Source organism: Sphaerodactylus townsendi, linkage group LG01 (genome assembly GCF_021028975.2).
Source record: "Sphaerodactylus townsendi isolate TG3544 linkage group LG01, MPM_Stown_v2.3, whole genome shotgun sequence".
In the NCBI taxonomy this organism is placed as follows: Eukaryota; Metazoa; Chordata; class Lepidosauria; order Squamata; family Sphaerodactylidae; genus Sphaerodactylus; species Sphaerodactylus townsendi.
In genome coordinates this window covers 31,372,947-31,509,438 of record NC_059425.1, presented here as the reverse complement: position 1 = coordinate 31,509,438, position 136,492 = coordinate 31,372,947, and the positions used below count along the sequence as shown (strand labels likewise).

Sequence of the window (136,492 nt, the reverse complement as noted above, 5' to 3'; positions counted from 1 at the left end):
ATAATTGAGATTAGGGTCACTGAATGGACCATCCTAAAGTGAACGTGTGTGAGAAGGGATTGTTTGCTTTGGTGAAACCCTCATTTTGAAATGATAATCTGAATGTTTGTAGCCCAAAGAAATGAAAAGCCTCAATGGATGATTGAGGAAAATCTTAAAATTGCTAAAAATAGGCGAGAAGCTAAATAAAAGGTGACAGAAACAGAATCAAAAGTCTAAATGCAGTGTTCCAGCGACTCACGTGCAAAGAGAAAGAGAATTATTATGATAACCAATGTAAAGCAATAGAACAACAACAAAAAAGGAAGAACAAGCGGTCTTTTCCACAGGATCCAAGAAATCAAAGGGAAATTTAAAGCACAGTTAGGCATGCTGAAAGATCGACATAGAAATATATTAATTGAACAAGACAAAATAAGAAATGGTGGGAACAATATACTGAATAATTATATAGAAGAGATAGAAGAATCTTTTGAAGAAGGACCTACAGCTTTAGAAAGTGAAGTGAAAGCTGCACTGAGAGCAGTTGGGAAAAATAAATCACCAGAAGCAGATAGGATATCAATAGAGATATTCCAAGCCACAAAAACAGCCCATCAAAATCTTGATAAGAATAGACCAACCAACATGGAAAACAAAACAATGGCCCATAGATTGAAAACGACCAATTTACATTCCAATTCCCAAAAAGGAGACATCAAAGATTGAAGCAACTATCAGACCATCGCATTACTATCTCATGCGAATAAAGTGATGCTCAAAATCTTACAACTAAAACTGTTACCATATATGGAATGAGAAATGCCAGAAGTTTAAGCTGGATTCAGAAATGAAAGAGGCACCAGAGATCATATTGCATATTTATGTTAACTGGAGCACATGGGAGAATTTCAGAACAAACCTCTCTCTTCCTCTTCTGAAGAACTCTGTCCTTGGGAGTTCCCTTATGAGGTGTTAGAGACCTACAGTGCCTGTCTTTGTGGCTGTTACACCCAAGAGGGATTTTTCAACCAGGGGTTTTGCTTGTTAACACTGGTTAGATTAGAGCCAGACCAGTTGCTTTGATACTGACTCTCAATTGATGCTGGCAAAAAGACATCAATTTTAATACTGTTTTTAATGCTCCTGTTTTGTAGTACTTGCTTAATGATATACTGCTGTAATAGAAGAATTGTGTTTTTAAGAATCCATTTAATGGAAGCACAGGATATAAATGATCTAATAAAATAAACATGATGGTACTCAGTAGTTCTGTAGATCTGCCATCAGACAAAGGCAACATGAGTGGAAAACTCTCAACATCACAGTTTGGGAATACCAATAGAAGGGTAGTTTTTTAAGATGATCACTTGAAAGGATCCTTCCCTAGTTTGAGGATATAAATATAAATGGCACCCATTTATTTAATCAGAGAACTTCCTTATTGGGCAGGAGAAAATCCTGAAGGGATGTGCTTGCCATTAATGGCAACTCCCTCTTTAGTCAATAATCCTGCTTTCTGGGCCTCCTCTATTATGCCCCTACGCTTAACCAAATATATATATAGAGAGACTGCAGTTCTCTGCATTGCGAATAGTCTTCCACTTTTCTTTTTGAAATATGTACAATCTTCCATTTAATTGCTGCTTTCATGCTCCCATTTAGCACAATGATCCTCTTTTAAGATAACTCTGTTTTGCAGCAGAAATTCTATACATTTATTCTAAATCATTATTACATCTCGGTTTAACACTTTTTAAAATGCCAATTAACCTCCCTTTTAGCTCTTTTTCTGATTTGTGTCCTTTGACTCCTTTTCCTTCTGCATTTAATCCTAGATTGCAATTTAATTAATTGTATTTTAGGATCATCAATAAAGGCAGAAACAAATGGAGAAATGAACAAACCTATCATATAAACAGCGATGACTTGCAAAAATCAGAAAACAAAAGATTTCTGTGGTATGCCTTCTCTTGACATTTTTGGGAGGGCTGATGTTGCAAACTGCATTCATTCATTCATTCATTCATTCATGTTGCACACTACATTTATGCTTCACCTGGAAGTGATATCATCGTGCCATGTGACACTCCAGAAATTCCCCCAAATGCTAGAATTTCTTAAGTGTCACAATGAGGTCACTTCTAAGTTTTTATCAGTATGGGAGGAGAATCATTTGGAGGTTGCCTACCTGTACCAGGTAGGGGGATAATTAAGATGTTGTGGGTTTTCTGGGCTGTATGACCGTGTTCCAGTAGTATTTCCTTCCTGACATTTCACCTGCATCCTACTGATTCCAGCCGTGAAAGCCTTCAACAATACATAGGGGGATAATTCATTGCTGCTGTGTATTTCCTTTCTATGTACTTATTTACTTCATTTATATCCCACCTTTCTCCCCAGTGGGGACCCAAAGTGCCTCCATAATTTTCATTTCCTCCATTTTAACCTCAGAATCTCTCTGTAAGGCAGGTTAGGTTGAGAGTATTGTTACAAAGGCAGATGGCCATCGTTAGCCATCATGGCTGCCATCTAGGGGTGTGCTCTTGGATAGATCCGATCTTAACATATACCCCAAAAATCCCTTGCCAGTATTTTGGGGATATATTTGGAAATTTGGAAGGTATTGCAATTTTTTCTGAATACTGACGACCAAAGGAAGAGGGAAATCAGCACTCCCAGGTGATGGAATCTGATCTTAGGGGAAGCATGAACTGTCTGCCCCATCAAGATGATTTTCTCATTTCTCCATGGTGTTTGAGGTTTTATTTTTGTCTTTTAGCTGGAAATATTTTAACAATTATTATAAGCTGCCTTGAACCCCAGGAAATACAGAATATGAATGAATGAATGAACCACCAGGAAGTAGAGAAGATGAATGAATGAATGAACCACCAGGAAATACAGAAGATGGATGGATGGATGGATGGATGGATGGATGGATGGATGGATGGATGGATGGATGGATGGATGGATGGATGTCTAAGCATGGGCAAAAAGGATAAAAGTCATTCAGCTGGACTCACCTTCACGGCTAAGTCTTTTGTGGTTCTGCGGCTCTAGTCTTTGCTTTGGAATAATGCCTCTCTAGGAAGACCTTCTGGTTCTGTGTCTGTCTGATGTCCTCCAGACTGATTTTCTAATTTGTTTTAAAACATTACTTCAATGATTTAATTTCTAATTTGTTTTAAAATATGACTTCACATTTTTCTGTGTGTTTGGTTTTCCTGGAAGGGGGTGGGGTTGAGGTTGGGGAACATTTTTGGTTATTTTAAGAATAATTTTCCTTGGTTTTGTTTTATGCTGTTTTTATGTTGTTCTCTTGGATCCACCCTCACATCCTCTATGAGGAAGCAGCTATGATTATTGCCGTACAAACGAGTGAGGCAAATGCAGTACATTAACCAAAATAAATCTATTAATCTTTAAAGTGCCTTGATACTCTTTTGTGCTGGCAGAGCAACATAGCTACACCACTAGAACTGGGGCAGAGGTGGGATTCAGGGGGTTCCAAAGGTTCTGTAGAACCTGTTGTTAAAATTCAAAACATCACTTTTTTAATACTTAAAATATTTTTAATTAAGTATTAATATTTTTAATACTTAAAATAAAAAAGTGTTATTAAAATTTTTTTAAAATACTTTTAAACAGTCATTATTTGAATCCCACCATCATCGGAACCTGTTGTTAAAATGTTTGAACCCCACCACTGAACTGGGGCCAGGCTATTTGAAAGATTTCTACCTTGTGAAACTGTTCATCAGTTAAGATTAACTTCAGAGATCCTGCACTGCTTCATTTACTGTTAGAAGCAAGCATAAGAATCAAGTACAGAGTTTTTCTTTTGCTGTGCTAAGACTTTGGACTGACATCCCTCCTCAGATATGTGCCTTGTGTGAAATCTGTAGTCTTTCAGCCATCAGGCAACAACATTCTTATTTCCCAAAATCTTTTGCAAAGTTATTTTTCTAGGTTCTGCTATGACTTTTATTACCAACACAAGAGCATTATCCTGCGTAATCTGATTTAATTTCTCTGTTGTTTTCATTTTTATCACTGGTATTCAAGTCGGAGTATGACTGTGTTCACCTATTTTCTAAAACAAAATTAGAGTAACTTTGTTAATGACCTTATTGCTGTTTTTATTGCTTGCATACTGCCGGTTGTTATTTTTAAGTGTCTCTGCTTCACTTTTTTAAATGGGTATTGTCAATGTATAAATGTTTTCTGCAAAATAAAAATATCAATAAAAATAGGCATATAAGTCAAAATCATATTCCTCCCACCCTCCCTAGTTTATGGACCAGTCCTATGATCAATGTAATCAGTAGCAGGCATGATTTCAGTGTGCTGGCCCAAACAACCATCACTTCTCCTATATACTATGTCCCATAACAAATGTGGCTTTCTGGTTCCGGCTGCTATGCTGAGTCACTGCTCTCTTTGAGCTCCTCCCAGAGGCGTAGCTCCAAGGGGGAAGCGCATGATGCACCAGGGGCGCGCCCAGTGGTGGGATTCAGCAGGTACGCACCACTTTGGCAGAACTGGTTGTTAAAATGGTGTTTATAAACAACCAGTTGCTAAATTATTTGAATCCCACCATCGAAACTGGTTGTTAAATTATTTAAATCCCACCGCTGGCCACGCCCCTGTGGAGGGGGAGGCGTTCCGGGGCGGTGGTGGGGCATTCCGGGGTGGAAGATGCACCGATGCACCGGGTGCTTTTCCCCCTTGCTACACCTCTGGCTCCTCCACTTTTTAAGATAAGTTTAGAACAAATGGGGTAAGCAGAATGATCAAAGCTGGGGAGGCCCTGGTGATGGATCTGGCTTTTAAACCAGCTGGCCCAGAAAAGTAAACTATTGAAGCTAAAAGGGGAAAAATCTATAAATGATCAATTGTACATTATAATCAAAAACATTTATTTCTGCCATTAGTAGCAGGTTTAGCAGTTTTTCTAAGAGCAGTAGTTTCCCTTCAGAACTATCAAATGGAACACTGAGCCATTGGAGAGCTCTGGGATGACTAGGTGCAAGTCTAATTTTTTCATGCAGATTCATTCGGTGTCCTGACACCTGCATGTGTTTTGTTGTTCCTCAGTAGGATTACCAGGCCTACGTTGAAAAATACCTGAAGGTTTTGGAGGTGGAGCCATGGAAAGGCAGGGTTTGGGGAGGAGAAGACTTCAGCGGAGTATAATGCCAAAGCATCGGCCCTCCAACCAACCATTTTCTCCAGGGAAACTGATCTCAGTCACCCTGGAGATGTAATAGCAGGAGATTTTCAAGTTCCATCTGGAGGTTGTCAACCCTATTCCTCTGAATGCTTTGCAAAATTTCAAGGAATCCTCTTGGGAAGGTCTTTTGAATCATGCAATGCAACATCTTGGGGTAGGAAAATAGGCCTGATCTTGAACCAATAGTTTTGCCTGTCCGTCTTCACCATGGCCTACAGCATGGCAGTTCATTGGAGCGAATGGTCATGCATCCTGTTTTTTTTCTGTAGCCCACAGCTTTGTCCAAAAAGGGTTGCTATGAACTAACTGCTTAATAAGAGCCTGGAGCCTCATTCCCAATAAATCAGTGTCTACATTTTCATTTACTCCAGTGGGCCAATGATTTGGTTCTAAGAGGCTAGCAGATTGATGGGGAATGGCTTTCTTCGGTCTGAGTGTGAAATTAGACAATAAAATCCTCAGAAGCAATGAGATTTTATCTCTGTAATTTCTTGGAATTATATCAAGAGAAGCTGTGGGCACATAAGTTGGACCAGACAGTTTGTGGTGCATTTGTTTGTGGTGCAAAAGCACAAGTTATTTCTATTACAACATCATTGAGGTTTTCTGTCTTGAATCATCTCTGACCAATAAGACTTTTCCAAGAAGATGGGAATACCCGGTTTCTGCTGGAGGTCAGGTGAGTGTTGGGGAGAGTGATATTGATGGAAAGTTACATACTCTCTCTCTCTCTCTCTCTCCCCCCCCCCTCCTTCCTTCTAGTTAACACAACTAGGGTTGCTTGGTGCCCCCCCCTCCTCCGCCCAGGAATGTCCAAATCCTGAGTTGGCAACTGTAGTTCTGGTCCCTAAAAGAGATTGACAAGAGAAGGTTATGGAGGCCAAAGTTTCCACTGCATTTGGTATTTGGATCATGATTGCCTCTGCAAATGTAGGTTCCACAGTAGACAACTCCTCCATGAGTTTGCCTAATTTCGTTTTAAAGCCAATTCAACTGGCAATCATCTCTATATCCTACGTCAGAGACCTCCACAAAGTTATTTTTTTTGTCCTGGACTGAGGACAAAAAAATTGAATAATCAGACCGAAGGCAATTTTTTTTACAAAGCCCAGAGCAAAGAGCAGAAACTTGAAACCATTCGCATAAACTAATTTTGGAAGGGCTGGGGATGATGTGCTAAGGCAGCAGAGTCCAGGCAAGGGAGGGTGGGCGCCCTGACTCGCAAGCAACCCTAGTTGTTAACTAAAGAGATTGACTCTAGTCATCTTAGCTCCTGAGGAAGGGCTGTGCAGGCTACACTGGGGCAGTGGAGTCTGGGGTATGTGTGTGTGTATGGGTGTGTGTGTGCAATTTCAATGCTTGTCCTGAGCACCATTTTCTGTAGCTATGTCCCTGAATGACACATGTCCAATATCCTCACCTCCCCTCCCCCAAGCTCCCGCTGGTGGTTAGGCATGACAGCCCTAAAGGAAACACTGCCAATGTTAGAACAGGCAATGAAAGGGGGTTTGCCGATCTTCCTCTGCTCCTTGTGAGTACAGTTCAGCAGGAAAGTAATGTGGTTTTAAACAATCTGATTTTTCTTGTCACTCAATGAAAATGTTAAAACGGATACAACATATTGTTCCCAGCATTGAGAAGTTTTCTTAATGCCTACAAAGGCTCCAAGAACAAAGACTATATTCTGAAAATCAAATCACTGTCAAACATGAAAGCAGATTACACGACTGGCAGAAATGCGACATGAACGATTTCATGACTTTCCCGAGGATGGGAGCTCCACAGGGTATGTGTAAAGATCTCAAATGCCTCCTCCAGCCCTTTGGCTTTAGCACAATAAAATAAGGAATAAAGGTCTTGAATATGCATGTTTTTTTTAAAAAATTATTTTATGTATTAAAATATTTGTAGTGTGCCTTCCTTCCAACACAACTTAGTAGGAAATGTGAGTAATAAAAATAAAAATATTTCATATAACAATTTTAACACAAACTAATAATAAACAAAAACTCCAGCAGAATATAACTATAAAACCACAACTGTGCATCTACAGCGTACAGTGTTTTTCTAGCCTTGGTTGTCGGGGAGGGGGGAGGTACCACCAGCAGTGCCTGTAACCTCAGTGCCAAAGCCTGGGCAAAACCAGCATCAAACTGCCCCCAGGCCCCACCACTCCCAAACGCCATGTGACGTTTGGGGGCATGGTGAACCGGGCTGGACCCTTTCCCGAACTCCATGTGGAGTTTGGAGGTGGGACTTTCAACTGCGCCCCTGCCCTGAATTCAGGGAGTTTGGGGGGAGCAGGTGGAGGGCATGGCGCTCAGGGTGACCCATGGGCACCGTTTTACAAAGCTGTAAGCCGTTTTACCCTCCTGTACTCCAATGAAGTCCCTCTGGCCTCTGCTTCCCCAAATCCACCCTTTGCAGATCCACCCAATAAATCTCTAGGAATTTCTAATCCCAGAGTTGGCAACCAAGCCTGGGGGCATGCAGCACTATTTCAAAACTATTGTTAAGGTTGTCAAAAGCGGGTCAGTAGGAGAAGGTGCATTCAAGTTAATGATACATCCTATCTTTTTATTGTAATCACCCATTCTGGAATTGATGGACCTACATCACCCTATGATCTGGGATCTGGCGGCTGCCTCCAAAGGCTGATGATATGATGGTGAAAACGTTGAAAAATGTCTGGAATGTAGCAAAGTTGAAAAAAATTAACTAATCTTGTGCATACTGAGAGAGCGCTGAACAAAGACCCAGGACTGGATCTCATGGAGGCGGTTGATTGTCTTGAGCTTGTACTATTTCACTGTAAAAAAATGCTCCTTACAAAACAGTTTAGACCGCATAAGAACCAAATAAGTGGGAGCTAGTCAACTCTGGGTTGGGAAAATCCAGGAAATTTGGGGGCAGAGCCTAGGGACTAGGGAGTATAGGGAGGAAGGAAAGCTCCGCAGAAATGTGAGAATCTGCCCTCCAAAGTTGCCAGTTGCAATTCTGGAAGAACTCCAGCCCCTCCCTGGAGGATAGCAACCCTATAAGCAGGTCAGAGATGAGACTAAGGTAGAATCCTTCTCCCTGACATTCTAGTTTTCTACATAAAAGGACTTTTTTGTTTAGAGAACCATTCTACTATATGTTCTTTTCCACCTGCAGTCTAAGGAGGGACACAGTCTAATTTCCCAAGGAAGCAATAGTTATGGATTTTATGAATAATTTATTATTTTATTCAGTTTGTATGCCACCTTCCCCATACAAGCTCAGAGCAGCTACCAACATATAATCACACATAATCATAAAACTATAAAGCCACAAATGAACAATCCGATTGAAACCCTAGATGGAGACTGATAAATAACTCAATTCACTAAAATACAATACTTAATAACCTCAATTACATACATAGAAAGAGGGGAGGGGAAGATGGAAGCCACTGCGTAGAGTGAGTTGCAATACTTCAATCTAGAGATGACCCTTGCGTGGATCACTGTAGCTAGGTCAGTTTAGGACAGGTAGGGTACCAATAGTCTCACCTGGTGAAGGTGATAAGAAGCCTGGTGAGCAACATATGTGACTTGAGCCTCCATGGATGAGGAGGCATCAAGGATCACACCACGACTCTTGGTGGTTGGTGCAGGAGATGAAGAGTCAGCAATTGACAACTCCTGCCTGCTCCTTCCCACCCCAGCCACAGGACCTCCATCTTTGATGGATTCAACTTCAATACAGCCTCCAGACAACTGGTGAGAACATTTGGGGCAGAGTCCAGATGCCCACCCGTCAACAGATCTAGCCCCAAACTCCAAAAATCTGGCAAAAGTCACATCCTGGACTTCTGTGGCAGACGAAACAAAGTCAGGCTAAGCCAGCTAAATATACAATAATGTACAGATTATAAAAGGAGGTGTGAAGTGAACTTTCAGTATTGGGCTCTGTGATTGACATGCAGGGAGAAAAAACTGTGGATTGGCTAGGCCTAGCATAAATTTTGGGAGCCTGGCAGTAACAGTGTGCTTCTAGAGGCAGTTTGGTGGTGGTGTGCTTCTGGGAATGAACTGATTTATAGCAGTACATACTTTCTTGTTTCTGATCAATTGAAGAATCCCTATGTCCTTAAAAACAAAGTTAAATATGTTGCAACTTGTTAGGGTTGCCATCGTCCAGGTGGGTCCCGGAGCCTGCTCAGAATTACCACTGTTCTCCAGACTACAGAGATCAGTTTCTCTGAAGGAAACTGCAGCTTCAGAAGGCAGATTCGATGGCATCACACTATCCCTCACGAGCTCCCTCCCCTCTCCAAACTCTCCCCTTCTCAGGTACCACTCTCAAATCTCCAGGAATGTCCCAAGTTGGAGTTGGAAACCCTAAGTCCGTTATCATAGTCAGGGTGAAACGCTACTTGTCAGCCCTTTCCCTTAGAGGGTATCTGCATCATGGTTACCAATTCTGACCTGGGAAATTCTTCGATATTTGTGACCAGAATGTGGTGGGCCTGAATTTGGAGAGAGAATGGAACACAGTAGAGATGTGATGTCACTCCAGGACGTCTATTTCTCCTAGATTTTATAGTCTACCATAGAGTCCACTTTCCAAGCTGCCATTCCATCCAGGGGAACTGACCTCTGTGATCAGAAGATCAGTTCTAACTACTAGGAGAACTCCAGGCCCCACCTGGAAGTTGGCAATCCTAGCATGGCAGGTGAGGTAAAGGGGGTGTCAGTACTTTCCCCCTGGAATTCTTTATTTACTGGTGTGTGTGTCTTTAATGTCTTTAACAAACTCTGAAACATTCTCACATTCAGCTATGCAGCAAGAGGTCTGAGGTGATCTCTGAGCAATCATAGTATTCCCTTAAAATTATTTTTACAATGTCTTTGGCCTGGTGCCTAGAACATGGCCTTTTCCTCCTCTAAAGATGAGTGTGGCTGACCTAGCTGACCCCAACCTGCCCTAAAAATGACAGTAAGTGGTTTGAATATTTGATACATTAAAAATATTTTTTTAAAATTTAAAAGGCCAAAGGGGAGGGGAACTCACACAGTGTCAGGCAACTTTTAGATTTCAACACTTTTGCCAAGTTTTGCTGCTAACTCGGGTCCTATCTTTTTTTTATTTCCTATTCGTCTCCATCGCTGATAGCGGGGTGAGTCATACTCATTTTGAAAAACATCAGGGGCTGCATTTAATGGGAGCCAATGATTAGAATAACCTGCTAAAGAACATAAATCAACCTTCTTATTAGAGGGTTGGATCCCGCCTCCTCCCCCTATTTCCATGAGCACTTAGGAACTGATTAGATGACAAACTCCTATTTACTCTTCCACAGTTCTACTGATGCTGCGGCAGAAAGAGCAAAGAAGAGCAGCGTGTGTGTTGCGGAAGGCAAAGGAGCCTTCAAGAGGACTCATTCTAGTTAGCAGAGATGGTTTGAGAGTTCTCTAATGTCTTAAGTGCCACGGCCGCTTCAGTTGTTTCGTTTTATTTATATACCTCCTTTCAACCCTAACCCAAGGCTTATGACACTCCCCTGTCCTCCCTTTCATCATTGTTGTTTCATTTCATCCAGTGGTGGGATCCAAAAATTTTAGTAACAGGTTCCCATGGTGGTGGGATTCAAACTGTGGCGTAGCGCCAATGGGGCTGGGCGTGGCACAACGGGGGCGTGGCCAGGCATTCCGTGGGTGGGGCATTCCTGGGCGGGGCTGTGGCAAGGACGCAGCCGCTGCGCCGGTCCTTGGGCGGGAAACGAATGCACGCAGGCGCAGGCTGCCACGCACGCCGGTGCACCTCCTGCTAGACTGCTTCAAGTTCTGTGCGCTACTGCTGAGAGGAGGGGTGTAACTAAGGCAAAAATCACATGGCAAAATCACCAATTAGTAACCCCCTCTAGGCACACACAAATAATTAGTAACCTACTCTCCGGAACCTGTGAGAACCTGCTGGATCCCACCTCTGATTTCATCTGCATCTGGACATGTACCCTGTTTTGTATTGAGGAAACCATTCCAATCATGTGAGCAAACTGGGTGTTTGGGGGCAGTGGTCCCATGCCCACACTCACTTGCTGTGGAGGGAATTCTGCAGGGGAAATAGCTGGGGGACAGCCTCCCCCAGGGCACCACTGGGTCAAGAAACCCAACCAGGGTGCTGTGGAGAACGATGCAAGAAGAAGAAGTTGGTTTTTATACCCTGTTTTTATCTATCTCTAAGGAGACTCTGAGTGGCTTCCAATCACATTTCCTTCCTTTCCCCACAACAGGTGCCTTGTGTGGTAGGTGAGGCTGAGAGAGTCTTGAGAGAACTGTTACTGGCCCTAGGTCATCCAGCAGGCTTCATGTGTTAGAGCATGGAAACAAACCTGGTTCACCACATTAGAGTCTGCTGTTCCTATAACCACTACATCATGCAAGGTTGAGGCCATTCTCAGAAATGTGCCAGCTGGAGCCTCAACGCCTGGCAGGTTTGGAATGTGACTCAGAAGGGAGGCAGGGCTCAGGCAGAGGACCGCAGCCAGGAACATGCCAAAAGGAGAAGTCAGCATCAGATTAGGCCCCCGGAGCATGCACAAGCCAGAAGAGCAGCCTCTTAAAACCTCAGGGAGGGTTTGGCATAGAGATACCTACCTCATACCAGCCAGGGGACCCACTGGAATTGCAGGTCATCTTCAGATTACAGAGATCAGTTCTCCTAGAGGAAATGGATGCTTTGGAGGGTGGACTCTATGACATTGTACCCCACAGAGGTCCATGCCTAGGAGGCGGGGGGTGCGTGATGCTACAGGTGTGTGCTGATGCGGGGACGTGGTGGTGGCATTCCGGGGTGTGGTGAGGGAATTCCAGAGCATTTTGGAATTCATCTTTTTTCACATTTTGACACACACAAATTTGATCCAAGCAGCTTGACCACAATTGGACACAAAGTCCTAGTTGTCTACCTCAAGAGAAGTGCCTGGTTGCCCTCAGGCGTCCTCCAGCAGGTTACCAGACATCATGGTGAATACTCAGCAGGATATTTACCATTAGGTTTGAGTAAGTCTGGCTGACCTGCCAGGGTAAAGGAAGGGGTATCTTGGCCCTCGGTCTGTGTATGAACTGTCACTTCGAATTCCACCACTGAAGGTAGGGGTTGGCACTCCCAAGAACAAGTTTTCCAGATCTCTCAAGCAACATTAATCAGACATTCTGAGCACAGGCTGTCCCTGCACCCAGCATGAATCATCTGCTCCAGAAGTGAGGTGGACTAATCCCCAGTGGTGACTGAAGCACTAGTGACCTCTGATTCATCCTTGGGATGTGTTCCTGCAAGATATAGTCTAAATTCCCAGTGAAGCTCAGTTGAGGGGATGGGGATTAAACTGTTCCATCATTTCCGTTTAGTGCAGGATTCAGAAACTGGAAGCCTCTCTACAAACTGGTCTGGAAAAAGAGTGGTGTAGTGGTTAAGAGCAGCGGACTCTAATCTGAACCAGGTTGATTCCCTACTCCTACACATTCCTGCAGGGCTAGTTACAGTTTTCTCAGAAATCTCTCAGCCTCACCTACCTCACAAGGTGCCTGCTGTGTATGTGGGGGGAAGAAGTTTATACATTGCTTTGAACTGCTCAGGCCCCAACTTCCAATTTTCCAGGAATTTCCCAATCTGGAGATGCCATCCATAGACCTGTACATTGATAGCACTAATCCAATAAGACAGAATATCTCTGATTACTTCACAAGACCTGTGAGTACTTCTGGAATTCTGAGAAAGTGCAGTGGATACCACACCACAAAATGGCTGCCATGGGAGGCAGGACCAGCCACAAAATAGTTGCTATCAGGGGAGGGGGGACGACTTACAGAATGTTGGACAGTTCTAAGCCTATGACGGAGGTAGCTGTTTCTGAAGTGACATTCCTGAAGGCAGGATGTGGAATGGTATAACAGATGTCGGAAGCTGAGCAGGATCGTACTTGGATGGGAGACTGCCAAGGAAGACTTTTCAAAGGACAGCAAAGGCAAACTACCTCTGCTTAATCACCTGCCTTGAAAACCCTATGGGGTCGCCATAAATTGACTGCAACTTGATGGCAACTTGAAGGCACATTCACACATCCATTACATATATGGGTCTTCCAAAGAACATTCTGCTCCAATGAGTTGGGTGGAAGAAAGGCAGGATTGACTTTGGGAGAGAGATACTCTTCAGGGAAGAAGCGGCCGATTACTCCTAGGAAACTAATATAAAGGGGGAGTGGTACCAAAGTCTAAGAAAATAATAAGCAAGAAACCACTGTCCAAAATCTAATTTTTAATATATATCACAAGAATGCTAAACCATTAACTTCATGGATTAAAATGTAAAGTTCTTCACACAATTAAGCTTTTATCCAAACGTGCAACAAATATCCAAGCAATACTACTTTTGCAAACTATTTTCATTTCAGTTGAACAAGACCTGGTTGAGTGAGAGTAAGAGAGAGAGTCCCAAAAGTGGGAAAATGAAGAGAAAAGTGGGAAATGAAGAAATACCAGTGGTATACCACCAATGTTCTTTAAAAAAGTAAAGTTTCTCCTTCAGTTGTGTCCATCACTGGGGTACCACTACGAGCAGTGATTTCTTAGGCAAGCCTCATTTGTGGGGTAGTTTGCCATTGCTTTCCCCAGCTATTCTTTACCCTTTAGCTATGAGCTAGGTATTCATTTACTGACCAAGAAATGGATGGATGGCTGAGTTGACCATGAGCCAGCTGCCAGGATATCTGACCCACAGGGGGCTCGAACTCCTGACCGTGTGAGTGGCAGTGCAAACACTTAACCACTATGCCACGCAGCTCCTCCACCAATGTTCTTAGCTCCTAACAATTATGTAAAGGTGACCAAGCAGCCATGCTCTCTTCAGCACCCCCCAACATTACCAGTCTTCTGCCTGCGGCTGTTGTGGCAATTATTCGCATTCTGTTACTGACCTTTTCCCCAGGGAGGTTGGACTGCCCTTGAACACCATTTATATAAAGTTTGCATGTGCATAGTTTCATTTATGTTTTGAATTCTAATTTTCTCAATGCAGATGCTGGCCTGGGTGAACTATCACCAGCAAAACAAAGTTTTCAGTTCGGAGTTTGTGTGACAGTCTGTCAGTCTGAGTACATTATTAGTAACTGGCAAAATGAGTTTGGAGCCATGGTTTGAGGATGGGTGAGTCACTGCATAATCAGCAAAGCACATTTAGCAGTTGTGTTGAAGTGTGAATTTTAAGAACCACGTATTGCCTGGTTGGATCAAGGTCCATCTGGGAATGCAGAAAGCTGCCTCGTACTAAGGGTACGAGGGCACTTGAAGGTGGGCATCATCCCTGCCTGCCTGCCTGCTGTAGCTGCCCTGTCCATCCATGTGCCTTGCTCTGCTCCGCCTGCAGTCTGGCCCTTGGAGCCACTCAGCCACTCATGGTGCCATACCTGCCCTATTCAGGTTTGGAGAGGAGACGGCTGAGGGGGGATATGATTGAAGTCTATAAAATTATGCATGGGGTAGAAAATGTTGACAGAGAGACATTTATCTCTCTTTCTCACAATACTAGAACCAGGGGGCATACATTGAAAATGCTGGGGGGGAGAATTAGGACTAATAAAAGGAAACACTTCTTCACGCAACGTGTGATTGATGTTTGGAATATGCTGCCACAGGAGGAGGTGATGGCCACTAACCTGGATAGCTTTAAAAGGGGCTTGGACAGATTTATGGAGGAGAAGTCGATCTATGGCTACCAATCTTGATCCTCTTTGATCTGACATTGCAAATGCCTTAGAAGACCAGGTGCTCGGGAGCAGCAGCAGCAGAAGGCCATTGCTTTCACCTCCTGCAGGTGAGCTCCCAAAGGCACCTGGTGGGCCACTGCGAGTAGCAGAGTGCTGGACTAGATGGACTCTGGTCTGATCCAGCAGGCTAGTTCTTATGTTCTTATGTTCTTAAGGGTCAAACTACACAAGCTCCAAAGTTATGCAAATAACACCCCTGCTGAACTGTTTCGGCTTGGTAAATGGCACAGAGTGGGAGGCAGGAGATTCTGCTCAGTGACATATGTAAGGTATGGGTTGTATGGCACATGCCCTGGGTGCCACTTGAAGGTGGGCATCATCCCTGCCTGCCTGCCTGCCTGCTTTAGCTGCCCTGTCCATCCATGTGCCTTGCTCTGCTCCACCTGCAGTCTGGCCCCTTGGAGCCACTCAGCCACTCATGGTGCCACACCTGCCCTATGCTGAGCTGAGCTTCAGGGAGAGGATCCAGCTACCCTGAGCCAGCAACAAGGTGCATGGCCGGTCAGCAAGGTGACTGACCTCCGAGCTAGATACCTGAGGGGGGCGCTGATGCCACAGGCATTATTTCCCATAAATTTGCCTCTGCTCTCCCTCCCAAACCCCACCCCAAGATCCCAAGCTGAATTGGGCCACGGCAGACTTAAAAACAATCTTCTCTGTGTTACCGCTGCTGCTCGGGTAACATTAAGTGATTTCAGCTCAGGCAATGTAGTGAGGCGAAGTATTTTATTCGGAAGTGGTTGCTGCAGCTTGGGCAGGGGAATCGCGCCTTCGTAGCCAAGTGCAAGAACCTTTATACACATACATCAAAGGGGGCAAAGGGGCAGGTAAGGGGGCAGGTAAAGGGGTAGGTCCCTTACCTTACACCAATAAAGAAACATCAATACAAAAGAAAGATACTGTTACAACTTTTGTGAATGGGACCATGAAATCTTGCTGTCAAGCGTCCTCTCGCGAGGCTTTACAATGGTGCTGAAATGGAGAGCGGAGAAGGTCCATTCATAGAACTGGGTGGGCCTGCTACCGCACCCAGTTATCTCTGTTATCAGACGGGCTGTTTCCTTCAGTTATATCCTGAGGCTCCCGTGCCTCAGTCCCGCAACCAAAGAAAGTTCAAACTGTCCAATGGTGGTCCCGACACGTTTTCCAACGGCTGGGACATCTGGGGTGCTGTCATCAGATTCGATTTGCAAAACCATAGGGGTCTTTGTCTTTGCTCAGGAGTTGGCTGGGTGTTGGCTCAAACTAAATTCCAGAGCCAACTTCCTTGTGCCTCTAATATTAACCATTCTAAAATACTACATTTCTCTAATACAGTTTACCTAAAATGACACTTTACTTAACTCAAACAAGGCTAAACTTAAACAGGATACACTAGACTCAATACAAGAAAGCATAATACATCTTTTGCAGAACAAATCAGGGTATTTAAGAACATCAATAAAATCACATCTACTGGTCTTAAGGACTTCTGAGTTGCACTGGTCTCTATGTTCTGACCTGGAGCCAGTGTAGTCAGGTAACTCGACTCAGGAAAATATTTTGGTGATTTTCCTGGTGGTAACATCTGCAGCTCCTGTGTGGTTGTGAGGAATGCAATGGCAGACCTGATTTATTTTAAAATGCATAGTGTAGTCTGGCCCTGTGTCAGATCATGGGTCCCAGTTCTGCCTCTATTATTCTGACTGGAGTTGCTTTTGAAGGTCAAAGATTCTCAAATTCCTTTTCTCTGGAAATATGTAGGTTGAAGATGCGGAGAAGATCAACAGTTTTTCCCCTTCCTTCTCCCATAACGGGATCAACCAAGAAAATTGTCTGGTAATGAATTCAAGACAGTAAAAAAAAATCTTCCCAAAATGATTCTGAAAAAGTAAACTGTGCCTCACAAAAGTTTATGCCATCATACATTTGTCAGTTTTTAAGGTACCACAAGGCTCTTTTGTTGTGCTTATCCTATATGGCTTACATGATAGCAGGTAGTTTAGATGGCTGAAAAAAGCGATTAGATTACTGGAAACAAACATGGCTTTTTTTGTAAATAGAACCTCCATACACAAATGCAGTATACCTCTGAATGTAAAAGTTAGAGAAAAAATAAAAAGGAAGCAATATTGCCTGTATGATTCCTTTATGTGCTTCCTGAGGAATTCGATTGGCAACTGGGTGAAACAGAATGCTGGATTAGATTCTGCAAATAGTTTAGGGCTCTCCTCTCCACTATCTTATCTTTACAGCAACCCTGTGAAGTAGGTTAGACTGAGACAGCATGACTATTCCTGGAATACATAATGAGATGCATAGTTCAGCAAGGATTTACACTCAGTTCACCCTTGTCTTAGCTGGATGCTCTGCCCCCGACCATGATGGCTCTAATCTGGGCTGGTTCCACTTGCTTGCACAAGGTCAAAAGAAAACAAGGCCTACATTTCACCATAGACCTTTGTGCCCTAAGGCCAACCAAGGCATGACTGTGTCTTCATGGCCACCACAAGGACACTGCCACCATTTTAAAGTCATTTGAAAATGCCATGTTGCAGCAAAAGGGTGCCTCTCCCAAAATACTTCCCAGACCAAAGGTCCACGAAACACTAATCTTGAAGCCTGCCCTAACTGGGAAACCATGCTAGGAAGGCCCAGAAGGGCACCCCGTATATAGCATGCTGTTAATGGGCCCTTTTAAAGGATACCCTTGCAAGAACGGATGCGCTCTTATTGTTTTAGCGTTACTGAAACTGTAGAACATATTTTATGCATTTGCCCTAAACATGCTTATTATAGACCTGATTTCTCCAATATATTACCCTCCCATGTAAGGGATTGCCCTACAATATCTTGGGTATGTTTTCTTTTGGACAATCGATCAGCTGAGATAATAGAGCTAGCAGCTGAATTGTTAACTAATATATTAATGAACTAATGGGGATCAAATGTTTTGGTCTGTTATCTAGCTTGTACTATTGATGCCTAATGATTGATTGATTGATTGATTGATTGATATAGCATGCCTTCAGAGGAGTGTACCATACAAAGCTGCCGAGTGTTTCTCATCTTGTTACAAACGGAGGATTTATCAAAAGAACAAATTGTACTCATTCACCTGTCACAGTGCAGCCTCTCATTAGCCGTGCAAGAATGTCACAGGAGGACGGCAAAGCCTTCGACACACTGGGAGAGCCACGTATGCTTTTAGAAATGGCGTCTCCTGAGTGGTAAATTAAACTTGTCAGCACCTAGCTAGTTTTCAAAGCATAAATTGCTTGAGTTCCAGATTGAAATAAAGAAAACATTTCCTCTTCCGTCTGAAAAGAGAGCTCTCAGAAAATCCAAAATCTAGTAAATTCTTAGCTGTCCAAAACCAGCAGTTGTGCAAATACCTTATTATTAGAAGCAACCAGAAGATCATAAATAGCTAGCTCAAGTTTTCAGGTTCCATAAAACTCTTGCATCGGATTGTTAAGTGCAGATAGAAGGGAGGAGGGAAGAAAAAAGTGGTCTTTCATGGTATGACAGGACAGGCCAAAGTCTGTGGCTTGTAGCTTGCTTAAAATGGAGACTGGGACACGTTGCAGATTTAGGCCACTTTCACACAGGTTGTTTGTCCTGGTTATGCGGCTACTGGGAAGGGAGTTCTGCCACCCACCCACCCACCCTCCAACCCACACCCCTTTCCCACAACATCATGATGCTTCTGTGCACATCCGGGGGTTCCCCAAGTTTCCTATGATCTTTTCCAAACCTGTTGTGCTGCAATGTTTTGGGAAAGATCAGAGCAGAGGTGTGGCGATGCCCGTGTGCACAGGAAAGTCCATCTTTCCCAGTCCCACACAAATGCCATGTTTTCAGTTCTAGTCTCCTACAGTCAATTTAACAACCAGTTCCAGTGATGGAATTCAAATAATTTAACAACTGGTTGATTACAAGCACCATTTTAACAACTGGTTCTGCCGAAGTGGTGCGAACCGGCTGAATCCCACCTCTGGTTATAGTGTTATAACAATTTGTTAGAAGGTTCTTTAAATTCCTACATTTAATTGTAGTTTTTAAAAGAAGCCTTTAGCAAAGGGGGGATAGTGGCATGGTGTAGCTTGATCTTGTCAGCACTTGGAAGCTATGGAGGGTCGGTATTCAGATGGGGGTCTAAAGCAATGGCAAACGGCGTCTCTCACTCCCCTTGAAAGTCGTGACTTGGTGGCACTTACACCTGTAAGTTTCTATCCCCTTTTGTCGCAGAGAGAAACCTTTCTCATTGTATCTCTGTCACAACAAGGGCTAGTGGTGTACTGTTTGCTTTAATGAATACTGGGAACTCAAGAGAACCTGGCTGCCAGATTGATATAACATCGTATAATATAGTGAAGTCAAATTATGATAAAGCAAAGACCAAGTCTTCTGGGGTTGTAGAGGGAGGGGAATGATTGCTCCAGGGGGCTAAGGCAGAGAAAACTTGCCTAAGGAAGCTCTGTTTTCCCTGTGCTAAATCTGCAGTGAAACCATACAAGACTGTACTGTGGAGAAAACACCTTAATCAGAATTAAAGATTACATGGAATTTGGTGGAAAACCAATTCCAAGAGGCTCCTGGGGTGGAGAAGCAAAAACCAAACAAACCAAGATAATCAAGACTCTCTTTCCGAACACATAAAAATCAGCAGTTCGTCCCAGAATTCAACCCACATCTGGAGAGAGCTGCAGAAAGAGAGCTGCAGAAAAGTGACAACAAGGTAGCCATATTAACGATGCTGGAGTATAATTATAGGCTGTGCAACCTCGTCGTCTCTGTTCACCTTCATCGGGTTTTGACAGGATCCATATTTGATTTTCATGGTAACTCTGGCATGCCATCCACTCTCTCATTTGCAAATTAGCCTATTTGGAGATGCGGCAGAAGCGGTCCAAAGCTCATCTTCTGGTGTCAGGCCTGTGGCCTCGTTTCCTGACTGCGTGCTTTCATCCTCATTCTATGCTTGCAGCATACAACCACGCCCTTGTTCCACTAAACAGGAGGCTGCCATTACAGCCTAAATGTGCTCTTGGATGCCTATTTTTCTTCCTTTGATCGGGGCACAGCTGCCTTCCAGCCCCCTGCGTGGTTAATGCAGTCAAGGAGGCACTGACCCCCTGCCAGGACGTTCCGGCAATCAAGTTGACCTTGAGAGAAAGAAATGGATTCAGGGCCAGCGGCAGATGCCCAGCAAAGTGGAAGCAAGGTGGGGAGGTCAACAGAGATCTCTAACAACGCCAGTGCTAATCTCTGCGTTTTTAAAAATAAAGGAACACCTACATTTATTTTCATCATGCATCTCTCCAAACGTGTAAGTATAGCAATCAGACAAGCATTATCGTTATATACACTACTCTTTTATAAAGCATTTAGTTCAATGTATACAATGGGCAGGTGGCAGCCGCTGGTTCATAAGAGGTGCAGAATACAAAATAAGGGGAAAGGAGGGTTGGTGTTGTTCGAAACGGCATTTGCAGCAGTGCTTTGCAGCCTCTCCTCAATTGTTGATTCATCTAAACGATCACAGGAGAAGCTGGTTTCTGCCCTCCAGCGAGCTGGAAGTAGACATGTTTCTTTTGTATGTGTTCCCATCATGTTGGAGGCGCTGTCTACGTATTACAAAATTCCGATGCTTGTTGGGAAACAAAACTCCCACCAGGCGTGCGATACAACATCCCCGTGTTCTTCTCTAACACATGAGTGTGTAGATAGAGTTGTAATGCTAAACTGGATGTGACACTGGAAGATCATTGACAAGATCTTCACTTGGGTGCTGTGTGGTTTCCGGGCTGTATGTCTGTGTTCTAGCAGCATCCTCTCCTGACGTTTCGCCTGCATCTGTGGCTGGCATCTTCAGAGGATCTGATAGTAGGAAAGCAAGTGGAGTATATATATCTGTTGGAGTGTCTAGAGTGGGGGAAAGAACCATTGTCTGTTAACAAGTAAAGGGTGCAATTAGCAAGCTAGATTTACATGTGTTGAGTGGTATCCATCTGAATAGAAGTAGCCTGTCCTTTGTTCCCTTTTGATTGTTTACTGCCTATAGGCTACTTCTATCCAGATGCCCTCACCTAGTGACCTTGCTATCTTCATTGTTACTCACATGCTAATGGGTGGATCCCACTCATTCTCCTCTGCCTCAAGTTGAAAGTTAACATCATGATGAAGTAAAACATATACTAGCAACACACTGTGAGAATCTGGCTGCCATCTTGTGAAAGATTCCCATTTTTAGATTGAGCAGTTCAAGATGACTTTACCCAAAATCCCGGACACACAGAATCTTCCTTTTTGAGGATGTAAACAGGCATGTGGATAAGGGGAAATCAGCGGACATTGTCTACTTGGATTTCCAAAAGGCTTTTGACAAAGTTCCTTACCAGAGACTATTGAGAAAACTTAGCAATCAAGGAATAAGAGGGGAAGTCCTCCTATGGATTAAAAACTGGTTGAGAAACAGGAAGCAAAGGGTGGTTGTAAATGGGAAGTTCTCACAATGGAGAGATGTAGTGAGTGGTGTCCCTCAATGATCTGTTTTGAGACCAGTGCTATTCATAAATGGCCTGGAAGTAGGGGTGGGTAGCGTGGTGGCCAAGTTTGCAGATGATACCAAATTATGTAGGGTGGTGAGAACCACAAAGGGTTGTGAAGAGCTCCAAGTAGACCTTGATAAATTAGGTGAGTGGGCTAAGAAAAGGCAAATGCAGTTCAATGTAGCAAAATGTATAGTGATGCACATGGGGCAAAAAATCCAAACTTCACATACACGCTACAGGGGTCAGTGTTATCAGTCACAGACCAGGAAAGGGATTTGGGCGTCTTAGTTGATAGTTCCATGGGAATGTCAACTCAATGCATGGCAGCTGTGAAAAAGGCAAACTCTATGTTGGGGATAATTAGGAAAGGAATTAATAATAAAACTGCAAAGATTGTCATGCCCTTATATAAAGCAGTGGTGCGACCACACTTGGAGTACTGTGTTCAGTTCTGGTTATCATATCTCAAAAAGGATATCGAAGAGATAGAAAAAGTGCAGAGAAGGGCAACAAGGATGATTGAGGGACTGGAGCACCTGAGGTGAGCATAGTGGTAGATTTTAAAAAGTTACGGCTCTGAAATCCTGAAGCTTGACTTCTAAGGTAGATTGCTCCTTCTGCTTGTTGCTCTATTTTATTTATTTCTGTTACTCATAGACTGCCTTTCTCACTGGGACTCAAGGCAGATTCCACAGTTTCAGGGAGAAGCTCTAACATGCTGATTGCTCCTGCCCAATTAGCAACCAGAATCACAACTTTCTGAATTCAGTTCCATTCAATGGCTCAATGTACTTAATTGTGTAAATTAAGGTTCAGGTATACAGCCAATAAAACACTGCTCTCGCTGGACCTCTCAGTAAGTTAATTTGGTTTTTCCTTTTTTTTCTTACTGTCAAGTCACAGTTGACTTACAGCAACCCTGTATATTTTTCAAGGCAAGCGACTTTCAGAGGTGGTTTACTGTTGCCTGTCTCTGAGTCACCCTGGCATCCATCCATCCATCCATCCATCCATCCATCCATCCATCCATCCATCCATCCATCCATCCATCCATCCATCCATCCATCCATCCATCCATCCATCCATCCATCCATCCATCCATCCATCCATCCATCCATCCATCCATCCATCCATCCATCCATCCATCCATCCATCCATCCATCCATCCTTCCTTCCTTCCTTCCTTCCTTCCTTCCTTCCTTCCTTCCTTCCTTCCTTCCTTCCTTCCTTCCTTCCTTCCTTCCTTCCTCCCTCCCTGCCTCCCTCCCTCCCTGCCTCCCTCCCTCCCTCCCTCTTCTGGCCATTGATTTGGCAGGGAGCAAAAAAGTTGGGGACATGAAGGCCCTTTATCTTCCTTTCTGCCTTCCCTCTCATGTGTTGTAGTAGCATCCAGGGCTTTGAGGGCACCCAGACCTTATTTTTTTGGAGCAAGCTTGCTCTTTTGGATGTTACTTAAATGGGGGTCTGAGACTGCAGCAATGTGGCAGGGGAAGGAGGCAAGGAAAATGAGTCTTTCCTTCTCTGACTCTTGTTACTCCTGCCCCAGCAACAAGCCAACCTTGTATTTGTTGGAGATCTCCCATCCAAATTCTAGCCAGGGTCAAGGCTGAGAGTGTGTGGCTGGTCCAGGGTCCCCCAGCAAACTTCCATGGCACAAGTGGGGATTTGAACCTGCTTTTTCCTGGCACCATGCTGCTCTTGGTTTTTCATCTACCACCTTAAAAACCTGTCTAATAAATATACTGCATGGTTCTATATTGTAGCTGCACTGTCTTTTGTTATTTTCAAAACTGGATGTAAATTAAACAAAAACAAAACGAAAGCAACATTAATCTCCACTCGAACCACCAAATGGTGGATTTAAGAGTTAATTTGTTGGGACCCCCCCTCCCCCCAGGAACTCACAGCCGACCCGGAACTGTGAGGTGAGCTGACTTCATTAAAAGATAATTTCGCTAGCACCTGCCACTGTGAGATAAGAATTCCAGCAGCATCCCCAACCACTTCCATAGTCCGATCATCACTTCCGCTGACAAAAACGATTTCTTGCTGGGTTGGAACGATGTGACTGAAAAACCGTTTCTAATTATCTGGATTTTCTTAAGGATTTGAACAAACCTTTTGTGTTGACGTTTTGATTGATAGGAGCAAATTTACATCTCTTTCCTTTCGATATTATGCAAGGAGAACGCTGGAGGTCAGAATCAGGGTAATGGTGTCTAACATCTTTGTTCGGTGAGATAATGTTTGAATTAACCACCTGAGCAAATAAAGATTCCGCAGTTCTTCTGAGCCGTTTAGGCAGAACACGTCCTTCCGCTCTTTGCTCGCAAGATTTTATAAGCTGACTGAACAGGGAAGTTCCAGTGATTGACAGAGACGCTCACAGCAGAGAGCGGTTTTGTTGACCAAATATCAGTCTGTGATTTTAAAAGGGTGACTCACGAGCTGGTGATTTTGTATGGGTGCCGGAGCAGCAAGATACACAAACTGTTCCAACACTGTGCTGGGCAGATTCTTGGAGATGTCCAGAATGGCTATTACCCATGGTGACCAAAGGGAATGTCCATACCTATGCTGCAAGGCAACATCAGGGGGATGTTTGTTTATTTACTTCACTTGTAACCCACCTTTTTCCCAGTGGGAACCCGAGGTGACTCACATCATCCCTCTCTCCTCCATTTTATCCGAACAACAACCTTATGTGGTGGGTTAGGCTGAGAATGTGTGATTGGCTAAGACTACCCTGCAAGTTTTCATGGAATTTGAACCCAAGGCTCCCAGATCCTAGTCCAGTGGTGGGGAACCTTTGGTACTCCAGAAGTTATGGACTACAATTCCCATCAGCTCCTGCCAGGATGGCCAATTGACCATGCTGGAAGGGGCTGATGGGAATTGTAGTCCATAACATCTGGAGTGCCAAAGGTTCGCCACCACGGTCCTAGTCTGACTACATGGGCTGTCTATGCCTCCTAGGAAGCTGGATGAGATGGAGCGCTGGTCTGATCCAGGAGAGTTTTTAAATATTGGCCAGTAGTAGTAGTAGTTTGGATTTATACCCCCCTTCTCTCCTGTAAGGACTCAGGGTGGCTTACAATCTCCTTTCCCTCCCCCTCCTCACAACAAACACCCTGTGAGGTGGGTGGGGCTGAGAGAGCTCCAAAGAGCTGTGACTAGCCCAAGGTCACCCAGCTTTCGTGTGTGGGAGTGCACAGGCTAATCTGAATTCCCCAGATAAGCCTCTACAGCTCAAGTGGCAGAGCGGGAAATCGAACCCGGTTCTCCAGATTAGAGTGAACTTGTTCCTAACCACTATGCCTCTGCTGCGAAGCAAGGCAACATGGCAACAGTCCAATCACCTTGTCTGATAACTGGCATTCACAGGTGTATTCTTACTAAACATGGAGGTTCCATTTAACTATTATGTTTAAAAGATACAGATAGTCTTATCTTCCATTACTTTTTCAATCCTCCTTTACTGTCTTCTAACCTATCAGCCATCACGGTGTATTGTTGCATCGAGCTCAGGATTTAATTATGTGTTGTGTCTTGCACCCACTGGTCATTGATGTGCATTATTCTCTCTTTTCACGTAATCATGTTTCCTTCTTCCTTCATTTTGTCTTTTTCTAAATTGAAAAGCCCCAAACCCATTTATTTTTCCTTCTAGGGAAGCTGTCCCAGTACCTGGACGATTTATGCATTTTCCTACATGGTGAGATGGCATGACCAAAACTATTCATGTTGATTTATGACATCATGCTAAGCATTTACTTCAATGTCTATTTGCACAAACTAAAACAAAGAGTGGAAGGCAGATTTCAGGTGCTCTTTCAGGAGTAATTTGCCTTTGTTCAGAGGAGAACAATGATTCACTAGTCAAAAGAACTAGGCAGTGTCAAATGAAACCCTTCCTACATATTCCTTTACACTGTCACTAATTATTAGGGCTTAACTAGAAATAGAATAATCTCTGTTCCTGTGAGATGTCCCCACATTCAGATCTGGGGAGTCTGAGAAATACAGGAAATTTTGCTGTAGCATTACAATATGTTATGTAATTGACTGACTATGTGGAGTCATTTTAGACCAGGGGTCTGCAACCTGCAGCTCTCCAGATGTTCATGGACTACAAATCCCATCAGCCCCTGCCAGGATGGCCAATTGGGGCTGATGGGATTTGTAGTCCATGAACATCTGGAGAGCCACAGATTGCAGACCCCTGTTTTAGACCCACAGATTAACATGATGAGAGGGTTTGTGTGTGCCAGTGAAGCTCAGAGGAAGAGGGGTCTAGACCAGGGGTAGGGAACCTGCGGCTCTCCAGATGTTCAGGAACTACAATTCCCATCAGCCCCTACCAGCATGGCCAATTGGCCATGCTGACAGAGGCTGATGGGGAATTGTAGTTCCTGAACATCTGGAGAGCCGCGAGGTTCCTCTACCCCTGGTCTGTAGACTCATCCAAGAGTCTCCATGACACAATGGTCACAGCTGAAACTCCAGACTAAAATTCATCCACTCCCCTTCAGGGATCAATGGCAACATCAGCAGAAGAGAACAGACAGTTCCAATGGTGATGGGGAAAGAGGAATCCATAAAATACCTTCTTGGGGTAGGTTTTAATTGGGGTTTTCTGGACGCCTCTTGCTTATTTATTTATTTATTCATTATTAACCGCTGTTTTATATGAGTTTTTAGGATGTTTTATTGATTATTAACGGGATGGAGCCTATGTGTTTGTGTACTGTGTATGATTTGCTCCTGTTTAATATTGTTTGAATCTTGTTGTTCACCGCCTGGAGCCCTTCGGGGATCGGGCGATATAGAAACTGAAGAAATAAAAAAATAAATAAAAGCTAGCTGCTAGGCAGTGGAAGGCAAATGTGGTGGAGGATCTATCATTTACTATATGGTACCCCCAGCTCAGATGGCACTCAGTCAGCTACTGGAAAGAGAGATGAATAAGTATGAGTCATACTGTTCTTAAGGATATAACTGGACTAAGGCTAAAAGGATGTTCAGTTGTTGACGTGAATGGATGTAAAAGGAAAATCCAAAGCTGTTCGATGCATATAATGGGAACGTGAAAAGCATGAATCAAGGTAACCTTGAAATTGCAAAATGGAATGTTAAACATTTCAATCCTAGGAGTGAATGAACTAAAGTGGACTGGGTCTGGACATTTTTTAGTCAGAAAATGGAAAAATGTTTTACTTCGAAAATGACAAAAGCAGAAGAAACAAAGTTGCTTTTAATAGTGAGGTGAGATGTAGCGCAGGCTGTCAGGAACTACAATGCAAATCAGACCAAACATCAATCAGACTTTAGGGAAAGCCTATCATCATAATCAACATTCAGATGCTGATCAGGAAGAAATTGACAGCTTTTATGCAACTGCCCAGAAAGAAACTGATCACACAACTAAACAAGATGTGCTGATAATCATAGATGACTGGAATGCACAAGTAGGAAACAAAGCCGAATCAAATATTGCTGGCAGATTTGGGCTAGGATCATGAAATGAATCAGTAGAGCAACTCAGAGTTTTGTGAAGGCAACACTATGCTCATTGTAAATGTGTGTTTCAGCCAAACAAATGACAATTGTATACATGGACATCACTGAACAGCCAGTATACAAATAAAAAAGAGTACATTATTGGAAGCAGGAGATGGAAAAGCTCTATTCTCTCTGCTAAAACAAGACTAGGAGCCAACTGCGGAACAGACCATGAACTGTTAATATAAAAAATTAGACTAAACCTGGAAAAAAAAAACCCCACCAGAACATTCATAGTGCCAAAATACAATCCAAGCAACTATCCTGAAGAACTTAGAGACTGTGTAAAGAGCAGGTTTGCATTACTAAGTTCCAGTGAATGTAAACCAGCAGAACTTTGAGTTGAAACTTGAGATATTATTAAGGGAAAATGTGCAAAGGGTATTCCTGTAGCCAAAAGAAATAAAAAGCCTTGATGGATGACTGAGGAAACTCTTAAAATTACTCAAGATAGCAAGAAGCAAAAGTAAAAGATGACAGAAATAGAATTAAATGTCTAAAATGTTGCATTTTAGTGATTCGTATGCAGATACAAAGGGAACCATTGTAATAACCAGTTTAAAGAAATAAAAGCTAACAGCAAAAAAGAAAGCCCTATTCCACAAGATCCAAGAAAGCAATTTAAAGCACAGTTAGGCAAACTGAAAGATCAATATGGAAATACATTAACTGAACAGGACAAAGATCAAGTACCCAACATGAGATGGATTGACTCTATAAAAGAAGCCTGGACTCTCAGGCTCTTTCCGCACGGGCGGAATAGAGCACCCCAGGGATGGCAAAAACGCCGTCCCTGGGGAGGGGTTCTCCGCGATCGGCACTGCTGGTATCAAGAGCAGCGCTGGCCTCACCACCCCCAAGCAGCGCAAAGATGCTGCTTCCGAACCTCGCTCCCTGAGTGAGGTTTTTTGGAAGCAGTGTCTTCCAACTGCTGCCGTGTGGCTGGAAGCCGCCATCCCCCCCCCCCATCCCTGAACGCCATACCTTGTCTCCTGGCTTCCGGCGCATCGCAGAGGCCAGGGGACGCGCCCCCTGGCCTGTGACTCCAGAGCCACCGCTCCAGCCTGCCTTGTGTCCCCTGGGCTCTGTGACCCACCAGAAGCCAGGAGATGAGGTATGGCATTCAGGGGTGGCGCAGCCTGCAAAAGGCTTCGTGCCGCTTCGGTAATCCTCTACTATCACCGACTGTCCATGCGAACAGTCCTGAGGAGGGGGGTGCATCGGCATTGTTTATGCCGACACCCCCCCGCTTGCGCCCGTGCGGAAAGGACCTCAGTTTGCAAGATCTGAGCAGGGCTGTAACGATAGGACATTTTGGAGGACAATGACTCATAGCATCACCATGAGTAGGAAGAGACTTGACAGCATTTAACACACACATATATGAAATCATGGCACCATCGTGCTAGTGAGATGATTTCTGATGGGCTGGATCAAGTATCTAGCAGAAAGAAGAATTCTCTTTAAAAGTGGGACCAAAGCAGCAGCCTCTACGTCCGTAAAGGAAATTGAGTCTTTCACATAATATTTCAGCTTGTCACAACTGTTTGTCTTCTACATTGAAAGTGTTCACCCATCAAGCTGCAGTTCAGTGCTTGAAATTACTTCCAATTAGGAATGGCTGTTGGTTCTTTTTTCCTGACTACCCTCTTATTGGATCTTATGAGGATATGGTGCTGTAGAGATTAGCAATACCCCAGAGGAATTCCTGGAGAGTGAAGATCCAATGAATGCATCCTGAGTGGCAGATTTGTAGAACCATCCAGGTGAAAACTGCTATGTGGAAGCTGAGAGCAGGAGACACTTGCCTTTTGCATTTACACAGCATCTTTACAGCTTACAGTCCCTTTACATGCATAATGAGCTTAGGTGTCAGGTGGGCAGCCAACCTCTGGCATGCCAAGTCTGCACAGCTACTGTACATGAGGAGAAAAGGTCAGTTCATAACAGAGTGCTATGAAAGTTCAAAGTCCCACATGACTTTTGCCTTGCAGCATCCTTAAACCAAACTTTAATCTGGGTTGAGTGGTGAATAATGCCAGCGTGGTGTGGTAGTGAAGAGCTGTGGACTCTCATCTGGAGAACCGGGTTTGATTCCCTACTCTTCCACAGGAACGGTGAACTCTTGTTTGCTGAACCAGATTTGTTTCTCTGCTGCTACATTCCTGTTGGGTGACCTTGGGCTAGAGTTTGTCGTGAAACCTGGATATTTCAGGTGAGTATCCTAAGATTAATTGGCAGTGGGGATATCGCCATAGTGTTCTGTGGCCTTAGTTGCTTAGGCTTCTCTATACCTGCTATTTTTAGTGTACTTATACTGAGTCAGACCATTCATCAAGGACAGTAGTGTCTATTCTGACAGGCAGCTCTCCAGGGTCTCAGTTAGAGGTCTTTCACAGCACCTACTACCTGGCTGCTCCCAATTGTAACATGGCATCCTAAAAGTGTTCTGCAAGTTTCTATGAAATAGTTAAAAGTTCTCAGGTTTTGCCCAGGGCTACAGTTTGCCCAGGGCTGACTCGTTACGCCCCTGGGCTAGTCACAGTTCTCTCGAAACTCTCTCAGCCACACCCACCTCACAAGGTGTCTGTTGTGGAGAAAGGAAGGGAAAGGAGCTTGTAAGCCCCTTTGAGTCTCCTTTCAGGAGAGAAAAGCAAGGTATAGATCTTCTATTGCCATTGCTTTGGCAAGGAGAGAAAAAAGTTGGAAGCATAAAGGCCCTTCATCCTCCTTTGTGTCTTCCCTCTTGTTGGAAGAAAAGGACTTTACGCTGTTTCCTGCCTCAAGGACAGAGGGGTTTTTACTAGTAAGCCAGATGCTAGATAGGGACCTGGGGATTGTCACCTTCACTCTTTCATGCTGGCTGACTTCATTTTTTGGAGCCAGCTTGCTCTTTTGGCTGCTACCTAAATGGGGTTTCTCTCTTTGATGTTAGACTGATACTGTTAGGGACTTCTTTCCGTTCTCTCTCTCTCTCTCTTGCTCTCCAACTATCCACAGCACCATGTGCGTAGAGAGGATGGATGCTCCGTGCGCCCACCCCCATCCAGCTAGATAAGAATAGAATAGTGAACCTATCTATCTACCTTTCTATCCAGAATGGAGTTCACTAATAAATACTCTTTTTATTAGATTAGAAACTACAAACAACTCTGACTTTTCTTTGTGCCTAAGCTCACACGCATGTTTGGGATCCACTCCATTGTGCTAAGCCACAGTGCACTCTGCTCGTTGTGAAACAGTTAATCTTTACCAGAGACAGAATGCAATCTTCTTAGGGCCTGTGTACTGAGGGCTTTTTGTTGCTGTTGTTCAGTACAGGTGACCTGGCCTCCAGTGTGATGTTGCTCTTGGCACCCATTTCTCTTTGACAGGGGCTGTGCACAGATGGCAACCTTCCCTTGCCTTATGCTTAGATGACTCTGCTGTTTGCAAAGGAATGCAGCAGAGTCTGTGCAAGAGTGGGCTCTGTGAAGACCGTCTCTACTTTGGGCCTGTGAGACAATCATGCCTTGCTAGGGAGAAAATGCCTCCCCACTACAACTTTCTGTGAGACTTCATGGGAGGCTCTTTGAAATGATACGGCAGGCCCACATCTCCTTGCTCCAAAGCTGATATGTATCATCCAATCAGGGCTGCTATTTTGAAAAGTGAGGTGTCATTTGGTTGAAATTTGCTCAGTCTAATTTTCCCCTTTCTCTATTGGGCCTGCTGTGACTCTCTGTTCCTGCTGAGGGTGCTTATAATCTGACCAATGCAGAAGCAGGCCCTGCTGTTTACTGACACGGCTGGAAGAGATGGTTTCACAGGAAGGTGGGCGGGGGAACCCACGGTTCATACAGTCGGGGTTCAATTTCAACAGTGGCAGAGTTCAGAAGTCTGCAATGGAATTAAGTCTGTTCGTATCTATTTGTAACGTGAACTGTGTGCCAAAAAGAGCTGGAACACACCAGAGACCCAGCTTGTCTGGCAAGATACAAGCAAGGTAACCAGCTCTGTTTACTCTCCAGGATTTTGTTATTCAAAGGTGAACTGCCTCTGAACATGGAGGCTCCATTCAGTCTCCCTCCCTCCCATCCAGAAACATGAGTTCTGTCTACACTACTGCTATTTGTCTGCATTCTTCCAGAATCAACACCCAGACACAGAACCCATGGGTCACTTCTGCTCTTTCAAACTTTGATTGTGATAGAGAAAATATATTGGGAAGTTTAATTTTAGGCAGAAACCATATACAGGACTGCATTCAAACAGTGATCTCTTTTTCAAGCCGCCCCCCCCCCCCAGAAAACCTTAAATCTACAAATAACCCATCTGTCTGTACGCCCTCCATAAAAATAAAATGCATCCCTACTGCCTATCAGACTAAGACTACAATGCTATACGTACATAAGTGAGCAAGTCCCATCCAATAAATTGCTTTTGAGTGTGCACAGAAGTGTGCTGTGAAGGTGCTTTGCATAACAATAGAACCAAAACCACAATAAACCCACACATTTAAAAATTCATTTCAAAACTCCTTTTGAGAAAATGATGTATTAACATGATTCTAGAGTGGCTTTTTCGAAAACTTGCTGAAGTCTGAAAGTATATGTTCAGGTATTCGAAGAGACGGCAGCAAAATGGATGGGGCTGTAATAAAAGGGCCAACGGCAGCAACAGCGAAGGTTGATCCCAACACCACTGAAATGCCTGGTGAGTTAAGACATACTGCAAGACACTACAAACAAATGAAAGAATGCCAAAGGAGAAGGGCACCTGCTTTCTATGCAGGTTACAGCTTCAATCCGACTCATCTGCAGTTAAAAAGGATCAGGTGGCAGGTGATGGGATAAAACTTATTCCAGTTAGAGTGGGCTTATGGCTTGGGCCCAACAGTGAGGTGCACTGGGATATCTGTCAACAAAGTGGGACTACTCTGCAACCCTCTCCTGCTGTGACCCACGATGGTCCCTAAAATGCTATTTTTTTATGATAGGGACCCTCCACTCTAAGCAGCAAGGGGCAACTGTGAAGTCTACAGTGGGAGCCATCAAAGCAAAGTCAGTCCCCGGCATGGAAATACCTCCACTGGAAAAGTCACTCACTGGCATGGAAATACTCCACTGAATCCTAATGTGGCTAGTTGAACCAATGATAAAAGGCAGCCGTATGAGTTCATGTGTTCAAATCATGAGCATAGACCAGCTCTAGAGGGGTGAAAACTGTCTCACAAAAAAAGTACAAGATGGTATCATACAGAGGGTGCTTTCGAGACATTACGCAGAATACTTAATGCACTTTCACAATGCACTTCTTTGTGCCGGACTTTTACTGTGCTAATTAGCAAAATCCACTTGTTCATTGTGAAGCGGGATTTAAAGTGCATTATTCTTGCAGACAACATGCGGAAGGGGTGGGCCAAAGCAGCATTTGTGGAAGAATTTCCATGGGCGTGATAGCCCTATATAAGTTTTGCCTAGCTGAGCCCATTTTTCTTCTTTTCCTCAGGATAAAAGTTGTATGTTGTGACCAGTTAGAACGTTGTTTCTTAGAGTGATAGACACTAAATGGACATGACCAGGTCAAGACTTGTTTTGTTTTGCCATCATGTGTAAAGTTATGCTTAACACTCATCTCTACAGTGGAGCCTTCCTAAATATACTGATGTGTTTTTGATTAGGATCTTCAGATTGGAGTTACAGCAATGCTTCCTGGATTCCTTGCTGCATTTTCTGCCGCAAAAGCAGGGCGACACAACCTTTTTTGGCGCTCAGGAGACTGAAAGCTGGCTGAGAGATAAGCTCCACATGTAATCGATACCACAGGGACAGTAGGATTTTCAAGACTTTTGAGAGCTAGCAGCCACAACATGGCAGCTCTGTGGGCAAAGCCCGTCACAAAATGGCCGCCTGTAGAAAAATTATAGCATTTCAGAAAGACTTGCAGTGGCTGGGTGGGGAAACCTTTCCTCTGCTCTTTCCACACCACCAACCCAAAGCTTACTGTAGCTTGCTCTGATTAGGAAAGTAGACAGTAGCCTCTATTTTCCCTGGAAGAAACAAATAGTAGCTTTGATGCAGGAGGGAAGAATCAAGACAGCACACTCCTTTCCTGTTCAGGTGAGGAGAAAGGAAGATAGATGGATAGGAAAGGATACTGGTGCTGTTTTTCTATCCAGGGCAAAGGAGTAAGCATGAAAGAGAAACAAGTGAGGAGCTGCTGCAGTAGCAGTAAAGGAAGAATAAGGAATTGATTACAGCAGCACAGAGGGGTGGAAAGTTACTTTTAACTGTTTGGAGAATGACTGGTCACTCCTGAGTGACATTCTGACCACCCCTGATCTATACCGGCTGTGGTAATTTGCAAAACTACTAAAAAAGATTTATTTATTTTAAACATTTCCATCTTGGACTTTTTTTGGTGGTGGCGCATTTTGGGGTACATTAAGCTGCAGCAGCAAGGCATCAAAATTAAGTTGGATTTCTCACACAGCCCCCCGACCCCGTCAGCCTTCCTGGCTAAGGTGAAGGGCAAAGACTTTCCAAAGGGCCCCAAGACTACTTCACACGGTATAATTGATGTTGCACTTTGAAGCACATCTGGGCTGAACCTTAATTGAAATGAGAGAGGCTGGGCATGATGCCTCGGCGGCATCAAGCAGACTCAGTGAGAGAGCCCGTCAAGCTGCCCTCAAGCGCTCCCCATTGCAATGGGGCCCCATACCCCACCATGTCCCACTTTCAAGAAAACAAAAAGACATTTACTCCAGCAACCGTGGCTAAGAACTGTGTTTTTCTGTCACACATTAGAATCCATCAGGAGCGAGCTGGAACAGCAGTGAAAGAAGCGTCACCTTTGACCCCCACTAAAATGAGCTGCCACGCTCCAGTGCTTCAGCCCAAACAGCAGCCTTGACATTTCATGAGGAAGGGAAAGGGTGCTTCCTCTTCCGTTGCCTTCCTGATGGCAAATAGGTCAAGGCCTCCCAATCCAGGCAAAAGCTTTCCCCTTTGTTTGGAGGCATAGGCAGAAAATCACAATGGGACTGGCTCAAAAGAGAAATGGGGTGGGTGGGTAAGGCAGTGACAAATGTGCAATTGGTGATTTAGTAGAGATCCGCATTTAAAAGACAAGTCATTATTGCAAAGACCTATGGAGGATATTGAAGGCTATTATTTACCCAGCCCACTGAAAATGGAAGAATGGGCTCTAGCGCAGGGCATTTTCCAGCCGATAAAGCAAGAAGGCTTCTCAAAATGCATACGAGGCTGACCTGTAAGTCAGGTCCTTCTAGCCTTTAAAAAAAAAAGTTGGAGATGCCAGATCCTGGCAAAGCAACCACAAGCCACACTCACGATTCTGTTTGCTGGTCCAAGAAAAATATCATTTGTCTCTCATTCTTTTCTTATGTGGAAATATTTGGTTCTGGCTAAACCATAGAATGGCAGCATAGCCGCAGCTTCTTTGGGAGACAGGAGGATGCTTTAGCATACTTTGCTGTACATTTAAAAAAGAAATTTGATGCAGATGCGACATTCGCAAGGGCTTCGGCATCTCCAAAACATTTTGTGGAAAGCATCTCCAAAAATACAGGAGAGAATCACCATGCTTGGTGTATAGACCACTGAAAATGTTTGCCTCTACAGGTGTGGTCCGAATGCCTCATTTCAAAAGACCCAAATTACAAGCGGATCGTGAAAACCATGTTTTATTACTCTAAGCATGTCTACATTGGACAGGATATCTATTTCAAAAGCCTGTCCCTATTCAACCCTCACTTTGCACTTTCAATCCACTTTCACAATTGTTTGCAGGTGGATTTTGCTATTCTGCACAGTAAAATCCAGCTGCAAAGTGTATTGAAAGTGCATTATTCTGCATGTGTAGAAGAGGCCTCAGAGAAGCCATTGCCTCTGATCATAGAAGCACTCTGGACAAGACCAGGGTCAGAGATTTCTCCAAATGAAGACTCAAGTTCCTTCACCCAGGAGCAATAGTGCATCTTCTTTTTTTGCTTAAAAATAAAAACAGAAAAAACCTCTTGAAAGATTGCCTACAAATGTAAAGTTTTGCTAAACAAAAATATTTACAGTTGCTGTTTGCGGTAGGTTTTTCTTTAACATTGGGGGGGAAATTGTGAAAGAATTCTGCACTGAGATTTCAAGCTGATTCTCCCCTGCTACAGGAGAACATGGATAAACGCAAGGCAGGGGGATTCTGATTTGTAGCTGCTTAACAAAGAAGAGAAAACTTCTAAACTCCAACACAGTCCTTTAATACAACACACTCCGCAGTTCCCACGTCACAGAAAAAGCAACTGTCTCGGGATTCCTCACAATCTTGGGAGAAGTCTGGCAAGAGACCAAACAAAACTCCTTTCTGGAGGGAGGTCTGTCAGATATAAATAACTTCTTAAGATTATTCCCGCTCCCACAAGTTCTCAATGGGGAAAAAAAATCAGCTAACGCACACACTAGCATAGTGAAAGCTGTTAAAATATCTGAATAGAAAGGTTCTAGCCGTTTTCAAGGGCCTTGAGGATAAAAGCAGGGTGTTATGTACCCCCTTCCCCCGCACAAAAACCTTAAATAAAACAATGATTTCCCATTAAGAGTGAAAAACAAGCCAGCTGATGTAAAATGGTGATGCATTTAGAGAACGTCAACGTGGAAGTTTCAGATTGTATTCCGAGCTGCTGCAGAGGGAAATCTCCACTTCATTGCATGATCAGCTGGATGCTGAATGTAATTGGAGCCTGCGCTCAAAGGCAATGCTATTTTGGGTTTTTTTGTGGACTGTAATAAGGGAAGGGTAGCAGAGGTCAAGTCACCTCTGTGATGCTCAGGGAAAAAGCAGGTCATTTAAGAGAGCCCCTGGAAAGATTCCAGGACCAAGACAGGGACCTCGAGTAGAACAGAGCTCTTGCCAATCAGCCGATCTTTGCTGAGGTCCACGCGTTTAGTGTCTGAAAGGGAAGGTATCATTTCCTCCCTGCATTGCACCAGAGCAGGATGAACGGTGCTACGACAGGCATTCAAAATGTTTTGTGCTAAATGCATCAATTCAGGCTTTTCACCATATAGGGTCCTTCCAGCTCATAGCCAATCTTTCGATAGTAATCCCTGGTACCCACACCTGCAAGCAAAAACCAAAAAGGACAAATTTATTAGTGAATGTACTGGCAGTAGATATTAAGATTCCAAAAAAGATCAAGTCTGGCAAAAAAAACCCACACGATCTGTACAAGAGATTCCATATTGACTCCCTACTTCCAATGATTAAGTTTATTTTCTGTCACTGGGTCCCTTTCTTACCTATTTTCTGTCTCTGGGTCCCTTTTGTACCCTTTCTTACCTGTTTGCCTCAAGCAGCACACAGACCCTCCTCTTCTCTTCACAGGAGGTCCCTCTCTGCCATCTCTTCACAGGAGGTCCTTTCCCATCTCTTTTTCTGGGTTGGCCAGCTCAATGTCTGCCCTCAATTGTACATTATTCCTTTCCTTAAAATCTCTGTGGCAGGTTTCCCCCACTCAAACCACTCATCCATGTGTCACAACAGCTTTAATACTTTCAATGGCTTTCCCTCCCCAAGAATTTCTGTGAACATTCCATAGTATCACAGAACAAGGAGAAAGGGTAGAGATTACAGATAAATAGCAGTGAGTAATTTCTCAATTATTTCAATAATTTCTTTTCCAGATTTGGAATTCTGTCTGAGACAGTGTGACTTGGCTCGCGGCTATTCAGCAAGTTAATAGCTGAGTAGGGAAGATACACCTATGCCCTCCGTCCCCAACATTTTACTACAAAATGGTGATGGCTCTGGAAAAGCTGCTTATGTGAAAACAAGGATAACTCAAATGCCAATCCAGTATGTGCATGAAACAGAGACATCGTCCCAGTTTTCTAAAAATGCTAATATTAAGTTCACGGTGCTCTGATTTAGAGAGGTGGAAAGAGAACGGTTTTAAAAATCTACCCCTGGGCAAGTTCCCACAGGACAATCTCTCTGGCCCGTCAGCCCAAAAGTACAATTCAGTTTCCTTTAGAAGAAAAGAGGTTGTGGTGGAGCTTTGGGTTGTAGGTTTGAAGTTCAGGATCTAGCCTTAACGCTTCACTTCGCATCTGTTTTTTCGTTATCTTCAGAGGTGTATCAGAGGGAAGTCTGTTACACACTGTGTCCACACTGTGTAACAGACTTCCCTCTGTGATACACCTCTGAATACACCTCTGAAAATGCCGGCCACAGATGCAGGCGAAACGTTAGGAACAAGATCTACCAGACCACAGCCACACAGCCCGGAAAACCCACCACAACCAGTTGAATCCGGCTGTGAAAGCCTTCGACAAAAGAAAAAGTGTCTGTCTTTTTTAGAAGATGAATCAAGAGTTGTTAATGTTATTTTATAAACCCTGGGAGAATCCCGTCACGGATCTCCCAATATCCTGACTCGGTGTATGGACAGTATACTCAAAAGGGTACTTTGCTGTCAATTTCAGAAGTTGCAATAAGGATCTACTGTTAGGACGGCATGAGCTTACAAAACTTGAGCCCCTGGTCCTCCTGACTCATTACTGTTCATTTTATAGGTTCGTAACTCAGGGAGCTTCAGGATAGCCATGGATACCATAATTGGGCCCCATTGCCCCTGCCAGCATGACCAATTGGGCATGCTGGCAGGGGCTGATGGGAATTGTAGTCCATGAACATCTGGAGAGCCACAGGTTGCAGACCCCTGACTCAGAGTGACAGTGGCTCTCCAGGGCCTCAAGCACAGCTATCTTTACTCAGCCTTGTTGTCTGAGAGCTGCTATGTGATGATTATCAGTATTTGAACCAGAGGCAAAGCTCCAAGGGGGTGGGGTGGGAGCATGATGCACCAGGCGTGCCCCCCCTGTGGGGGTGTGGCGGAGGATGCACCAGTGCACCAGGCGCTTTCCCCCCTTTGCTACGCCTCTGATTTGAACTGCAGATTTTCTGAACAGGAAGGCAGAGTTTTACCACTGAGCTAAGTAGTTTAAAGATGAGTAGGTTATAAGAGTCTTATACTTGCATAAAAAGAAGATCCTCCGGATTTCTCTAAACCCCATCACTTGACACACCTCCTAAATCACTGTCCTGAAGACTTTCATGTTATGTCAGGCGTTCAACCAGGCAGAGAGAGATGCAACAAGTGGGGGCGAAAAAGCAGCCCTTGTTTCTTACTGCAAAGGCACATGCCCAGCTCAGAGGCCTGAACGCAGCTTGACTTCAAGTTACCAAATGTGACGAAACGGCGCCCCTTCTGCAGACATCATTACAGCGGGCAGAAGAGCCCTGATACCGCCAGAGAGCGGCTGATCTCCAAATAATCCTTGACCTCCATTTCACAAAGTACAAGTGGGCTCTGCAACCACAATCAAATTTCCTCATCGAGCGAGAAGAGGATTTCGGAGACAATTATTCCTCATAAAGGCACATTCATTTCCCCCTGGCCCGCCTCTGCTCCCTAATCAGATCCTACAGAGCTCAAATCTTGGATAAACCCCACTCTGCGGAGGAACAGCGGCTCTTTGTTAGCGCCCTACGGAGAGGCAGAGCCATGACAGGAAAAACAACAACAGCTGCATCCACCCCTGCTAGCCAAGCTCTAAACTGCACAAGGAAAACGGGCTCCCTTGTCTGTCACCAGAGACGTAGATTTCTATTGCACCACAGAGGACAAATTGAAAGCCATACCTTCGCAGAGAGGCAAACCACCACCACAGCAGACTGCGAGGAAAAACCAAAACTAAAACAGCATCCTCAGCATCCCTGGTAATGGTCTAGTGTTCACTGTTTTTCCAGGAAAGGAGCGCAGTGGGCCTCTTTGGGGAAAGAAGGCAAAGGGGCAAGCCCCATTCAGAGCGCATTTTTTGCAGTTACCTCTTCCTCATGGTTGGAAGGCAGAAGTGCTTTGAGAGAAGGGCCTCCTCAGGTGATCTTTAAAGAAATATGCTGCCATGTATATTACCTTTGTTCCCCCCCTGCTCTTTTCTTAGATCGGCCTGAGAGATGGTCTCTGGCTCACCCTGCAAGCATCAGGGCCAAATGGAGCCTAAAATGCAGGTATCCTTTGTCAAAGCTTTGACTCATCAAGGAACGAGATGTTGGGAAACCTGAAGCGTCTTTAGTGGGGCTGCCGTGCAGCTGACCATTCAGGCCCTAACAGAGGGGTAGGTGGAGGGGGGGAGGGAATGGCGGCCAGGGCAACACCCCAACACGCCCCCCCAGTGCTCCCCTGTGCCCCACTTACCTTAGTCAGCAGAAGCCTGCTGCGGGCTGCCCCTTGGCCCGTCCCTGCCAGGCTGCTCTTTCAGCCAATGGAATCTCTGCCGGCCAAAGGAGCAGCCTGGTGGGGAGCGCCCAAGGGAGGGGTGGGGGGTGGGCGATTCTTCGCCTCCCACGTGACCAGCTGGCATGCGCCTGGGAACATGTGACCCCACATGTTCCTGCGAGTGCTCTGTCTCTGGGGCCCGACTGGGCTCAGGCCTGCTTCGCTGTAACAAAGTAATAACATCCCATATCCTCAGTCAACTCTTTGGGGTTCAGAAGGTCAAGCAAAAAAAAAAAAATAGAACCTGCAGTTCTGTGTAGCAGGTTGTTAGCAAACTGACCCCAGGAACAGGTGTAGCCAAAATCAAGGTATCTATGTACTGCAACCCTTTAGTTTCCAAGAAAAGACAAGCCCTAGAAAGTTTAACTTATGTTTGCAATGGGGTGGATTAACACTGGGAACTTCAGGAGCTTAAAAGTTTGGACTTCTTCTTTTCATAAACTCAGGATCCAGGTGTTATTTCTATCTGGCCTGATGAAAAATTGAGTCTCTCAAAGGTTATAAGCACAAAAGCTTATTACAGAAAGAGCATCTTACCAATTTTTACAAGCCTTGCCGGCAGGAGCTGGACAAAGCACATCCTATTCTCTACTGTGATGAAAACTGTTTCCCCCGTTTCCTGCTGGTGCATGAACAATACTTTCCCTTGTCCGAAAGAAGAGAGCACAGAGTTTTTGCAGAGTTCCTCATGTGTGTAAAACCCCCACAAATGTAGTGCAGTCTCTGAACTGGTGTCTTCAACAGCTCAGGACACAAAAGGGAGGTGTTGAATTTTACTTTAACATTCTAGGGAGCAAGACAGTGGCTTAAATCCTTCTATAGACAGAACGGATTTTTGTCCACAGAACACAACTTTCTCACCTTCCTATGGCAGCCCAGAATGCCCCCTGAAATGCTGTTTCTGTGGGGACAGGGGACCCCCAACAGAGAGGGGTCAGAGAGGATATTTGGCTTATGGCAGGACAGGAGAGATGAAAAAGTCATGCTTTACGAACAGAAATCCTCATCCGCGGAAACACTACTTTGGATGTAAGCTGGTGACTTTCCCAAGGTTACCCTGGGTAACTGACAGACAGTTACACCCACATACTAGTCCCACTGAGGATGATTCCTTCAGCGTATCTGGTTACAATAAAGTAGGCATTATTTTTATGTACACTGAAAAGTTAGTAGGTTAAATTCAGTGTTGCAGTAGCTACGCAAAATTAGAAAAATCGTTTATTCAGGACAATGTCAATACCTGTTCCAGTACTGAGCAGTCTCATGGCCGAGCCTAGCTTAATCCTGTCAGAGCTCAGAAGTTAAACTGTGTTGGCCATAGTTAGTATTTGGATGGGAGAACACCAAGAAAAGTTAGGGCTGCTATGCAGAATAAGGCAGAGATAAGCCTCCCCTTTCCATCTCTTGCCTTGAAAATCCAGTGGTCCTGGGGTCACCATGAGTCAGTTGGAACTGATGACACACAATCTATGTATATAAAAAGCTAACCGTGTATGTGTTGATGACAGGGTACCTCAGTAACTGCTGGGCCAATTCCTCTGAAAATTCCCAGCCACTATAGTCAGTCAGGCGAGAGTGTTTTTAGATGTTCACATACCTAAAATTTCATACCTGGACCAGGTAAAACACCTTTTCCTGGCGCTCCCTGGTGAAGGACATGCAGCTGCCTGTGTATAACTGTCACTTTTAGAATGTTCGTGCTGCTTAGAATGTTCACTCAGACGGCCAGATATGAGCAGTGAAAACAGTACATAGGCAGTCACTCGAGTGGAAGTGAAACACATACACACACATACACATGAGGGAGAGGGAAGGAAGGAAGAAGAAGAAGAAGAAGAAGAGGAAGAGGAAGAAGAGGAGTTTGGATTTATATCCCCCTTTATCTCCTGCAGGAGACTCAAAGGGGCTGACAATCTCCTTGCCCTTCCCCCCTCACAAAAACACCCTGTGAGGTAGGTGGGGCTGAGAGAGCTCCGAGAAGCTGAGACTAGCCCAAGGTCACCCAGCTGGCATGTGTGGGAATGTACAGGCTAATCTGAATTCCCCAGATAAGCCCTCCACAGCCTCAGGCGGCAAGAGGAACAGAGAACTGCAAACCTGAAGTGCTCCTCCCAGATTAGATACACGAAGCCTCCTAACCTCCACTGCCACTCGAGAGGGAGGGGTGGCATCAGAGATGGGATCCGAGCAGGTTCTCACAGGTTCCCGGTGAGTAGGTTACCACTATTTGTGTGTGCCGAGAGGGGGGGTTGCTACCAATTGGTGATTTTGCCACGCGGATTTTTTTTTGGCCTTTAGTTATGCCCCTCCTTCCTTCTCGTAGAAGGCGCTAGCGACAGAACTTGGAAGCAGTCTAGCAGGAGGTGCACCGGTGTGCGGAAGGGTGCCTGCGCTTCGCATGCATTCGCTTCCCCACTCCAAGGACTCAAGGCAAGAGCTGCTGGTGTCCTTTGTGCCACAGCCTCTGCCCCAGGAATGCCCCCCCGCCCCTGGAATATCCAGCCCCGCCACACACTGTCGTGTCTCGCCTCGCCCACCAGTCTCCCATACTGGAGCGCCACGCTTTACAGTTTGAATCCCATCACCATGGGAATCTGTTACTAAAATTTTTGGATCCCACCACTGGGTGGCATGCAAGGGATGAGAGGGAGGGAGAGGAAAGGGATGGTGGGGGAGGCATGCAAGGGAAGAGAAGTGAGAGAGGGGAGACAGTGAGGGGTGGCATGCAAAGGAGGGGAGGCAGGGGGCCCAGCATCTTGATATGATCCACCCACCCTAGCGGAGGGAAAGGGAAGGGAGGGAGGGGGAGGGGTGGCATGCAAGGGAAGAGAAGTGAGGGAGGGAAGGGAGCGAGGGGTGACATGCAAGGGACGGGAGGGAGGGGCCAGGCACCCTAGATTCCCTGAATACTGCAGTTACAGTTAAGAAAACCAGGCACGCATTACTCAGGAGTAAGCTCAGTACAGCCACCATGACATACTTTGAATGCCTGCGTGGCGCCCCTCAGAGGGTTTCCTCAGAAGCGACACCCATTGCCACCAACCAAACTTACTCCCAGGTAAAGGATCATGACCAGCCAGCCTAGATGTGTGGGAGGGGTGCCTTTCCATCCCCCCCCAAGGAATGTGGGCACACACATCACTGACATCGCACAGTATCAGGCTGCGTGTTTGCATGAGCATGAACTGCTGGACTCTGCAATTGATTTGCTGCTACTGTTCCTTTCCCATTTCACCACAATAAGCCACAGCAACGCGTGGCCGGGCCACGCTAGTTATTATTAATTCCAGTATCTGACAAAACCCAGGCCCATCTACAACAGATTATCAGTTTCGAGTCTGATACCTGAAGCAGGGAGTTAATTTATTATCTTAGCCGTGGTACTGCTTTGCTTAACTATTCCAAAAAACAAAGGCAAAATGACTGATCTCCTTTTCTTGCGAAAGAAACGAGGGGTGTATTTATTTACAACAATGAAATTCAGCGCCTAGCTTCTAAGTATGAGATGGCAAAAGTCTTATGACCAATTGAAATCCCTTTTCCCAGCATGGTGTAGTGATTAAGAGCAGGTGAATTCTAATCTGGAGAACAGGGTTTGATTCCCCACTCCTCCACCTGAGTGGCAGAGGTTTATCTGGTCAACCAGATGTGTTTCCGCACTCCTACATTTCTGCTGGGTGACCTTGGGCTAGTCCAGGGGTAGGGAACCTTTAACACTCAAAGAGACATTTGGACTCGTTTTCCATGGGAAAAGAAAACACTTGGAGCCGCAAATAATTTTTGACATTTAAAATAAAGATAACACTGTATACATTGGGGTTTTTTTACCTTTTACTCCGCTCATTCTGAGAAGCGCATGGATGCATCCGCCCTGCTGCCTGCAGGGCGGGCAAGGATGGGGCCAGTGGCTCGGCCTCGCTGGCTGCTGGGAAAGCGCCCGCCCCGCTCCAACGGGGCAGGCGAGAGGGGAAGCCCGCGGCGCAGCCCAGCCAGTTGGTGCGCCCACCCGGGCAAGGATGGGGCCAGCGGCTCGGCTCATGGAGCCGCAGTGCAAGGGCAGAAGAGCCGCATGCGGCTCTCGAGCCGCAGGTTCCCTACCCCTGGGCTAGTCAGAACTCTCTCAGCCCCGCCTACCTCACAAGGTGTCTGTTGTGGGAAGAGGAAGGGGAAGGAGCTTGTAAGCCACCTTGAGTCTCCTTGAGAGAAAGGTGGGGTATCAATCCAAAACTCTCTTACTCTCTCTCTACCCCAATGTATTTGTTGGCTGTGTTTATTCAGTAATGAAGAACAGGTGGTCAGCAGATGCTAAGAGACACTGTCCTTTTAAGTATTAACTACACACATTCTAATACTCTGCGCCTGGAACTGGAAAACTACCCTGGGTTCAAATTAACCCCACATAAATTATTGGAAAGTTTTACAAGCATTAAAAAGTTTTACAAGCATTAAAAAGGTCTGATTAATTTAAAGTCTTTTAAAAAAGGTTTTCTGTACATTTTTTTTCCTGTAGAAAGCCTCTCCTGTCAAGATGGGGGATGGGGTGAAGCTGCAGTCATTAATGAAAAATCACCATCTCTCCAGGAGATCAATGAGATATAATCACTCCATCTGGAGCAGGGGTTTGCAACCTGCGGCTCTCCAGATGTTCATGGACTACAAATCCCATCAGCCCCCGCCATGCTGGTTGCAGATTGACAGCAATACAGAAAGCTCAATGCAGAACAAAGATTCTTGGGCAAATTTCTGGGATGTTCCTGCAGGGGGCGCATTTTTGGATGTATTGGCACCAAAATTTCAGGGTATCATCTGGAAACTGTCCTGATGGGACCCCCCCCCCCAAGTTTGGTACAGTTTGGTTTAGGGGGTCCAAAGTTATGGACCCTCAAAGGGGGTGCCCCATCCCCCATTCTTTGCTAAGGAGATGGAGGCTACCCTTTTGAGGGTCCATAACTTTGGACCCCCTGCACCAAACCTTGGGGGTGCCATCATGACAGTCTCCAAATGATACCCTGAAATTTTGGTGCTGATACGTCCAAGAATGCCCTCCCTGCAGGAACATCCCGAAATTTGCCCAAGAATCTTTGTTCTGTATTGAGTTTTCTGCATTGCTGTCAATGGAGGTTGCAGGCTGGGGGGGGGGGGGGGCACATTTCTAAAGGCACAGTCTCAAAACTTTCAAGGTATTATCAGGAGACTGCCCTAATGATATCACCCAGGTTTGGTGCAGTTTAGTTCAGGGGGGGGGGGGGGCAAAGTTATGGACCCTCAAAACTGTAACCCCCATCTCCTATTAGCTCCCATTGGAAACAATGGGGGATAGGGGCACCCCCTTTGGGAGTCCATAACTTTGGACTCCCTGAACCAAACCTCACCAAACCTGGGGGGTAGCATAAGGCCAGTCTCCTGATGATACACTGAAATTTTGGTGCCGCTAGCCTAAAAACTGCATCCCCTGCAGGCCAAAAATGGAAAACCACTAAAAATACCCAAAAACGAACCCTGCATTTTGATGCCCCCCACAAGGTGGTGCCCTGGGCAGCTGCCTACCTTGCCCAATAGGCATTATGCCCCTGATCTGGAGCCTCTGTGGATGTTCTTAGACTACTTTCAAAATCAGGAACAGAAATATAATAGATACCTCAACCCTGCGTAGCTGTCCTTTAATATTAGTTCAATTTGCACCAAAAACCAGGTGACGTTCTTTGGTTCCAGGCCATGAAAAGCCTTGGCATTAAAGGGACAGGATTGTTCCCCCCTGCTTTGTTGGCAAATATGAATTTGGAATTGTCTGCAGTGAAGCATAATACACTCTTCCGCTATTACAAACTTCTCTGTTGACATCTGATGTACCCCACCAAAGATCTTAGGGATGCTTTCCCCCATTATCTTTGGCAGCTGCAAGATAGCTCTTGTAAAGGTATCCGAGGGCCTGCAACACAGTTTGAAACATAAAAGAAAAACCCACACAGTAGGCTCCTTGAGGGGACCGTGAATCTCCAGAGAGCCAGTTCCCAGGATGTTGGGTGCCTACGTGTACCTGTACTTCTCAAATAGGAAAGACTTGCAGGAGGCATCCAGTGGGGTGCAACAGAAGGAGGCATCTTATGAAACGAACTGCCAGAAGAAGTAGCAATGGCCACTAGATCAGATGGCTTAAAAGGCAGTTAGATGAATTCATGGAGAATAGTTCAACCAATGGCTAAATGGAACCTCCACATTCAGTATAATTCTGAATACTGGTTGCAAGAAGAGAATGGCAAGGGGAGGCCTTTGGCCCCCATGCTCTGCTTGTACTTGAGAGCCAGCGTGGTGGAGTGGTTAAGAGCAGGTGGATTCTAATCTGGAGAATCGGGTTTGATTCCCACTGCTCCACCTGAGTGGCAGAGGCTTATCTGGTCAACCAGATGTGTTTCCACACTCCTACATTCCTGCTGGGTGACCTTGGGCTAGTCACAGTTCTTCGGAACTCTCTCAGCCCCACCCACCTCACCAGGCATCTGTTGTGGGGAGAGGAACGGAAAGGAGCTCGTAAGCCACCTTGGGTCTCCTTACAGGAGAGAAAGGTGGGATATAAATCCAAACTCCTCTTCTTAATTTTAAGACAGTTTGGTGACCAAGGTGGGAACGAGAATACTAGATTCAATAGATCTTGGGTCTGATCCAGCAAGATTTTCCTTACCTTCATACACTTTTAAAGATAATTCACAAAGAGCCTTTGGAGAACTGGGGCTCTCCAAGATTATTACATAATTTCTAGGCCCATCTCCCAAACAAACGGGAGAGCTTCCATTGCTTTAGACAGCATTGGTTTACAGTTTTCTAGTTTTTGTAATCTTGGCCTCTCCCAGTGTAGAGGCCTTTGCTGTCTGAACTGCTTGTCATATTTTGTAATCTGCTTTGAGCCTTACTGAGAAAGATGGGCTATAACAGTAATAATTAGGGAATTTCTATGCTGCCTCTCCAGAGATCAACTGAAGACCACACTCTAACACAATAAAATAGCAAATCTCCTGTCCATTTTCCCTAAATTCATAACCTGCGGAGTTGCTAAAGCTCGGGATCTTTAACAAAGACCACTGCAGTCCTTCAACTAGCCCTAAAGTGGAAGACTGACCAATGGCTGTAGTCACTACCTTGTATGGTCACCAACAACCATTCCCGGGTTTTACCCCTGTAAAGAAGGGGGCAGCAGATGGAGGGGGGTGCAGCAGCAGTGGTGTAGTGGTTAAGAGCAGGTGTACTCTAATCTGGAGGAACCGGGTTTGATTCCCCGCTCTCCTGCCTGAGCTGTGGAGGCTGATCTGGGGAACCAGATTATACCTGTGCTCTCCAACACACGCCAGCTGGGTGACCTTGGGCTAGTCACAGTTCTTCTGAGCTCTCTCAGCCCCACCTACCTCACAGGGTATTTGTTGTAAGGGGGGAAGGGAAAGGAGTTTGTAAGCCTCTTTGAGTCTCCTCTAGGAGAGAAAGGGGGGATATAAATCCAACTCTTCTTCTTTTTCTATAGGAATCTACACCCAACACAAGCAATCTGTGCCTTCTTCTAATGAAGAAGGGCATGTGCATCACACCTATCTAAAAGAGAAAAGAACATTCTTTTCCATAGGTGATTTAAAAAAAACACCGGCTAAGAGGGGGCCAGTGGGCTCAGACGTCATCCATTCCTAGAGTCCAGCCCTCCTCTTGAGCCTCCTCAGCTTCAGTGCACACTCAGGCATGGCACATTTCTGGCCTGAGTCCATGTTAATTTTCTACTTGACGGCACACAAATCGAAATCTGGTCTGGGGAAAAGCTGATCAACCCTGCTACGTGGTAATTAATTCATAGCACAGACCAGCAGTTCACGCTTCCCCTCCTCTTCCCAGTCAGATATCACCCAAACAGAAAAAAGTCTGATGTCTTTACCTTCCCCCTGCATGAAGAAACAGAATACTGATTAACACCTTCAAAACAAACAAAAATCTCTGCCTAAACGCTGCTGGGCTTGAACACTGACAAGGCAGAGGCCGCGCTGCCTGAGGTGGCTAGAAGCCTTGCCTGAAGCAAGAGGCAAAGAAGCACTCCACAGCTTGCTTTAAATCGTGGAAGGGTGAATGTGCCCAGCAAGGATGGAACATGACAAATTTGATGTGGGGTGGCCATTTCTTTCCATTCCCACAGGCAGACACTCTGTGGGCTATGGTGTGTGTGTGTGTGTGACTAACACACTATGTTAACCATGAGAAAAATGAAGCCCCCACCGCACGGGTGACAAGGCAGCCACGAACGCCATAACTTCACAGTAAAAAGTCCTTATGAATCAACAGAGGAAGGTGGGGGCGGAATCAGCTTTCAGAGGAAACCCCATTCAAAAGGTTCTGAAGAAAATCAGACTCTGAAAATCCATGTCCTTGAGGAAGGATGGAAAAAGCTAGGCTACTCCACATATGATTACATTGTTTAGGGGTACATTCAAGATGTGGTTAAACGTACAGCTAAATATGGCTCGAGACAGCCATTGACTGCTCTTTCCTTTGAGCACATACCGAGTGGCTATTTCCTGTGCAATGTGTAAAGTTTTGCACTTGGCTTCTTTATTTAGTCCTTTCCAAATTACTTGCCCTTCTCCTCCTATTTCCCTGCTGCTCGATGCATGAGAGATATACCTTCTAGAAACAATTTCCCTCTTTCTTTTTTATACACTTGCAGGGTGCACTCACAGATCATCCCCAAAGTAATTTTTCTTTCAACCCCGCCCCCATTCTACCTCTCTTTCCCCAATGTTTAAACTGCATTTAACCTTCCTTTGTCCTAGCCATGATTTTGCTTACAGCTTTATTTGAAAGATGTCCCTGTCCATCAGCTGCAGCAGTTCTGTTGCGAGAAAGATGACATCAGCACTGCCATTATTATTTCCACTTGCTTAAAAATGCGGCAAGAGCAAACTGAGCAGTCATGGCCGAGAACAATACAAGAGTCTAGCCATTCACCCAGGGGGAACTAGATCAAGGGCTGTAATAGTACCACTCTATTCTGCACTGGTCAAACATCACCTGGAATACGGTGCCCAGTTCTGGGCACCACAAATCTACAAGGATATTGACAAGCAGGAATGGGTCCAGAGGAGGGCGAGCAGAATGATAAAAGGTCTGGTTTCCATGCCCTATGAGGAGTGACTTAGGGAGCGGGGTATGTTTAGAGAAGAGAAGGTTAAGGGGTGACATGACAGCCATGTTTAGATATTTGAAAGAATGTTATGTTGAAGATGAAGAACGCTTGTTTTCTGCTACTCCAAAGACTAGGACATGGTGTAATATGTTCAAGGTACAAGGAAAAAAAATTCTACCTAAACATTAGGAAGAACTTCCTGACGGTAAGGGCTGTTTGACAGTGGAATGCACTACCTCGGAGGGTGGTGAAGTCTCCTTTGGAGGTTTTTAAACAGAGGCTGGATGGTCATCTGTCAGGAATGCGTTGATTGTATATTCGTGCATGGCAAGGGATTGGACTTAATGACCCTTCCAACTCTATGATTCTATGACTTAAGAAAACGGCCTACCCTGTGGCAGTGAATTCCAAAAATTAATTACATACTGTGTGAATAAATGCTTTCTCTTGCATCTGTCCTGAATCCATTGCCAATCAATTTTACAAGGTGTCCCCGAAATCTAGTTCTATGGAGGAGGAATTCTGGGGGATTATCTGCATAGCATGCTGAAAGCTCCAGTGGATCAGGTCAAGGTGAAAGACCACTGCTAAGAAGTTAGAGAGTCATGGCTGGACAGATAAGACAATGCTGACCATGACAGACCAACAGTCTTACTAAAAAGTTCTTCCTATCTACTTTGCAGAACATTATAAGCTTGTGTTATATTTTTTCTTAGTCATCATTCTGCAAACTCAAAAAGCCTCAAATGCCTTAGCCTATCCTCCCAGGGCTTCAGTCCCTTGATCATCTTGGCTGTCATTTCTGCACCTTTCCCAATATAACAGGTATAACAAATAGCAGGATATGAAAATAAATAGCACCTCTCCCTTGTTACAAAATTGATGATGTTCAGACCTTCACTCCAGCCTCTCCCCAAACAGCCAAGCAGATGTTTTCATGCATTACGCGAGCTGTCTCAGTATTCTGGTACACGCCACAGTAGAAACAAAACAGAAGTCGACTTAAAGCCAGTTAATAACCTTCTCCAACTCTGATTTTTTTTTTACAGATTTGCTTAAGTATTGTGCAAACCATCAGAAAAAAATAACACCGCATTATACCAGACTTTAGTCACAGAGGCTCCTTCAGCACCTGCAGAATAATGCACTTTCAATCCACTTTCAATGCACTTTGCAGCTAGATTTTACTGTGTGGAATAGCAAAATCCACTTGCAAACAATTGTGAAAGTCGATTGAAAGTGCATTATTCTGCATGTGCAGAAGGCTGAGGATGGCCATGCTGGCAGGGGACAGTGATGATGATATTGTAGTCCATAACATCTGAATGTGAGGCGTTGGGTGGATGGTCTCAAATGGTCTTTGGGTGTGGGCATGGGAGGTGTATAATTTGCAACTGTGGAGGGATCAGTAGGATGTTGTGCGACTGCATCTCCAGGGAGACAGGCCATTGCTTTCATATCCTGCATGTGAGCTCCCAAAGGCACCTGGTGGGTCACTGCGAGTAGCAGAGTGCTGGACTAGATGGACTCTATCCAGCTGGCTCGTTCTTATGTTCTTATGTTCTTCTTATGAGACTTTCTGTAACGTCTGGCTTGACCTTTTATGAAGTGTCAAGGCTGTGCCTTGTCAAGGAGCTTAGCACAGAAATTTTAACCCTGCTGGTTCTTGTGGGTTTTCCAGACTGTGTGGCCGTGGTCTGGTAGATCTTGTTCCTAATGTTTCGTCTGCAACTGTGGCTGGCATCTTCAGAGGTATATCACAGAGAGCTACACACTGTGTCAAGCACTCTTTAAACATGCTCTTAAGAATTCTTTGACTGAAGCATTTTTCAGGTTTGTGGAATATGGCCTGAATTCATTAACCACTGATCAGAAGCTGAATGCATCAATTTGTTGGCCAAAGTCCAGTGAGGAACACGTAGTTCATCCAAGATCACAGGAGTCCATGAACAGAGATGGAATTCAGGTATCCTGGGCACGGCCATCTCTGGAACACACTGTTGTTTCACATGAACCGAATGAACAACTTCATCTTTCTTCAAGAATTCTTGTCAACACCTCATCTATTTAATGTCCTCTACGAAATACCCAATTCCCTATTTTTCAAATGATACCTGAGGCCACCTTTTAAAACTTTTTCAGGCTGAAGTTGCCAGGAAACCAGCCAATCCTGTGCAAAGTTAATACACAACCTCAGAATCTGACAGACTCATTACTATGTCTCATTATCAGTTCACTCATGGTGTTGTTTCTGCTGTTGGCACTGAATGTATGGAACTCCCCCGCCCCAGGACTGCTGCAGTTTGACTGGTTCCTACTCTTGTGAAGTTTGAGCAGCACAGGAAGATGGCATTTCTGTTTTCCCAAGTATTTGGCAATAATTATGAATTATGGATAATTAATAACTTGGTTTTATACACTCCTGCTTTAATTTATTACTGTTGCTGCGGATGGCCTGCCATTGGATAGTTTTTGCAGCTATACTGCTTTTTGAGATACTGCTTTTTCGTTTGTTTATTTTGCACTAGCTATATTTTATGGTTAGCATTGCTGATTTTATGCATTTCACATACTAGTCAATTATGCAAGCCGCCTTGAAAACTTAGGTAGCACAGAAATATTTTTAAATAAACCATGTATGAAATATGAACTAAGAAGGGAGACAAGTTCTTTTAAAGTAGAGAAAGAACCAATTTAACATTTCAGTATGGTGAAATATTGAGCAATGAACTAGTGGGAAATGCTGAATCCATGGCAAGGAAAAGATTGGTTAAGACATGTCACAGAATCATAGATTTGGAAGAGACCACAAGGACCATCAAGTCCAACCCCCTGCCATGCAGGAAGACACAATCAAAGCACCCTTGACAGATGACCATCTAGACTGTTTAAAACCCCCCAAAGGAGACTGCATCCCCACTGCCACGCGCCCGAAGCAGTGCATTCCACTGTTGAGCAGCCTTTATGTACTTTAGTTAAACCTGCTTAATTTCTTCGTGGTAGAATTTCAGAAAATCTGGTCAAACTGTCTTCCATAGTTCTCAATGAAGTATCAGATAGGATTCTGAAACATTTTTGGCAGATGAGCGTTTATCAGAATTCTATAAAGGTTTTGGGAAATGGGGTTTCTCATGGGTGGGAAGATGAGAACATAGATACGTGCAAAGGTAGTGTGACTGGAGCTTGGTGGGAGACTCTTCTGGAGAAGGGAGAAAGGCACCAGCCACTCCAGTCCTGGGTTCTTTCTTCAGCCTCCACCGCTCTAAGAGGGCATTCACTACCATGTTTCCCCGAAAATAAGACCTACCCAGAAAATAAGCCCTATCATGATCCAACACGGTGTTCCCTGCCAATGAGGGTGCAGCTTGCATCACACGTGATGGGGAAGCAACAGGGCTGCTGAGAGCCTGCCTTAATGAGCTGTGAAGGTACCGTATTTCCCCTAAGATAAGCCCTACCCTGAAAATAAGCCCTAATGCATGTTTTGGTGCAAAAATTAATATAAGACCCTGTCTTATTTTCGGGGGGAAACGGTAGGAGATGATTGAAAGGGGTTTTTTTTGCAACTTTTCTGTACTTATGTAGACTGGCATTTAGTTACAAAGGTTTATCGGCTAGCAAGCGGAGCTCAAACAGATTTTTTCATCTGTTGGAACAATTTAATTTACTTGTGTACGAAATGTATTATCTTTCTCCCAAGGTCAGCGTGATTGGGCTGACTTTTAAAAAATATTATTATTTCTGACAATATACAGAAAAAAAGAACAAAAGATGTCATAAGCACCCAGAAGAATGAACTACTGTAAAATCATGCTGAGGAACAGAGCCCTTCTGAAAATGTAAACAGATTTCAAGGATTAAACTATTAAGTCTGAACCTAAAGATATCCCGGGTAGATATCCATCTACCAATATCCCTGTGAGGAAAAGCCCATATCCATTCTCCCTGTGGGGAAATTGGAGGCCTGGAATGTCTCCATTCGGAAAAGCCCAATCCATATAATCCAGGCCCAAACTGGGGCCTCTAGATAGTCTGGATAGAGTCTTCAAAACTGGCACATTTACCACAGATCAGTCTTCACCTAGTTCAGGCACAATCCAGTTGACAGCTGATTAATAACTGAGTCTTCCTTCTAGCTTAATCTATCAATTCTTACTTTCAAATACGAATCACAAAAACACAGAGTTGTAAGAGCAGCAGTGGCGTAGGAGATTAAGAGCTCGTGTATCTAATCTGGAAGAACCGGGTTTGATTCCCCGCTCTGCCGCCTGAGCTGTGGAGGCTTATCTGGGGAATTCAGATTAGCCTGTACACTCCCATACACGCCAGCTGGGTGACCTTGGGCTAGTCACAGCTTCTCGGAGCTCTCTCAGCCCCACCCACCTCACAGGGTGTTTGTTGTGAGGGGGGAAGGGAAAGGAGATTGTAAGCCCCTTTGAGTCTCCTTCAGGAGAGAAAGGGGGGATATAAATTCAAACTCCTCCTCCTCCTCCTCCTCCTCCTCCTCCTCTTCTTCTTCTTCTTCTTCTTCTTCTTCGAGACCACAAGAGCCACCCAGTCCAACACGGTGCCATGTAGGAACATGAGACTAGCCCAGAGTATGTTCAGCGGGTTCTTGCTTTGATAAACTTATTGAACCTAAGCAGGTCTAGGACTGCTCAGTGCCATGGTAGAAAGGTGAGATATAAGTGCCATAAACAATTGCTGCTTCTGTAGGTTCCTTGATTGCACATAACTATATAGATTTTTTTTCCTAGAAAAAGACAGACGTCTTCTGATATTGCTGCATGGCATTGCATCTGAGAGAAATTGGTCTAAAGAATCCCTGCTAATGACTGCTAATGACTTCTTTGGAAGAATATGGTTTTAGAAACAAATCACGGGGGAAAACTAGACCCCCTCAGCCTCATCCAAACAGGTAAATGCATACACAAAGACCCCTTGCAGGATCCAACCACTGCAGTGTGCAATGATGCTACAGCCCCTGGCAAGGTCGGAATGATTCCTGCTAGGAGAGACAGAGAGAAAACCCACCTCTCCTAATGCACAGCTAAGTTGAGCCAGCTTTTCCTCCACAGTGCCAGCCCACGCATTTCAAGCTGGTTCAAGATGTGCACTTAAGCATTCTTTAAGTGCCTCCTCTTCTCGGCTGCTTTCATGGTGCAAATGAGCAACAATTACTCAAAATAACCACCATCTTGGAGCAGAATGAAAGTAGGAGGAGAAAAAAAGAAAAGTTCAAGACGAAGGTTTCCTACCTTTCCAAAGGCTGGCTGCAGCTTTATAAAAAAACAGAAAACAGCAGACAACTAAAACAAAAGCTATCTCAAAGGTCTCCCAGCAGCAGCTTATCTAACAAAAGGCCCAGCTGATAAGGCTTTCCATCAACCCCTTCAATACAGAATGAAAAGTCACCCTGGCACATTTTTCTAAGAAATCTTGTCCCTACCTCCGAAGCAAAGCATTAATCCTGGCCTTCCTCCCTTCGCTAGAGTAAGAGGTGCTTCAAAAGATTTCAGGGGGTTACCACCTTTGAAGCCGCAGGGAACACCCATTCGGAAATAGCTGATGCTATCGTAGGAGGATGTTTGGTTTAAAATCTCTCCGTGTTTTGTTGCTGCTCCTATGTCAGTCTTTTGTGGTTTTGTCCATTACCCTTTCTCAAAATTCCAAAGTGCTCTTAGGCTGAAAAAGTTTGGGACCCTTATGGTAAAGAAGCAGATTTTGTAGTCTGCGGCTGAAGACTCCTTCCTGCATGAAAGGGGAAAAGCTAGTTCTTCCGGTTAGGGTTCTGGTGATAATTTTGCTATAGCACCAATTTTCAGAAGATGCTACTCTTCCCTAAAGTAACCAAGCAGGATTAATGTTCTCTACTGTAGAAGTCAACTCAGGCTGCATTTTTATTTGAAATAAAAACTTAAAAGAGGAAGATCAGCTTTGCTAGATTGCATTTCCCAGGTAAAAGCTTGAAAGTGCCTATTCTGTGCAGGGTTTTTTTACAAGCCTCTTCTTTTGCAGTCTTAGATCCCAGCTTTGAATTCTGATACCTTGAAAGACAGAGGCACACAATCCTGACTGCATTTCATGCTCATTCTATATGGAACCGAAGAAACACACTACAAAAGGTACCCAAACCACACAGCCGGCATCTCTGGTTTAACATGCCCATTCACTCAGATACATCCCAATGATATTAGCATTAGAATAAGGCCATTGGTCTTTAGTGCAGAGAAGAACTACCCACTTTATATAGAGAGTCTCACACTAATAACACCAGCAATGGAATGAGCTCTTTTCCAGCCAACTCCTTTTGGCAGAAGGAAATGGATACCCCTTTCACCCCCTAGTAACTCCTTAAGAAAATGGGCTGGAGATTTTAAACACAAAAAGGAGAAAGATGGCATTCTGTTCCCTGGGAAAAAAAATGACTCTTTATCCTTTTACCAAGCTATGGAAGAACGTGTCTAGGATACAGCCAAATACATCTAAGCACAAAAGAGTCTAGAGATCACGAAGAGGGGAGTCTTACATTACTGAAAATAGAAGAAGAAGAAGAAGAAGAAGAAGAAGAAGAAGAAGAAGAAGACGAAGAAGAAGAAGAAGACGAAGAAGAAGAAGAGGAGGAGGAGGAGGAGGAGGAGGAGGAGTTTGGATTTATATCCCCCCTTTCTCTCCTGTAGGAGACTCAAAGGGGCTTACAGTCTCCTTGCCCTTCCCCCCCTCACAACAAACACCTTGTGAGGTGGATGGGGCTGAGAGAGCTCCTTAGAGCTGTGACTAGCCCAAGGTCACCCAGCTGGCGTGTGTGGGAGTGCACAGGCTAATCTGAATTCCCCAGATAAGCCTCCACAGCTCAGGCAGCAGAGCAGAGAATCTGCTGTGTGTATGTAAAGTGCCGTCAAGTCGCAGCTTGTGTGTATGTAAAGTATGTAAATATTGTGTGTATGTAAAGTGCCGTCAAGTCGCAGCTGGCTTTTGGTGACCCTGTAGGGTTTATGTTAAAAACTGCATATTATTCAGCCTGCTCCACTGGGTTGTGACCACCAGAACTGGACTGATTGTGCCAGCTAAGTTGTTCCTAATGACCCCAAGTCCATTTTTATAAATGTTAATATTATGCCCATAGGATGCGTACCCCACTGCACAAATGGGCTCATTCGCCTCTCATTACAGATAAGCTCAGATGTGACCTTGAGCTGAACTGCTCTTTCTTTGGAAGGGTCAGGCAATGGCCAAGGAGGCAAGAGCTCTTCCAGACCCCTCCATGGCAAGCATCTTTAGTGAGCTGGCAGATGGACTGTCAACCAGGCCCCATATCCTCATAACTTCGGGAAGGGCGGGTCACCCACTGCACTGTGTCGCACCTATTGCACTGTGACTGTAGCAGCTATGTACAGCGCTGGTGGTTGTGGGTTTTCCAGGCTGTGTGGCTGTGGTCTGGCAGATCTTGTTCCTAACGCTTAGCTTGCATCTGTGGCTGGCATCTTCAGAGGGCCATCACAGAGATAAGTGTGTCATACACCGTGTCCAGTGTGTAACAGCACCATTATGTACACCACCATTCTGGTCCGCTCATAAAGAGCCCGGACTGCTGTAGTTTTTGGTTGAATGGATGCTTTGGGGCAAGCTGAGATTTGGTTTTGGAATTAAGGAGCAAGGCTCTCCCTCCTAGGTCGATGATAAGGCATCTGAGCTCAATTTGGGAAGGAACGCTTTTTTTTTTTTACAACTTGTAGACTCAGCCCCACCACTAAACATGGTGGGGCACTCCATAACTAACTTGTTCCGTTCACTTCTGCAACTGATGGTTCAGTTTGTGGCAGGAAACTGACTTCAACAAAGATTGGGAATCTTTGCCATGAACATCATGCTCTCGCTGTCTCTCTCTGATTCTGGTGTCTGCAACTTTCAAACACTATGGCCCTTTCTGCACGGGCTGCAATCACCGATTCCGGCCCGGTAAAACATCGTTGGGGGGGGGGGGGACGCTTCACACAGGCGGCGCTGTGAATACGATGCAGCGCCGCTCTTTCCCTCCCCAAACGATGTATTCCAACCTCGCTCGGGAAGTGAGGTTTTCAGAATACGCCGCCTTCCACCTGTTGCCGAGTGAACGGCAGCGAGTGGAAGCCGGCGTATTCCCTGCGCCGGCCCCAAATGCCTTCCTACCTTGTCCAGGCTTCTGGCACTCTGAAGAGGCCAGGGGACATGCCTCCTGGCCTCTGTCACTGCAGCCGTCACGCTGGCCATGGGGGGGTGTCCCCTGGCCTCCTCAGAGCGCTGGAAGCCCGGACAAGGTAGGAAGGCGTTTGGGGGACTGCGCAGCTGTGTGGAGCCTGCTCCGCCAGCTGCGCAGTCTGTGGGGCCATTTGTGCAAACGGTCCCAGGGCTGGCATCGGCATTAATCATGCCAATGCAGTCCTGCAAATCTGGCCGTGCAGAAATGGCCTTAGTGGGCTCTTCCTTTTCCCTTGCCTGCTCCTGCTCCAGGAGATGGGCAGGTTATATCTGGAGAGCAAATTCGTCTGTTATACCTGAAATAACAGCAATCTTCCATGACTCGTGCTCTTCTTTGGCGATCCTTTCTGCCTCCTCCATCAGCAACATCCCAAACCCCTGCAGAAGAAAAAAAGGAGACGAAGGAAACTAAGTGATGATGTCTTCGGAACACAGAGAAATTGTAATTTAGGGATTAGCAGGCAGAAGCTTTTTGTGCCTTGGTGGATGGGCAGGGGGGAGAAAAACTATTGCGGGAGGAGCAGAGTAACAGCTTGAATGCCTGGGGGGCGGGGAGCCCACTGTAGCACAAGTGCTTAAAACACTCAAAACCTTTCTCTTTTCTGAGCAGAAGCAACTATTTAAAGAGGAGAGCTGCGCAAATCCACTTCAAAAACAAAACCCGCTGTAGAAATAGCTCCTATTCTAAAGAACGGGCATTGTAATAGGAGGCTCAACCCAAATGTGCGCACTTCTGTGCTCCCAGCAATTTTTCAGACTTAATTATCAGGCACGTGGGGACTGTTTGAGATGAAGACTGTAGTGCCAGTGGAGCCTTTCAAGCCCCACTTACCCATCCTCAACACACCATTTTCTTGCCCTGAAAGAAAGAAAGAAGACGAGACGATGAAGAAAAGGAGGAGGAGGAGTCTGGATTTATAACCTTCCTTTCCTGTAAGGAGACTCAAAGGGGCTTACAATCCCCCCCCCCCCCCGCTCACAGCAAGCACCCTGTGAGGTGGGTGGAGCTGAGAGAGCTTGGAAGAACTGTGACTAGCCCAAGTTCACCCAGCTGGCATGTGTTGGAGTGCACAAGCTAATGTGGTTCCCCAGACAAGCCTTCACAGCTCAAGTGGCAGAGTGGGGAATCAAATCCGGTTCTCCAGATTAGAGTACACCTGCTCTTAACCACTATGCCACTGCTATCCAGAGAGCCTGCTGAAAGGAAGGGAATCTGGCACCAAGCTGCCAGCTGTATAACTTCAAGGCTGAACCTCTCCCCCAGAGGCACAAGAAGGGCAAGGGGATCTTGACGCTTGGCTCATGGCCCATCTACCAAATCCAGAATCCACCTAAGATATGTTTTTGTGCTTTTCCTGAGGCTCTGTTTTTTGGTTATATCTGAATTGTATTTTATTTGTTGACCCAGCATGGTGTAGTGGTTAAGCGTGGTGGACTCTACTGTGCAAAACCAGGTTCAATCCCCGACTCCTCCATAGTCTTGGGCCAGTCGTGGTTCTCTCAGAACTGTCTCAGCCCAGCAGAGGCAGGCAATGGCAGATTACCTCTGAATGTCTCTTGCCTTGAAAATGTAAGTCAGCTGTGACTTGACTTGCACTTTCCACCATGACAAGGTATGTTCTCAAGGTGTTTTGGGTCATCACTACGGAGGCAAGCAGGATAATAAATCACATAAATAAATGAATGCTGGCTTCCTGGGAGATATTTATGTGCAGTAGTGGGACAAACAGTGGATACCTTGAGCCATTTCCTATGGGGAGAATGGTGAGCAAGAGGGAAGGAGTAACACCCTCTTGCCTAGAGCCACAGTCTGAAAATAAACTGAGTCTTTGCAAGACTGATAATTAAGTTTGGAAAAATGCCACGAGCTGTTGCAGAAATGCGCGTGTCTGGTCAGTCAATCACTCCTGATCTTGTTTTACCTGATGCCTTTCCCAGACAGACATGCTGTGCAAGAATTAAGAAAATCTCCTATGAGCATATTCAGTACATCCCTGCCCCCTACCATTCTTCTAACAGAAAACTGAAGGGGGCATTATAGAGGGTCCCCAGGAAGTCTCTCACCCAGGCACTAACCAGACCCAAACTGGCTTGACTTCAGCAGTGCTGCACTGTTGTGTATTTTAAAACTTTACCCTGGCTTTAGTGCATACCCCAGTGTGGTGATTAATTACAATGACTATGAGCAGCACTGAAGGTTAAGACATGAAAAGAAATTAGTGAAGGGAGCAACACTGGCCTGCAGGGATGCTCTTTCAGGGTGAAACAACACAGACTTCTAGACTTGCATGTTTGTTGGCTGATGTAGAGTGTATGGCGAAATTTCAAGTGCAATGCTGTCACAGCACAAACTCAGTTACTTACATAGGAGCAGAGGCAGAGGGAGCCACCAAACTCTCTCTCCAAGTACCCAAGAAAGGCCACTGCAGTCTTAGTTAAAGCAAAAGTAAATACGTGGGAATAGAATATTAAGTTTTTTAAATCCTGCAAGGACTCTTGTGTCCTTTGTTTTGGTGGGAGCTATGAACAGCTGTTCCCTCATTTCAAGCTCCAATTGAATTGGAAATGCTCCAGGTAGAGTAGCTGGACCCTTCCGATGCAGGGGGGCAAAATTCCGCCAATGACAGCTGACTGCATTTGCAGAGCAAAGTGCTGCTCCTGATTCAGCCCACTTTCTGAAGATTAGGATGCAGCAAAGGGCTGCGTGGAGCTTTCATAGGGTGTGCCAAAATCCCCTGGAAGTATCAGATCCCAAACAGAAGTCAGTAACAGTGTCATCCCAGCCAGAGGGATACCGCTCTAAGTCAATTGAAGTCAATTGGCTCAGAAGGGTTCAAGTGTCATTAGAGTCTCCCAGCCACAGATGAAACAAATTACAGACTGGGGTACTGTGTGGTTTCTGGGCTGTATGGCCATGTTCTAGCAGCATTCTCTCCTGACGTTTCGCCTGCATCTGTGACTGGCATCTTCAGAGGATCCTCTGAAGATGCCAGCCACAGATGCAGGCGAAACATCAGGAGAGAATGCTGCTAGAACACAGCCATACAGCCCGGAAACCCAACAATCCATCAGTGATTCCGGCGTGAAAGCCTTCAACAATACAAATTACAGACCTTTCCCTATTGGTTGTTTATACAATACTAGCAGGGTGGTCTGGTTAGGAAGGATGGGTTTGGGGGAAGGGAGTGTCACCCAGCCCTAAACAGAAGGTTTGAAGTTATGCTAATTGGCCATCCGTGGTGGCTGACCATTTCTTTCTTAAACTAACACCCCACAATGGTTAGCTGATGCTTTGTCAATGAGAAATGAACTTTATCAAAGGCTAGGAGATTGGGTGCTTGAATGCAGAGGAGGAGCGAGGGGGGACTGTGCCCAAAGCGCACGCATGCCCTGCGCCTGCCGCGGCACCGTCCCCCCGCGCTCGGAACGCCACGCCCCCTCCGTGGCCCGGCCATGCCCCCTTTGCCGCACTGTCCGCGGTGTCACGCCCCACCCAGCCCCGTTGGCGCTACCTCACTGCTTGAATGATGTACAGAGACCTTAGAAGAGAAAAATTTGAGTCCAGTAGCGCTTTAAAAACCAACAAGATTTTCAGGGAATAAGCTTTTGAGAGTCAAAACTCCCTTCATCAGATATGCAGCAAAGTGTCTGTCAAAAAGATCTTTGACTTTTGAAAACTTTTACCCTGGAAATATTGTTGGTTTTTTACTGGATTCGAATCTTGTTCTTCCTTGCAGACCAACATGACTGCCCATGACAAGAGTGTAAATAGAAAGAAAACAATGGCTTTGGAGTCTGAGAAGGACTACTTTGAAAGAAATGCACAAAGAAATGCAGAGTTGCAAGTTGTCCACAAAGTGAAATGCCTGGGGTTATAGGATTTTTTTCCTTGGGGATGTGATATGGGGCCCTGGATCTCCTGCTTTAAAGAAATGCCTCTGCACCTCCATCTGTATGTCTGTAACTAAAGCAAATATACGAAGATAGCATAAATCTTCTGAGGTCAGCAGGACTTCCTCTTGAATTTCTCACCACTTGGGGAAGGCAGGGAGCATGTAACGACAGCCTGCTCCAAGATGTGGGGAGGCAGAAACGTATTCCATTGTGGGGTATCTCGAATGCCCTAGTAAATATTTTTTCAGCCTGTATTTGTGCGTCATACACCCAAGTCTCCGTTTTCAATCTATTTCAATTTGTTAGAGCTGGCTCCATTCAATTGATTTTCATCCCCTTCTGCCTTTCACGTGCGTCAGCCACTTTCCCTTTCCCCGCTTTTAAAATTTCACTTTCAGGAGGTAAGCGTTCATATTCCGTTGCTCTTTCCCCTCCGCCTTCCTCCCTTATTTACCACTGCTGCCTCATTGCCCAGGGTCATTACTATCAAACCTAAGTTGCATTCTAATGTAGAGGCAGCCGGCTTGGAAGAAAGGTTTTCGTTTTGTTTGAAATGACAGCGGTGAAGCTCACCGAACCCATCAGTCCTAACCGTTTCAGGTGCAAAGGAGGCAACGGTAATCTCTCTATTCCCTTCCCCAAAGCCCACAGACAGCCCAAATTGAGGATTTTGTTTATATCTGTCAAGCTTTTTTTATCCCAGCAGCTACAGCGGTGGGATGTGCGCATCTTCTGCTGTAGATTACTGAGATGAAGGATGTGAAATGTGTTTGAAATACATTATAAGCACCTGAGAAATTTAACACATCTGTTTGGGTGACAGTCTGTGCATTGGATGTGTGTTAGGGATGCTCTGAGTCCACGCACTTCATCAGGTCTGCTCTTGTCACAACAAAAGGTTTCAGCTGGGTAAAAGGGGGCTGTAGCAGCTCATATTGCAGGATACAGATAAATCCTGCACGTGGAAAACCAACTTGTCAGGGGAAAAGTGAGACTGGCACCTCACCCTTCTCTCAGAGATTCAAATTTCCTATCAGCTGATCTTTTATTGAACAGTACGGCATTCCTTCTCCACCTGCGGCCTTAAGGAGCTTCGCCCGGAGCAAGGTTTGCCACCTCACCGAAAACAAGGCCTAAAATGCATCCGCCTTTAAGGCAGGACTTGGAAATTTGTCTTTGGTTCTAGAAACTAGTCCCGAACCTTTTCAGCCTTCAGAGTTTTGCATTTCAGGGATCACGTTTGCTAATTATTGCCGCTACAAAATCTAATACTAAACTCTTCGATCGTTTCTCATATTTTTTTATTAAAACTAAGATAAAATGTTGCAGTATATAAATAGATTCAGGGATAACACTATATTTAAATAGATGAGCACATAGTCACGAGCACAACATGAAGCCTAAGTTCCCTCACATGAGTGTTGTCCATACAAGTCTCATGACCATTAGATAGCCTTGTTGGTTGTTAAAAGGAATGTCCTTCTCCACCAATGGAAAAACTGGTTGAATTCAACCCTTTGTGCTTCTGCTGAGAAACACTGCAAGGCACTAGTTGAATTGCTGAAATCGCCACAATGAGGGTTCTTGGTGCCATGGCAATGGGGTGTCTTGGGTTTGAGCTCTTTTTGAAGGTACAAAACTCACAACTTTATTCTACAACATAAGACAACTTTCACTGCAAAAGAAGGTAGATTATCAACAGAACAAGTTCTCAATGTGGGCAAATCCATGGATAACAAAATCTGGAGACTGGGGCCATGAACAGACAAGACAAATATATCGGCAAGCTTTCAAAAATGTCCAAGGCTTGCAGGAAAAAAATTCAAAATCTTTAAAAAGGGTGGTTTAATCCCCTCACAAATAATAGGAGCAGAATCTATAGCTATAACAAACAAACAAAATGCCCTCAGTGGCCATTGCTAGGCAACCACACAGAACTGCAGTCTTTTAAGCCCTGGCTTTTATCAGTAAAAAATAGAGGGAGGGGGCAGTGCCTTTTCTAGGACTGTTCTGGCTTTTGAGGGAGAACTCACTATGGCCAGCATGGCAGCAGCAACCACCAAGTGACTTGATGCCACAGAACCTATATGATTTACCCAAGTCCAGCTGCTTGTTACTACTCAACAGGTTTGCAGAAAAATCAGTGGTGAGATCTGCTAACTTGCTGGAAGGCTGTTTTACTTGGCCACCCAAGAACAGTGAAACTTCCTTCCTTAGTAGGTGAAATTGGTGCTGCTTATAGACCATCTGAAGACGGAAAAAAACAGTTCTTTGAAATATGTTAGTAAGAAGCCTTCTCTTTAAAACTCAGGAGATATAATCAGCCTTATCTAGATGGCCCAAACGAGCCTGATCTTTTCAGAACTCAGAAGCTAAGCAGGGTTGGTCCTGGTTAGTATCTGGATGAAAGATCACCAAGGAAGTACAGAGTTGCTATGCAAAGGAAGGCAATGGCAAACCACTTCTGTTCCACTCTTGGCTTGAAAACCCTACAATTGCAATTATTTGGTTGCATCTTGACAGAACTTCCCACCACCATCCAGGGGTACATGTTTTGATGCAGTTGTGGATACCTGATGCTGGAATTTGGAGGGATCTCGGCTGCTCACAGGAACCACACTCCCATACACATGGAGCTCTCTGACAATGGAAACACCTCCCTTCAGTTCTGGTCTGAATGTCTCCTCTGAACACTTCCGCAAACGCAGGAGGCCTATGAGGATGTCTTGCTCAGGATCCTCGTAGGACAAGAAAGTCTCCCAACCTCCATTGGCCACATAGTCTCTCCGAATCAGTTCCACCTGTTCAAATGGACAAAGTCATCAGATAGCAACAACAACAACAATTAATGGTGTGACAACCTTAAGAGTCCCGAACCAATTTCACAGCAATGCCAGTGCCTGTTTATATGGGGGAAAGGGTGAGAAATGGTTTCACAACCATTTCCATCTTGTGGCAGACTGATTTTTAGCGGCATCAGATAAGAACAGAAGGTGTGATTATTGTATTTTTCACACAAGTCAAAACCGGTGCAGAACTTTAATGAGAATGCACTTTCTGCAAGTCTTAGCGCTTCTAATCTGTGAGAAGGAACGTACTGAATACTCAGCACCACTGGTGATATATAATGATACATAAATAAAAGAGGAGATGGGGCAGAGGTTCCACTGACTCCCCAGACTGGAATGATCCAGACTGCATGCCACCCACTCCTGCATGCCATTATCCAGTACACATGAGGAAGCCTCATGACTCCTCCCTTGTCCGAATGTGGCAAAGGATTGTGGGAGGTGAAAACAGGAGATCCATGTATAGCCTTGATGCCCTTGTATGGTCAGATTGTGAGCTGGCTCTTGGTTTTGGTTTCATTATTCATATAGAGCATAGGTGTCAAACTCGTGCCCCTCCAGATGTTATGGACTACAGTTCCCAGCATCCCCTGTCAGCCTCATTCTGGCAGGGGATGATGGGAACTGTAGTCCATAACATTTGGAGGGCCGCGAGTTTGACACCTGTGATATAGAGCCATACTCTGAGCTCTGTAACACCAGGATTACCACCACCACTTTTTTCAGTACATTTATGAAGCACTGATTGTAGCTACCAATATTGCTTAATACAGGAAACACCAACATTATTGAACCTGTAGGCACTTCTGAAATTTTGAGAACAAGTATTGGGCACCATAATGTCTCGAGAGATGTGCTTTCTCCTCGGGGCAAAAATCCATGAAGTAACAGAGAGGCTGACAAGGCTCATCAAGCCCACTGGCTGTTATTGCTTCCATTTGGTCCACATGGGAACCAATGACACTGCAAGACATAGCTTTCTGGGTACCACGAGGGATTATGAGGCTCTGGGTAAGACCTTGATGCCCAGGATGTCATTTTGTCTCTCCTCCCAGTTGAAGGGAGGGAGAGAAGAATAGTGGAGGTGAACAACTGACTTTGCAGAGGGTGCTCCTGTGAATGTTTTGGCTTCTTGGATCACAGTTTGCAGTTTCATGAAGATGGACCTCTGGCAAGGATGGGTTGCACCTCCTGGCAGTTGGCAAAACATTTTTGCTAGGGGGTTCACAAACTTGCTCAGGAGGGCTTTAGACTGAGTTATGCAGGAGAGGCAGACAGTATCCTTGAGGACAGGAGTTCATTGAGTGCTGGAGATAATAGTCTAAAGGTTATAGAGAGGATAGTTCAAAACCGCAACAGTGGGAGGGAAAAAACCTCAAACAAGCAACCCAGGGGAATGACCTCTGGTCTTAAACATCTCTACACTAATGAACATAGCCTGGGAAATAAACAAGACAAACTTGAATTCTTGATGCAGCAAGGCAAATATGATATAATAGGCATAGCTGAAACCTGATGGGAAGAGTCTCATGACTGGAACGTAATAACTGAAGGGTGTAACCTATTTTAGAGAAATAGACCAAATAGGAAAGGAGGAAGAGTACCATTATATGTCAGGGATGATTACACCTCTGAGGAGGTCTATGACTTAAATCCTGGAAGCCAGGCTGAAAACATCTGGGTTAAAATTAAGATGGAGAGAAACAACAGCGATGTCATTGTGGGAGTCTGTTTGAGATCCCTTTAACTTTCTCTTCTCCAGACTAAACATACCCAGCTCTCTAAGTCTCTCCTCATAGAGCAGTGGTGGCGAACCTATGGTACCCCAGATGTTCATGGACTACAATTCCCATCTGCCCCTGCCAGCATGACCAATTGGTCATGCTGGCAGGGGTGGATGGGAATTGTAGTCCATGAACTTCTGGAGTGCCATAGGTTCGCCACCACTGTCAACTGAGCATTGATTCCAGACCTTTTACCGTCTTGATTGTCCTCCTCTGGACATGCTCCAGCTTGTCAATATCCTTCTTGAAAGAATGTTTGAAAGAATGTCATGTTGAAGATGGAGCGAGCTTGGTTTCTGCTGCTTCAGAGTCTGGTCATGCTGGCAGGGGCTGATGGGAATTGGTCATGCTGGCAGGGGCGGATGGGAATTGTAGTCCATGAACTTCTGGAGTGCCATAGGTTCGCCACCACTGTCAACTGAGCATTGATTCCAGACCTTTTACCGTCTTGATTGTCCTCCTCTGGACATGCTCCAGCTTGTCAATATCCTTCTTGAAAGAATGTCATGTTGAAGATGGAGCGAGCTTGGTTTCTGCTGCTTCAGAGTCTAGAGCACGAAGTAATGGATTCAAACTATGAGAACAGAGATTCCTCCTAAACATTAGGAAGAATTAGTAAAGGCTGTTTGACAATGAAATACATTGCTTCTTTCTTCAGAGGCTTTTTTAACAGAGGCTGGATGGCCATCAATCGAGAGTGCTTTGATTGTGTGTTCCTGCATGGCAAGGGGTTGAACTGGGTCACCCTCGTGGTCTCTTCTAACAACATGATGATTCTGTAACAACATGGCTGCCTTTGGACTTTAGCCAAGCACAAAATGTCCACCACAGGGAGATATGACCAATGATAAAGATACAGGAAAATAAATAATCTCATGGGCACAGTGCAGATGGCTCCAGTAAGAGGTGTCTTCAGCTGATATCTCAATCAAAGAGTCCCACCAGAGGAGGGTCAGACAAGAGATTATAAATTATAAAAATACGAAGAAGTGTCTTGTTCTTATATCTTGGGTTTTTCAGCACTCAAGCCATGAAGAATGTCTTTACCTAGGGCAGGGGTGGCGAACCTATGGCCCTCCAGATGTTCATGGACTACAATTCCCATCAGCCCCTGCCTGATATCCATTGGAAGTCAAACTTTTCCAATTGGCCATGCTGGCAGGGGCTGATGGGAACTGCAGTCCATGAACATCTGGAGTGCCATAGGTTCGCCACCCCTGACCTAGGAATTCCACCTTGACCTTGGTTCAAAGGATAGTGAAAGAAGCCCTAGGTCAGAGAATTAAGATAGTGAGGATCTTTTACATGCTGAAGCTTCAAAAATTACTTGCCTATTTTAGTAACAACATCATTATAACAAGTACAGAACTTAAATTTAGAAGACTGTGTGCTTTCATCCATTTCTTGTTTCATGACCCATCATTTGTCCTAGTCAATCACAGAAAGAGACCCAGAGGTGGGGGTGGAGGGTGGGGAAGCAGTTTAACCATCAGCCCTCTAATCAACAAGTAAAAGTGCAAGTCCTCTGGATCACCAGGGCAAGGAGAACAGGGCTTGGCTTGGCAAAGAATTCCTCTTTTGTAGGGACAACAGATGCATTTCTCAGACTCCCCATCTCTGCCTGCATAGTGAAATTTAAACCTACACACACGGAACAAGTCCGGCTGGAAAGCAACAAGTCCTACCTGATACGGTCTCACTTTGTGATGAATCTCTTGTATTCCAACCTCTCTTGTCCTCACATCACGGCACTAGGTGGGAAAATGAAAAAAAAAGGAGAGAAACAACAATTACATAGTGAGACACACCACGGCTAAGGTACATTACATTTCCCACTACCTCCTTCAGAGCCTAAAATGAAGTTGGAATTGACTTAAGCTGATAGATTTCAAATAGCTTACCTTCAAAATAAAAATGCTCACTGATCCATTCCTAATACACTTTTAGGGAGGAAAAGCTGTGATGTTTAAATACACGGGACACACTGATAACAATCTGAACAGCCTGCATCTCATGTGAAAGTGAACCATTTGATTTACAAGCAACAAGGCTCAAAAGAATTCTTCAGTAATGAAATGCTAACTCTGACTGTGTTCTGAGTTAGAAAGATAACAGAATTGGAAGTGCGGGAGAGCTAATTTGAAGTTCTGCAAACAAACTCCTGATCAGGTTGTTTCAAAATGGAGAAAGAAACTTTTAATGAGAAAAAAATTGATTCAGAAATTCTACGTTTGTGAATGAGAATGCAAGATGAAATGTGTTGAGATCTCCTGCTGATAATTAGATAGAAAACTAAGAAACGGATGGGATCTGTGGCTGATGGAGACAGAAAAGAAACACCAGGGGACTTAGATGTAACAGCTCAGATCTTTTCTCCCAGATATGTCCAATGGGTTGCAGGAAGATCCTGATTTCCCCTCTTGGATAAAACATTCTGGCACTTTTCCAAATATTCAAATTGGGGGGGGGGGGGATGGAATGGAAACATTTGCTACCCAACTCATTCTGGAGACACAGGGTGGTTAATGATAGATTACAAAAAGAATATAAATAATTTAGTCAAAGATCCAATTAAATCCACCTAGAAAACTAACAAATGAAAAATACAGAATCTCCCTTGGCTTTCATACAGCCCAATCTAAACATGTGTGTGTGTGAATCCACTTGTGGGAGCAGTACACCGGCCGTGCTGGCAGATTTGCCCTCCCCAAGGTGGAGGGAACCTGGTGGTGTAAAGAAGAAGAAGAGGGAAGAGGAGTTTGGATTTATATTCCCCCTTTTCTCTCCTGGGGGAGACTCAAAGGGGCTTACAATCTCCTTGCCCTTCCTCCCTCACAACAAACACCCTGTGAGGTGAGTGGGGCTGAGAGATCTCCGAGAAGCTGTGACTAGCCCAAGGTCACCCAGCTGGCATGTGTGGGAGTGCACAGGCTAATCTGAATTCCCCAAATAAGCCTCCACAGCTCAGGCAGCAGAATGAATCAAACCTGGTTCCCCCAGATTAGAATGTACCTGCTCTTAACCACTACGCCACTGCTGCTGCACCCTCCTCCACCCCGCAGCTCTGGAACTCAGTGCCAGCATCCCAGCCCCCACTGCAGCATGGACGGTCCAGGGGCAGAGTCGACAGTAGTCAGCTCCCTCCCGGCCATTAGGCACGCTCTCCCAGGGTTTTGAGAGTCGTGCTACCTTTTTTGGTAACGTATGTCTATGAAGCCCAATGGGGGCTTTTCAGTGGTGGGGAGGCTTTCATGCTTGTGCAGCCTCCCTGCATTGCTGGGGAAGCCTCTTTGGGAGCGGTGGGATGCGGCGCTACAGCCGGCTGCCTGGATTTGTGGATGGGGATGCCCATCAGTCTCCGAGAGAAAAGAGTGCCATAGTTGTGGGGTAGAGACCATATATATTTATATGTTGAAACAGTTCCGACTTGCCAACCAATACTTCATTCAAAAAGCCTGTGGATGATGCTATCTCTGTTTTGGGCCATTGCCTGAATGTGGTGGTCAACAAACTGTCACTCGGTCCAGAGGGGATGCTGGAATGGAAAAGTTGCTGCTTTAGGTACGGTACTGTGATATGTGAAGTACAACTTTGTCTGAAAGACCAGTGGATCCCAATCTTTTGTTGGAGAAGGAGGTGACTATAGCTGTAAAAGGAAGTGGGGGGGGGGGGGGGAGAGAAGCCTTCTTTCAGACACACATCTAGGAGCTGGCTATTCTGATACACACTCCAGTAGTCTCAAGACGTGGCTATTGTACCACACTCTGTGTGGGGCTGCTTTTGAAGTCAGCTTGGAAAATTCAATTGGTGCAAAAAGCTGCTGTTCGGCTGTTGTTGGGGCTTATTGCTGTGAGCAAGATACAACCCTTCTACGGGTCATTCCGCAATGCTTCCGGTTTGTTTCTCAGTATAATTCAAGAGGCTGGTTGCTGGCCCTTAAATGAGTTTGGACCCACTTACTGGAAGGACTGTTTTTTCCCACCCGGTGAGAGAAGTTAGGCTGAGAGGATGTGATTGGCCCAGCATTACTCAGGAAGCATCACGGCAGAGTGGGGATCAGAAATCAGGTTCTAGAGTCCTCGGTTAAATGTTTAGCTGTTCATGCTACTGTAAAGGTAATCCCCTGTACAAGCACTAAGTCATTACTGACCCACGGGGTGATGTCACATCATGATGTTTATTAGGCTGACCTGTTTATGAGGGGGTTTGCCATCACCTTCCTCAGCTGTCGACACTTTACCCCAGCAAGCTGAGCACTAATTGTAAGGGCCTTGGAAGGATGGAAGGCTGTGTCAACCCTGAGTAGGTTACCTGAAAACTGACTTCTGTTGGGATTGAACTCAAGTTGTGAGCAGAGCTTTTCACTTTGATACTGCAGCTTACCACTCTGCGTCGCAGGGCTCCTACTACGCGATCGTGGGCATTGCAAAAATGGCTCCAGACCGTTTTGCACTACAAATACCTCTATTCAGAGAATGCAAAACAAAGAGTTATCTCCCAGTCAAACATAATCAAGAGTTGTTCTCTCTCTCTCTCTCCTTCCTATGCTGCTGTTCCTTTTTTATACCGTGAAGCATTATGGAAGCCAGATTCAAACGTCTAATTGCGACTGGTTACCTGGCGACTGCATTTGGAGAGTCTGCATCCAAAGAGAAACGCCCACATTTGCTGCAACCTGTTGTGAAATGGATGGCACTTTAACTAAATCCCACCGGACCCAAGAGCATGCAGTTTCTTATTCTGTGCAGCAGGCTCTTCTGACGCATCCACACACTCTTTCTGTGTGCTCCTTGATTTAGGCAGAAAGAACCGTCCTTCCTTTCCAACTTTAACAAGGAGCAGCCAGCTGTGTTGAATGGTGGGGCTGGCGGGCTGAAGGGGATTGTAATGGACTTGCCCCACACTGAAGGGCTGGTGTGTGTGAAAAGCCTAATGAAAGAGGCCTTAGTAACAGCCAGAGTTAAGGCATCAGGCTCCACTATACTAAGGACCCCCATTTGATTGTTCGAGAAAGGCACAGTTGCCTATGGCCAGGGATAGGGGGAGCTAAAGTGCGAGCAGTATAAATAGACACAGCAGAGCCTGTCAGTGGATTCACTCTCTCTGAAGAGATTCTGATACAGAGATCAGAGTTGAGTCAAGTTTGGGAGAGAGATTCAGGAAGAGCCAGAGTTGGACAGAGTCTGTCAGATCTGAAGCTGAAGGATTCTGTCTCAGCAGTGTTAGCTGGCAGAAGTCCAGTCACTCTACAAGCTGAGGAGGCTTGTCAGAGGAAGAAGGCCCTGAGTTGGGTGCAAAGTGACGTGCCAGTCAGGGGCTTGACAGTGAATATTGTCCAGACCTAGAGTCTGCCCTACCCCTGTGTAACACCAGTCTGGGAAAAGCCCGATCCAGAGGCAGTGAAGCCAAATTGGGATTAGTGTGAGACAGGGAGGCTATGTGTGCCTGAATCTCACTGGGCATAGGCTCTGTGTGTGTGTGTGTGTGTGTGTGTGTGTGTGTGTGTGTGTGTGTGTGTGTGTGTGTGTGTGTGTGTGTATATATATATATATATCTATATTCAGTGGGTTGTGGATCAGAAAGGACTAGTGTCTGTCTTTGAAGAAATTTAGTAGTTCTAAAGCAAAATCGTTCCTGAAGTGACACCTGCATGTATCTGTGTGTGTGTGAAACCTCAGTAACATCTGAAGCTCTGTAATTTTTAAGTGAAAAGAACTTAATTTTTAAGTGAAAAAAAAAGAACCATCAAGCGTTAGTACCTCTCTGAGCCAGTTTAAGAAGCCTTTCTTTTTAAAATAAATTTCATTCATTGTGTTCAAGTTACCCTCGTGCCAGTCTGCGTTTGTGTGTGAGCGGTTGAAGAGTGCCTGTTTGTGTGGCTAGAATCCAAGCCAATTTTGAGTTCCCTCCATTTTTGTATATGGGACTCTGAAGGACATTCCCCTCAGACCAAGAGTGAATGTGAGGTGGGATCCTTTATTACATTTGGCAGCCTGCAGCAGTTTTGGGATTCCTAGTTCCTTCTCTTTAATGGTGGCAGCAGAGTAAAAAGAAGACCCCTGAACACTAGTCTGGAATATTTTGGGTGCCAAAGGAAACCCCACTGGTCAGTTTAGTGGGAACCCTGATTGTAGGCCACATGTCCCGTTACAGTTGGTGGCTAGCCCGGAATAGAAGAACCCAGTTACAGGGCTCCATGTTTTCTTTGGCCTCTTTGTTATAAAGCATCCCGCACTAGACAGGCTACAATAACATTTTCTCCCTCTTCCAAAATATTAGAATTTAAGGGCATCCAATGAAGCTGGTGGGAAGTAGTTTCAGGACAGATTAAAATAGTTCTTTACACAACGAATGAATGAAATGTGGAATTCTCTGTCAGAGGATGTAGCAATGGCCACAGACATAAAGAGCTTTAAAAGGACATTAGGCAGATTCATGGAGGACACATCTGTCAACGGCTACTAGCCATAGTGACTGAAAGGAACCTCCATGTTCAGAAGCAGTAAACCTCTGTGTATCAGTGCCAGGAAGCAACACTGGGAAAGGGCTCAACCTTTATGCCAGTGGTGGCGAACCTATGGCACTCCAGATGTTCATGGGAATTGTAATCCATGAACATCTGGAGTGTCATAGGTTTGCCACCATGGCTCTATGCCCTGCTGTTGGACCTCCAGAGGAACTGGTCGGCCGTTGTGTGAGACAGGATGCTGAATTAGATGGACCACTGGTCTGATCCAGCAGGGCTCTTCTCATGTTCTTGCTGATTGGCAACAGATGCAGAATAGTTGGAAAAAAGCACTTGCGTGCTTATTGTATGAAATTAAATATGCAGCTATTGAGAGAAGCAGTGGCTTAGTGGTTAAGAGCAGGTGCACTCTAATCTGGAGAACCGCGTTTGATTCTCCACTCTGACACTTAAGCTGTGGAGGTTTATCTGGGGAACTAGATTAGCCTGTGCACTCCAACACACGCCAGCTGGGTGGCCTTGGGCTAGTCACAGTTCTTCTGAGCTCTCTCAGCCCCAACCACCTCACAGTGTGTTTGTTGTGGGGGAGGAAGGGAAAGGATATTGTAACCCCCTTAGAGTCTCCTTACAGGAGAGAAAGGGAGGTATGAATCCAAACTCTTCTTCTTCTTATACAGCTTTAAAAGAAGACCAAACAAAATTAGCTTTAAAAAGGGCTTGGACAGATTTATGGAGGAGAAGTCGATCTATGGCTACCAATCTTGATCCTCCATGATCTGAGATTGCGAATGCCTTAGCAGGCCAGGTGCTCGGGAGCAGTAGCAGCAGAAGGCCATTGCTTTCACATCCTGCATGTGAGCTCCCAAAGGCATCTGGTGGACCACTGTGAGTAGCAGAGTGCTGGACTAGATGGACTCTGGTCTGATCCAGCAGGCTCTTTCTTATGTTCTTAAATTCATGGCCATTTATGATGATGGACAAATGAGACCTCTGTGTTCAGAGTACCTTGAAACACCAGTTGCTGTGTGGTGTCAAATTAGACCAGCTTTGGCCACCAGAGCCCACTTGTAGGCTTTCAGGGGTATGTTAGCTGAGTAGTACAGGAAACAGGGTCCAAAAACAGGGTCCATGGACCTTTGCTCTTATCCAGAAGGACTCTCCTTACGTTCTCCAGCTCTTGTACTTCAGTTCCACTAACTGGACTTTTTCCACGCTTGGGACAAAAGCAGACTTTATAACCACACTTGTGGTTGAGGTAGGAAGAAAGAAGACACCGCACACAAGCATGGATAACTAAATCAAAAAAAGTATACTTCACCTCTGACCCCAAGTCCTTCATCCTGGCAAGAGCAAGTTCTCTCAAGTTACCATGCTCTACTCCAGAACTGACTAAAGGCATTGGGATATCCCTGCAAACAAACAGACAAAAAAAGGTAAACCAAAGAAACCCTTGAAGCATTCAAGAATAGCAGGGTGCTACGTTACACACAAAGAAAGCATCAGGTGCCATTTTTCGGCAGGATACTGATAGACCACTCTTGGCCCAGCAAGCCTCTCTTGTATAGCTTGCCTCACTGCTGCCCTGGGCCCTTCTCTACCTCAGTCTCAGTCACCAGGATTCATTAAGTATACTGTGACACACTTATAAGGTGGCAACTATTTTTCTGAATTATTTTGTAAACAAGTATGACAGCCACGGCTAGTTTAAAACAAGACACAAGGTAATCCAAGACCTGATGACCAGTCAACTTAGTCCATTATCCTGTTTCCAGCATAGGTGAGCCAGAGGCCTCCAGAAAGCCCATAAGCAGGGTATGAAAGAACAGTCTTTCCCCTGTTTGTCCTCTGAATCTGGTCTTGAGAGGTAGGCTTCCTACCTGGAAGTTTCTTTCTGCCATCATCACCAGTAGTCCATCCATAGACCTATCCTCCATGATTTCACCTGAGTTTATCAGATGAGGAGTGAAGCTCAAGGTTAGGTTTCTTGTTGATCTGCCATCTCCCCCGCCCCCCCACACACAAAGAGACCCGCCCCCAGCAATCTGGATGGCGATTAATGGAAGGAATAGAGCAATATGCCTCATTCACATGATACATCTGTGGTCTCACTATATCGTTGGCCCTGTGATAGCAGCAACTGCTAGGGACAGAGAAGAAGAAGAGTTTGGATTTTTGCCACACCTTTCTCTCCTGTAAGGAGACTCAAAGGAGACTCAAATCTCCTTTCCCTTCTCCCTCTCCCCAACAAACACCCTGTGAGGTGGGTGGGGCTGAGATAGCTCCGAAGAACTGTGACTAGCCCAAGGTCACCTAGCTGCCGTGTGTTGGAGTGTACAAGCTAATCAGATAAGCCTCCCCCGCTCAAGTGGCAGAGCGGGGAATCAAACCTGGTTCTCCAGATTAGAGTGCACCTGCTCTTAACCACTACACCACGCTGGCTCTCACTTTTCTGCCCTTTTCTGCCCAGACAGTCATAGCTCAAGTAGGGGAAAGACCCACTTGACTGCTGATTCATATTCGTACTACAGGACTGCTCCTTTAAGCAATAACACTGCAGACTTGATTTCTAACTCACAGCTCCCCTTATCCTGGTACATGTCTGTGCAGCAGGCTGGTGATGTACCTGCAATCCCCTCTGATCCCCACAAGCAACCTGAAGGCAGATCTCACTCAGAGAATGGCCTACAGGGACTTCAGAGTTCCCCATTCAGTCAGCAAGCTAGATCTGAGCACTGCCCCCCCTGTCTGCTGTGTTTCTCTTGGGTATGCTGGTACATGAATGTTTCCTACGCCTGCAAACATGAAGGCAAAATCTAACAGCCTATTCAGCCCATAGGTGCCAGTGTTTTCCGACACTTGTCTCTGACTCAGCTAACACATTTTCATTTCTGAAAGCAAGTCATCATGAGCCCTTGTTCTTTTTTTGAACACAAGACATTCCTTTTTTGTGGTAGAATAATTCTATTTCCTATTCAGACTCCAGTGACCCAAACAAAAAGACCACTAACGTGCAAGACATATCTACCTGGGGAAACTAGAGGCATGAACCCATCTCGCACTAATTACCAAAACTTACAGAAATATAGGAAGCAATTTGTTGAGCAAACATTTAAATGGCCTGTCTCAAGGCAAACCATTTCCGCATATAGCAATACATTGAACTTCATATTAATTCATATCATGCCACTTCTGACCAAGAAAAGCTACGTCTGCTTTTGAATGACTGCTGCACTAAAAGAACTACAGACGTAGCAAAGTTTTTGGCAACAGCTCTATCAACAACTGCACACTCCTGTTGACCACCTAATAACCTTTTCTATTGTTGTTATTGTCAGTCTGATTGTTGTTTTATCCTATGCCTAATAAAGGTAATGAAATGAAAGGAAAAAACATAGCAAGATGCTTTAATGACTGAAAAACAACAATACCACAGTGTTTCAGATGTGCCGAACACATGTCATGCCATGCCACTCTGGACTGATGGCAACAATCAGACTCCCACCCAAACCTCCTGGAATGGATGGGATGGTTGAGTGAACCAGCCATTTGCTGGCAAGTAATTAACTGAATCACTTTTGGTGAATGATCAGGAAAGCATCACAGCTTGACAGTGATCATCGGCCCAGCTGAAAAACATATCCAGGTGTGTGTGTCAGTTTGAGTAACTCATAAATGCCACCTCTCTTCTCTAGATTAGCCTGCTTGGGAGTCAGCACGGGACAGCAGGCAGAGTACTGAGATGAGGCCCAAGGGGATTAAGATTAACTCCTGGTTTGAAACACAGGCCAGCCATGGTGTACAAAGGATGATCAACAACCTCAAGTTTGTCATTTACAGTTGGCTGGCTGCTGTCCAAGGGTTGCCATCTGTTGCCTTTTCAGCAGGACAAACCCTCCCCATGCCTGTATGTATTACAAGGTCAACTTGGTTAGGAATGTCAACTGGTGGGGCCGACACAGAAAAAATGGTGAAGGGAAGACAAAGGATTTAACCTAATGAGAAAAAAGGATCGGGACTGGGTATGAGAAATGTAGCTGGAGCCATTCAAATAGCACAAGGGGCGATGACTACAGTTCCCCGGGCCAAATCTATCCTGTAGAGCAGGGACACTCGATAGTTTGAGCAAGCCTGTGGCTCTTCTAAACCAGCGTGGTTAAGAGCGGGTGGACTGTAATCTGGAGAACCGGGTTTGATTCCCCACTCCTCCACCTGAGTAGCAGAGGCTTATCTGGTGAACTGAGTTTGTTTCTACACTTCTACATTCCTGTTGGGTGAACTTGGGCTAGTCACCATTCAGAACTCTCCCAGCCCCACCTACCTCACAAGGTGTCTGTTGTGGGGAGAGGAAGGGAAAGGAGCTTGTAAGCCACCTTGAGTCTCCTTACAGACAGAAAGGTGGGGTATAAATCAAAACTCTTTTTCTATTTCCAGAAGTGACATCTGTGCCATATTTCACGAAAATCAATGAGGCCCTTTCCTGGCGGGACCAATGCTATTCAATATTTTTATCAATGACTTGGATGATGGAATAGAGGGCATGCTAATCAAATTTGCAGATGACACCAAATTAGGAGGGGTAGCTAATACCCCAGAGGACAGAGTCAGAATTCAAAATGACCTGGACAAATTAGAGAGCTGGGCCAAAATGAACAAAATGAATTTCAACAGAGATAAATGTAAGATACTACACTTAGGCAGAAAAAAATGAAATACACAGATATAGGATTGGTGACACCTGGCTTGACAGCACCATATGTGAAAGGGAGTCTTAGTAGACCATAAACTGGGAGTCTTAGTAGACCATATCTGGGAGTCTTAGTAGACCATAAACTAAACATAAGTCAGTAGTGTGATGTGGCGGCCAAGAAAGCCAATGTGATTTTGGGCTGTATCAGTAGGAGTAGAGTGTCAAGATTGAGGGATGCAATTGTACCTCTGTATTCTGCATTGGTTAGACCTCACCTGGAATACTGTGTACAGTTCTGGGCACGGTAATTCAAGAAGGATATTGACAAGCTGGAAGGGGTCCAGAGGAGGGCAACCAAAATGGCAAAAGGTCTGGAGTCCATGCCCTACAAAGAGAGGCTTAGGGAGCTGGAGATGTTTAGTCTGGAGAAGCGTAGGTTAATGGATAACATAATAGCCATGTTTAAATATTTGAAGGGATGTCATGTCGAAGAGGGAGTAAGCTTGTTTTCTACTGCCTCAGAGATTAGGACATGGAGTAATGGATTCAAGGTGAAGAAAAAGAGATTCCACCTAAACATTAGGAAGAACTTCCTGACAGTCAGGGCTGTTTGACAGTGAAATTCACTGCCTCAGACAGTGGTGGAGTCTCCTTCTTTGGAGGTTTTCAAACAGACGCTGGATGAACTTATGTCGGGAGTGCTTTGATTGTGTGTTCCTGCATTGCAGGGGGTTGGACTTGATGGCCCTTGGGGTACCTTTCCAACTCTATGATTCTATGACATGTGGTTGGCAGGTGACTCTCATTTTGAGACAGCCACTGCCAAGAAAACTGAGGGGCAGGCTTCATTCCAGGGATGGGAGTAAATGTGGCTCTTTTTGGTTTTGATGCAATTGCGAAACTGGATCTCTGCAAGCTGTGGCCTGAGTACCATTGCCTTAGGCCTAGAGAGACCGTGATTGGCAACTGGATGGGAAGGCTGTGTAGAGGAAAAAGAAATGCAGAGGAAATAATATTTATGACAGCAGAATTGGCTGGGAGGCTTCTCTAGACAGGCAGGTTGAGGGACTAGTTCAATATTCCTCACTCCCTTGCCAAAGTGGCCAGCCAAGAAAACTAGTTGCTGATGACAAAAAATGCCATGTATGAACACTGTGTGACACAGGTATTATGTACTCATCCTTTCAACTGGGGATGAGGACACAGAGAGATAGCCAAAGGCACCACTGAAAAAAATTATTAGGCAGGGAGACATCCCCCCCCCCTCAAAAAAAAAAAACAAGGGAAGGGAAGGGTGACATTATGGAGGGGTACAAGGAGCCACACTGGAAACCAGACAGAGCCAGTTTTGCAGATATCTCCTGAAGCTCCAAATATGCAAGTAAAATGTGCTATTCCAAGCACGAGTAGAAACAAGAGAACCCGAAGCTCAGCACAGAAGTCTGCGATGGTCTAAAACACGTGTGAAGAGGCTGAACCAACTTAATGGGGTTTTCAAGGAGACAGCACGTCACCACAGCATATCTGATTTTTTTTTCTTTTAATAAGGCCCCACTGGGCTTCAGTTCCCTTATCCCTGCTCTCCTCCACCCCCCCCCCCCATCCACTTCATTATCTCCCACCACATAACAATAACTAGCTTGCTAGTTAATTAATTCTTCTGCTGATTTCTTAGAGTAAATACAACATCATTGAGCCAACAGACATTAACATAGTCTCCAAATGGCAGCAATTAGAACCAATAAGTATTTTGCCGTTCAGTCTAAAATGACGCGCTGGAGGAGGATGCAATTTTCATCTGGGCATTTTAGAGCACAGGGAGCCATTGGAGAGACCGGCTTCTTTCCAATTACTGGAAAATTCCAGAGGGTCAGGCTGTTGCGTGCTTCACAACAGGGATGGTGCTAAAACTACTCTGGCACCCTATATGAGGTCTAGATAGCAATATCCAGCGTGGTGAGTTTTCTGTCCCTGGAACTGCAGAACGACATGCTGGAGCACCCGAAGGCACTCAAGAGTTGCCATCTGCTGTGAAACATATCTGAGCTCCTCGTCTACGTAGGGAGGGCATGTGACTCACAATGCATTAGCATATGCATAGATGCAAATACAAGCCATTTGCGGCACCTAGATGGAAGCAGGCCCTGCTCTTCCCAGACAGGGTGATTTTCGAGATCCCATTTTTGATTCCCCAAGGGCAAAAACACATTAGAACGTCAGATGTCAAGATGCTGAAATGGTGGCTAAGTTTACGCTGGCAGACATAAATCATTTCAATTGTGCTTTTCACGAATTCAAAAGCAGCATATCAGGGAGACAGCAGTCGTGCGGCGCGAAAGGCTGGGGAATGCTACAAATTAACCTTTAAGTGGACTCACCCATCTTTGTAGCCGAACTCAGTAGATACAAGACAGACCAAAGAAAAGACTTTATCATACAACAAGCAATGTATGGAATTCACGCCCCAAAGAAGTAGTAATGTCCACTAGTGTAGATGGCATTACTGAGGGCAGGAATATGAATGCATGGCAGAAAGAAAGATAAAGCCTCCAGGCTCAGAGGGAGGCAACCCTGACCACCACTGTTAGGATTAGCTGTGGATTCCATACCCTGCTTGGGAAAACAACATCTCTCTTTGGATTCCATGCTCTACTTGGCTACTCAATGAGTAATTAAATTGTGGAATTGATTGCCAGGAGACATAGTGAAGGCCTCGCGTGATGGCCATGACATTAGACAGATTCATGGGAGAGTAGCCCATCAAAGGCTACTAGCCATGGTGACTAAAAGGAACCTCCATGTTCAAAGTCAGCAGACGTCAGAAACCCAGGGTTAGGAGGCAGCAGCAGGAGTAGGCCTTGGCTTCTGTGCTCTGTTTGTAGGCCCTCCAGGACAACTAGCTGCCCAATGTGTGATACGCGATGCCAGACTAGATGGACCACTGGCTTGATCCAGGAGAGCTCTTCTTGTGTTTACTGTGAAAAATAGCACCATGGATTAGATGAACCTTTGGGCTGGTTTAGAAAGGTTTTCTTAGCAGAAGTAGTTTAAGAAACCATCACTTCAGAAGACCAACAGAAGGAAACCCCACTTTACACCACATCTTAGGCGTCAACAACGGCCGAGACCCAAGGAATATACCTGAACAAACTTTTGTATGGTGTTATTAAAACAAAGTAGAACTGTATTAGTTCATCGCAAAGCTGAGATGAATTACTTTGGGGGCTTTCTTTTTATTAACACCCACCCTTAAGCAGGCCCAGCTGTTATTAGAAATGTTCTGCTTTGGCAATTACAAATATGATATTCTACTCCACTGGGGGAGAAAAAAACCATGATAGCTTATAAAGGAGATGATTTAATAATGGGTAATGTCCTCAAGCTGACCACTGAGGTCTTGGAAGTGAATATAACGTATACTTATTGAAAAGAGTCTATTGAGATATATCTATCAAGGGTGCCCTTTCCCACAGCTTTGAGCTGTGACAGTGGAGAAGGCACCATCTAATGGACACTAACTTTTGGCAATGTTTGTAGTGATAGGAAGGTTAGATTAGCCCCATTTCACCTCATCAAGAAAGGATAGTGAAACTGGAAATTCCATTATAGATACATTTTGCCCCTATTTGCATGTCACCTTTACACAAAGACACAAAAATATAAGAAAAGCCCTGTTGTATCAGACCAGTGGTCTGTTTTGTCCAGCATCTCGACACACAGTGGCTGACCAGTTACTCTGGACAACAGGGAACTGAGTAAGATATCATGTTAACATATTTTTCTAAAGTTCTGGGAAGTAGGTAGTGGTAGATGAGCAACTGTAGCTACCTCACTGCTTAAGCCTCGATTGTCAGATTGCTATATTTTACAGAGTGAAGCAGACATACTGCAAATGAAGTTACCTTTGCACTCGGTACACTCGGGTCCACGGGGGGACAAGAGCCAGAATTCTTGCTACCAAATCCACTAGGGTGCTTGGAGGGTAACTCTTGTACCTCCCAGACTTCCAGAGCTCGTACAGGCCGGTGCCACGGATCACGAGAGTTGGATAGAGTTTCATGCCATCTGGACGAAAGGCGGGATTATCAAAAAACTCCTGTAGAAAAGGAAAGACAAGAGAAAGATCAGCACAAAAGGCATAGGCCCACGATGGACCTGTTCTTCAAACAGGCTACTATGTTTGTTGTGCAGTAATGAATGGTAATCAGAAACAGCAGGAAAACTGGGTAGCCAACAGCCCCAGGCCACCAAGTCCCAGAGCGGAGAACAGCAGACCAATAATTTAAACATTCCAGTCTGCGTGTAAGACTTTGCTCACGAATAGTTATATTGCTTGGAATACAGAATATTGCCCACAGTTTTATAGCTTCAGTATCCCTGATCCATGTCAGGTTTTACATGGGTCTGGCTCATAGGATAACTTTTCATCAGTTCCTATTGGAATGGGCAGCTAGAAGACTAAGACGATGTTCCCTCAATGGATTGATTTTGTTTCACAGGATGAAAAGGAGCAGGTCACCAAAAATGTTGACACTCAATCACACCTTTGCATAGCAAGTTCCACCCAAACATTTGCATAGCAAGTTCCACCCAAACATTTACTGGTTGGTTCCCCACCCTGGGACATGGAAAATATATACCCCACTAAACATTCCCTTCTTGCTAGACACAGTCTAGCCTCTGTGATACACCTCTGTGATACACCTCTGAAGATGCCAGCCACAGATGCAGGTGAAACTTTAGGAACAAGATCTATCACAACACGGCCACACAGCCTGGAAAACCCATCACAACCAGTTGAATCCATCCATGAAAGTCTTTGACAATACATCAGCACAAAATATTTTCCACATACTTGTTTTATGGACAAAAAGATGACTGGATTTAATTGGCCTCATGAAGGCACCAAGACTGGCTTTCAGCATGTAAAGAACAGTTGATTGGGGGAGTTGATTCTTACTATGGAGAGCTGTTATTTCTTTGGTTCCAGACATCCCAAGCATATCTGGTAAGCAGGTAACATATTTTTCAAAGTAAAATTACCATTGCTTTCTTTCTAAAGTAAGCAATACAGAAACGGAAAGTTATTAGTTCAGTGTTTCTTAAAGGAGAAATATTTACTTTGCTGAAAACATTTCTATGCTGCTTTTCCAACTCAAGGTTTTCAGCCCATCAGGGGAGATCTACAAATCTTTTATGCTAGCTCACCCTTCTATGCAACATGTTAATGTTGGAAACGTATATAACACTGCATGCATTCCATTCACCTGCAATGATCGGACACCAGATCTGTCATTCTGAGAATCTCCCATTTAAAAATAAACGTAGACACATTAAAACTAGGACAAAGAGGCTTAGAGACAGCTTCTACTCTAGAGCTGTGGGTATGCTAAACTCTGCGGCTTCGTGTTGATGTGTTTGGGGCTGTGTAGGGATGGGTGGAGGAAGGGGAAAGTGAGGAGGGGTATGAGTCTGAAATTGTGTGCATCGAGGAATGCTGCTGTAAATTTCGTTGTGCGTGCAATGACAATAAAATGCTTATGCTTATTACTGCTCTCAAAGAAAAAGCTTGAAAGAAATGTGAAGGATAACAAAAAAACCTACAGAGATACACTGATCTTAATGGGATTCTAATCAGGCAAACTACTGCAAGTGTAGAGGCTACATATGGTAAAGGAGTAAAGGAGTGAGGTTGAATCAATCCTCTCTGTCCCCTGGGGCACTCTGTACTTTGTGCATTTGTCCTGCCTCCTGGATGAAATGCTTACACAGAGCCACCACAGCTGAAACCTAACATATCAAGACGGATCACCAGAATTGCCAACAAGGTGCCTGAGGGTACCACGGTATCCACCATGTGTTTTTTAAAAGTGGGTGGGGCCAGGTATGACACTTGCCCAGCAGTGATTGGCCATTTGATTGGCCATTGGAGATCTGATTGGCTGGGCAGGTAACAATAATATTTAGGTGGCAGCCACAGTATTGGTTTCATTCTCCCTCACTCTTTTTTCCCAGCGGATTTTTCAAATTATCCCCTTCCTTCCTTGCACTTGGGCTTTCTCTGTGTGTGCGTATGCATGGCTCTACCTCCTGCAGCAGACATTTTGTGGCTATGCCCACCACCCTGTCAGAATTCCAAAAGTGCCCCCGTGCTCAAAAAGGGTGCACTGCCCAATGGAAATGTTCATTTGTGAAAACACTGCCAGAGCAAAACTCCTGTAATCTCCTCTGATCACTGACAGAATGGCTATTTACTCTTCATGCCGTGATGCCAAAAGTAGGGAACTTACTCCTCCTGAATATAAAGGCTTTGAACACAAAAGTCATTATCTCTTGCGCTTGAATACTCCTACTGAACCACCTACTGGTGTTTGCCTTTGTTCATGAAAAGGCAGCCCCTACGTATCAGAGCACGACTTTCTGCAGCAAACAAAACAAAGTCATCAAGGCGACCTGCTGCTTGAAACGCTGCAGGTTTGGCAGTTCTCCAAGGGGCTCAATTTTTTTTGAATGGGTAGCTGCTGTTCAATGAATTGCAGACTACAAAATGTCAATACAACCCCATCAGCATAAACGCTGGACAAGCGAGCCAATTTTACGGGGACAATAATTGATTTCACCAGCAAACGCTTTAAAAAAACAAAGTTCCCCACTGTTATTATTGCTAACAGCGTTGATGGGTTCCATTCAATCGCATTCATAAACACGCTGCTAGCATAAATAATCAGGATGCAATTGGTACAAATTAGTCATTTCGGTGCCAGGAAACTGCTGATTTTCCATCAATGTGGAGGGGGACTGTTGGTCAACTATGCAGGTGCCTTTCTCCCAGTCCTAATAAGGTGCCTTGTAAACAGGTGATTATCTTGCTTTAGTAGAATAAATTGAATTGGATGGCTCTACCGCTATCCAGCTTAACAGGTGTCAGAGAGAAGAAAGACTCGACAATAGCGAAGTCAACGGAAAAAAATTAAGCACAGAAAACAGAAATGCATGAGAAGATTATAAATTCCAGAAGAGAAGTTTGCTGCAGTTGGAAGGGCATTCCTACGGCATTTTAAATAGTAAAGGTGCTCTGACACACCCACTTTCTGCTTGAGGCTAGTCCAATATGCAGCTTTGGGACTAGCAGGGTCAGCACATGGCAGTCCTCTCAGAAAGTGAAACATTGGGGATGAAGTAGGTGTTTCTACCTACCGAACTAGGTAGATGTTTCTTGCACCAAATTCCTTCTTCAAAACAAAAACCTGGCTGTTGACCAGATGAAAATTGATTTGTGACCTAGAAGCATTTATAACTCGGCATGGTAGAACCAGTGGGTAAGCCAGTGGAGATAACCATGGATCTACACCACACCTTCATGATCTGGTGACCACACACCTGAGGGACATACTTTCCTATTATAAAACTGTGCACCAATTTAGCCTTTCTAATTGATTTAGAAGAGTTACATGCCCATACATTAAGGGTTATATGTATAACAGTGTTATCATCGTTGCATCATTTCTTCTTATTTATTTTCTTGACAATGACTGTTCTATATGAACTGGCATACTTTCAGTTGTATTTGATAATCACTGTTTCAAGCATCTTCCACTAGCAGCTTGATAATATAGTTTCAAGATTAGGTACTCCCAAACCATCATTTAATTTGTCATATATATTGCTGTAACATATCCTAGGCTAGGGTGAGTGATCCCTCCTCCATGACCTCCTCGTCCATCTCTTTCCCAACTCTCTGATACAGCTCTGCTTGGTCCTCACTGGTCTCAGAAAGGGATGGAGAGGAGTCAGGGTCTTGTCCTCCAGCCAGCCAGCTCCCTGTGATGATGGGAACTAACTAGATGTCCTCCTCCTCCTCAACCTGAGATGGAGGCTTCTTTTAAAGAGTTAGCTCCACCCTTCTCCACCTCCTCCTTCTCTCTGATGTCCCTTTTGCCTTACATCCCTGTGCACTGTTCACCCTTGGGCCTCTAGGGGCTGTGGCTGAGCCCTCCCTGGTACCCTGCCACTCCCTGGCTCCTTTTTCCTCATATTTCTCTGTCTCCCTGCTACAGTGTTTCCCCATGTGTTCCCTTTCCTGCCTTACCCCCACTAGCTTCTGCAGTGTCCTGCACCACTGCCTCCCCTGTGCGAACTCTTCTTGGCTGGTAGAATCATTTTTCATTTCATAACCTTTATTGGCATAAGAAGCAACAGAACAATAATACTGGTAGGAAGGGATGGTTAAGAGCATATTGAAATAACAATACACAGAAACTTTGCTACGGCCTCCAAAGTCGCATTGTTCTCGTTATTAGGGAGAAATACAGTTTTTTGTGCATCGCTTGCCTCAACTTGGTCTACCAACAAGGGGGCTAGGTACTTGGCTCTGATAGACACATACAAGGGACACTGTAATAAGACACGGCAAACAGTCTCTTCACAGGTGAGATCACAAATACATTTCCTCTCATGGTGCGGGACCCCCAATCTTCTTCCTTGTCGAAGAGCAGAAGGTAAAACATTGCAACGAGCTAGTGATATAGCCTGTCTCCATCATTTAGGTTACATTTCTTTGTCAAAAAAGCTGATTTAATCCCTTCCTTCTTAATTACATCAGTAAGATTAACAACTTTTTGAATGTGGTAATCTGGTTAAGGTATGAGATGGTTATGAAGAAACCTGCTATGAAGCCAGTCTGATTAGTAATGCCCTTCAACTGATTTGCTAAAATCATTGTCAAAAACCTATCGTCTAGGTTTAATAGACTGACAGCACGATAAGAGCTTATAAGAATAAGAACTTTCAAGGGCTTAGATATCACTATAATTTTATTCTCAGACTGTTTTAGATAAACTTCCTAATTCAAATATGTCACTAACAGCTTGTGATAGGGATGCCTGCATTATTTGAAGAAATGTTTTATACAGTTCTGGAGTAAATTCGTTAGGTTCAGGTGCATGGCTCAATTTAAGATTTTGAACTGCCCTAACTATAAGAACATAAGAACTAGCCTGCTGGATCAGACCAGAGTCCATCTAGTCCAGCATTCTGCTACTCACAGTGGCCCACCAGGTGCCTTTGGGAGCTCACATGCAGGATGTGAAAGCAATGGTTTTTGCCAAGAAAAGGAGGTAATAAATATGTGCCTAAGTGCCGTCAAGTTGCAACTAATTTACGGTGACCTCAGAAAGTGCTTTTCAAGGCAAATGATAAGCCTGTCATCGCTGTCCTCTGCAGAGCCTTCTGTGGTGGTCTTCCTTCAAAGTACTGACCCTGCTTACCTTCCAAGATCAAACGGAACCATGCTGCTTCCCCTCCCATGGGATAAATACAGGTTAATGTACTAAAAAAATAGCTTCTGGGTTCTGTCCATGGGCCATGTAGAAGCAAGATCAAGGGTGAGAACCCTGAACAGGCTGTGTAGAGGAGGTTGTGGCCCATATCTGTTTTGAGGTCATAGGAGTGGGGCAGTTAAGAACATAAGGACTAGCCTGCTGGATCAGACCAGAGTCCATCTAGTCCAGCACTCTGCTACTCGCAGTGGCCCACCAGGTGCCTTTGGGAGCTCACATGCAGGATGTGAAAGCAATGGCCTTCTGCTGCTGCTGCTCCTGAGCACCTGGTCTGCTAAGGCATTTCCAATCTCAGATCAAGGAGGATCAAGATTGGTAGCCATAGATCGACTTCTCCTCCATAAATCTGTCCAAGCCCTTTTTAAAGCTATCCAGGTTAGTGGCCATAACCACCTCCTGTGGCAGCATATTCCAAACACCAATCACAAGTCGTGTGAAGAAGTGTTTCCTTTTATTAGTCCTTATTCTTCCCCCCAGCATTTTCAATGAATGCCCCCTGGTTCTAGTATTGTGAGAAAGAGAGAAAAATTTCTCTCTGTCAACATTTTCTACCCCATGCATAATTTTATAGACTTTAATCATATCCCCCCTCAGACGTCTCCTCTCCAAACTAAAGAGTCCCAAACGCTGCAGCCTCTCCTCATAAGGAAAGTGCTCCAATCCTTCAATCATCCTCGTTGCCCTTCTCTGCACTTTTTCTATCTCTTCGATATCCTTTTTGAGATGTGGCGACCAGAACTGAACACAGTACTCCAAGGGCAGTCGCACCACGGCTTTATTTAAGGGCATGACAATCCTTGCAGTTTTATTATCAACTCCTTTCCTATTATCAACTCCCAGCATAGCGTTTGCCTTTTTCACAGCTGCCATGCATTGAGTTGACATTCCCATGGAACTATCAACTAAGACGGCCAAATCCCTTTCCTGGTCTGTGACTGATAGCACTGACCCCTGTAGCATGTATGTGAAGTTTGGATTTTTTGCCCCCGTGTGCATCACTTTACATTTTGCTACATTGAACTGCATTTGCCATTTCTTAGCCCACTCACTTAATTTATCAAGGTCCGCTTGGAGCTGTTCGCAATCCTTTGTGGTTCTCACCACCCTACATAATTTGGTATCATCTGCAAACTTGGCCACCACACTACCCACCCCTACTTCCAGGTCATTTATGAATAAGTTAAAGAGCACTGGTCCCAATACGGATCCTTGGGGGACACCACTCCCAACATCTCTCCATTGTGAGAACTTCCCATTTATACCCACCCTTTGTTTCCTGTTCCTCAACCAGTTTTTAATCCATAGGAGGACTTCCCCTCTTATTCCTTCATTGCTGAGTTTTCTCAACAGTCTCTGGTGTGGAACTTTGTCAAAAGCCTTTTGGAAATCCAAGTAGACAATGTCCACTGGTTCCCCCTTATCCACATGTCTGTTTACACCCTCAAAGAACTCTTGCCTCTACAAAAGCCATGCTGACTCTTCCTCAGCAGGTCTTGCTTTTCTACATGTTTAATAATTTTATCTTTAATGATAGATTCTACTAATTTACCAGGAACAGATGTCAAACTGACTGGCCTGTAATTTCCTGGGTCCCCCCTGGACCCTTTCTTAAAGATTGGTGTGACATTGGCCATCTTCCAGTCTTCAGGGATGGAGGCAGATTTCAGGGATAAGTTGCATATTAATGTGAGAACATCAGCAATTTCATGCTTGAGCTCTTTAAGAACTCTTGGATGAATGCAATCTGGGCCAGGGGATTTGGTAGCTTTTAGTTTATCAATGGCTGCCAGAACTTCTTCCTTGTCTACCACTATCTTCGCTAGTTCCTTGGATTCACCTCCTAAGAAGCTTGGTTCAGGTGCAGGAATTTTCCTCACCTCCTCTTGGGTGAAGACAGATGCAAAGAATTCATTCAGCTTCTCTGCAATCTCCCTGTCATCTTTTAGCACAACTATTTAGACCCAACTATTTTTGGGTCTGCTTCAAAAATTCCAACTAGTGCAAAATGCGGCAGCACAGGTCTTTACATATACAACCGGTGCTTCACCAGCTGCACTGGCTCCAGGTAGAATACAGTGGAACCTCGGTTTTCGTTGGTAATCTGTCCAAAAAGAATCGATGAAAACCGAAACCGATGAAAACCGAGGCAAACTTTTCCATAGGAATCAATGTAAATCCAATTAATCCGTTCTAGGCACTCCAAAAAACATACCATAAACACATTTTTGGTGAATAAACATAGTGTTTAATGCTGAAAACAGTAACAAACAATAACACTAGGACCAGCTTCAGAGCCAGTGGACCAATGTCACACCAGAAAGCTGTCCAAAGAGGTCTGTTTCTGTCGCCTCTTTAAGATTTGTCTGAAAAGGGGCAAGACATTGTCATTAAACAAGATGCAGACATGGCCTGCAACAGCTTTGTCCGGGTGATTTTTCTCCACAAACCCGGGTGATTTTTCTTACTGCAAATCGATGAAAACCGAGGCAAATCGATGACAACCGAGACAAATTTTTCACTGAAAAAATCGATGAAAACCAAAACCGATGAAAACCGAAGGCAATGAAAACCAAGGTTCCACTGTACCAAATAGTACTTGAGGGATTGCCTCTTCCAGTATGTCCACATACAGGAAACAACAACTTACTGTAGACTTTGGCTGAAAGATGTTCAGCCACCTTTAACCAGGGCAAGGGCTTTCATCTGGGGGAACGCTCCGTCTAATATGACCCAGGCCCTGCAGGACTTGACGCAGTTCCACAGGGTCTGTAAGAGGGAGCTGTTCCACCAGGCATATGGTTGAGGCATATGGTAATACCATCTAAGTGGCCTCCCTCCTCTCTGTCCCTTCAGTGAGTTTTCATCATAGTTAGGTATGGGATGGTTATTAAGAAATTATTTAATCACCATCTGGGATTTATTTATTTAGACATGTTTTTATGCTTAAATTGTATGTGATCTTACAGTTGCTGTAATTTTGATATGTTGTAAGTTGCTCTGAACCAGTGAGGGGAAGGGTGGCGTAGATGTGTAGTAATAAAGTAAATAAATAAAAATACTCCTTGCTAAATTATTCTTCATCCATTTCCTTTTTATCCTCATCAGTTAATTTAGGAATCTTGAATTTACTCAAGAAATTTTTAACTTTGTATTTGGAGATCTTGTTTGACATGCCAAACAGTGTCCAATAAAAGTCTTAATAATCCAACTATTCTTTACTTGGTGCCATACAAGTAATAAATTGGAACCTAGATTTTCTACTGTAGCATCCATTGTAGATGATATGATGAGTTGAGGCCAGAATTATTCCTCTTGGAAGATGGAAAATGTTGGGACTCTGTCAAGGATTTAAGCTCCCCTAAATCGTTGTTTGGTTCAAATTTAACAAGCTCAGGCCTACAAATAAAATAGAGGAGACAACTGGTTTGTTTTAACAAAAATACCAGCACTTTCTAACATCCAGGTAAACAGCCAGGTGGCTTGGTGAGAAATTCCTAACCTAATAGTACCAGACCATTAATTAGACATATTGCTGTATTAACCAGAAGGAGGGGATTTATAGCCCTGAGGTAAATCTTGCTTATCTCCATCCAGTCCATTTCTGACACCTGGTTAAGTGGTCATTTACTAAAATCTCAGATCACTTTTCCTTGATCTGGTTGGTTAATTGATATTTGCCATTTCAAATTTCTCTCTATAAAATGGCTACCCAAGCCTACACAAATTGCATTTCTTCTGACCTTATTACAGGTCTGACCTTACCATTTTGAATCTTGATTTCTTACTAGAAACTTTGATTGCTGGAGTACCTATGAGCTCTGAAGTGAGTGGGCTGACTTGAGGGATAGACTCATGGGTATGAGTACTATTTTGGACCAGTGTGAATTTAGGTCCTTCCTGAGGAATAATTTTATTTATTTTCTGATTCACTTATTATTGCTCCTATTATCTGTATTCAGCACAACTTTAATAAATCTTGATAATTCATTGAATAAACGGTTTGTGACTCCCAGCTGGCTTCAATCTAAATCCAGCATTTAACTGCGTGGCTGTGTTACCAGATAATTTGTTCTTTGGAAAATTCGCTCTGTAGAGTCCTACTTCACAGGGCTGAGTTTTCTGTTTGGTAACCCTCTGGCTTCTATGCATGTGGGGCAGTAAAAGGGCTGGCGGCAGACTACCAACTCGAGTCTTGAGGATTCAAACCCAAGAATTCTTTGAAGTGCATTTGAGACACTCTCTCATTACAGACAGAGATCCCTGGCTAGGGTTCTCCACACAGAGAATACAGATATCTGATAATTAACAATCAAGCAGTCCTGCATGATAATATCAACGTTTTGGGGGATCTAAGGTTACAATATTTGAGTATTTCCAAGTTTAGGGTTATCGGTGTCATCAGAAACAGAATAGTGTTGCGCTGAGACCAAAATCTGAATTGGAACAATTATTAGCTGACAAAAATATTTTTCCTCAAATATGTATACTATTTTGTTGAATATGCTGGTGAAGTCTGATCAAAACTTCCCCTTAAGGTGGCAAAAACATTTAGGCAATGAGTCAGATGACTTAAAATGGAAATTTATAGTACTACCTTTACAATTTGTCTCTCCCTTAGGGAAAATCTGAGAAAATGATTCACTGGTGGCATTTGACTGCTTTAAGGTTGGTTAAGATCTATAAGACTAAAAACATCAAGTGCTGTTTCTGTAGAGGTAATTAAGTGAACTTCTTTCGCATGTGGTGGGCATATATGTGTGCTTCCAGCTATAGGAAACAAGTTGTGAAAATTATATCAGCTGGGTTGAGAAAATGGATTCCACCCAAATGCTGCTAAATTATTGGTCTGATATCTCTAATGACCTGTTAATGATTGCCTTACACATGATTACTGCTGCCAGGTTGGTCTTTCCAAGGCAACAGAAATAAAAATACTCATAAATTACTAGACTGGTTGTAGAAAATAAAAGGAGATCTATACATTTGTGAAATTAACAGGAGACCAGAAAAGCAGAGACACACTTGGATTAAACCTGCCATGGTCAGGGGTTATATAGAGAATAGAACTAGAAATAGAATCAATGCCATAAGTGCCCTGTGCTGATAAAGAGTATTTGTTCTATGGTTGAAAAGGTGAACAGGATGGTTTTATGTATCTTTGCATTTTATATCTCCTTTCCTTGTTCATTTGTTTTAATTAAAAAGAAAATAAAGAAAATAAAGAAAATAAATATGCCCACCTCTTCAAAGACCTGATTGTGGCAACTCATGAAGTTAAAAATACAATATAATAATAATAATAATATTTTTAAAGGCCAGGAAGATAAAGAACAGCAGTTTAAAAAGGAAACCCTAAAACTGTCCTCTGGCTAGAAGCTGATAATAAAAACAGCTTTAAAAAAGATGGAGCCTTTGTTTTAAAAGCCTGGGCAAAAAGAAATGCCGTCTTTATGTACTGAAGCTGTGAAAATGATAAATTAAAGCATTTACGCCCCACCATTCCTTTTAGTTTAAGGAAGCTTGTAACAATAGTTAAAAACATTTCTAGTTAAAACCAAAATAAAATTACCCCCACATCTCTCTCTCCCCTTCCCCCAGGCCTAGTGGTACTAGCCAATCAGGAACAGTGAAAGGACTCATGCTAATACTCTGTGGAATAGTCTGACTTGGCTAAACCGTATCACTGATGGCAAACAAAAGCGCGTGCAAAGCAAAGCAGTGTAAAGGAACCGGTAAAACATTTCTGCAACAGAAAATAGCCAGGTTAGATTCAGGATTCAGCCCTAATCAACGGAGGATCTGTCTAGAAAAAGATGCTAATATGGCAGATTATACAGGTTATCCACAACAGGCAGAAAATGAATTTTGCGCTCCTGATCCAGGAGCTTGGAATTGTCAATGATTTGAAACTGTACAACAGCCTTCCTTATCTACTCTCGCATACCTGGCAGGATAATGAACAACAGGGCCCAAGAGTAACACTTCAAAGCCACAGCTGCTTCTGCTGATTTGACTCCAAATCTGCAGGGTGCAAAACAGTCGCAGGGTTGTTTATACATACAAACAGAATAAATTCTGTCACTAGTCTTTGGGGACTTTGGCATTCAAGGTTGCTGGAGATTAAGACTCTTCTTTTTTTTCTCTCTCCTAATGCTATGCCCTCCCCCCCCCCCCGTCCCATTTGAAGAGATACACCAAGCAGTTCATTCTCTTTCGCGGCGATCTTGACTACGCGATAAAATAACCTGGAGATTAGTGGGAAAAAAATCTTCCAAATGATGGTAAATGAAGCGTGAACGAAAGCAGTAATAACCTTTCCGAGGCTTACTCAGAAATTCAACCAGCAGAGGTCCAGTTTCCTAGCGTCTGCCCATACAGAATGATAAGAGTTGGAAGGGCCATATAAGCCATCTTGTTCAACCCCTTGCTCAATGCACGATCAGCCCCTAGAGCACCCCGGACAAGTATTTGTCCAGCCGACAGTTGAAGACTGCCAGTGAGGGGTTGCTCACCACCTCTTGTGGCAGCTGATCCCACTGCCGAGCTACTCTCACTGTAAATTTTTTTCCTAACATCCAGATGGTACCTTTCTGCCTGTTATTTAAACTCATTATTGCGAGTCCGATCCTCTGTTGCCAACAGGAACAGCTCCCTACCTTCCTCTAAGTGACAGCCCTTCAAATTAAAGATAACAGTTATGTTTCCCCTCAACCTCCTCTTCTTCAGACTGAACACCTCTAACTCCCTCAGCCTTTCCTCATGGGGCTAAGTCTCCAGGCCTCTGATCATCCTTGTCACTCCCCTCTGCACTTACATCATTCTGTCCACATCCTTTTTAAGGTGAAATCACCAGAACTACACACAGTAATTCAGGAGCAGCCTGAACAATGTGCTGTACAGCAGGACCATGACATCTTGTGATTTGGATGTTGTGCCTCTGTTGATATATCCGAGATCACAATAGCCCTTTTTGCTGCTGCATCACAGTGACAGCTCTTGTCCAGTCATAATCCAAGATCATTTTCTAGCTCTGAAGCAGAAGACATTCTGAATATGAAGAGGAGAACATCTCAAATCTAGTCTTCAAACACTTGTCAGAAATGCCTAGGCTGATCCTGCCTGGCACCTACATGCTTCTTCCCCCAACACCTCTTCTCCAAAGGAAAGAACCACTTTTGACTTTCCTTTACCTCACTGGAACAGGAGGTGCTTCAGAACATCTCAGGAGACATTACCTTTGGGTCTTCAGGAACCACCCATTCAGAAATAGCTGCCCCCATTCCAGAAAGATGTGTAGCCTCTACCACTGTGGGGATAAAATTCCCTGTTCACAAATGCTTTAGGGGTCCAACCATAAGCTGGACACCATAGAGAGAGGGGAGCTGGTTCCCTCAAGTTCAAATGTACTTCACAAAAAATGCGGAGTACGAGCCCTTTCTCCCTCCACTCCACAGTCCCGATCAGTATCAGAGCCCTGCAGAATTTGAAAACAGAGACAATTATATCCCTAAAACGGTGGAGGTGTCCCCATGGTGGATTGGGAGATGTTGCCATATTTGATTTGGCTCTCACTAAGTGACCTTGACCAGTCACAACTTCACAAGTTTGTTGTGAACATTAAATGGGAAAGGGAGATCCATATATGCAACACTCCCTGTAAGTTGCGTGTGGCCCCTGCTTCCTCTTTCCAGTATCACATGGCAAAAAATTCCAACAAATCAGTAAGGAAGAAGAGAGGCCCAAGAGCACTAAGTTCTAGGCTTGCATGTATGTAAAGTACTGTTAAGTTGAAGCAAATGGCAACACCAGCATGGGGTTTTCAAGTCATTTGAGAAACAGGGGTGGTTTGCCATTGTCTTCCTCTGCAAAAACCTTCCTTGGCATTCTCCCTTCCAAGTACCAACCTCGCTTAGCTTCCAACATCTGATGAGATCTGGCTATATCCCCTTCCTGTTCTAAGCTTAGGTTAACCATTATCTGGGAGTGTGACAGGCTGTCTGCACTTGGGTTGAAGGAAGGCATGATTTAATCAATACAGCTGACATCCCTACTGCAGCCATTTAAGAAGTTTGAAATGTCAGAGATGTTATAGCGACCATCAATCCATAAACTTAATGGAGGTGAGGATGGAAAGGTTTATCAGTCAGCCTTCCAAACTGCCCTGTGCATTTATCAATTTGTGATTCATAGGCAGTCTTTCACCTCAGTTACACATACAATGAAAACTTCGCATGGCATCAAGCCAGCTTTTAGAAGGAGACTGCACTACACCAATGGTGGCGAACCTATGGCATGCGTGCCAGAGGGGGCACTCAGAGCTGTCGCCCCAATTTGGGCACTTGGCAGTGATGTAGCACCAAGGGGGCGGGGGTGCATGCAACGCACCGGGCACGCGCCACTGCGGGGGTGTGGCAAGGGTTTTCCAGGGCAGGGGCAGGCAGGGGCGCAGGGCACTCCCTCACTCTGCCCCAGCACTCGGTCTCTAAAAGGTTCACCATCACTGCACTTTCAATCCACATATGCAAAAGTGTTCTAATGCTTGGTATCAGATAGCAAGGGGTTAAACAATTGAAGTTTCTGCAGCTTATCACTGTAAAGTTTACTGGAAAGCTGTGTCACACACACAAATGCTGCTTGACATTGTGTGGCACAAGAAAACTCAGAGAGCATGACAAAATGTATTAAAATATTGACACATTGCCTTTCCTCTAGGTGCAAGGGAGCTAGAATACGCAGGACAGTCAGCAAATGAACCTCTTCCACAGAAGAGAACAAGACAGCCCTCACCCTTTTAAAAAAATCATCATTTGCTGAGGCCTGATGATGAGTCTTAGTCATAGTTTTGTAAATTTGAAAGGAGCAGCCTGAGCTGTAGCACAGCCAATGCCACACGTTCACAGCGCCCTGTATTCTCAGCCCCGCCAGCATCTGTAACTCTAAACAAAACGTGAGCTCCGATAGTTACAATATTGTAAAAATATTCAGTGGATTATTGCCAAGGTTCTTGTTTATTATTCAGTATTTGTTTAAAGCAGCCATTAAGTTGTCCATAGTTCATCTGACTGCAATTTAATTTGCTTGCAATTTAAAGTGTTTAGAGAGCTCGGAACAAAGCACTGAGAAGGATGCCTGGAGTGACCTCCTCAGGTCCCGTCTTTGCTAATGTGCTGCAGGGAAAGTCCACATGAGCTTTTGGCCCAGACATAACGATACTGCTCCGTGAAGAATAGCAGCCGTTCATGTGAAGGGAGTGTTTAGAACAGGGGTGTCTAACTCTGGTGCCCCAGATGTTCATGGACTACGATTCCCATCAGTCCCTGCCAGCATGGCCAACTGGCATGTACACTCCAACACAACAACAATATAGCCAGATCTCATCAAATGATGGAAGCTAAGTACAGTGGAACCTCAGTTTTCATCTATTTTTTCAGTGAAAAATTTGTCTCTGTTTTCATCGATTTGCCTCGGTTTTCATCAATTTGCAGTAAGGTGCAGGGGGTTGTGGAGAAAAATCACCCGGACAAAGCTGTTGCTGGCTGTGTCTGCAACTTGTTTAATGACCATGTCTTGCCCCATTTCAGACAAATCTTCAAGAGGCGTCAGAAACAGACCTCTTTGGACTGCTTTCTGGTGTGACATTGGTCCACTGGCTCTGAAGCTGGTCCTAGTGTTATTGTTTGTTACTGTTTTCAGCATTAAACACTATGTTTATTCACCCAAAAATGTGTTTTTGGTATGGGTTTTTTTTGAGTGCCTAGAATGGATTAATTGGATTTACATTGATTCCTATGGAAAAGTTTGCCTCAGTTTTCATCGGTTTCGGTTTTCATCAATTCTTTTTGGACAGATTACCAACGAAAACCGAGGTTCCACTGTAAATCGACGTTCAAAACATTAATTCGATGAGAAATGGGGTCTTTACTTTTTGTCTGAGTCTGAATCGATCATGTAAAAACAAGATAACTTGAGGATTGAAAATTGATAATGACTAAGATATAATAACTGGACTAGTAAAAGAGCTTTGGAGCTAACGGACAGATGACAAAGATTTTAAGGCTTTATAATGGTTGGCTCTAGTAACCTGAAAATGCTATATTGGGATCCATTATATAATGTGTATTTAATACAACTGTGAGTTGTTATCTTTTATGCTTTTATCTTAACTATCTTCTAGTTTTTCTAGTATTTCTTTGTCTTAAATCTGTTTAATATATTTGGAAAATTATATATATATGGGCGAGAGTGACAAAGATTGCAAAAATACATGGATATACTAACAGTGGTGTTTATCACACATACTGCAGCTACGCACAATTCAAGTTGCCTTTACGGGCCTTCAAGGCAATTCATGTTGACAGGGCAAAACCAGGGAGCTAAAACCATCCCGGCTGCCAGTGCCCAGAATACAGCAGGGGAGTTTATAAAACGATCAGATTAATAGCTGGCATAAATCAAGTACTCAGTAGGATTAATGAGGTTTCTAACAGAGCCATCACCTCAGCACTGCATTAGGCAATATAAGACAACTTGTGTGTTGTCAGCACATAAGAAAAATGAGGTGACCTGCAGGGAGGGGAAACAGAATGGCAAGGCAGGAGTCATGAATCATACATATCGCCAAATCAGAATTACAATAAGTGCTAAAACCGGGAAATACACACTTGGGATTCCCCGTTTTGGCTGTTCTCTGGGTTACTCAGAATAAACTGTCCTTTTGTTTATGCTTGATCTAATATAAGAGGGGAAGGGCCGTAGCTCAGTGAACGGCCATGGCTCTGTGGAAGACCATGTCCTTAGGTTCAATGCCAGAAGGTCCCAGGTTCAATCCCTGGCATCTCCAGTTAAAAGGATCAGGTAGTAGCAGATGTGAAAGACCTCTGCTTGAGACTCTGGACAGCTATTGCTAGTCTCAGTAGACAGTGCTGACCTTGACAGACTAAGGATTTGATTCAGCATAAGGCCGCTTCTTGTGTTCACGAGTGTCTTCAACAGCTCTAAACAGAACACTCAAGATTGCAACCTGCAAAGTTATAGACGCAAATATATGGATGAGGTGATAGACCCTCAGACACTTGCCTCCTGACAATATATAAGGAACCCATGGCATAAGAACAGATTATGACATAGGTGTCAAACTCGCAGCCCTCCAGATGTTATGGACTACAGTTCCCATCATCCCCTGCCAGCATCATGCCGCAAGTTTTGACACTTGTGGACTATGACATTAGCTTTGGCTCATGACCCATTTGTTTTTGGACTGATTCATGGTTTTTTTGAGTTACACAGCTGCGGGCTGTCTAGTTGTACCAGTGGTTGGTGTTCACTGGGATAGGCTGTTCAATGAGGATGCTATTCCCAAGCAGCTGGGAGTGGAAGATATTGAGGCCGAGGGGTTGAAAGGTGGATGCTGAGACATCGCTGCCTATTTATCCTCTGTCTCCAAAGGTGCTGGTCCAAAGGTGCCTACTGCCTCCGCTTCTTCACTAATATTGCACAACACCAGACCAATTAGGAATTAAGTTGCACATTTATCTGGGTTTTGGACAAGGTAAATATTAATCTTGCTCGGGTGACAAAGGCCTGGTTGGAAGAAAATAATAGGGTATCTTTATCTTAGTTAACATAGCCTGGTTATGCAGTTCCTCATCAATTCCACAGTGGAGATCTGGCAATGAGATGTTGCTTTGGCATCAGCTGCCACCACAGCACATGACTCTTCACTGTGTGACTGAAAGTAAATTATGGCAACCATTTTGTTGCTGCATTGTTCTCCTGTGGCAGCCATTTTGTAACAGCAACTTTGTGGTTGTGCCCAGAACACTGTGTCAGAATTCCAAATGTGCCTGTTTCATATGTTAGGTTTCATATGTTAGGTTCCAGAGACATATCAGACATTCTGTTTATTTACGAGCCACCTAGTTCCCCGCTTGGCACAGAGTCTGACCTAGCAGAATTAATATTGGGATTGGTGCTAGGTACATAGACTGATTGTTCTAGATGAGTGGTGGCGAACCTTTGGCACTCCAGATGTTATGGACTACAATTCCCATCAGCCCCTGCTATCATGGCCAATAACATGGCCAATATATATATATACCTCCACAAGGCTCAGGACGTATTGTAGACTTAATTGTTTGCAATGAATCTTTGGGGGGAAGCCTGCTTTGGGAACGAGGAATTCAGTTTGTACTGTGAACTGATCACTGCCTCCTCACGGCACAGGTCAATGGGGCATTGATAGGAGGAATGAAAGGCTGATTAAAGTGATCTACCTGCAGACACTTATGAATCCAACTCATTTCTGGAACACTCTGGGGGATATTACGATTCCATCTCACAGCTCTGTTGGGAAGCAGAAGGAGCCTGGAATGAGAAGCTCCTTGAAGTTACCAATATGGTTGCCTCCATCAACCCAGCCACCCTTGAGGTGAATCGTAATGCTCTGGTTTACTTTGGAGTTGGTGGACTTGAAGAGGGCTAGTACAGTGGTGGCGAACCTTTGGCACTCCAGATGTTATGGACTACAATTCCCATCAGCCCCTGCCAGCATGGCCAATTGGCCATGCTGGCAGGGGCTGATGGGAATTGTAGTCCATAACATCTGGAGTGCCAAAGGTTCGCCACCACGGGGCTAGTAGATGTCTAGAACAGCATCGGAAGAAAACCCAACATAAATTAGGGTGTGCTACAGAGATCACTGAAAGACATAAGAAGAGGTGGTAACAGCAGCAAAGAAGTCATACTTCACTGCTACTGCTGCATCAGCTGGTTCACTCAGTTGTTTAAGGTAGTTTGGCACATAGTGAAGGTAGTTTGGCCCATAGACTCCAAAACACGAGCCTTTAAATTCCTAGTTTGTTTTTACTGAGAAAATCTCTCAAGGGTGTTTTAATTAGGGTACTGGTTATAAAATAGCTGAAACATCAGAACACTAATACACCATCTGTTCAGTTTAGGAAACGTTTTGATCCAGTTACTGTGATGTATGTCCACAGGATCCTGAGATCTGTGGAGGTCACCACTCATATTCTGGAACCTTATTTGTCCTGGGTAATGAAATCATGAAAAGATTATATCAATGAGTCCTTGATGTTTATTATAAATCCATCACTGACTCAGGGCACCTTTCTTGCTCGTTAAAACAGTCATTGCTCTGCTACTTAAAAAACCATTTACAGAAAAGAATGATGTGGCCAATTATCCCCTGGACTCTAATTTGCCTTCCTGGGCAGGATGATCAAGAGACGACATTATGATATGTCATACCTCAAAAGGGTGTTTTGGGGTTTTTTTTCATTGTTTCCAATTATGCAAATCTAGTCCTACCTCACTATTTATTGGAGGTCGTCTGCTGTCTGATCAAATAAAAAAAAATTAATCTGCTTTAAGCGTCAGTGAGAAAGGTGGGCTATTTAATTGCGCAACTTGTATAAAGCAAACAAAAGATACATGGAATGAGAAATAGACTGCGTTATGAATCAGCTACCGGAGCTGCTTACGTAAAATAAAAGCCAATCAGTTATTGACCAGTTGATTCCGATCCGTGTGTCCCTTCAGAATGGGGAAACCCTGAGAAGCTTGAAGACAGCAGCATGTCTCAGAATCTTACGCTACATATACAGGTTAGGGCTTGCCAGTCACCACAAAACCGAAACCCCATAACTTAAGACGTGAGAGAATAAAAGCGCCTTTGCTATGCTAAATGCAACTTAAAGGAACAATAAAACGTTCCTAATGCTGCATCCTTCAAACAGCTTGTAAAGTCGTGAAATCACTCACTCGGCTATTGATCTATCTGAGAAGTCTGGAGAGAGATTACCAAGGAGGTCTATATTTAGACTCTCATTATCTCTTAAGTGATATGATAAACCAAATGAAGCTTTAACACAAAATGGTGAGCATCTGAGCAGCTTGTTCCATTATCAGAAGATTGATGATCAGCCAGGCCTAAAAATAGCTTGCTGGTTTTCACCAATCTACACTGAGTGTCAAGTACTGGTCCACCTGGAAACAGAAGATGCTCTGTGGTCCTACAAGGTCACAAAAGCAACATAACCTTCCTGTTTTCAGTTCCTGTTGAATCCTGGTTATCTTTTGCCTATAAATTGGGAATCCTTTGTTCTTTGTTTGTTTGTTTGTTTGTTTGTTCTTTGTTTGTATGTCTGTCTGTCTGTCTGTCTGTCTGTATGTATGTATGTAATGTATGTATTTCATTGGTTTTATAGGCTGCCCTTTCCCTTCATAGGTTCAGGGCAGCTTCCAACATTTTATATAAAACAAAATCAATTTAAAATAACAGATAAACTCCCTTCAACCATAGATGGGGGAAGTTAATTAAAACACAGTACTGAACCCACAAAATGAAAGAGAGTGGAAGAAGAGGGAAGATTGGGTGGCCAAGATGGAAAAAAACGTAGCTACCGCAACTGCATGCCTGGCAGAACAACTCTATCTTACAGGCCCTGTGGAACTGCATAGGGTCCCTCAGGGCCAGGGTCTCACTGGATGGAGTGCTCCATCAGGTTGGGGCCAAGGCCGAGAAAGCCCAGGCCTGGATTGAGGCAAGCTGGACATCTTTTGGGCTAGGGACCACCAGGAGATTTTCTTTCACAGCGCCCAGCAATCTCTGGGAGAGGGGGGAGACCATGAGAGATGGTCCCATAGGGCATTACAGGTACTACCCATTGAACCTGATAAACGTACTCCACCCAGAACCCATGCAGCTGGATGAGCACTGATTGAATATGTGCCAGCCATGAGGTCTCCATAAAGAGCCTCGATGCTGTATGACCTACACAGGTACTCCTGAACATAGGAGCAGACTTGCTGGAACAGCCAACCATTCTGTTTTTACCAGCAGCCAGTTAAATGCCTGCGGAAGCTCCAAAACCGGGCAGAATTGCAACGGCCATCCTATTTGCCCCCAGCAATTGAGAGTCCAACGTACTCTGATTCTCAGCGGGGAAGTTCTGTTCCAGCTGTCAACCTTTAGGAAAAATATATCTGCCACTGAATGGGTCCAAGCAGTGGCTATCACAGCTAGGCCACATACCATCGAATGAGACTCGCCATGCCTCCCTTCCCAGGGGAGAGGGAATTTTAAATGTGGAACACTGGGCGCCAATTAACTATTTATTAATTATATCTCAATCCATTGAGATTGTGCAAACCAAATTTCTGGGTTTATCGCTGCTTTTAAATGTTTAACCTGTTTTATACTGTCTTTTTACATGCTGTACATCGCCCAGAGCCCTTCGGGGATGGGGCGGTATAAAAGCCTAAATAAATAAATAAATAAATAAATAAATAAATAAATAAATAAATAAATAAATAAATAAATAAATAAATAAATAAAGAAAGAAAGAAAGAAAGAAAGAAAGAAAGAAAGAAAGAAAGAAAGAAAGAAAGAAAGAAAGAAAGAAAGAAAGAAAGAAAGAAAGAAAGAAAGACTGCATTAGACATTTTGTGAAGTGGCCTTTCCATTTGCCAATGCTAAGCCTACTGCCAAATAATCTTTTTCAAATTTCCTGGGAGAAACATTTATCTCTCCCCCAACAACATTTCAACTTCGATTCCATGTCCCTCCCCACACATCTGAACGTCAAAGACTTAACCCCACTTGACCTCTTGTTCTCTTTCAGGTCGCCTGCATTTTGCTTTTCAAGACTTTGACCCCCGCATGGCTTATTTGCAAGCTCTGCAAAGGTTCTTCCACAATCCAATTGCTCTGAGCCTGCTCAAGCCCATACCCGTCAGCCAAGTTCCTGAAAAACAAACAAACCCTGGGCTATTCAGAGAGTCCGACTGGTTGGCCACGTCCTTCGCATGGAGAATGGTTGGATCCCAAGGACAGCAATGAGGTGGATACCTCCTGATGCCAAACGACTGCGAAGACGCCCCTGAAACACCTGGAGAACATTTGAGCAAGACCTGAAGGCATTGAATATTGAATGGGAAGAGGCTGAAACACTCTCCCAAGACCAGAACTGCTGGGGAGCACTTGTTGCCTGATATACTACTTAGCATGGGAGGATCTAATTAACTAATTCAGAATCACAAAGAAGAGATGGAGTCTTTCGCTGCCCTCTTGCAACTTTTACCTCAATTCTGCACTGAGTTTCTTTTGTAGACATAAGGTGGACTGCCCCATTACTCCTGCTGAAAGAACCAGGGCTACAAAGGCCAAAAAGGAGTTTTAATTGAAGTATGAGTCGTACTTACCACAAACTGGTCAATGTCTCTTTCAAGCCCCATGTTGGGCAAATCTGGCATCATATGCGCCACCACTTTGAATCCAGCATCTTTAGACAAGTGAAATGATTCACACACCGCCTTCACTGTGTGACCCCTGGGGGGGGAATAGGAAATGGAAATGTACTTTAGAATATGCACAAGCCTTAAAATGTCTCTATATTCATCATAGAAGCTTCTGTGATACAGGAACTGCTTTACATTGGTCAAGGTTCATCTAGCTCTCCACTGTGGAACATGCCGTAGCTTTGTGGTAGAACATCTGTTTTGAATGCAGGAGGTTCCAAGTTCAATTTCCAGCATCTGCACTTACTTGTTAGAAACTTTGCTTGTGGATAAAAGAAAAAGAACATCTCAGACCCCTCCTTTTCCTTTAGGGAAAGGGCTGTTATGGGCAGAATCTCTTTCTGTTCCATCTACATCTGATCCAGCAAAGTAATTTTTACCTATACTCTGGTTATGAGTCAGGAATCCCTTACTGGAATAGGCAACACTTCTTCAGGTTCATTGACAGCAGCTCATGGGAATTTGCTATCTTCCTCTTCCCCTGCCAATACAGGAGAAGGAAGAGCTTTCACATAATTGAACATACTGTTTCGTTCTTGTCCTTGGAAAGGATGAACAAAATCACTTCTGTGTTTCAGCACAGAGGCTATCTTATACTGAGGCAGGACACTCACCCACCTGCCCCAACACAGTCAGCTTTGACCGGCAACAGTTCTCAGACCTGCTACTTTTAGCTGGAGATGGCAGGGCGTGAACCAAAGCCCTTCCTAGTTGTATCACCAAATTAAACCACTAACCACAATTGGTGGGAAGGTTACATTCAGTTTATTAACTATCCTATAGTATTTTTTTGGCGGACCCATGCTGCTGAGCTGCACCCAGGAACGTTTTCGAACTTGGTACCCTTGAAATTCTGACTCAGTAGACAGTCACAAATCCAACAGGACTCAACGTGGTATGAGAAACAGAATGAGCCTCCCACATCATTTCCTGAGCTCGTTCCCATCAGAATTATGAGTCAGCCGAATAATATAAATTTAATAATACTTCAGACAGGCATTAAGTGGACCACAGATTTTTTTAATAGATGTGAGAGCCAGTATAATGTCGCAAGTGCTGGACTGCAGAGATTTGGGTTGAAATCCCCACATTCGTTGGATCCCTCTCATGAAGGAAGTTTTTCACTTCTTTTGTTTTCCAGTCCTGCAATCCTAGCCCGACTACGTTGGTTATTGGAGGTTTGTGCTGTTTGATCGAATTGCTTTTCATCTTGATTCTTACTGAGAAAGATGAGCTATGAATGAATATTACCGTAATGGCAGCAACAGCAACAATACGATGCTTTATTATAAGCCATATTTTTGGCTGCAGAAGGCCTTAACTCTACAGCTTCCAAGCGGAACACGTGTGCAAGAGCTGGTGACGCCAACTATATTTACATACACAGCTGTTTCAATAGCCTCCCAGGAAGGTGGCAAATTAAAATATCTGCAGCTCAGAAGCACAGCATTTGAAGCTGCATGTGTAAAACATAAGGCTCGTATCCATTTCATTCCATGACTTGACAGCAAACAAGGGAGCTACTGAGTTTCATTTTTTCAGCTGTAAAAGTGAAATGGAATTCAATTCCCTCCTCCTGGTTCCAATGACAACTAAACAAGGAGAAGGCAGAACGTTTGGGCTATGCAATCCAAAATATAAAGACAAACTTAATGACCAGGCTATGCATCCCCTAAACGCTATATCTAAGGAACCAAAGCTGCAAACCTACGTTTGTCCATGATGAGCATGAGTACAGCTTGTTCTTATACTCATATGTTCCCATTCCAACGCCTCTGCCACGCAGAGCATGACTGAAGGCTCCTGACGTGGAAGGACTTGCATCAAGTTCCAATTTGCTATGATACCCAAATACAAACACTTGGGAGAAAAATTGGAACTTGTTTTCTCCTCAGAAACCCAGCTTTTAAAGTTTGTCAATACAAACTCCAATTTGGCCAGTGTCCCGCATTTGACATCACAGCCTTCTAGAACTTGATTCATGTTTTTGAGGGACCTGTGAAGCATCCAACAAATTGCCCTCTCCAGTTGCTTATTCCCCATCACCTGAAATTCAGAGGTACGCCACCTCTGAACCTGGAGGTTCCATCCAGCCATCGTGGTTAACAAGTTACTGTCAGGTCTATCCTCCGACAAATGTGTCTAATCTCCCTTTAAAAGCCACCTCCATTATACAAGGCCTTACCTGTTAGTATCTCTGGCTACATCCTCATAGACACTCTGCACTCCAATCTCCAGTCTCGTGCACCCATACGACAGCATGTCACTAAGGTGTCGTTTCAGGCAGTAGTCTGGCCTGGTCTCGATAGTGATCCCGATGCACTTGGTAAGGCTACGCTCTGAATACCTGGTGGAAGGAGCAAAACTGCAGTTCAGCCAAGTTCACATCATGGTTCAAATCAATCCAGAGTCCAGACACTAGGCAAGATTTGACTGGCAAGAAGATAGGGGCTGGCAGGATTTGGAGGTCACAGCATATGTTGGCAAAGCAGGCTAGTGATAATCGTGCATTCAGAACTCTCTGCAAAATATGGGTCTCCAAAGCCTGCCTTTTATTCAACTTGTGAGCAATAAGTGTTTGCTGAAAGATTATCTGGCAGCTCATCAAATGAGGAATTGATCGTTGCAGCTGAAAACGCTGTGTTATTTTGTCATGTAACAGTTGTGAAAGTCACTGACGTATTGGCAGGAATGGTGGCATAGAAGCATTTTTCAGACTGACTATAAAAGCCAGGACTTACATGCCCAACAAAATGTCTTCCTGTTTCTAGACTGACAGCTCATTTCGTGTTGGTCTGAATGTCCCAAGACTGGGGCCTGAGGAGATTCTTGACTTTGATCAGAAAACAAACACTTGCTCCTGCCTGATGCTGGTCAACATTGGGACTTAGCAACTTTAGAGATTTCAGAGGCCACTGTCTTCAGCTGCTCATCTCAAGGTGCCTTGAATCCTATGGGTTACCTGGGAGACTCAGCTCAATACAGGCTAAATATTTGTTCTGTTTGTCTTTTGCCTGGTAGTGGCTGCTGCTCCAATTCCAAGAGAGATCTTATGGGGCTCCCCCTAATACAGAGGACCCTTCTAACAAGCCTTCCACTTGCTTGGGGTTCACCATGCACTGTCATGTACATTGCCTCAGCTGTGGTTGACAGTACTCTTGCTGTTTATTCCAAAGCCTGCTGAATCTGGAAGGTGGGGCTTAACAGGGGTTAACAGAGTTCATCTCTTGTTCCTCTTTGTCCTAAGAGGTGGGGCTTTGTCCTAAGAGGTGGGGCTTTTGCCTGGCGGCACGCGCAATTTTAATTTAATTTTTTTGTTTTTTAAATTAATAAGGACATATTTGACAGATAGTACGTGCAGATAGCTCCAGGGGGGCAGTGACTAAAAGCTTAATATCTAAATATCTAAACAAATCAGATATGAAGGCAGAAAGCCAGCAGGGGGATGGGGCTTTCCAGTGTTTTGTCCTATGGAGTGTCACCTGTATGATTCTCTGCCACTAGGACAGAAGTCGTGGGTGTGCCCTCGCTTCAATGAGCTCCTGGCACTCAAGGAACGTGTCCGTTTCTCTTGAGAGCCAAGGTGGCAGACCTGGAGAAGGCTAGAAAGAGGCAGAGAGGGTGACAGACGAGGCTTCAGGGACCTAACAGCCCGGGTCCCATCTCCCAAGGTGACATCTCTTCAGATGTCATGGAGAATGAAGGCCTTGGGGATGGAGGGTGCCAGTCTGAGGTGGGGGAAGATGCTCCCTTAGATGGGATCCCTTCACTTTAACTGGTGATCAGCTATCACCTTCCTACGCACTGGGGATACACCCTCGGGGAGGTGGGGGGGAGCTCCCCTTGTAGTGGGTGATTCGATCATTAGAAATGTAGAGAGTTGGGTTTGTGAGAGGCAAGTGATGACCGCATGGTGACTTGCCTGCCTAGCGGTTAAGCGAGAAAGGTTCACTTGGGATGTCACTTGTGCCCCAGTAGGCCTAAGATAGGCTTTTAGACAGTGCTGGGGTGGAGTCAGCAGTTGTAGTCCCACATTGGCACCAACTTGACAGGAGGTGGGAAATGTAGCGGGGAGGTTCTGGAAGCTAAATTTAGGCTACTGCTAGGAAACAGGTTGAAGTCCAGGACCTCCCAAGGTGGTGCATTCTCAGAGAAATGCTACCGTTCCACTAGCCACTTAGGGCTTTTAGCTAAGACAGCATGGAGATACAGGAGTCTCAAATGCGTGGATGAGAAGGTGGGTATAAGGCAGAGGGTTTTCAGGATTTGTCAGGGAACTGGGAACAGAACCTTTTGGGACACAAGTTAGAGCCTGTGTACAAGCGGGGACGGGCTTCATCTTAACCAAAGAGGAACCAGAGCTGCTGGCATCTCAACTTATTAAAAAGGTGGCAGAACAGCTTTTTAAACTGGATCACTTGCCTGGGGGAGAAAACCGACAGGAGCTGGGAGGTGACTTCGGTTGAATATCTACAGTATCTATAGGGGATGCAGACAGAGAGGGAGGTTTTTTCTACTAAATCAACCACATACAAGCGAGGAACATAGCAATGTGCATGTGGACAAAGGGATAAGATGCTCTACAAAAAAGAGAGCTTGAGGGGTAAAAGCACATACATCCCAGGTTAAGGACAGAGACAGGGAGGTATACAGGTGTCTCTCTATGCTAATAGGTAGAAGCATCTACGATGAGCTGGCTAAAAAATGGGGGGGAGCTAGAGTACAAGAGTTTTGAAGGAGGGACTTTGATATAGTGGGCATTACAGAGACATGGTGGAATAGGAGGGAGAACCAGTGGGATGCTGTTATACCCAGGCTACAGGTCCTCCTATAGGAAGGATAGGACAGAGGCGCATTGGGGGGGTGGAGTTGCCCTTTACACATCAAAAATTAGAACATAGTATCACATAAAATAGCAGACAATGCAAGGGGAGCTGGTCTCCCCTACCAGAATCACTGCTGTGGATATCAAATACTCAGGTGTGAAGGACAGTTTAATATTAGGAATATATTATAAGTCCCCTGACCAAAGTGCACAAGAGGAGTTCTGAAGATGGAAAAAGAAATTAGAGAGGCCAACAAAAACAAAAATGTGCTTAGCAGGTGAGTAATGGGTGATTTTAACTTCCTCCCCATATAAACTGGAAAAAAATGCATGTTCAGGTCATAGTAAGGAGAGAGCATTCCCTGGGATAAGCTAAATGACTGTGGCTTAGGAAGCCCAGAGATGGTTGTGAGAAACCAACCAGGGGAGAGGTGATCCCTAGATCTAATTCTATATGTGGGACCCAGGACCTGGTGCAGGAAGTCAGTGTTGTTGAGTCCGATAGGGAACAGCTGAAACCACAATGCTGTCCAGATTCCAGTATCTCAGCATGCTGAACAAATTAGCAACTACTAATGTAGTTACATTCGGCCTTCAGAAAGGGAAATTTCTCAAAGAGATGAGGGGGGGGATAGTCTTGCGCAGGAAGCTGAAAGGGAAAATCAAAGAGAGTCAAAACTGTCCAGGATGCTTGGAGGGTTATTTAAAAAACACAGTAATAAAAGCTCAGCTAGGAGAATGTGTTCCCACAGGGTTAGAAAAGGCAGCACCCAGTCCAAAAGAAAGCCACCATGGTTAAACAAGAGAGGTTGAGGGAAATTATCAGAAAAAAAGAAAAATGTCTTTTAGAAAAAATGGAAGTCCAGTTTGGCTGATGAAGAAGGAATATGAGAGGGAACACAAATGGTGGCAAAAAGAGAAGCAAGTTAGCAGCTGTAAAGGGGAGGCAAAAAAGGATTATGAGGAACGCATGGCTATGGAACATCAAGAGCACCAGCAACAAACAGTGCTCCTTTCAAGTACATCAAAGCAGCAGGGAAGCCAGCAAGGGAAGCCCATTAGGCCCGTTAGATGACAAAGGAACAAAGATTGTGTGCTAAAAGATGGCAGGGAGATTGCAGGAGGAAGCTGAATGAATTCTTTTGCATCTGTCTTCACCCAAGAGGGAGGTGAGGAACATTCCTGCTGCACCTGAACCAAGCTTCTTAGGGAGTGCTAACTCAGGGAACTAGCGAAGATAGTGGTAGACAAAAGGAGGAGAGAAGTTCTGGCAGCCATTGATAAACTAAATGTTACCAAATCCCCTGGCCCAGATTGCATTCACCCTAGAGTTCTTAAAGAGCTCAAGCATGAAATTGCTGATCTTCTCACTTTAATATGCAACTGTATCCCTGAAATCAGGCTCCATTCCTGAAGACTGGAGAGATGGCCAAATGTCACACCAATCTTTAAGAAAGGATCTAGGGGGACCCGGGAAAGTACAAAGACCAGTCAGTTTGACATCTGTTCCTGGTAAATTAGTAGAATCTATCATTAAAGATAAAATTATAAAACATGTAGAAAAGCAGAGACCTGCTGAGAAAGAGTCCAGCATGGCTTTTTTGCAGAGAGAACAAATCCTGTCTTGCCTACAAACTTACTAGAGTTCTTTGAGGGTGTAAACAGGCATGTGGACAGGGGTGAAATCTGCGTGGACATTGTCTACTTGGATTTCCAAAAGGCTTTTGACAAAGTTCCTCACCAGAGACTGCTTTAGAGAAAACTCAGCAATGAAGGAATGAGAGGGGAAGTCCTCCTATGGATTAAAAAAAACTGGTTGAGAAACAGGAAACAAAGAGTGGAGTGTAAAATGGGAAGTTCTCAAAATGGAGAGATGTCGGGAGTGGGTGTCCCCAAGGATCCGTTTTGGGACCAGTGCTCTTTAACCTATTCATAAAATGACCTGGAAGTAGGGGTGGGTAGCGTGGTGGCCAAGTTTGCAGATGATACCAGATTATGTAGGGTGGTGAGAACCACAAAGGACTGAGAAGTTAGCTGCAAAGCGGACCTTGATAAATTAGATGAGTGGGCTCCAGAAATGGCAAATGCAGTTCAATGTAGCAAAAAAATGTAAAAGTGATGCACATAGGGGCAAAAAAATCCAAACTTCAACATACATGCGCTACAGGGGTCAGTGCTATATCCAGTCACAGACCAGGAAAGGGAGTTTAGGCTGTCTTAGTTGATAGTTCCATGGAATGTCAACTCAATGCATAACAGCTGTGAAAAAAAAGGCAAACTCGCTGGGGATCATTAGAAAAGAGGAATCTGATAATAAAACTGCACACAAGATTGTCATGCCCTTATATAGAAGCAATTGTGGTGCGACTGCCCCTTATGGAATTACTCGTGTCCAGTTCTGGGTCGCCACTTTATGCCTCCAAAAAGGATATTGAGGAGATAGAAAAGAAGTGCAGAGAAGGGCAACAAGGATGATTGAGGGACTGGAGCACCTTCCCTATGAGGAGAGGCTGCAGCGTTTGGGACTCTTTTAGTTTGGAAGCGGCTGAGGGGGGGATATGATTAGAAGTCTACAAAATTATGCATGGGAATTTGTTAGAAAATGTTGAGAGAGAGAAATTTTTCTTTCTTTCTCACAATACTAGAACCAGAGGGGCATCTCATTGAAAATGCTGGGGGGAAGAATTAGGACTAATAAAAGGAAACACTTCTTCACGCAACGTGTGATTGGTGTTTGAATAATATGCTGCTCACAGGAGGTGAGTGATGGCCCACTAACAGCACATAGCTTTAAAGGGCGTTGGACAGATTTATGGAGTGAGAAGTCGATTTATGGCTACCAATCTTGATCCTCTTTGATCTGAGGATTGCAAAATGCAACTTTAACAGACCAGGTGATCGGGAGCAACAGCCGCAGAAGGCCATTGCGTTCACATCCTACATGTGAGCTCCCAAAGGCACCTGGTGGGCCACTGCGAGTAGCAGAGAGCTGGACTAGATGGACCTTGGTCTGATCCAGCTGGCTTGTTCTTATGTTCTTAAGCCTGCGCAAGAGATGTTCAGAGGTGGTTTGCTGCTGCCATCCTCTGCATAGCAAACTTGGACTTCCTTGGTGGTCTCCCACTGAAACTCTAACCAAGGCCATCCCTGCTTAACTTCCAAGATCTGATGTGATGGGGCTAACCTAGGCCATACAGTCCCAAATGGTGCCAAAATCCATGTTTCTATGGAACTGTACTGCAGAAACGACTCCTTTCTCATAAGGATCCCATTGCTGAGCTTTACATATGGAACATTTAAGATTTTTAGGAAAGGAACATTCAGACCAAGCTGAGATGTTTCCACATGAATGCACTCCTAGATTCTATTCAAACACTCTTCCAGTCCAGTTTGCGCCTGCCTGCTCTCCATAAGATCCAAAGCACACGGTTTTACCATCAACCCCATCCCACTCAACACTACAGAGGCAGACTTTAGACTCCTTTTGGTTTTCCGATGAATGAATGATGCAATGCCAGCACCGACTGATGACTAATATACTGTGCATTGTCGCAAAACACAGCCCAGCAAGCTCGAGGCAAAAAGGTAACTTAATTTGATTTGAGACTAATCACAACACTTGGAAGTTCTCAGAGAAGCACTTTAGGAGGAAAAGCACGACAGAGCTTTAAAAGACACAAGGCATTTGGGTGAGTAATCATATTTCCTACTTGCATTCAGGGGTCCATTTACTCACAATTGAAACGCTGCATTGCAGTCACCGTCAGAGCAACATAATGCAGTCTGTTATGTTGAGAACAACTGAGCTTCCAGGATTACGTTTCTTAAAAGGCCCAAGTCAGCCGCTGCATATGTAGACTATTAATAAACTCTGTTTAGAGGAGGGCAGGAAATATTTGTTTAGATTTATATCTTCATTTTGCCCCATGAACTGCAGGCGCATAACCATTGTTTGGAATACAAAAACTGGTTCCAAATCCTTTAAGGAAAATGTATTGGGCTCCCGATTTTTAAAAAGGTCCTGCAACAACAGCTGCCGCCACAACACAAAGATCTTCACTGTGGTACAGTGCATGTTCATATTAAAAGCCATCCTATTGAACAGACCTTGCATTTGAAAAATTACTTATGTACAGCGTCATTCCCTGACATTTTGTGATTGACTCCACTTCCTGTGGCAGCCATTTTATATCTGTGCCCACCCAGTTTGTTACCAGAATTCCAAAGGTGCCTTCAGGCTTCAAAGGTTGGAGACTCCTGTGATAACTGGTGGTGCCTGTGGATTAACTTTGGTGCTTTATAAAAGCAAAGTTATGTGCTCTGTGGTGGCTCTTAGACTCCAGAGGTAGTTTTGAACTTGGGGTGGAAAATGGGCCTATACACCTCTCAGACTCGCTAATCTGAGACAATGTTAAAGTGAGTTTCATGGTGGGGTTTCCATTACCCAAACCTGATTGTTTACTGACCATGTTGCGAGCCAGTTTGGTGTAGTGATTAAAAGCAGGTGGATTCTAATCTGGAGAATCGGGTTTGATTCCCCACTCCTCCACCTGAGTGGCAGAGGCTTATCTGGTGAGCCAGATGTGTTTCCGCACTTCTACATTCCTGCTGGGGGACCTTGGGCTAGTCATAGTTCTTCGGAACTCTCCCAGCCCCACCTACCTCACAAGGTGTCTGTTGTGGGGAGAGGAAGGGAAAGGAGCTTGTAAGCCACCTTGAGTCCTTACAAGAGAGAAAGGTAGGATATAAACCCAAACTCTTCTTCTTCTTTTCTACTGAGCTGGAAAGTAGAGCTAGAGAGGCAAGCAGAGTGGCAGATGTGGCTCTTTGCCACAGGCCCACCTTTGGCCCTTTATGCCCAAGACATCATCAACAGGAATGCCACAAATGTTGTAGCTTAGTCAGACACGTTATATAGTAATCAGAGCAAGGGGGAGAAGTACATGTTGTATGTACAATGTTAAAGAAGGGTCCTTGACATTTTGTGTTGTAATCGTGAGTTGCATAAACTACTCTGGCATGGTCAGCCCACCCTCACACACCCCAAACACACCTTCTTGTACAACCTTCCCTTCCCAATTGGTTGCTAGAGCAGCTGGCAGCCAAAAACCAACAAGAAGTGTGTCATGTTTTACGCAATTGCACTCGCAATTAAAACACATTAAACCAATCCAATCCCTCAACTTCGTACTGCAAACTGATTGGGCATTTGACGTTCAATTAAAACTCAGGTGTACAGTGCAGGCAGAAAAGGCGCGCAAATGACCTTTGTGAATACACTGGCTGTTCCTACAGCAGATGGCAGAATTTATTACATTACAGGGCCATTGCAGGCGCATTGATAAACCCAACAACCTAGTATAGTGATAACAAGCTCATCCTGCTCAGTAAACGATCAGGTTTGAGCAATGGAAACCCCACCATGAAACTCACTTGGTGGAACTCTCTCAGACTAGTCTACCTTATAGGAACATCAAAGAATGCCGGGCCACCTTAAAAATTAACCAATATACTGCAGTATAGCTTCTGAGAGATACAGCCAACTTGACCTGATCCTCTAAAGCTTATGGCACAAAATATTGGCGAGATCATTAAAGTGATGGAGGATTCTGCTGATTCCACTACAAGTGAATATTTTCGTTTACTTGGTTTTTTCATTATTCTCCTCCCCTCCATTTTATCGTCACAGCAGCCTTGTGAGGTAGGTTAGCCCAAGTGTGCGTGACTAGTTCAACAACAGCCAGCAAGTATCCATGAAAGAATAGAGATTCGAGCCTCGATCTCCTATATCTAAGGCCAACTCTCTAACTGCTACACTACACGAGCTCTTCGCTATGCTGCTGAACTTCGTGCAGACATATCATGGAGCCACTGGGAGGGGAAACAATTTTGATGCTCTTAAAAATACAATAACCTCCCCTGCTGCAAGAATGAAAGAACAAGCTTTTACAGCTAGCTAGCTGCAGTGCCGTCATAAGCAGAGCTGCACCCTTCTCAGTCCATTGAAGTCAACCAACTTAAAATGGATACTTCGAATGTTAATTACTGAACTGTATAAAGGCGGAAAGCAAGTTCAGCAAAGCCCAGACAAACAAATTTCTTTCACTCTCAGAGAAGTAAGCAAGTGATGAACCAGAGTGTTTTTGTCATGAGCCAGTCCCTGGGAGGCAAGGAATCTGATGAAGAGCCAGAAGGTACCATAGACCAGGAGCTGGCTTCTTGAGAGGAGAGGCAAGTAACAGAGCCAAGCCCTTCCCCATCAGCTGGTGATGAACCAGGTGCAGGGCAGCTGAGAGAGCCTTCAGCAGCCCCAGAAGCTAAGTGACCGGCCAGCTGGGCTAAAGAGGCCAAGGCCAAAGCTAAGTATTAAAAGGAAAAGTGCTTATATTGCAGCTCGATGTGGCAAAAGGCTCTGTGAGCTAGAAACAGCAACATCAGAGGAGGACTGAATCCATGCAGGATCCTGGTCTCATTAGCAAGGGTCTTCTATATAAACCCTGTTTTGGGCTTGGCCCTGCCTGGGTGCCATTGTGTTTTCTCTGGAAATCTCCATGCCCCTGGTCCTCTGCTCCACGCCTTGAACCTCTGTTGCCTGCCTGCCTGAACTATCTGACCTTGGACTGCCCGAGACCGTGCGTGCTGCCCGCCCTGACCTCAAGCTGTCTGAGAAGCCATGACAGACACCTGCCTGCGGCACAATTTTGATATACATTTAGCTCTCTGAAGTTATAGCACACTAGGAAAATTTGTATCTCTGATCATTTTAGTAAACACCAACACACTGGCGTCACTTTCAGGCTTTAATATGCAAAGGGGAATCAGAAGGAGTAGAAATCATTCTTAAATTAAAAACGGATTTTTTTAAACATTTAAGTTGGGAGTTTATTTTGCTGTAACAGTTCAGCCAGCTGTCTTTCAGAAAACGACTTGTTTTCTAATTGAAGATGAACGTACTACAAATAAGTGTATCGCAGCTTCTCTCTAGAGCTGCATCCATTGCCTCTTTCCATAATCGTCTGGCTACAGTCATGATCCTCAAAGGACCATGGAGGCAACTATCTCTGAAGGAAAGCTAGGGTAATGAATTAAGAAAACAGTACCTAAGTAACTGTGTGAATAAGTCATCAGTGCCAGCTTTTATTGTGTTTATACAGAGGTTTGAAGAAGAAGAGGAGGAGCTAGGATTCATAACTTGCTTTTCTCAACTGTAAGGAGTCTCAAAGCAGTTTACAAACTCCTTCTCTTCCTCTCCCTACAGCGGTTGCCCTGTGAGGTTGGTGGGGCTGAGAGAGTTAGGAGGGAACTGTGACTAGTCCAAGGTCCCTCAGCAGGCTTCATGTGCAGGAGCAGGAAAACAAGCCTGCTGAGGGACCTTGGACAAGTTCTCCAAGTTCTCCAGATTAGAATCTGCCACTCTTAACCACTCCACCACGCTGACTCTGAATTAGAGTGTGTGCTTCACAATGTTAACAGCTGATAATTTCACCTCTAAATAAAAAGTTTTAATTTTGTCCACGAAAGATCTTCAAATTTTTTTGTTTCCATACCTAAGCTAGTACTCATCTATCAGCAATTATGATGTACAAAATAGGTATCCAGAGCTTCGCAGATACTGACACCATGTGTCCGTGTGTAAAGTGTTGTCAAGGCGAAGCCAATTTATGGTGACCACAGCGAGGGACTTTCAAGACAAGCAGAGATGGCTTGCTATTGCTTTCCTCTGCAGTCTTCCTTCTCATACCACAGCTAAGCAAAAAGAATTCCATTAGTACCATTTTTAAAGGATAGCATTGCATCTACGCGGGCCTTCCCTTGCGTCTGATTCGGAGATTAAAGATGGTCCAGAATGCAGCGGCGCGTATGCTTACAGGAGGTGCCATAGGAGAGCATATTACACCTGTGCTACGCCGCTTGCATTGGTTACCAATTGAATACCGAATCATTTTCAAGGTGTTGGTGTTAACCTTTAAGGCCTTATGTTGACCCTGGGGCCCTCCGGTACTCCTTACGGGACCGCCGCACCCTTATGTCCTGAACCGGTCTCTGCGTTGAGCAGAGGCCAATTTACTGGTGATCCCTGGCCCCTCCATGTCCATAATGCGGCTGGCCTCCACCCGGGCCAGAGCCGTTACAGCTCTGGCCCCAGGTTGGTGGAACGCTCTTTTCCTCCCAAAGCTGTCCAGGACCCTCGCAAGGGACTCCTCGCTGAGTTCCGCAGGGCCTGCAAGACTGAGCTGTTCCACCGGGCCTTTGGGGAGACTAGCCGTTGATAGGGGCCCCCTCCCTCCCTCCCTTCTTGTTCTTCTTTGACATCATGAAGACCTATAAACCCCCACTCTGGGACTTCTGTGGGAATGATAGTAGGCGCCATCTGAAACTAAATTATTAATGCTGCATTTTAATAGAGTAAGGTTTATTTTTATCAGAGCCATCCTAATTTATATTGTATTTTAATTGATTGTGCTCTTTATATTGTTCACCGCCCTGAGCCCTCCGGGGGAGGGCGGTCTATAAACCTAATAAATAAATAAATAAATAAATAAATAAATAAATCTGACATTTACTCAGTTTTACAGGACTTTCAATTTAAACATACTTATTCTCTTACTCTATGGTAAAATAATTGAAGGAAATAAATTATGTTAAAAGAAGGGTAGTTTAGGCTGAGCCAAATAACCCGAAGCCTGGATTTCTTAACAGCAGATACCTCAGAACTGTACACATACTACATTATTTTCTCTTGTACAAAGGAATTCTGGTTTGCAATCGCATTAGTTTCCAAAAACTGAAACAACGACAATACATTACAAATCTTATTTTATGTGTCCAAACATTATTCAGCTGATCTCAGCAAACAGCCCTACAGTCACCACCTGTTTCGGGACTTGAAAAAGCATGCCTTTCTATTGAAATGCTATCAAAATGAAATAAAATTACAAATCAGCTTCGTACCTCATGATTCTTGACAAAAATGTTCAGTTTAATGAAGCAGATTTGAATCTCCTCAGAAGGAATGAATAAGACTCCCTGAACCCACTTCCTTTCAAATCTCTAATACTGCATCACCAACACTTCTGCAACCAGAAGTAAAAGTTGTAGAGGACACTAATAGTGCAAGTTAGTGTGTTCTGAGTTACTCCTGCCCAACCCATACATTTCAGTTGGCTTCAACTGGAGTAACTCTATATAGGATTGGACTATAAGACAGGCAAAAAAGCACAGTTGCCCCACAGATTGCAATTTGGTCACAGTCTCAGTGCCATGATTTTTTTTTAATTCCTAAGCTGGCAGGCACTTAGTTTGTGAATTACTTCCCGATCTATCTCAAGGTGAGGTAATTGCTCACTTGGTTACCTTGTTCAAAGAGCTTAGAAACAGGACAAGAACGCACGTACTTGGGTAGGAACAAGATGTATGCTCCTTTATTTCCCCAGAGTTTCCTGCACTTTGGTTTTAGATACCCATACAAACTTCATGGAGTATCACTAACATCCCACTTTCGGGGACCACCAGTATAAAACTGATTGTCTACTGAAACATGCATGATAAGTGGCTCTTCAGACCATAGCTGGCTAGCACAAAAGTTACCACACCCAGGTCCATTTCCACCAACCGCCTGGCACAAGTTGGTGCACATAGCACAGAAGCTGCTTATTTTTCCTTCCTCCATGAACGTTATCTAGCAAATACCCAGCACCTTTTCCCCCATCCAGCCAAGAGTAGGACAGATGAAAGAGACAACAGCCATCAAGGAGAAGTTCAATGCAGCTGTCGCAATATATTATCAAATGCTCATACTACATTTGATTGGCTTTGACACATGTAGTAGGACTTGTGCCCTGGTTCTGGATGCTCCTGAGTCTTGACAGACAGAACACAAAGAGCCCCAATGACCACCAAGAAAACACTTAAATAGAGCCTACTTACTGAGAGGAGGCATGTTTGTAGATGCCAGATGTTTCTTGGTGGGGGAGTGGAGGTCATTAGCTTCATGCCATCTGTCAAGCCATTGCTGAAAACAGCTGGTAGACCTTAGTCTGACCCCATCAGAAAGTGGCTACATTCTTGTTTAACCTGAAAGTTTGGGCATGACACTCACATTCTTTTGTTGCTGTTTTTAATGAATGTGAAGTCTTTTGGAGCCCAGAGACAACTGGCATATATAAATATGTGAGTGTCTATATAGAAATATAGACATAAAGAAATATGTGTACAACATGCTGGATAACTAAGTCTAATATCTAGTTGTTGTGGGTTTTCTGGGCGAAAGGAACAAGATCTACTAGACCAGGGGTCTGCAACCTGCAGCTCTCCAGATGTTCATGGACTACAATTCCCATCAGCCCCTGCCAATTGGCCATGCTGGCAGAGGCTGATGGGATTTGTACCCCATGAATATCTGGAGAGCAGCAGGTTGCAGACCCCTGTACTAGACCACGGCCACACAGCCCAGAAAACCCACAACAACCAGTTGAATCCGGCTGTGAAAGCCTTCGACAATACAAATCCCATATTGTTTCAAAAATCCTGTTCTATAAAGACTGCAAAATATAAACCAAGAGTCTTAAATTTAGAGGTCAGTCCGTGAATTGAGCACCAGCGTTGCAGAACTATTTTTGTTTCTTCAGATGCATGTCAATGAATATGTACCTGCTGTAAATCTCTACAGTGAGTCAGGATCACTGAAATCACAGAGACGATATTTATAGTTCACCCAATCCCCTCAGCTGGGAAGAAGCAACGATTTTGTATAATCTTCCCATTACACAGATGAGGAAGAGGCTTGAGGCATAACAATATCCATGAGTTTCAGGGACTATTACCTTAAGATCCAGGATAAGCCCTACCTTCAAGACTAAATAAATTCCAAAGCATTTCCAAGACTCCTCATTGCAAACCATTCTGTTTTAAAACAGTTCACCAGATTTCTCTATAAAAGAGAATTTCATTTGGTTAGGGATAAATGACATGGAATATTGTTTGCTGCTCTGAGCCTGACCTTGTTGGGAAAAGTGGGATAAAAAACAAATAAATAAATAGGTAAAAGTGCTGACTGTTAAAACATTGTAGTGGTTTTTTCCAAAGGAGGATGAAACCAAAAAGCATCAAAAGCCCCTAACCCTTTCAGGAATGGTTGACTCTTTTTTTTTTCCTACTTCCAATTACTCCACTGGAAACATTAATCTTTCAGATGAAGACATTAGTTCAGGCATTGCTGCTTCAGATTAACTGTTCATGCACAAAGACGCTGAGAAAAAATGTCCTGGCCCAAGCTAACTGGTACATTTGTGGCCGAATTAGCTTTGACAAATTAAATCTGTATAAGACAGAAGACTGTATTGATGGTTATACAGACAGAGGCAGAGACTACAGCTGTTCTCAAACTGTACACGAAGGCCTCAAGGTCAGCCCTGGACAATGAAGCCACCACCTTGAATGCCTTCACCACTCTGTGTCTACCACAGGAGGCGGTTCCATGTACCCCCAATCCTACCCCACCTTACACTGTGCACTGGTGCCTGAGTTCTTCTCTTGAGGAAGTAAGGATGTCCCAGAACTTCCTGGTTTAGCCATTGGGACAAAATTGCTTTGGCTGTCTTGCTTTTTCAAGGACGGTGCCTACCTGACGTTCTAGATCTGACAGAGAAGATACGTACACACCTTTCAAGGATAAAAGTAAGACATGCCTCCAATTTAATCTGGAGATGATCTGCGCCTTGGGCATCAAAAGTCTGGCAAATATTGAGGGAGTCATAAGCTGCTTCATCAACAGCAAACGTTCAGAGAATATTGGATCGTGTTTCAACGCAGCGGCATCTCAGAGCCATTTTAAGACTATCATAAAATGAAAATGGTTAAACCAGCAGAACAGAATTTGTTTTAAGGACACATCAGCCCTGTGACGCCATCAAAAGAATGCCAACGAAAGCACTAAAATCGCAGCCAAACTATGTGAAACTTATCACTAATTCTCCTGAAAAAAAAAATAAAATGGAGGGGAAGGGAAAGGCCTGGGTTCCACAATGCAGAACTAAATCTTTGGCAATTAAACAGGCAGCTGGCACTCTCCACATCCACCAGATAAGCCCAACAGAGCCAAGAGCTCTGCTCGAACCCAGCTGGGTTCCAGTTCAATTTGTTTAAAATTCTTTAAGCCTTTCAGTACAGCACATAATTAAAGGTCTAATCTTTTTTCCCCCTCATCACGTGCCAAAAGTTACCGCTAACTTCTGAGCAAGTTAAGACTTCTTTGGACTTGGTTCATTTTTTTTTCTTCAGATAGTGAGTCACAACTTGGATGGGTTTTGGACAGTATCCCCCTCCCTCCCGGCACCTCAAATGAGTCAGAGGGAAAGTTAAGAAAGGAGAGGGGGAAAAAACCCTGTTTTGATTTGCACCTATAATTCAAGTTCCTCTGTTGGCTCCTGTTTAGATTCTCCTTTCTCATCGAGGTGAAAGCATTTCTCTAAAGAACAAAGAAAAGCTGACAGCAGAATAATGATTCTCTGGCACACGTCGACAGCTGTCCTCCGACGGAAGGGACGCCCTTTGCCTTATCGCTAAATCCCCACCGTGGCTTGATAGAGATCCAGGAGAGGTGTCGAAATCCCCTTAATACCTTGTGTTCTCAAGAGATAAAATTAAAACTTCTCATCGGCTTTGTCAGTGTTCTTTACAAGGGAAAAATCCCTGATGGCGGGACCAGCTGCTGATCAGATTCCCCTGCCTCAAGTACTGATGCCGCCTGAGGCAATACCCTTGGAGTAAAGGGCTTTTTCCAGAACTTTCTACACCATGGGCTCCCCTTCTATATCCCTCCCCTTCCCTCCCTTGCATGCAACCCATTTTACACCCTTCCCCTCCCCTCCCCTCCCCTCCCTTGCATGGAGGACTCCCCTTCTACAGCTCTCCCCTTCCCTCCCCTCCCTTACATGCCCCCCTTCTACATTCCTCCCCTTCCCTCCCTTGCTTGGAGGGCTCCCCTTCTACACACCTCCCCTCCCTTGCATGCCCCCCTTCTACATCCCTCCCCTTCACTCCCTTGCTTGGAGGGCTCCCCTTCTACAGCCTCCCCTCCCTTGCTTGCCACCCCTTCTACACCCCTCCCCTGCCTTGCATGCCACCCCTCCCTTCCTCCCCTCCCCTCCTCCCTTTCCCCTGCATACCACCCCTCCCTCCCCTCCCCCTTCCTCCGCTAGGGTGGGTGGGCCATGTCTAGATGCCGGCTCCCTCCCTCCCCTTGCATGTTTTCAAAGTTTCAAAGAGGCTTCAGGGTAGCCAAAACACTGTACCCTGTACTTTGCTGAGGGCCCGGGCTTCTGGTGCAGCATTGGGCTGTGCCTGGGCGTGGCTCAGCCTGCCATCCAGGCCTCTTCTGAGCTGCCTCACCCCGCAGGGTATGTCCACCACAACCTGCCACCCTGTGCGCCCCAGGAGCCTGGGTCAGTCTTTCTCCTGGGGCTTCTCCCAGTCGGGGTGGGAGTCCTGGAGCGCAGTCCCCAGACACGATGTCAGTATGTTTAAATCTATTCTGTTTTAGGTGTCAAAACCAGCACACGGAGAGGTCAACAGTATCAAACTTAAATCACACAGGGTTGGAGCTTGCACTGAGGAAGGCTTCCTGTGCTGGGGGAAAGAGCTGCCATTTGGGGACCAGATCCTCAAGTTCCAACCCAGAATGAACACACAGGATTGTACTGTAAAGTAACAAAGCCACAATCCACAAGCTTGACCTAACAAAATCCCACAAAGCAAGTGCAGGCAACTGAGATATCTATAGCTACTGTGTTGAGATTTCAGTCTCAGCAAAGTCGCACAAGGGAAAGAGGAAGGCAACATGTAAATCCAACATTTACCCAGCGTTACACCCATTCACAAGCCAAAGGAGATATGTGACAGGGGAATATAGTCTTAGAGAGCAGGTAACAGAGAAAGACTGGGGAAACTATGTGGAAAAAACGAAATGCTGATAGGCAGCAGTTATATTAAGCATACACAAAACGACAAATCCACTCGCGCCTGCAATCATCATCGGTCAAAAGGAAAGAAAATCAGGACTAGGAATCGCTTTTTACTTTTAACTACAGATCATTCCAAGGTCAAATTAGTAATAGCTTTGGTGAGCAGCTATTTCTTTGGATGGGTTTGCATATTTACACGGACACCATTAATCACATTTCAGGTCATTTGCCTAAGAGGGCAAGAGGCTACAGCTTACAGTGACTCACTCACTACTTCTGCATGCTAGATGTTCATTCTTATTTAGATTTCCAAGGCATAATGTAATGCGCCATACAAACGATCTTTTTGTAGGGTCACTCTTTCTTCCCTTTCGTCCTTGTGCCCCCAGCCTTTCTTATCTGAAGCTACCTATAGCTTGCTAGGGCAACCTACAGACTAGAAGAAGAAGAATTGGATTTATATATCCCCCTTTCTCTCCTACAGGAGACTCAAAGGGGCTTACAAACTCCTTTCCCTTCCCCCCTCACAACAAACACCCTGTGAGGTGGGTGGGGGTGAGAGAGCTCCGAAAAGCTGTGAGTAGCCCAAGGTCACCCAGCTGGTGTGTGAGGGAGTGCACAGGCTAATCTTAATTCCCCAGATAAGCCTCTACAGCTCAGGCAGCAGAGCGGGGAATCAAACCCGGTTCCTCCAGATTACACCTGCTCTTAACCACTATGCCAAAGATAATTACTGATTCTAGAGGGATGGAGAAGTACTCAACAAAGGCTGTCAATTCAGACATCACTGCAGTCCAAGCTCAGCACAAAAGCACACAAATTGCCAGAAATGTTACACAGAATTCAGACGTCTAAGCAAACCAGGGTTGTTACTTTCACAGACATTCCCCCTTCCCATTGGTGGGCCAGGAAAAGCCAGTGACCGGGGTTTGCTTCTGACAGACTGAAATAAAGCAGCAGCTGTATTCAGCCGTCATAAATGGACAGTGTTTTGTCTGCGATGGGCACAAATACAACTTCCTTGTGGGCTCATATATTCCTCCCTCACCTCACAAGCAGGGTGTAATGGAAGTCTTCTGGATTTGAAAAGCCTTGAATCAAACTAAAAAAATCCAGGGAACTAGGGTCACATTCCAATTAGTCCAAGCACCTGCATTCAGACATCATGTTGAATTGCAGTTTCATTAAAGGCTTCTGAAACCTTCAGTATCTCTCCATAAACAAGGGGGAGGGGTGTGTTCATGCAGTCCATACAGCCACAGTATATGAAATGTGCTCATAATACATAAACACTAAGCATTTAATTGTTCAGTTAGCCTTCTCTGGCATTATGTTTGCTCTCCCAGAAGTCACTGTACAGGTGAACCTTTCATGCAGGTGCTTCACAGAATGGCCTGGGAACTGCACAGCCACCTCTGCACACCGTTCTTTCAAAGGATCAAGAGGTGACAGTATGAATTACTCTCCCAGCAATGCTTTTTTGCATGTGTTTGTAGACAGAGGAATGGCTCACAGGTGTCGCCTTGCTCCTGAAGAGAAGCGTGTGATGAGAAGCAGCTTCAAGAAAGCTACTTTTGTGTTTCACTGCAAGCAGAAAAACATGGACAAAATATTAAGTATCTGCTGCCCTCCAGTGGAAAAGACTTATTAAAGTCCAGAATGGAAAAAAATGAATCCAATTTGCTGGGTCTTGGTGTTTCACAGAACAATGTATGACTATGTGACTTAGTGTTGTAACCACTGGATTCGGAGGGCGGGGAAGCAACAAGAAGAGAAGAGAGGTATGGATTCAAACTTCCACTTGGCTGTGAAGCTCATGACTTTGAGCCGGTCACATATACTCAGGCTAGAACTCAGCCATGCTGGATGAAGCCAACAATCCTTCTAGTCCACTATACCATTTCCAATAGTGGACAATCACCATAGGCATACCTACGGAGACATTGGGGGCGGTGTCAGATGACTCTGGGCACAATGGCAGGGGGCGCAAAAATCATCCCCATTCTCCTCCTCCCACGCACTGACCAGGTTTGGAAGAGCTGGGTTGGCGCGGGGGGAGGCAACTACAGAAAGCCTGCTGCCGGCCTCTAGGGAGGTGGGGGTGGGGCTTGGCCCATCCCCCGCGAGCCCTGCCCCCAACCTTTGTGCAGGCCGACCTTTGCCCTCCCCAGGCCCTGGGGACTGCAGGGGCCAGCCTGCAGGGAGGCAGGGCTCGGAGATGTGGCCCTGTCCTAAGCTCCACCCCCAGCTTCCGTGTAGACCGGGGGTGGGCTCGAGGTAGGGCCACACCCCCAAGCCCAGCGCCTCCAGGGCGCACCTGGAGAAGGTTTGTCCCCGGGTGCCATTTCCCCCCAATACACCCCTGCCAATCAAATTCCCCCCAAAGGTCTGCAACTGGGACACAGAGGCCAGTGCCTCCCCCCATTATTAAACCCCAGCAACTGGTCTTCCAAACTATATAGCCTCTGAGCACAGAGACTTGATTTAACTATAATGGTTAGCCGAATCAGTGGCTAGGTTTAACATTCTGCGTTCAACTCTGCTGTATGGTAGGTTAAAAAGACATAGAGGGTACAAAGAGATTCTGCTCCTGTCACTCAAATCAACTGGAAACTTTAGCCCATTCCCTCTTCTATTGCACTAAATATGAGGGACTTTGGGGAAAACATGCAAATGCTCTTCGTTTGAACTGTGATAGGATATCAGGTACCCCAAAGTTCTTAAACTTGTTAAATAATTCTGATGCTGTAGTTTGTGAATTGGTGGCCTAGTTTTTTGCTAGAAATCATCCACTTTAAAGAAAAGCTCTGCTCTTTCCAATTTTGTAGCGTCACTCTGTTATGAAGAGATTCTTTGTTATTGTTTTCTTTGGGGAGGATGTATTATAACTGTGCCAATAAAGGTTCTTGTATTGTATTATAATGGTTAGCAGCCACTGATGGCTACGTCCTCCAAGAATTCATTTAATTCTCATTGATTAAGGCAGCAATAGCTATTACAATCTGTGTGGAGGTGAGTTTCACAAATTAATGGTGCCCTGCAAATGCCCTGAACTGGAGGTCATGGATGCCGATGTCAGGCCTAGCAACATACATCGCTATTCCGAAACAAGTAGCTACACTGCCCAGTGCTGGTGGTGCCAAAGTGCAGTGGGACTCTTGACTCCCCAGTGTGCTGTCAACCAGCCTATCTATACAATATGTGAAGTCTGAAATCATCACACCAGGCAGGCAAGTCATGCTGCTAAAATAAGTATCACAAAACTTACCTACAGCTCCGAATCTTTCACTACCAAAAGCTCTCCTGCCCTCAATCCCTGAATGGTATCCTCTGTGTTAAAGGATATTAGGTCATCTTCTCAGGAATTAGTCCCTTCTTAGGAACTGGTGTTCTTCCTTCTCTGTCTAATGCTTTCTCCTGTCCCAAAAAACCCCAGTCTCCTTGTCAGCAGAGGAGACGTGAACGTGGGAGTAGGTTCCTTGCAGTGGGGTCTCTGAAGTCTTATTTAAATGCTTCTCTGCTGTTCTCAGTTCTCTCAATAAGCAACTTTACCTCAAGGGTAGGAAATTCTTACCAGACAACCTAACCCAGTCACTGATAACATCTGCTTGGCAGGATGAAGCTGATACTCTGGGCAATACACCAGTTAGGCCTACTCCCTGCTACCCAGCTAAAGAGTTCATTCAAGTGCAAAATTACTCAAAAGCCTAAAGTTTTTGTGGGGATAGAAAAGAAGAATTCCAGCATACCCCACCACGCCTTAATTATTGGATAAAAGGGTTTAGAAACAACACAACGACACAAGTGTGAGATGTCACGTGCTGATTTCTGGAGTTCTGGAATTGGAGTTCTGCAATAAATCTGCAGTTGTCTATTAAATGGGTGTCTGGTTCCTCTGTCTAGTTGCCATTGTTCCTTCCCAAAACAAGAAAAGTGCCCAGCGCAACAGCTGAACTGCATTCTGTGAAAAGAGATTCACTGCTGGGAAAAAACTGCTTGTTGACATAAGGGTCTCCGTCTAGGAATGTGCCACCTCTATGAAAGGGCCCTGGCACGGCCTGTTGAGTCTCCTCTCACCTTCAATCCCAGCTTGCCCAGCTGAACAAGAAACCAAATAGGCACAAAGATGCCCGCACATTAGAAGAAGGACTATTTTATGCTCCAAGGCCAGAAGGTGCCCTTTAGGACAATCAAAGAAGGGCTGTGAAACCATTCTCTCAAATCTATCTGCAACCAGGCAAGGTTTAGACACACACAATATGATGCCTAGAACTTTGGTGCATTCACAGAGAAGCAGAAAAGCTGATGGAATTGGGGAAAGAAGGCAGGAGCTTTTTTAAAAGGGATAGGAAGGCTACATATTAGAACAAGAGCTCCAAAGTTCAATCTTTCACATTGCTACATTAAAAAGAGGCAAAGACGCCAGACCCAGCGTCAGAACCTCCTTTAACCAGACAATCGAAACAGTTGTTGATGAACAAAGATTTCTTTATTGCAGGTAAGATAAGTCCCGTACAGTGCCAAGCCACCTCTGCTGCCCCAATAGGGACGTAGCTATTTTAAAGTAATCAGCGTGCCCATCCCTCTGCCCACTGTACAATTCCACAGCTGTACTACAGACCAAAGCATGCGACCTTCACTAGCTAGCAAAGCAGAGATAAGAAGACAGGAAGCAGCAGAATAATACTTTCACACAGCAAATTCACACAGACCAGAGCTCCCATCCCCCAATACTAAAGCCAACCCGACACCCAGGGTGCGTGAGAGAGAACGAGAGAAAATGTATGTACAGGTTGCCTACCTGACAGCCTCTGCTACGTTGTTCGAAGTGTGACCTGATAAAGCATCGTGCAAGTTACGGATAAAATAATCTCGGTATTCTTCAGGGAGTGCCATGAAAGTTCCACCCATCACTATGAATTCTACTTTGTCCACGCTGTGGCCGAGCTGCTTCAGCTGCAAGAACAAGATCAGTCTATGAGACACTGGTCTTTGTGACTTGAAGAAGCTCGAGAAGGGAGACAGATCAATTTGCCCACACAAGTCCTTAAGAGGAGGTCCCAGGCAAGGCTCAAGAGAACATTCCAAAGGTAAGATGGCATCAAGGAAAATGCCCTGTCTCCAATTACCCCTTGCCTCACCTTTGAAGGCAAGGGTATAGAGAGCAGGGTTTGGGAGGCAGATCATTACTGGTGGACTGGAAAGTATGGCAGGAGACAATCGTTCAGGCACCCTGTCCCCAAGCAATTTAGGATCTCAGAGGTACAAACCAGCACTTTAATTTGTGTGCTGAAACAGATGGGTAGCAGATCTTTCAGCACCAGACTGATAGAATCCCTGTAGATGACTAGCAGTAGCCTAGCTGTTGCATTTTGAATCTACTAAAGTTTCCAAAGACAGTCCCACACAGTGTGAATTACTATAATTACCTGGATGAAATCATAGAATATTATAATAATAGAATACTATAATTACCTGGATGAGATCATAGAATATAACAATGTGGTTAGAACCAGCTGGAGCTGATAAAAAGTGCCACGTACAACAGAGGAGACCTGAACCTTCAACCATGGGCTAGGATCCAGAAGTACCCCCTAGCTATAAACGTAATCCTTCGGGGTAGAGCAACTTCATCAGAACAGGTTGATTCTGATGTCCCCAAACAGCTACCCCACTGACCAATAGCATCTCAGTCTCATCTGGACTGGTCTTCAACTTATTGTCCTCATCTATCTCATTTCCTTCTCCACACACCTATCCAGGACTTCCACAGACCCACCTAACTTAAACTGCTAAGAAGAAACAGAACCAGATATCATCCACATACTGGGGGTACCTCTCTTGTTTTTGGTCTTGGCCTCAGCCCAGAGGCGGAGTGAGGGGAAACTGTGCCCGGGCGCGCGCATGCCCTGTGGCCCTGCCACAGCGGTGCCCACCCCCGCCCTGGAATGCCTCCGCCCGGGACGTCACACCCCCGCCCCACCCCACTGGTGCTATGCCACTGCCTCAGCCTGGTGGGACACTCTGTCTGAGGAGACCAGCGTCCTGTGGGACTTATGCAGTTCCAAAAGGCCTGTAAGACAGAGTTGATTCATCAGGCACATGGTTGAAGCAGCTACAGTTAACATCTAGAGGCCTCTCCCATCTACCAGTTCGTGCGCACTAAATTGTCAGGGTTGGAATATTATTTACTGCCCCTTTTTGTATAGGTTTAGATGAAGGCTGTTGCCTCTTATACTGTAATTATTGATATGTGAAATGTTTTAAAAAAATTTAAACTGTTGCACGCCGCCTTGAGCCTGAAAAAGGAGGGGCAGTATATCAAAACTAATAAATAATATATTCCCAAATGACCTCCCCCAGGAGCTTCATGTAAATGTTAAATACCATGGGAGACCACAGAGAATAAATGCCATACAGCTGAGCAACAGTCCCCCAGCACTACTTTCTAGAACTGGCTGGTCAACAAAGAATAGAACAACCAAAGCACTGAATTCAGATTGAAACGGGTATAGATTGACAACATTTAACATACACATAAACTCTGTCTTTCCAAGACTGCCAGATCCTGTTCAGCCACCATCTGCTCAACCACCTCATCCAAGAATGGCTACTGGGCAGAAGTTGCTTAAGTCATCTGGGTCCAGGAATGCCTTCATGTTGCAGAGGAATCTCACAACTGCCTCTTTCAAAACAGTCTGTACTATACCCTCCTGCAGAGCAGAATTTATTACCACCTGGACCCAGTCAACCAACCCTGCATGGCATAATTCTACTAGCCCAGGGGTCTGCAACCTGCGGCCCTCCAGATGTTCAGGGATTACAAATCCCATCAGCCCCTGCCAGCATGGCCAATTGTAGTCCATGAACATCTGGAGAGCCGCAGGTTGCAGACCCCTGTACTAGCCACAAGGGGCAAGGCTGGGCGTGTTGGGTTGCAAATTCCAAAGGACAGTGCCCATTTCAGCAACGTTTCATTCCACTGGCAGCCTTTGAGCAGCAGCTGGATGAACACTTGTCAGGGATGCTCCAGGGTGATCCTGCACTGAGCAGGGGGTTGGAGTAGATGGCCTGTCTAGCCCCTTTCAATTCAGTGACTCAGGACCTCAACAACTGAAAGTCCTCCATAGAACTAGAACCAAAACTCACTCCAGTCACATCCTGAGATTGAGCCATTTCAACTGTGGTGTCTTAAGTGGATGCAAATGTGAGCAATTTTATCTGCAAAAAGCATTGCAGATGGCTTGTATGTTTTCTGGGTCAACATCCTCTGCGCTTAAGTTAAAGACCCTTTCAAAAAAGCTGAAATCTCCATGGAACAGAACTGTGCAGGTGAAATTTTTGGGGGGGAGGGTGGAGAAAAACAAGCTTGCTTTGCTTCTGTCTCTGCCATTCAGTAGGCATAATAATGTGTTCTAACCTGTACAGTACAGATATTTCTTTACTCAATCTGTGAATGCCTTTCTGGCTGGCTGCCTTAAATGGCACCTTTGGAGAGCAATAGTACAACCCATTTACGTTTTTAAGATCATTGACATCTGCAGAAAACGCTCATTTTCCAAAAGGGGCAAGAGAGCGCACAAAATGCTCTTGACTTTAACCAGCCATGACTTCACGTTGCTGTCAAAGCAAACCTTTACCTGTTCCACTCGATGCCTGGTCTGGAGAAATGGGTCGTACCTGGCACGAATGGCTCTCATGGACGTTGGCTAGAAGAAGCAAACATACAATAAAATTTATTCATCAATACGGCAAAAACAAGAAGCGCTCAAAGGGTTCATCGACATCACCTTGCATACTATCATGATCTTAAAAATATGAACTGGTGAACTAACGTCTAAAGCAGTGTTTTCCAACGTTTTCGACATCACGGTACCCTTGACCTCACTCTTCATATCTCACCGTACCCCTGCCATCCTCCCCCCCAGCTTCCCCTCCCAGTTCCCCTGCTTGCCACCCCCCAGCTTCCCCTTCCAGGGTGAAGGGAAGCACGGGGGGTGGGGAGTGGCTGCTGACCTTGCGGCAGGCCCTGCCCCCTGGGCCAGCTCCATATCGTTACTGGTGCCTGCGGGAGACACCGCAAAAGTGAGGGGGGTGGTAGCATTACCGCGGTACCCCTGGGACCACGGAACCCTGGTTGGGAAATGCTGGTCTAAAGTATGAACATCAGCCTCATTCCACTCCTCTGGAACCACTCCTATATTTTACAAATAATAGCCGATTAATATTGCAAAGATGCCTCCACCTGGTGGGATATCTATCGAAATTTCTTTTAAAGCACCGTTCCGGTTATTTTTGCCCAACAAAATGAGGGACAGCAATCTAGTTTCAGAGGGTAGCCATGTTGGTCTGCAGTTGAAGAGCCAGATTCGAGTCCAGTAGCAGAGACCAAAAAGATTTTTGGAGTACAAGCTTTCGGGAGCCAAAACTCCCTTTGCCAGACACTATGTTAGCAATCAGGTAAATAGCAACTTTTACTGTATGCATAGCTTTATTTTCCGAGTTCATCTTTACAGAAGCCCTGGGGTGGGCAAATGCCACAGAATCTTTAAAACAGTACCTCATATCCTGTGTATGACTGTGTTGAATATTCAAAATCAGAATCGGGACCTCCTGGACAGTATCTGTACCATTCAGAGAAATAATGAGAAATAATTTAAAATACTTTTTAAATTTTCTGATCGAGAAACAAGTTTTGGGGAGCATTAAAATTAAGAAAGATTTTCTCTTTGAGAATGAGAGAAATGCTCCTTGAGGCAAAGGTTTTCACATGAAAAAATACACAGTATGGAAAAGTCTGAGAACCTTTTCCATTTTTTTACAGATTGGGATTCCTATGATGAAATAGTTTCTTTTTTGGAGTGAGAAAACTTTTGTCTTAAAAAAAAAATCTCCCTCATTCAAAATGCATTGCATTAAAAAAATTAGCTCCTTCTCATGCATTGCATATTTTCAATGCTATAAAGTTTATACTCAAATATAATGAAATATTCAAACAGCTTTATATTCAATGCTGGCAGCCCTGCCTATTTGTGACAATATGAAAATGATTCTGTTCAAATAATACAGTTTCCTTTCTTTGCTATAGAATGTGTTATCTATCTTCAAATTCTGCTTTTTCCTATATCTTGGATGGAAAGAATTAAGACCTGCATGCTACAACAGAAAAGGGTGCAGCAGTTTGCAATACTTATTCTCAAGTATTGAACACACATATGAACCCACAGGAAGCTTCCTTTTACTGAAGACAATTATTGGCCTCTCAAGGCCACTGTTGTCCACTCAGATTGGCAGAGGCTCTCCAGCAATGGTGTAGTGCCAAGGGGGAAGGGGGGCATGACACACCGGGCGCGCGCCGGTGGGGGGGGCGGCGGCATGGCAGGGGCGCATACGTGACCCAGGCGCAATTCTTCCTTGCTACAGCCCTGCTCTCCAGGGTCTCAGGCAGAGGTCTTTAATAACACCTACCACCTAATAATTTCAATTGGCGATGCTGTGCACTGCATGTGGGACCTTCTACATGCAAAAAAGAGGCTCTTCCACTGAGCCACAGCTCCTCTCCCATGGGGATACACACATTTTTTCTTGCAGAAAACAAAGACGCTTGTACATTCCATAAACATGCAAAATGGTACAATTTTATAGGTTAAGTAAGTTAACACTGTGAATATGGATCGTTTATAAATCTGGAAAATACACTCAGGTTTGACATAAACATTGCATATATTCAACCTTTTCCAAAGTTTCCATTTTCTCCTGTGGCTTCAAGATTTCTGGAAATTTTGCATCTCCAATTGAAAGACCTAAGGTCTTTCACGTTTGTATCACAGCCTTCCTCAAAGATGCTCAGAACTGTAAACAGGACAACCCTGTGAGGTATGTTAGGGATGAGACAAAGTGACAAGTCCAAAAACATCCCATGTGATTCATGGCTTAGTAGGATTTGGAACCAAGCAGCCCTCATTCAAGAGGAATCCGGCTGGAAATCACTTATTGTGTAGCTTTGGGAAAGTCACTAACTGCTAACCTCAAATCCCCACCTATGAACACATGAAGGTGTCAGCTCCTGAGTCAGCCCAGTGGTCTATCAAGATCAGCATGGTCTACTCAGACAGGCAGTGACTCTCCAGGATCTAGGTAAAGGTCTTTCACATCACCTACTAACTGATCCTTTTAACTGAAGATGGCAGGAATTGAACCAGGGACTTTTTGCCTGCAAAGCAGAAGCTCTACCATTGAGCCATGGTTCCTACCCAATCTATGGAATAGGAAAAACAGCGAACTCCTTTTCGCAGGACAACAGGAACATAAATACCACGACACTCTGATACACTAAACTTCATTTACATTGACAGCAACAGTCCCAGAAATGGGTTGTGTCTCATAATAACACATGCAGATCCCCCTCTCGCCATTCCTCATTCCTGGCAATCTCTTCTGGACCTCAGAAAGGTGATGCCTGGGGTCATGGCACCTGCATGTGTTGGGGGCTGAAGAGAAGAGATGAGGAAATTGCCATTCTTCCACAAATGGAGCTCCATGAATGTGTCCAATTCTTCCTCTTAACTGCACCATCATGACTCACAAGGCCTTTTGTCCATAAGGAGCCTTACAACCCCAGGCCTCTCTCCAGGTCAAAAGGGATTACTGGGTAAAAGATAATGTGGAAGGTGTGGTAAACTGTGTCCACCTCCTGGTTATAGGGACATAACTCAGTGTTACTACTCAGTATTTGTACTGTGCCATATAGTGTTCAAAAGGGTTTACACGTGCTTCAGTAATTCTCACAAAAACTTCAAATTTTAAATCAAATTTATTAAATTATGAATAATGAGGGGGGAAAGTATTTTTCCTCTTTCAGATAATAGTAGAAATGAGGGTTATACTGATCTGATGCTCCAAAACTCATAGGGTTACCTTGGACTGGTCACTTTCAGCATTCTAAGGGTCTTACGAGGGTACAATGATGTATGCACATGGGAAGGGAGGGGAAAAGCTATATATGTTTCCCTGAGTCTGCTGGAGGGAAGGCAGGACAAAAACAAAAATAATGACATTGATCTTTTAAATAAATCACCAAGAACCTCCACCTCTCTGCAAAGTAGTGTGCAGGGTGTCACTGCAAGATAAAATTTATTTAAGCTTCATTATTTTGGTCCAGTTCATACATAATGTAAAAGCAGCACCTTCACTTTGGCCAACTATTGGGCCAGCCATTAAGCGACTGAGGGCAGCACCAGACATCAAGCTATGCTGCCTGTGTTGTACATCCCATGAAATCATAGTTAGAACTAATGAAACTTGATGAACCAACCTCAAACCACTGATCTGGACCCTGGCATGACAGATCCTAACCAACAACAGTGGAGTGGCCCATGTTCATACAATCACACAAACGACAGTTGTGGAAGTATTTTCGTAATGCTTAAGCTGAATTTGTATGAATTTACTTCTCAATTCAACTAAAAAAAAGATGAGCACTAGAGAATAAGTACAAGTACTGAACATGCAACTTTGAAATGGCCATACTTACACACAGATGTTTCCCGTGAAGTTAATGTGTGGACACCGGTGTGGTTTGCACATCACTGCCACCACAGCTATCTGAAAAATGGAGAATTTCAGAGAAGTCATTACAGCTTGTGCATTTTATTATACTACAAGTGGAGACAAATACAGAGGATATTCGCTACCCATATCGTGTCTGCATCCACTGTGGTATCAAACACATTAAAGGAAGGAGAGTTGCAGAACATCCTTTGTTTAATTCCATTGCTCAACGTCTCTTCTACAGTTCTGAAAACTAATATTTTACTTCAGTCTACATCCTCACCACTTAAATTCACTGTACCTTGTCCTCAGTGAATGCACTGAACCTCTGTCTTCCTCAATCTGATATCCTGCCTTCAGTTGCAAGAATGCTACATTTGCCATACTGATTAGAAATACCAAATAAAGTTTCAATGGCTAATTCTGAAATAACATATAATATATGTAGCTTTAACTGTACAATACAACGGTATAATTAAAATGCACATTTGATTACTAAGGAAGCATTTCCCATTTGATTTTTTTAGCTTCAACACTTTTTGAGCAGGGGAGGGCGGTTCTAAATGTTTCATATATTGCTCTTCATTTCGGTGTACTGATCAATTAAGCGAAGAAAAGACTTACCCCGCTGGCAGTGCGAATGGGCTTGGCTTTCAACTTTGGAACCAGAACCCTGCGGTATTGAGGCGGCACAGCAGCAATGATGTCAACCAGACGGGGCTGTGCTGAAAGGCCATATTTAGCAGCAGTTTTTGTCTTTATCCTGAAATGGGAAACAGAACAATTTAGTGGAGTTCTACCTGGATCTTTCCTTAGGGGTGATCAGTATTACTTCTGGACTAGCCAATCCAACAACTCAACAGCTCATCGAGATTTAGTCAGCCTTTCTCTCTCTCTCACACACACACCACACACTCATCATACACTGTCTGCAACTATGAATGATGATGGGAGACTGTCTCAGCCACCTGCAGAGCCAACACTGCAGGACTGTACTGCTCTGTCACCAGATTTCACTGTTAACATAATACTTCTGCAGATTAACAGTGAGACCACCCAATAGTCATTACATTGTTTTTACAAGCAGCAGCTCAGACAAAACCACACAAATTTAATAAAACACACACACACGAAATGAATTTGCTAGAATTCACTACATTCTACCAATCTGTTCAAAAATTGATTTTGCAAGTCTTCCTTTTATTGGTGCAGACAGAAGTCAACCAGCCCTGCTTATCTATGTATGCCATCCTGAACTCCTTGATGTAAAGATGGGGTAAAAATGAGATGAAAACAAAGCTGATAGACAGCACAGATCATAAGCTCTTTGGGGGGCAGACTGGTCATTTGTTTACGTTATGGGGCACAGTAATACTGCTGAATAAACAAACAATTATCAGATCCCTAACATCTGCATTAACTGTTGTTGCAATAAACAGAGTAAATCTGAAGAAGTTATCAAGAGAAATACGTGGCTTCACTGAAGAGGTAAGTGTAAACACATCAGAGGGCAAAGAAGGTATTGAGGTATAACAGATGGCACCACTTACTTGTTTAAGTTCACATCTTTGCCCTGGTTATGTGCTTCAATCAGTTGTTTGATGACATCAGCTACTGTCATCATCATGAGTTCAGCCCGGCTGAGATCTGCTGAAAGAGAAATGGAAAGCTGTCAGAGTACTTATACAACATGCAAAGATTCTAATAAATCAAGTGTTAATAGACAGATTTCAAATTGCAAAAGTTAAGCAAAGATATCCAATTGTGGTTGTTATGGGTTTTCCAGGCTGCATGGCCGTGGAATGGTAGATCTTGTTCCTAACGTTTCGCCTGCATTTGTGGCTGGCATCTTCAGAGATGTATCACAGTGAGAAGTGTTGGACACAGTGTGTAACACACTCCTCTCTGTGACACACCTCTGAAGATGCCAGCCACAGATGCAGGCAAAACGTTAGGAACAAGATCTACCAGACCACGGCCACACAGCCCGGAAAACCCATAACAACCAGTTGAATCCGGCTGTGAAAGCCTTCGACAATACATCCAATTATGTTCCTGTCAGTTATTTCCTCGTTAAACAATAATAACAATTGATTTAAAAAAAATCTATATTGGAAATGAATTCATAACACAAAGGTTTTTTGTTTTTTTCTAAATCCAAAGCAGCAACGACAACCCTGGAATGAGACTTTCAGCTCAGTTGAGGTCTGGGGAAGAGGGTCTACATATGCCCTCCGCTTACCTTTCTTTTTCTGCCCCATAGTGAAAACTCTGGTCCTGCCCCTTTCAGGGCTGCACGGCTCGACCCCTCACCCCAAACAACACCAGTCCTCCTCGGCACAGTCGTCAAGAACGCCTTTCACCCCATGCACGCTTTACAGCACCGTCGCAAAAGACAAGGGCGGAAATAGGGAGCGAGGCTACAGTCCTGACGTCACGTCGTAAAGTGCCAGTTTACGACACTTTACTTGCAATGTGGGTGCGGGAAGGAGAAGCGAGTGCTTTGGGGTTTGGGACTACTGATCGCCCCTCTTCCCAACTCGTTCCTTATTCGTTACTGTGAAGTAAAGCCCGCGTTGGCTGTGACCGTTAATTGGTCTAGCAAAGCCAGGCTTATCTACTGGCAGCTATTCTCCGGGGTCTCCTTTCTTACCCGATCCTTTCAATTGGATATCGGGGTTATCAACCCTGGGAGTTTTTGCATGCAAAACAGATGCTTTCACACTGAGCAACGACTCCCTCGATCTAGTATTTACTTGGAAGTTAATCCCATCGAGCTCAAGAAGGATATGTTTAGGATCACGCTGCAAAGCCCGTACTGCTGAGTGCATAAGCAAAGCCTGTATACGTGTTTTAATGAATACTGTTCATTTTGTTTGTACCCCCCACCTGTCTCCCCAATATATGTATAATCAATGTTAAATATGCAGGTGATTTTTCTTTGTATATGCATTGAGCAATGCATTGAGCATGTTACACAGCACCTATACAGCTGAATGTGTGGTTTATACCCAGTGGTGGGATTCAGCAGGTTCTCACCACTTTGGCAGAACCAGTTGTTAAAATGGTGCTTGTAAACAACCGGTTGTTAAATTATTTGAATCCCATCACCAGAACTGGTTGTTAAATTATTTGAATCCCACCACTGTTTATACCCTATATCAGTGGTGGCAAACCTTTGGCACTCCAGATGTTATGGACTACAATTCCCATCAGCCCCTGCCAGCATGGCATTGGCTATGCTGGCAGGGGCTGATGAGAATTGTAGTCCATAACATCTGGAGTGCCAAAGGTTTGCCACCACTGCCCTATATTGAGCCAGGTGTTGGTCCATTTTTTTTTAAATTTGGCTTTTCTTGCTTCCAGACCTGCCAGTACCAATGGGGCAAAAAAGTTGCTTTTAATTCCTTTCATTGTAGCTCGATAAGAGACCTGTGATGGAAGGGCCATTGGACACACAAAAATCTGCTTCTGGTCTTGCTGATGTGATGTGGCATGCTGACATTTAAAACTTTCATAAAGTCACCCCGAAAGAAACAAAGTCAGAATGAACTGATTGTATAAATATATCACTGTGACACCAATGGAACTTTGTAAACTGGATCGTTTTGACCCAGTCTGTTCAGCTGGGTTGAGCGAGATTCATCCTGCAATTATCGAGGCAGGGTTAATTAATGCGTGGCAGGGATGTAGTGCTGTAATCAGATTCAAAAGAAAACAAAGTGCAAGTCAGGAACTAGCAGTCTTTGAAGACAGTAAAAGATGTGTAACCAATTCAGATGCGGTCTGAATTCAAACAGATTGAACTGAAAGGTATAAGGGATGTGTTTCTTGATAAGAAAGGATGACCCCAATGGAGCCACAGATGAAGAAAGTGAAAGTTATTGATTAAACATGAAGCTTCAGTTTGGATTTAGCATAAAAAAGTGCAAACATCAGGAGGCTGAGGGGATACTCGCCTCATGATGAATTTGAGGGAGGGAGTGGAT

The 136,492-nt window shown here is 44.6% G+C and overlaps 1 protein-coding gene across 2 annotated transcripts; it reads right to left on the bottom strand.

Annotated features, from left to right (window-relative positions):
• Positions 1-35,342: 35,342 nt before the first annotated feature.
• On the bottom strand, positions 35,343-134,882 carry ELP3 (elongator acetyltransferase complex subunit 3). 2 transcript variants are annotated; one of them, XM_048516842.1, is made up of 15 exons: positions 134,746-134,882; positions 134,054-134,153; positions 133,128-133,266; positions 132,487-132,557; positions 129,514-129,577; positions 128,594-128,662; positions 125,755-125,909; positions 104,353-104,514; positions 102,072-102,198; positions 80,415-80,608; positions 73,144-73,234; positions 67,045-67,110; positions 63,300-63,527; positions 57,129-57,210; positions 35,343-36,223 (listed from the first exon to the last, which is right to left on the bottom strand). In XM_048516842.1, exons 1-15 carry the CDS (start codon positions 134,762-134,764, stop codon positions 36,147-36,149), a joined length of 1,644 nt encoding a protein of 547 aa, XP_048372799.1. In that variant the 5' UTR covers positions 134,765-134,882; the 3' UTR covers positions 35,343-36,146. The 2 variants fall into 2 exon arrangements, with proteins under 2 accessions (XP_048372799.1, XP_048372806.1); XM_048516849.1 differs by having other exon boundaries at positions 134,054-134,150.
• Positions 134,883-136,492: the final 1,610 nt, after the last annotated feature.

Excerpts from the sequence above, each read along its gene's own strand:
- ELP3 (XM_048516842.1), bottom strand. Across the intron at positions 133,267-134,053 it reads AAAGATGTGAACTTAAACAA|GATAAAGACAAAAACTGCTG; the intron begins GTAAGTGGTGCC and ends TTCCCATTTCAG. Across the intron at positions 67,111-73,143 it reads TGAAGGACTTGGGGTCAGAG|TGCCGTGATGTGAGGACAAG; the intron begins GTGAAGTATACT and ends TTTCCCACCTAG.